Raw genomic sequence first — 121,896 nt, 5'->3', positions numbered from 1 at the left:
ATGTGGGCTCAAACCATAATTTATTAGATCAGAATGAGAAGGGATAAGCAGGTGGCTGCTTTTGATTATTGCAAACTCCTGTATAGTGGTTGTTCTGAAGGGTGTTTGGATCACCTTCACTTGCTGCAGAACACGGCAGCAAAATGTTTTGGAGGGACTAAGAGATGTGATAGGGTTACCCCTTTATCTGACTAAACTCCATTGGTATCAATTTGTGCTCGAGGTAAATTTAAGATGTGTACAACTGTTGAGTTCTGCATGGGATGGCACCATCCTATCTGCCTTCTTTAGAATGGTTAAGGAGTAATCTTCTTTCAAAAGATTTGCAACTTCTGTTTCCAACTCATCGCAAATTTTGCTTTTAAAGTGATATTTGGTGGCATCCTTTCCATATGAAGCTGTAAACTCTGGAACACTCTCCCATTGAACGGAGCCCTTATTTAAGGTTCCGTAAATTATTGAAAGCATACCTTTTAAGGTTTAATTTTATTTGCTGAGAATATATTAGTTATTATTTATGGGAATTATGCATGTTAATCATGGGAATTGTTTTCTTCTATTTTATTGTAATCTGCACTGTCTTTTGACAACGTAGCAGAATATAAGTTTTTATATTGTTCCTTCTGCTAGAAATCTGGTTTGCAGGACACCAAAGGATGTATAAGCAGGCACCCCACCCCACCCCACCCCTGCTATCTCTGAGGCCTTCTTTTCCTCCGGCAGAGTAATATAATAGAAAATACTTTAATGCCTAGATTGGAGTAAAACTAAATCGCTAGGTCATGGTCTTTGAAAGAAGATTCCTACTCTCCAATAAACAACTGTGCTTTTCTCAATAGGTTGCCTCGGAGAATGTGGTGAAATCAGTTAATTTAGTGGTGTTTAAAAAAGGTTTGGTTTCCTAAAGGCAAAGTCCATAGGCAATTATTGAGATGGCTTGGGGCAATCCACTGCTTATTCCTAGGATAAGTAGCATAAAATCTGTTTTACTACTTGGCCACTGTTGGAAACAGGATACTGGGCTTGATGGACCTTCGCTCTGTCTCAGTATGGCGATTCTTATGTGAACCAAGTAAAGGCTAAACCACTGTGACATTACTGATGAGTTTGGCTCTTAGGCAGTGGTGGAATGAGGCATTAAGACATCACAATTTCAGCTCTGGAATGTTGCTATTCTCTGGGTTTCTGCCAGGATACTGGGCTTGATGGACCTTCGGTCTGTCTCAGTATGGCAATTCTTATGTTCTGATCTGCCTTTGTCCACATGTATTCTGTATTGGTCCTTGTTTCTAGCCACGCCAATGCCATCTTTTAGTGTGGCTTGGTGCATAACACATCACTCAAATAAAAGAGTCAACAGTGGTATCCAGGAGCAATAGCACAAAGCGACTACAGTAGCACAGTCAAAAACACAGATCAGCTGGAACAGAGGAGCCCCATCACACCTCACACTAGCTGGGGACAACAAAGCAGCTAAAAGTAGAAGATAATGCAGACAACCTGCGCCTAAAGGGTTCTGTCATAAAAGAAAGAGGTTGGCTACAATTAGTATACCAGGAAATGAAGGCTGTGGATAAAGACATAGTGACTATGTGGACTGATCTCACAGTTCTTCAACCTTAGGCCCTCATCTCAAATGTCAGGCTGCAGCCATCCCAACTAAATCCAGCAAGGGAGGGATCTTACTAGCCTTGTATTTTTTCAATCATCTATTAACATCCTATCTTCTATCAATGTCTGTCATTTTTAAATGCCAAACACAAGTGGTGACCTTTCCTAATTTTGCAACCAGAAAGACCCGTGTTCTTGTCCGAGTCTTATGACTTATTGTTAATGAGTCACAAGTACATTGTAGGCTGTTTAAGAATGAATTAATAATGTTTTTGTCTTTTAATAAAAGATTATGGGCTCCTTTTATCAAGCAGCAGTAGAGCATTTTACCATAGGCTGGCAAGGTAAATGCTCCAACGCTCATTCAGTTCCTATGAGCGTCTAACCATAGGGCTCCTTTTACAAAGGTGCGCTAGCGTTTTTAGCGCCCGCTATAGCACACGCTACCCGAAAACTACCCAAAGGAGGCAGTAGCGGCTAGCGCACACTATTCCGCGTGTTAAGGCCCTAACGGGCACCTTTGTAAAAGGAGCCCATAGTCTTTTTGGTTGCAAAATTAGGACACAAGTTTTCAGAGATGATTGTGTTATTGCATGTGATCTAAATTTCAAATTTTTTTTTAAATACCCAGTTTACCTCAAGTTCCTTAAATCTTATCATCCTGCAATTCAGAAGTTTCCCGATAAAATTTTTTATTTGTACTAGGGGAAGAGAATGAACACCTAGCAAAAAGCACTTAAGGTTCTTTTTACAAAGCCATGGTAGGGATTCCCCTGTGGCAAATGCATCAAAGCCCATTTAATTCATTTGGGTTTTGGTGTATTTGCTGTGGCGGTCAGAAAAATGCAGAGTGCTGCCGGCTGAATATCGGGCCCTTAGATTTCTTATCACACACCTGAGGGACTGTTTGTATACTAGAGACTCATCTCACCACAGCTTTGTAAAAGAAGCCCATCAATTTAACCGTTTCCTATCGTAATAAATTTTACGTTACGTTGGTTCCAATCGTAATTATTTTAGCAAAGTTTTGTATTATTCACCATTATCATTTACGGCTATTGTAAACATAATGTAAATAAGTCATAAGTCTGTAAATTCAAATATTTTGTATTCCTGGCTCTTTATTAGTCCATACAGACTGTTTATCCACTGTCTATGTCATTTTTGGGACACACGATAGGAAAAGGTTAACTTACCATAAAGTGCTCTGGTTTACTATGCTCTAAAAGTGTTGAAGTAAAAGAAAAAATTAACAATTTCTTGCTCCAGATAAGCCCCACATTCTCCACAACCTGTAAAGAGAGTCTGCTGAAGCAACAACCAAGTTCCTATTTTCACTGTGAACAGTACATCCAGAATGGATCACACAGGACATGACTGCAAAATATGGTTAGCCATTGAGAAGTGAAATAAAGCTGGTGCCAAAAATCAAAGTACACTTGGACCACAAACACAATAGTTTTTCCATACAAAGAAGTAAAAGGCACATTTACATCAGTTTTTTTAAAGTAATTATTACATTTCTATTCCCTCGGCTTTTCCCCTTTATAAATCACAGTCCAGAATACTGTGTGTGACAAAGGCTGTATTTCATTTACACAGCAAAACTTGCTGATAAAGATCAGGTTGAATAAGGATGTTCTCTTATATTTTACCTATAAGAAATATGCTTCCACATATGGCAAAAAGGGTCTCAAGCAGGGGTCCTCAAATCCAGTCTTTGACATTCGCAACCCTAGTTTTTAGGATTTCCAAAATGAATATGCATGAGATCTATTTGCATTTAATGCTTACATTACATTATGAAAACCAAGCAGGGTTGTGAACCTCAAGGACTAGATTTAAGGATCTCTGGGTTCAAGGTATGGTAAACGCATTCTCATTCTCTTTACACATGTCAATGCCCCTCTACTTTCCAACATCTATACTCTTATTTGAAAATGACAAAGAGAAATCACTTAAAACGGAATGCTTTTAAAAGTACAACTTCAAATAATGAAGATATTTAATTATACGTTTCAGGCTGTTATTTTTAAGTTACAAATGAAATGATTGAGTCGACAGATAGCTGTAGTACAAAAATAAATCTAGAAAGTTAACAAAAAGATCTCCAATTTTGGACAAGGTGGTGAGGCAAACACTTTGGTCTCCGAGCGAGACAGAAGTTGAAATACTGTGAGTTTGTATTACAGTGTACCAGTGATCTTTGGGTATTTGTTAACACTTATGGGTCAATATTCAGAGCAATTTAACCAGCCAGAAATGGATCCTGGCCACTTAAGTCATTTGATCAAAACTAACTGCTACTGCCACTGAAGATATCCAGTTAATACCTAATGCAAAACCAGTTATTTTGGGGGCGTAGTCGGCACTCGGTCAGTTAAGAGGTGTTATTCAGCACTTAAAAGGGGTAAAAGAGGAGGGGATGGGGCTCGAAATACTGCTTTTTCTCTGTAGTTACAATCAAAGTGGTTTACATATTTTAGACAGATACTTTTTTTGTGTGTATTTGAGGCAATGAAGTGTTAAGTGACTTGCCCCCCAGTCATAAGGAGCTGCAGCGGGAATCGAACTCACAAAACTCAGGGTGTTGGAGGCAGCTGCTCTAACCACTAGGCCACTAAACAAATCAGTCCTATCGTTCTGTGGTATCCCAGAGCCAGTTTAACTGCTGAATTTTGCTAGCTCCACAAATCCAGAAATTCAATGCCAGTGCTCAGAAACAACCCAGCATTAGGATTTCCCAGATTAACACCAGCAGCGGTCAGAAAAATGCAGAGTGCTGCCAGCTCAGTAGCAGGCCCTTAGATTTCTTATCACACACCTGAGAGACTGTCTGGATACTAGGGACTCGTCCCACCTTTTCCTGAAACTTCTTCTCTCACATGCTCATTAACCTCCACAATTCTTATCATCTAAAAATCTGCCTTTTTTTGTCCTTGCAGAACACTTGGGATATTACTACTTTCTCCCTGTTGAATGTGCTGCATCAGCCAGTAAAGGCCTTGTGGCATTCTGCCTCCCTCATCCACAGGAATCTTTACATCTATTTTTGCATGTTTTTCTTCTTTGTTTATTCAACCATATACATCACACTTTCTACTGATTTGATTAATTTTATATACCACTTAATACAGCCAGGGTATTTATTGGTCCAATAAAAGTCTTAACCTCCAAAGCACCCAATTAAAATGATCATGCCTAATGTATATGAAAGGTGTTTTAACATCTCTTCTTACAGTTTTAATTTCAGAATAAGACACTACATCTGCCTAAAATTGCAATATTGTAATAGCAAAGAGGCAGACAAACTACTGTATATGCTTAAAGAGAAATTTCAGCTCAAATCTAGAACTAAAAGCTGTTACTTGTTTCACGCATCTACTTCTTTAATTCATAGCAATATCACTGAACATGTCTGTACTTTTAATCAAACTATTCGAAGGACGACATTTCACATTTTAATTTAAACAATTATAATTCATATTTAACTTATTACCATTTTTGATGGATGGAGAGAGAAGGGAAAACTGATCACGTTTCCTAAAAAAAAATACTGACAATGCTGCAAATAATTCAAACGAACTGTAGACCTTAGATGAGAAGTCAGACTTTAGGCATCAAGACTAGTTTTACAACCAATTCTAGGAAGGAGGGAAAATTCCCAAAGCTACCCTCTGTCTAGGTGTGCAAATCTGGAAGCTGAATCCTATCTCCTGTTCCTGTACTTTGTCCTTCTCTCATCCCTATCCCAAAAAATAAAACGGATCAATATTTAAACACACTGCAACGAGCATTTGTCGAGAAAGCTAGCTGCAACATTTAATAATCCGTGCAGTCTGTTTTAACTGCCATCACTACACAAATTTGCATTTATTCTCCATTCAGCCAAACTGTTGACATTACGATCCTATATATAAAATTAGATAAAATGCCCTTGCCCTACCCCGGCTCTATATAGATAGTGCTGAGGTGGTCAGGGAACTTTCAGAGGCACGCTTTGTATTGAGTGTCTGAAAGTTCATAGAAGGAGGACTTACCCATATGGCTGGAAGCCACTATATGCATAAGTCCTTTTGAATATCCAGCCCCGAATTTATAACAAACAAAATATAAGTACACAATGATTTTCTAAAAATACCAACACAGCAAGATCACTAGGTTGCAATTCCAAAAAATGCTGGCACATCCTTCACCTTTTTCCTCAGCAAAACTCCAGGAGCTTTGTGCAAAGAAATCACAAGGCTGATTATCCATTTATGAACATACATGAAATTTATTTCTTTTGGAGTATAGAGCCTGTCATTATGGATTCCTCCTAGAGGCACTATACAGCAGAATACCTTTGGTAGCTAGGGTCCAAGTCGTTTCCCACTGGCTGATCCATTCAGAAACTGTGCTCAAGACCCTCAGTCCAAATGAATACAAAGATACTGTGAAAAAGGCAAATTCTCATTTCTACAGGTCACAAAAAAATGTGTCCCATTAATTTGGCAGTACTTTATTTACAACGCTTGAAGGGTGGCAGTACTGATATAAAATGACAGGTAATTTCTGGTCTAAATAAGGAGGCCAGGTTTCTGAGGCAGAGAATAATTGAGGACTCATTTTCCATCACTCTGGGCCAAATAAGTATAATGTACAAGAGAGCCTCAATTGCGAGAGATTCAACCCAATGCCTAGGGAATAGGTGTGAGAAAGCAGCATCAATTTATATTGCCCTTCATCAAGGAAGAGCAATCTTTCCCTGTTACAGGATCATAAGGAAATAAACAAAAACACGTTTTACGGATGTAAATGTGCCTTACATAAGAACGGAAAACAAACAGCATATTAAAAAAAAAAAATCAAATATGACTAAATAGTTCATGGAACTATATGTAGAACAGAATTCATCAACTAGAGCAGCAAATCCAAACATCTGCTGAGGTTTTCTGATACGAACTGAGGGAAAAAAATTGTGTGTCCAGGTTCAATACCAAAACCTAACAGACAACAAAACTCAAAATAAGAAGCTGAAAAGTGCACAATGAAATCAATAGTCTTGACTCAAGTATGTATGGAAATATTTTGTTGTTGAGAAGATGAGAGAGGTATTAAAGTTTCTCCATTGCAGATTTGGCCTGGCGCTCCACATAGAAGAGAATATAGGCCTTTGCTTTTACCACCGTCTCCTCCTCTGTCAGAGTTACAGTACTGTCATTGAAATGGAACCAGCGACCTTCATGAGCTGCATAAGCTGTATAATGTCCAGAGCCCACACTGTTCATGAAATAAAAAGAGAGGAATTACATGGATCAAATTTTTACTATGTCGAAAATTACAAAGACTAGAGACACTCATTCAGGAAAATACTTTTAAAAGCAACAGGAGGAAATTTTTTTTCACTCCAAAAGTAGTTAAGCCCTGGAATGCGTTGCCAGAGGTTGTGGTAAGAGCAGATAGCGTAGCTGGTTTTAAGAAAGGTTTGGACAATTTCCTAGAGGAAAAGCCCATAGTCTGTTATTGGGACAGACATGAGGGAAGCCACTGCTTGCCCTGGATCAGTAGCATGGAATGTCGCTACTATTTGGGTTTTTGCCAGATATTAGGGACCTGGATTGGCCACTGTGAGGACAGGCTACTGGGCTAGATGGATCATTAGTCTGACCCAGTAAGGCTATTCTTAAGATTCCCCTATTTTCAGAACACACTTGTCAAAGCAAAATCCTTCTCTGAAGATAATGTGAATAACCAATTCAATCAAAAGGGGAAAGATGCTGATGTAATCACGTCAACAGGTGCTAAATATGTCTAGTGGGTTTGGGTTTCTTTGGCCGAACAGTTTCCCCTCTACTCCCCCTTAGGCTTTCAGATCCATTGGAGCCAAGTTAGGATCAAGCAACAGCAGCCTTCACTTGCAACTATGCAAGGATTTTTCCCCCCCCCAACATTTTGTAGTCCATCAATGCTCCTCACCCAAGGAACATGTACCAGTGTTCCCTTTGCAACCCTGTTACTATGGACTGATTCCAGCTATTTATTTGTTCACTTTTCTATACCGTTCTCCCAGCAGAGCTCAGAATGGTTTTACACCAGGGGTGTCCAACCTTTTGGCTTCCCTGGGCCACATTGGCCAAAAAAAATGTTTCTGGGGCTGCGCAAATGCTACAGCAAGACAGAGGAGGGAGCCGGCAAGACGGCAAACACCCAGGGGCAGCAGAGGAAAACACTGCATCGCCCTTGACCGGGGCCGCACAAAATACTTCACGGGCCGCAGGTTGGACACCCCTGGTTTACATGAATTTATTCAGGTACTGAAAGCTTTTTTTCCCTGTCTGTCACAATCTATCTAATGTACCTGGGCAAGTCTGACAAAGATGGCAAGTAGTCCTCAATGGCTATCAGCTTAAATTAAAAAAAAAAACCAAAAAACAAACAAACCATCATGCTACATTGTAACAGTTTTTATTTAAAAAAAAAAAAAAATCCTGATTTTTGATTATCCGGACTGCTTTCTGCTGAGGTTAGTCCAGATAATCAGCGTTCTAATGTACTCTACATGAGGTCTCACCAGAGGCCTATACAGAGGTATTTTCAACTCCATTTTCCTGCTGGCACAAGCATCCTTCTGTCAAAGTGCTGTTTTAATCACAAATTCTTTTTCTTCTATATACGGTATCTAATTCAAAAGCATAGAAAAGAGTGGCATCTGTTTTGCTAGTAGGCTTAATAGCTGCAGGTAAAGTAGGTTGGAAAACCAGGCTGGGCATCTTGGTCTTCCAAAGCTTTCATTATGGTCAAAGCGGTGAACACAGGGTATCTCAGGAGACAAATGGATGCTGTTAAGGGGTACCTACCCTGATCCGTGATGAACAACAACAGCTGCAAGATCATAGAGACAGCTTTCCGGGCCACTGTTTTCTGGCTGCAATCCAAAAGCAAGAGGAACAGTGAACAGAAAAGTAGAAATCCAGCAAAAGAGCACATTGGGGGAGTGTGTGGCGCAGTGGTTAAAGCTACAGCCTCAGCACCCTGGGGTTGTGGGTTCAAACCCACGCTGCTCCTTGTGACCCTGGGCAAATCACTTAATCCCCCCATTGCCCCAGGTACGTTAGATAGATTGTGAGCCCGTCGGGACAGACAGGGAAAAATGCTTGAGTACCTGAATAAATTCATGTAAACCGTTCTGAACTCCCCTGGGAGAACGGTATAGAAAAATTGAATAAATAAAAAAAAAATAAATAAAATTACAGTATTTTATACAAAGCACAGAATTTCTTCATGAAGGAGAAGCCACTCACTAATGTCTCATTTAAAGGGAAAGGGATTGGGACTTGTATACCGCCTTTTTGTAGCTATACAACCACACTCAAAGTGGTTACATATAGGTACTTCAAGCATTTTCCCTAACTGTCCTAGTGGGCTCACAATCAATAAATCTTATGTACCTGCTGAACAGTTTCCTGAACTCTTAGGCCTAGATTCTCAAAAATTTAACGCTGTTACTAAACTGTTTTCCGACAGTTTAGCCTGCACGCATTTTAGTGGTGGATTATCAAAACAGCTTATCTCTGTTTTTAGTGAGGTTTCTAGCAGTCTCCGACACTGACATGCAAATGGGCTCGTCAACATTAAAATGAGCACTCTGGTAGATTCTTTAAAATCACCGAGCCAGTCTCCAAGACTTTTGGTGACAAAAATCAGCGACTGGTCCAGGGGTGCTGGTACAGTGAGAACTCGGCATAGCAGTGTCAGAGACTGCTATAAAAGCTATTTTGAGAAGTGCTCCCCCCCCCCCAGCAGTGGGAGAGATGCCCACTCTCTCCCGCTGCCAAGCAAACCCACCCCCTACGAAGTGGGAGAGATGCCCATTCTCTCCCACTGCATCACAACACCCCCCTCTGCCTCTGACCCCTCTCCCCTGTACCTTAATTAGATGGCTGACCGGAGGGATGCACCGAGGGGCCTGTGACTCTGATTGGCCCATGTTATTTAAGGCCCCTCTCATAGGAGGGGCTTTATACAACCTGGACAAATCAGAGCCTCAGGCCTCTCCCCAGATGCACTGGGAAGGGGCCTAAGGCTCTGATTGGGGAGGGGCTTTAAACAACATGGGCCAATCAGAGCCCCAGGATGCACCAGGGAGGGAAAGACCCATTTTGGAAGAGATGTGCAAGCTGGCCGGAGGAAGTAGGCATCCCTCCGGTCCGCCATCTAATTAAAGGTACAGCGGAGAGGGATCGGAGGCGGGGAGGGGGTGTTGTGATGCAGTGGGAGAGAATGGGCATCTCTTCTCCTGCAGGGGGAGGGGTTTTCACTTGTCAGCGAGCGAGAGTGGGCATCTCTCCCGCTGCAAGGAGAGGGTGGTGTTGGTTGTCAGCGGGAGAGACTGAACATCTCTCCTGCTGTTCTTGTGTTTTTTTTCTGTTTATGTGCCCATTGCTATCACCAGTGATGGGCACATGCAAATTTAGTGAGTCTTCGTTACTCTCCGCCAACCTCATTTATATGAGCGTTTTTTGGAGAATGATTCGCTATTTTTAATTTGCTACCAGAATGGCTGCGTAGCAGCCCGTTGTTTTTAACGTGGTTTTTAAAGAATCTAGGCCTTAGTTTCAAGTCAAATGCACCAAGCCCATATCTGACCCAGAAATATTCCTGCCCAAGTGGAGGAGTAGCTCACGGGTTAATGCAGTGGAATGAAGACCTTAGGAACTGGGTTCAACTCCTAGTGTGGCTCCTTGTGATTCTAGGCAAATCACTTAACCCTACATCCCCCAGATATATAAACTTAGATTGTGAACCCACTAGGGACAGAGAAAGTACCTGCATATAATAATAAATGTAAAATACCATGATTGGACCACAGAAAGATGATATATCAAAGCTATGATCCTCCACCCTTTAACTCCTATGAAATTCTCTGTGACCCACTGAGCAAAAAGGTACCAAAAATTAGGTATGTATGTGACTTATTTATACCATAGGCCATGAAGCCATGGGTGGGGTGGGCCTGCACCCTCCAGGAGTTGGGCATACCATTGCTGTAACTGGCAGGGATCCGTAAGCCCTGCCAGCTGAGAAATTATGAAATGTGGCAGCAGAGTCAGCTATGCCACCAACACAAACAAATCTTCTTTTGCTTCACAAGGGGAACAGACATCTCCAAGGTTAAAAAAAAGTTAATCTAAAACTCATTTATATATATATATATATATATATATATATATATATATATATATGGGTTTTTTGTTTTTTTTTCTCATTCATTGGGATCTTGCCAGGTATTTGTGACCTGGGTTGGCCACTGTTCGAAACAGATACTGGACTCGATGGACTTTCGGTTTATCCATGGCAACTCTTATGTTCTTACATTATACACTTTGAAAGTGGTTTAAAAAATATAGGTTTTTAGTAGGAATATTTACTAATAGATGCTGTACCTCCAGCAAATAGCACTTCATATCCAAGTTCCGCAATGGAAAGTCTACGTAGGTATCAATCTTATTTCGCAGATATGCTGTCCAGTGAAATCGTTTCAAGTGTAAGCATAGCACCTGCATAAAGAAAATTACAGGAATCATGGTTATGCAGAATAAAATCATCATTATCAATCTCTAATCACAAAAAGGTTATTCAGCGAAGACAGAGTTTGTGCACACAGCAAGATATGAGAAACTGCTAAAATGTATATAAAAGTGGATACAACCTTAAAAACCTGACGAGCAGTTACAAGGCTGTCTCTGGTAAAATTAGACTAGATAGGATCAAAAGAGTTTATGTGTTTCCATTGAGTGAAAGGCACAGAGAACATCTTTGAAAGGCTATCCTATCGCACCCTGTGCCTTACCCTCCCTGCCCTCCATCCTATGTCCATCATTTCTCCATGAATGTCTCCCTCCCCTTCAATATATGCAGGATTTCTCCCTCTCACCTTTTTCTACCTCTTTGTTGCATCTCTCCAACCCCATGTCCAACAATTCTTCCTTTCTCCCCCCATGTGTGGCAGTTTTCCATCCCTCCTATCCCCCTATGCAGTAACTTTCCGTCCGTCCCTCCCATCCTCCTGTGCAGCAGCTTTCTGTCCCTCCCTCCCATCCCCTGTGCAGCAGCTTTCCATCCCTCCATCCCATCCTTATGAGCAGCATCCCTCCTATCCCCGTGCAGCACTTCCCGATCAACCCTTCACCGTGAGACCCAACATACTTTTGGACCTCCTAAAGCAGCAGCAGTGGTGGTGGAGGCCGGCTGGCAGAAACAGCGCTCTGAACAGGCTGCTCATGGCCTGCCCTACCAGAGCTTCCCTCTGCCGCATCATCAGGACTCAGTGAATCGGCAAGTCTTATTTTTTTTTAGAAAACGAATCGATTCACCGAAGTGAATTGATTCAAATCGGTGAATCGGCAGCCCTACCCCCAACCACTTTGTTTTTCACTCTATCCACAATGAATATACATGAGGTCGCCAGGCTGGCTGGGGTTTCCCCAGGGATTGGACTGAGGACTGCTTAGCTACACTAACTGCATTCATTGCTGTGGGAGCTATTGCTGTATTTTATTTTTTAGTCACTGAAGTGGATTGTACACTAGGCTCCGAGTTTATGTTGAACTGCATCTTTTGGATGCAGTATTTAAGAGTTAATCATATGTTCCTTGAAGGATTTTGCACTTCAGAATTGATCAAATTGTTCCTGTTGTCCCCAGCTCTCTGGATGTTTAACACTAACCTTTGGTAACTTCTGAATCCAAAATTTTTTGGTGGACTTTTGTTTCTTTTTACATCTGTGGCACATGTACAGTTCTGTCGCATCTAGCTCTTCCAGATCTGTGAAACTGCGAAGGCAATCTTAAAGAAAAACAATTAAAATAAAATTCAGTGGGTGAGAAATGCATGTTTAGAGCTCCTGGTTTTAGGTGTTTATTATTTTAAACTATTTTAGATTTTTATGTAGATGCAATACAACAAATTTGGTGTTCTTCATGGCTTTCATACTACCAACCGGATCTTTTTGCCCTCTACCCCCCAATAGCTGACCTCCACCGAAGCACGAACTGACACCAGCAAAAAGAGGCTGCAATGGTGGGAATAGAGCAGAGGAAGATAGGAAGCTTCTCAGCTAATAAACCATCAGAGTAGACAAAGGCATAAAAACACAGGTAGCAAGAGGGAGAGAGGACAGACAGTATTGGGGGGGGGGGGGGGGAAGAGTACTTATCCAAAGAACACAAAACTATATATTCTTTTACACCAGGGGCGTTTTACCAGAATTTCATTTTAAACTCAATGGAAGTCCTAATTATGCTCACAGCCCATATGGAGAAGAGTCTCAGTTACAAGTCAATCACACTGTCCAACAGTCAGGTTCAGGCTGCCCACAAATCAAGTTCCTGAAGAGCCACAGTCTTCTTTGGGACCAATACTTTAGTAAGTATAGAGAAGGTTAAATAAAATGAAGAAAACCCCAGCTGGCTGTGCATAAAGGGTCATAGCACTACAGCCTAGCAGAACACATTTTCAACTGAACTGGGAGCCCATAAGGAGGAAGAGGAAACAATTACAGTATTTTTTGCTCCATAAGATGCACTTTTCCCCCCCCAAAAAAAAAGTGGGTGGAAATGTCTGTGCGTCTTATGGAGCAACCCCCCCCCCCCCCCATACCTTTAAACGGTGTATCGGCAGGAGCGAGCTTTCTGCATTCCTGCCTCTCCCTCACTGTACAGCTGCCTCCTCATTATCTCAGTCAGCGGTGCACAAGGCAGGAGCGAGCTTTTCACGCTCCAGCCTGGCCCCGCGCGGCTTCCTGAATGGCTGCCATAGTTCTCACGAGTCCCACGAGAACTGATGGCAGCCGTTTAGGGAGCAGCGCGAGTCCAGGCTGGAGCGCGAAAAGCTTGCTCCTGCCTTATGCGTTGCTGGCCCCGAGATAATGAGGACTCAGGAGATAGCCGACCAGCAAGGAAGGGGCAGGAGTGTAGAGAGCTCGCTCCTTTGATACACTGCTGGACCACCAGAATTTAAAGGTGCCGGGGGAGCTGTGCCTGCCTAGTGGCTGGAACTGCCTACCACTCAAGACCTGCCCTGTCCTACCACTAGACCACCAGAGTGCAGGGCGGAGAGGAGGGGCGACGACAGGATGCAGAGCCTGGCAGAGAGAGGGATTGGCTACATAGCCTGGAAGGGCAGGGAGGGAAGAGGGCTGGGTACAGAGCCTGGTATAAATTAGTACACAATTTGTTTTTTTTACTTGTTTCCCTCCTCTAAATCTAGGGTGCGTCTTATGGAGCGAAAAATACAGGTACATTCATTTTAGGTAGTTAATTTCCAAAGACTATTCGCACGATATGGAAGAAATTACTTAATATACTTGCAGTCAGAGAACCTACAGGAGGGACAGGAGAAATATGATTCAGACGTTCAAATGCTTGAAAGGTATTAACAAAGAACAAAATCTTTTCCAGAGAAAGGAAAATGGCATAATTTGAGGTTGAGGGGTGACAGACTTAAGAGTAATGTTAGGAAATTTTTCTCTATGGAGAGGGTAGTTGATGCCTGGAATGGAGAGGAAAAGGGTGACAGAGTTCAAAAAGTGTGGAATGAACACAGAGGATCTCTAATAATCTAATATAATAAAATGGTAGGACGCGCATGCGCACTAAAAAAATCGTGTTCCCTGATCCCGTCGCGGAAACACGAGTGCGCATGCGCGCCTACTACGTCACCACAGCCTGCTATCCACCTCGCGCCGCTACAGGCCCCGCATTCGCAACTCACACATCCGCTGCAGCCTAGCAACTCCGACCACAACCTTCCCCCCTCAACCGCCTAGGAGCTGCGGCGGGGGCTTTCAGAACAGAATATGATTACCATGTTTCTTTAGGCAGCCCCGGTTGTTTACTTGGATTCAATGTCAGCATTAGGGTTCGTCGGCCGCCAGCCGTGAGAGCCGGGTGAGGAAGGCCGCCGTAGCCTCGCGGCTAGGTAGGGGGACAACAAAGGCGCTTATGCTCAAGTCGCCGCCACGACTCCTCTCTCGAACCGCACCAGGATCGAGAGAGGAGCTGCGGCGGGGGCTTGAGCATAAGCGACATTGTTGTCCCCCTACCTAGCCGCGAGGCTGCGGCGGCCTTCCTCACCCGGCTCACATTGAATCCAAGTAAACAACCGGGGCTGCCTAAAGAAACTGGTGCTTGGCCCGCCAAACAATTCCTGCCGTTGCCGAAATTTGCCCCACCTTTCCTTCCCTTCCTCCATCAGGTCAGTTCAGCTCCGTCTATGTTAAAAGCAGCTGCTTTGAAATTGGAGCCCTGCCGCCACCGTAACACGTTCCCTCTGCCGCGGTCCCATATGTCAGAGAAGGGGCGGGACCAAGGCAGAGGGGAACGTGCTACGGCAGTGGCAGGCCTCCGATTTCGACGCGGCTCCTTTTAACATTGGTGGATTCACTGCACCTGATGGAGGGAGGGAAGGAAAGGTGGTTGGGCTCTGTTGAGCCCCTCTTTGCCCTCAGACCCTCTCCTAACTGCTCCCTCCTGTCTCAGACCACTGGGGGGAGGTGCCTGTCTTCAGCTGCAGGGATGGAGGGAGGGAAGAAGAAAGAAGGGGCCCTGGCAAGCCAGTTATCAAAAGCCAACCATAGCCTGGGACCCCTACATGATATGAATAATGACCAGACAACAAAAGGTAAGAAAAATAATTTTATTTTCTGTTTTGTGATTACAATATGTCAGATTTGAAATGTGTTTTGAGGGAGGCTGCCGCGGCGGCTTTGGACAGAAGGGAACCATTTTCGTGGGAACCGGCCTTCGGAGAGGCTTGGGACGCTGGGACGGATGCGGGAGGGGCTGCCACTGCGAAGGGCTTTGGTGGGGGAGCCAGCCAGACCGTGAGTGTGGGAACGTTGTAAGCACGGACTGGTCAAGGAGCCGCCGTTTCCGAGGCTTTGAAATTGCTCTCCCACCGTCACTCCCTCCCGCCCCGGCTCTGCCTCTGCCCCTGCCCAGGTTCAAAAGCAGGAGAGGCGGTCATCTAGCACCTGTTAATCTAACGGGCTTAAACACTAGTATTAATAATAACAACAACAATCAATTTATATACCGCAAGGCCGTAAAGTTCTATGCGGTTTACAGTAGATAAAAAAAATAAAAGAAGTTGAATAGAACTAAAAAGAGTTAAAAGCCAATAATTAGAGACACTAAAATGATCAAAATAGTGCATAATAAAATTTTTATGATTTGGCTGCCTAAATACTTCAAAAACAGATATGTTTTATGTCTCCTAAATTCCCCATAAGTGTCAGTAAGTAAAAGCAATTGTTCTAAATCCTTACCCCATAATGCTGCTTGATACGAGAAAAAAGATTTTGATGATGTTTAAGTTTACATCCTCTAATAGGCGGAAAAACAAAATTCAGATGTGAATATCTCTTAAGACTGTTGGTTGCAAAAGAAAAAAGCTCAATTATATATTTGGGAGCTAAACCAAACAAAATGTAATTCTGAATGAGTGCAAGATGACACCAATCAGGATTTATGCATCAAATATGCAACAAGGCTCATTCTAGAAAATCTGGGGAGACTCTTAAGTTTACATGCCGAGGGCTTCCTTGGAATAGGTGGGGGCTTCGGTTTAGCAGCACTCAGCTGGATAATGCCAAAGGTGGGGAAATGGACTCAAAGAAGCACAGGGAAAAACTGAAGGGCTTCATGGTGACATTAAACTCACTGGATGTTCAAAAATGGAGGAAGGTGAGATTACAATACACACAAACAGGAGATTCTACCTCCTCAGGGTAGAACAAAGAGAAGCAAAAGAGGCGACCTTGGTGCTCAATCTTTTTTATTCATTCAAGACCCAAGACCTGACATGTATGTGTTTCGGCCATTTAGACTATTTCACTATAAGAGAAAACAAAGTGCTTCTTTCTCATTGAGGATAAGACCCCAGAGGCAGGCCGCATGGCCGAAACATGTACATCTTGGGTCTTGAATGAATAAAATGATTGCGTACTAAGGTCGCCTCTTTTGCTCCTCTTTGGAAAGTGAGATTACACCATTCATTTTTAGGTACATTGGAGTTGATGGGTTCCACTATAGGCCCCTTCTACTACTTAGACCACAAACTAATTTGGGTACAGATATCTGTGCAACAGGAGGTGCATAAACTGCAAATTTTGGAAGAGTACATGAATGCTTATTAGAAAGAGACAGGGTGTAAGAAAGTAGCCGAGTATTTTCAGCATAGTGAGGTGGCTGCAACAAAATTAGGGAAAAGTATGAACATGCATATAATGTATATGGGGGGACATTAATCTCACTGGCAGTCACATCAAAAAGGAGGCAGGAGGAGAAATTAAAGCACAGTATGAAATTGTTGGGAGAAAAAAAAAAACCATAAGATGACCCTATCTGGAAAGGAGAGAGCTTGATGTGTTAGAGGCTGCACAAGTAGCATATAGTCTGGGGATGGTTGATGACATTTTGAGAAAGGAAACCACGCTAGTATGATTCTGGAGAACAAATTGAAGTCGAAAAACATCATTCTTTAGTTCTGAGGGTGGCGGAGGACCTCTGTATCAACAAGATGAAGAAATTAGGCTGTGCTTTAGGAAATTCTATGAGATGACTACAGATGGGTTCCAAGGTGGAGAAAGTCACTTAGAAGAAAGTCTCAGCATCACATCAGATCCATCATCAGTTTTTAACAGTGCATTTGTGGATTTCTAAGCAACTTCTAATAGCAGCATTTACCAGAACTCTGCTTGCAGCCATTTGCTCTGTGTAGAATGACATGTTGATAAATTTGTCCCCGTTGGATCTATCTCCACCCCGTCCCGGCGAGTTCTATCCCTGTCACTGCACCATCTCTGCATGAGCACAGAACTTGTGGGGGATGGGGCAGGGATGGAGATAAATCCTGTGGACAAATTCTTTACTGTGTATTTCAGTGTTTCTCAGATGAGCGCTATTTTTGCAGCATCTTTAGAAGTGTCACAAACCAGCAAATTGAGTTAAGCAGAAGTGCATGTGAACATTTAGGTGAAAAAAAAAAACAACTTCTCAAATAATTTTCTTTAGTCTTAAATGGAAACACTGGCGTGTGTCTGATTTTATTTTTTTTCTACCTGTAAGGCTTTTAAAGAAAGGGACAATTAGTGTTTGGATAAGAAGAAGTAAACATTTAGATAATGACACATTAAGAATGATCAAAACAACACATATTACCAAGGAGAGTGAATATGATAAAAAAATAGTTTATTAAAATTCAAATCACATTTTCAAGTTTATTCATAATCTTGATAAACCACTTAAGGGAAAATACATTAAAGTGGTTTACAAAGCAAACAATTAATTTAAGCGGAAAAGGAACTACAATAAAGATAGAAGAGACAAAGGGCTAGATTCACTAAGGACACTGATTGTGTCCCAACCACTTTGCGACCTGACCTGACCTCATTAACCTTACTCCCGATCCGTGCATGCAAATGTAGGAAGGCAGTGATTGGGCTGGCCAATCAAAAAATAAGCGACTGCTGAGGATCAGTCGCTCAGGTCCTTTCTGACTGCCCTACTCTCTGCCCTGACTCTCCTCTTGCCGCCCTGCTCTCTGCCCCAACTCTACTGCTCTTCGCCGCAGTGCGAGGCAGTGGTTTTAACCCGCAGGTTTAAAGCGGGTTAAAACCATGGGCACACGAAGTAAAAAATGTTTCAAGCTCTGTATGCATGCACAGACCATTTACAGGCAAAGAAGATGGTCTTAACATGCGTCGGGATCGCTCTTCAGTGATCCCTGCCGTCGGTTGGGGGCGTGACTTCGATCATCCTCATTTGCATGAGGATGCTTCGTGAATCAGCCCCCCTGGACACGGATTGGACCTGTGGCCTTAGTGAATCTAGCCAAAAGAGAACAAAGGGATAGCTAAAGAGCAGAAGAGGAGAGCTTAAGCACAACAAACCCATACACAGACGGAAAAGTTGCTGTCATGTATGGTTACTTATACCTATACCAGCAGGAAGTAGAGGCTGGCCAGGACTAAAGGCAGAGTAAAAAGGTAAGCCTTAAGCTGAGCTTTAGAAGTTGGTAACAAAGTGGCCATGTTTTGTCCTCAGGCTGCGTCAGGGTGTTAGAGAATACCAATAACTGAAAAATAAGATGTTTTCTTACCCCTGACGCAGCCTAAGGGCAAAACATGGCTATGTTGTATTTGATTTTAATAAACTATTTTTATCATATTGACTCTTCTCCTTGGTAATACTTGTGTTTTGAACTTGGCTCTTTGCATTAACCATACCTGTCTGTCTTACTCAAAGTTAAAAAAAAAGGAGGGTGGACATAGACTAGTTTTGAAGTAGTCCTACAGTTGACACCTAGAAGCAGCTATTTCTGTTTTAAGTAGGGGATTTTTTTTTTTTTTTTTCGAAATAGGAGTAAGAAAAGTGGTGCATTCAACACAGCTCTATTACTTTTGAGACAATTATATATTGAAAGCAGGTTTTTCCATTAAACAAAAGCAAACAAGAACACCCCATTTCTGCTTTTGAACCATTCCAACACATCTTTTCAGCCACAGAGCTTTAATTTAATAGCAACTCAATAAAACCCAAACCCTTTGCCTATTTCTCAAATGCTGTTGATATAAAGGGATCTGTTAACCTCTTACCCCGGAGAGTGCACATTTGTCCATTCTCTTGGCCCTTAGTACGTTTATTTCTAAACTGACTTGGAATATCTAGTGACAGATCTGAAAAAGCACACAAAAAACTACAGTATTACATTATGTACAATGAATAAATAAAACAAATAGAAAGCCTATTAAAATCCTGAGACACTCATAGGAATGTAAGTTTTGGATCAGTGGTTACAAAACAGAACTGTATGACTGCCACTTATTCTCTGTTCAATCTTAACACACATTCACAATTTTAACTTGTTTTTTTTTTTTCTTTAGCTTTAACTTTTTTAAAAATCATATTAATTCCAAAGGCTTAGATTATAGTCTACTACATAAAATCAAACATTCTCTCTGTATGGCAAGAAATTATTTTTATTTTTACTTTATTGAGTTTCTAAAGCTAACAAAAATGCAATACAGTATCTATACAAATAATATTAATCATAAATGCATTTATAATCAATCAAAATCCATACAACATTAAAAAAAACCCACCCAACCAACATTTCATAAGGGAATAGAACCATACAAAAGAAATACCCCCCTCCCGCCCTCAGGGTTTTTGCATTATACCAAAAGAAATAAAGGAAAAGACAACTATAATGAATCCATAAAAGACGTCAAAGGGCCCCAAATTAACTTGAATCTCTTGGTATGCCCCAGCATATCCGCATTCATCTTTTCAAATCTATAACTTAAACATAAATTTGCCCACCAAAAAGTAAAGTTAAGGTGATCCCAGTTCTTCCAATTGCGAGTAACCATTTGTATGGCTACCCCGGTCATAATAAGGAGAAGCCGACCTTTATATCTGTCCAATGAGGGCTTCAGATGTAATATCATCCCACATACGACTACCTCATATGTCAATGGAATTGACCTCAAGCATAGAATTAATCTGTCCCCATATCGACTTCCAAAAATTGAGTATCAAAGGACAATAGAACAGCAGATGATCCAGTGTCCCTATATCAAGATGACAATGCCAGCATCTATTAGATTTAGAACTATCTAACTTTTGTAAATGAACAGGGGTCCAAAAAGTTCTAAGTAACAAGAAAAACCATAGATGTTGATGCTGTACATCTCATCCTCCAAGTCCAAATTCGTGGCCATCGAGATGCAGAAATATATTGCTTTATCTCGATGCTCCAAATGTCCCTAAGACTACTTTTTGGTTTCTTATTCAAAAATTCAGAAATTAATTTATACCAATTTATATTAATTTATAATTTTAATTTTCTGATTGCCTGGTCATAGGACAAATTAGAGACTTGACAACCATACCATGATTAGCAAAACCTTGCCATATTACAAAAAAAAGGACATGTACACAAACAAAAATAATAAGCTATACCACCTTACCCAGAAATGGATCAAACTTTTTAGACTCTGTTCCGCATATTAAGCAATTAACTTCGTTCTGAAGAATGCCTCCAAATATAGATGTGACAACAGTAGAGGCTCCATTTCTAAAGAAAACAGAAATATTCATTTTTAAACTGCACTTTGTTTTCAGAACATAAGAACAGTTTGCATCTTTTTTGCTCAGCTGATTTTCTTGCTATTCTGGGTTTCCAACTTAAATAAAAAATCCCTTTCTACTAGGCTCTATCATGAGTCTTCATAATATATATTCCTCTCTTAACTGAGGTTGGTCATTGTAGCAACAGTCTTCAACTAGGAGCCATAAACTGCAGCTCTCTCCGGAACCTGGCAAATGTGGAACTTAAGAACGGCCTCTAGATGTCGCTGTTGAGAATAGATAAAACTCACAGAGCTTGCGCCTCCACAGCATCCCCAATCCTGCAAATGGAAGATAGAGCCTGGGAATCAAACCCAGATCTTCTGCACATTAATGCACAGCACTGCTATTCAGTTTAACAGCAGCAAGGATTTAAAAAAAATTATATTTATATGTATGATTGAAATCAAGTTCACTAAGCAACTCACATGAATAAACAACATATTCTTATAACATAACACAAATAAAAGACATATCTTCATGAAGATAATGAAGCATATACAAAGTAAGCCTCCTAATTATATCCAAGCTGAAAAATAGTGCAAACCAAGCACAGCCACAAATTAAGTATACGACTTCATTCTGGAGCTCCTCTGTATCTAGGCTCCTCTCTTATCTCTCCCTATACTCCACCCTGAGAACTCCATTTATCAGGCAAGTCTCTTCTCCTTTATGCTCAACTCTGTCCCTTCTACCTTGCTGTGACGTATGCCTGGAGTAACCTGCCTGACTCATTACATCAGGCTTCATCTCTGGCGATATTCAAATCCAAGCTGAAAGCCCACTTTTTTGAAGCTGTGTATAGGTCCTAACCAATGTTCCCTCTAATTTTTCATAGGCTGTGTGCGCAAAAAATTTCATCTGTGCGCATTTTAAAGAAAAACTAAATTTGTGTGCGCTATAAAAATAATTGCCAGAGGGCCTAGAGTTCACTTATGGGCATTTATGAGTTTAGTCTGAATTAACGAAAACACAATGTAATTTTAGTTACACTTTATGTAATAAAGTCTCATTTCAATAAACATAAATTATGTTTCATTGAAATGTTTCATTGAGCGCTACCTATAAGGTATCATTGTACTTTATACTTAAAATTTAGAAAATAACAGCAATTTAGTTTTCAAAGTTTTTTCCCTGCAAACTTTCATATTTATCCAGTCCGAATAAATTGTCAAGATCTGTTGAGCCTCCATCTTGAAGATGACTCTTAACACGCATCAGCATTTCCAAATGCTCTAAATGTAAACGATTCCTTTGTTTAGTCTTCAAATTGTTCATTAGACTAAAACCACGCTCACAATCTGAACTAGATGCTAAGAATGTGGCACCAATGTCCATCAATTTAGCTAAATCTGCAAATTGATCATTCTGAAATGCAAATTTCATCATATCTGGAAAGCTGTTTATCAGATTGCTTTTGATTTTTTCTGCAACAAGGAATTTAAAGTCATTGTATTGCTGAATAATAACTTTCCTCCGGAAGAAATTGTTTATACTTTAAACAAAGAGATCTGATATGTCCATTTCCGAAGTCAAAGTCGCATTGTGATATTGCTGTACAGTCAAAAGCAGACCATTCCTCAACTTCATTTTCAGGAAATCTTTTACCCACATGCAAACATAGGATGTTGATGAAGCACAGTTACTTACCGTAACAGGTGTTATCCAGGGACAGCAGGCATATATTCTCACATGTGGGTGACGTCATCTACGGAGCCCCGGCGCGGACAGCTTTTCAAGCAAACTTGATAGAAGTTTCAAGTTTGCACACTGCACCACGCATGTGCGTGCCTTCTCGCCCACTAGAGGGCGCATCCAACCTCGTGGTCCTCAGTTCCATAACTAGCAAGGAAGCCATCCCCGGGGAGGTGGGCGGGTTGTGAGAATATATGCCTGCTGTCCCTGGATAACACCTGTTACGGTAAGTAACTGTGCTTTATCCCAGGACAAGCAGGCATGATATTCTCACATGTGGGTGACCTCCAAGCCAACCAAAAAAGGGTAGGTGGGAGGATGGCAATTTATGAAAACAGGTTACGTAATACCGACTGGCCAAACCGGCCATCGTTTCTGGACAAGGTGTCCAGACAGTAATGAGAGGTGAATGTATGAACCGAAGACCAAGTGGCAGCCTTGCATATGTCCTCCATCGGGGTGGATCGGAGGAAAGCTATTGAAGCTGCCATCGCTCGGACCTTGTGCCCCGTGACTCGACCCGGGGGAGGAAGGCCAGCCTGAGCGTAGCAAAAGGAAATGCAAGCGGCCAACCAGTTAGACAGAGTGCGCTTGGAAACTGGGTGCCCTAATCGATTGGGATCGAAGGACAGAAATAATTGAGGAACCTTTCGATGAGGCCTGGTGCGTTGAAGATAAAATGCCAACGCCCTCTTACAGTCAAGCGTGTGAAGCGCCGTCTCGCCTGGATGGGAGTGGGGCTTCGGGAAGAACACAGGAAGGACAATGGACTGATTGAGGTGGAAGTCAGAAACAACTTTAGGTAGAAACTTAGGATGGGTGCGGAGGACCACCTTGTCGTGATGAAAGACAGTGAAAGGAGGGTCCGCAACCAAGGCTTGCAACTCCCCAATCCGCCTGGCGGAGGTGAGGGCAATTAGAAACACCGCCTTCCAAGTCAGAAATTTCAAGAGGGACTTGTTGAGTGGCTCAAACGGGGGTTTCATCAGTTGAGCCAGAACCACATTCAAATTCCACACGACGGGCGGAGGCTTAAGAGGGGGGCAAACCCTGAGTAACCCTTTCATGAAGCGTGTCACCAAGGGGTGGAGTGACAGAGGGCGTCCCTCCAGAGGTTGGTGGAAAGCAGAAATCGCACTGAGATGAACTCGCACCGAAGTGGTTTTCAAGCCGGAGCGCGACAAATGAAACAAATATTCTAAAACCGAGGATACCGGAACTGATACCGGATCCAGGTGAAAAGACGAGCACCAGGTGGAAAACCTGGTCCATTTCTGTGCATAGCACAGCCTCGTCGAGATCTTGCGGGAGGCTTCCAACACCTCCTTCACCGATTGAGACAGGTCCGGAGGAGTCAGGGAACAAGAAACCAGGCTGTCAGGTGCAATGACTGCAGATTGGGATGTAACATGGATCCTTGACTCTGAGACAGCAGAGAAGGAGAGACAGGCAGGGGAAGAGGCTCCCTGGCACTGAGTTGGAGCAGCAGGGAGAACCAGTGCTGACGCGGCCACCGAGGTGCTATGAGAATCATCGTGGCCGTGGACGATTTTAGGTGTACCAACGTTCGCATGATCAGAGGGAACGGAGGGAATGCATACAGGAACCTCCCTTCCCAGTCGAGTAGGAAGGCATCCGCTTCCAGACGGTCCTGCGAGTACATCCGAGAACAATATAGTGGTAGTTTGTGTGTCTCCGGAGAGGCAAACAGATCCACCTGTGGCGTTCCCCAGCGAGCGAAAACCTCGCGTAGAACTGCTGAGTGTAGAGTCCACTCGTGCGGTTGCAGAAGTCGACTCAGTTTGTCCGCCAGGCAATTCCGTTCTCCTTGGATGTAGACCGCCCGGAGGAAGATGTTCCGGGAGGCCGCCCACTCCCAGAGGCGAAGAGCCTCGGAGCAGAGGGGCCATGACCCCGTTCCTCCCTGCTTGTTCACATAATACATTGCCACCTGATTGTCCGTGCGGACGAGGACCACCTGGTCCTGCAACATGTGAACGAAGGCTCGAAGTGCTAGGAAGATGGCCCGCAGCTCTAGCACGTTGATATGACACCGACGGTCTTCTGCCGACCACAGGCCCTGCGTGCGAAGACCGTCGAGATGGGCTCCCCACGCGTACTCCGAGGAGTCCGTGGTCAGGACCTTGTGAAAAGGCGGAGTGCGGAACAATAGCCCCCTGGACAGATTTGAAGAGTCTGTCCACCAGCGTAGCGATTTCCGCAAAAGCGGAGTCACCGAAATGAGGCGGGACACCGGGTCGCACTCCTGACGCCACTGGGATGCGAGGGTCCACTGGGGGATCCTCAGGTGTAGCCTCGCAAACGGCGTGACATGTACCGTCGAGGCCATATGGCCCAGCAGCATCATCATGTGCTTGGCCGACACCTTCGACAGTTGAGAGAACTGGCGACTCATCCGTACCAAGGCTTCCAACCGCTGGGTCGGCAGGTAGGAGCGTAGGCGCACCGTGTCCAGCACCGCACCTATGAATTGAAGAGACTGCGACGGCCTCAACTGAGACTTTGGGAAGTTTATCTCGAACCCGAGAGTTTGCAGGAAGGTAATAGACTGTCGGGTCGCTGAGATAACCCCCTCCCTGGTCGGGGCTTTGATGAGCCAATCGTCCAGGTAAGGGAACACGTGGAGTCCCCGTGACCTGAGGGCTGCTGCAACCACCACCATGCACTTCGTGAATACTCGTGGGGACGCGGCCAGGCCGAAGGGCAGTACCCTGTACTGGAGGTGGAGGTCCCCCACCTGGAATCGTAAGAATCTTCGACAGGCGGGGTGCACCGGAACATGGGTGTATGCTTCCTTCAGGTCGAGGGAGCACATCCAGTCCCCTTCCTCCAAGAGGGGATACAGAACCGGGAGAGATAGCATTCGAAACTTCTCCCGGGCCAGGAATTTGTTGAGCTTCCTGAGGTCCAATATGGGGCGCAGGTCCCCGGTCTTTTTTGGGACCAAAAAGTAGCGGGAGTAAAACCCCGTACCCCACTGGTCCTTGGGGACCGGCTCGACCGCCCGAAGCTTCAAGAGGGCTTTGGCTTCGGTTATAAGGGTCGGTAGCTGCGAACGGTTGCAGGGGACTAAACTCGGGGGACTGTCCGGCGGCGAGGACACAAAGTTGAGCGAGTAGCCCTCGGAGACGATCCGGAGCACCCAAGCGTCTGAGGTAATCCCGGTCCATGCCTCCCGGAAGGACCGGAGACGGCCCCCGATAGGAAGGGATTCCTGTGAAAGTGCGGAGGGGAACCCGCCCCGTCCGCTCAGCCCGTCAAAAGGAAGGCGCTGGCTTAGAAGGGCCCTGCGCCGGGGCTTGGGTTTGTCCCCCTCTGCCTCGCTGAGACGGACGTCTCGGAGGCGGTCTCGAGAAAGCCGGGGTCGACTTCTGAGGGTATCGGCGCGGCGGAGGCCGAAAGGGTTTCTGAGGCGGGGGCCTAGGTTTGGGGCGGACCAGGGATGCTAGAGAGCGCTCCTGTTCCGACAAGCGTTTGGTCGCCGCATCCAATGACTCGTCGAATAACTCGGACCCCACACAAGGCAAGTCTGCCAGGCGTTCCTGCAGGTTTGGGTCCATGTCGAGGGTGCGAAGCCAGGCCAAGCGGCGCATGGCCACCGCGAGGGCCGACACCCTCGAAACCAGCTCAAAGGCGTCGTACACTGCATGGAATAGGTACAATCGCAATTGAGACAGGTTGGACATAAACTTGTCGAATCCTGCTCTTTGGGAGTCCGGTAACGAGTTTCGATATTGAGGAAGATCCTTCACCATACCCCGCAAGTAGGAGGAAAAGGTGAAGGCGTAATTTAGAACCCTGGTGGCCATCAGGGAATTTGAATAGAGGCGACGGCCAAACTTGTCCAGGGTCCGCCCTTCCCTGCCTGGTGGAACCGTCGCAGAAACCCGTGAGGGCTGTGATTTTTTAAGGGCTGACTCCACCAGAAGGGACTGGTGTGAGAGCTGCGCCTTATCGAACCCTTTAGGGGGAATCGTTCTATACTTCGATTCCATTTTTGAAGGTACAGACGTGACTGTAAGAGGGTTTGACAAGTTCTTCAGCCAGGTCTGCAGAAGGACGCTGTTGAGAGGGAGTCTAGGGACCTCTCTAGGAGGAGTGGGGAGGTCCTGTTCCTCCAAAAATTCTTTGGAATACCGAGAACATACCATCTGGTCAATCCCCAGGGCTTGGGCCATGTCCTGAACGAAGGATGAAAATGAGGACGGCCTAGCCTGGGGAGACGGGGTTCTCGACCGCCCCACCGAGGAGAGGGGGGAGGCCTCATGGGAATAATGAGGATCCCTAACCGATCCCGAATCCCAGGATCCCCTCTCGAGGGCCCTCGAGGGGGAAGGGGAAGTTGTCCTCCTCGCAGAACCCTTGGGTGAGGACCCCGGGGTTCGTGGGACACTCTCCCGTTTCCTCGGCGAGGCGGCCCGGGAAAACTTCCCACGAGGTGAGCGGAGGAGCCTCGGATTGTCGAGGCGCAACTCCGACACCTGCAGCGCCTCGCCCCCGAACGACGAGGAACGGTCGCGCCGAGGCGAACCTCGAGGTCGCTTAGACTTCCTCGATCGACGCCCCGTCCGAGGTCGCGTCGAGGGCGAGGCGTGTCTGGAAGACCCGGAGGAAGAGGAGGAAAGACGGCGCACTCTGCGCAACTTTTCTTTGGGCCTTACACTCCGCTCAGGGGGTTCCCCCGAGGTCGAGGTCCGGGGTGGGGCCGAGACCGAGGTGAACGGGGTCACTGTACCCGAGACCGAGGTCGCCGAGGCCGGGGCTCCCGCGGTCGAGGGGGCCGAGGCCGGGGCCTCCGAGACCGAAGGCGCTCCGGCCGAGGTCGAGGCCGCCGGGACCGCAGCACGCTGTAACACTTCCAGGGCTCCCGATAGCTCCGATGAGATCAGAGCTCGGAGGAGATCCTGGAAGGCCGGAATCCCCACGAAGGTGGGGAGTTCCGAGTCCGGGGCACACTCCCTGGAGGGCGACCTCGGTCTCGAGTATTCCCTCGGGGTGTGCGGAGTCGAGGTCCGATGCGGGGCCGGGGTCGACCCACCCGCTTTGGCCTGACTCGAGGATGGCTTCTTTGCTGAAGGGGATGGAACAGAGGACTTACCCGAAGCTTGCTTCACTGACGACGCCTTCGAGGATGAGGGTCGGGGCGAGGCCGAGGCCCCTGAGGACGCCGAGGCCGAGGTCAAGGCCGGGGCTGAAGCCGGAGCCGACGTCGAGGCCTTAGGCGGCGTGTCGACGGCGAACAAATCCGCCATTCTGGCCTTGCGGCGACGTAGGGCCCTGTTTTGGAAGGTAGAGCAGCGATCACACGACTCTGTCGGATGTTCGGGCCCCAGACAGACAATGCACCACCGGTGAGGGTCAGTGATGGAAAGCAACCTCTCGCACCGGCTGCACTTTTTGAATCCCGTAACAGGACGGGACATCCACGAAGAAAAAGAAGAAGGCCGGGAACGTACCGACGTCCCCGGCCGCGGCTTCCGGGAGCCCCCGGAGCCAGACGAAAACGAAATACTTTTTTTTTTTTTTTTTTTGAAAAGAACCGAAAAGAAAAAAGGCAGCACCGCGAACTAATTCGATGGAAAAACAAACTAAACGCGGCAGCTAGAAGGCAAAAACACTGGAGCTCAGATCCACAGGGCTTTCTTGCTCCGCGGAAAAATTTGAACTGAGGACCACGAGGTTGGATGCGCCCTCTAGTGGGCGAGAAGGCACGCACATGCGTGGTGCAGTGTGCAAACTTGAAACTTCTATCAAGTTTGCTTGAAAAGCTGTCCGCGCCGGGGCTCCGTAGATGACGTCACCCACATGTGAGAATATCATGCCTGCTTGTCCTGGGATAAAGGTTAATATGGAATTAGTATCCACTGAAACTTTTTCTCCAGACCTCATCCTGTTGTCAAGAAGACTGTTGACTTTATCACTCCACTTAACCTTGTCGCCTAAGTATTGCATTCGAAGTTTGTTCAATTTACCCTGTGCAAGATGATAAGCTTCCAATGGTGTCAAACTGGCTTCCATGGTTAAGGAACTGGCTTCCATAGTTAAGGAAGCCAGTTCTGATAAGACATCATTCAAAACTACAAATGTAATATGAAATTGTTCACTGTTCAGCTTCTTATAGCAGTACTTTGCAATAGGATCATTATCTTTGTCTTCTTCAAAATATTTTAACAGGGGATTATAATTTTGAATAATTGCTTTAAGTGCAAAGTATCTAGATAACCAGCGCACTTCATTCAGAAAGCAATTGATTCACATTCAGATGCATTTGCTATTTCTTGAAATTTGCATCGTTTAGTAGAAGACCGACAGAACACCGTGTACACAGTTCTCATTAGTTTCTACTTCTTTCCATGAATCAGAAAGTACCAAATCTTCCCAATGTGCAACACAATGTTGCTGCACTAAATGTGGAATGTCTTTCCTCAGCTGTGCTGCAACACCATCTATTTTGCCCAACATAAGAGTCACCACCAGAGGTGAACATAACCATTTTATTCAGGTCAAGTTCATGTTTCCTATAGAATTCCCTAATTGCTGTTACTATTGATGTAGCATCACATGCTTCCAACTGTAGCATCCCACCAAATGATGTCCTATACTCATTTGAATTGACTGGCCGATACTTAAAGTAGAGTATTAAGTACTTGTTGACAGAAATGTCTGTGCTTTCATCAACAGTTAACGTATGATACGTTGCTAATTTAACATCTGCCATACGATCATCTTGCACGATGCCATTGATAATTCCAAGAAATTCAAACGCATAGTTTTTGCTTCTCCAGCTATCAGGTATACTAACATACTTCGCCATGTGCTCATTGATATCTTGAACAGAGAGCATTGAGATATTCATCTTAATGGTCAGCACAACACTGTCGACAAGAAACTTAATTTCATCAGGACTGGAACGCTTCCGTTCATTACTAATTTGCCTGTTTTCTTTTTTGGTTGGGCTTTCAAACATGTTAACCAGTCCCCCTCTTAAATTCGGATTTTTACTTCTGAGTTTCCTAATACTGTCGGTATGAGATTTACTTGATAGATGGCGTTTTCAGAAAGTTCAGTTTCCAAATATCATCCCATATTTTTCCAATAGAGAATTTTCCAGTTGCTTTGGCATCTTGACAATAACAACATACAACTCCATCGTCTTCGTCATAGGTAAATATTTCACACAGTCGAACACGCATTGTATTTCGAGATTCCGGTGTCTCCGTTTCAACAATTTCTTCAAGCCATTCAGACCTAAAAGCTGTTGCAGCTCTCTAGCATTTTACACTTTTCACCATTCGCGATTTAGACATTTTAAGAGTTATATCTGGTTGCAATTTAATAAACGAATAGTTATACAACCGCAGTACCACGCAGTACCACTATGATTCCACAAAATAAACAATATGGTGGAACTTCAGGAAGTCAACGAATCGGAAGTGTTTCATATCCTATGGGCCATAGGCTATGGCCCTATGGGGCACGTGACGTGTCAAGTTCAAGTGCCAAAAATAACGGAATCATGTGAATGACTTAAAATTTATATTATAGCGCTTCAATAAATGTGATAAATGGGAAATCGGAACAGCTGATCTTCTGCAACATTTTATTTTAGCAGTGAAAATCATTTTATGCAAAAATTAATTTTTTTGTGCGCAGGTTCGGCAAGTTGTGTGCGCGCGCACAAGTGCACAGCTTAGAGGGAACAGTGGTCCTAACCCAACCAACTTGTAAAGCACCCATTTCTTCTGGTCATTCCTTCCATAGTCCCCCACCCTATCCACCTCATCTTTCCCCTTCTAATTCCCTACCTGAGCATTGTATATTGATTCACCCTTTTGTCCTGTGTGCCTGTCATAATTAGATTGTAAGCTCTATTGGGCAGGGACTATCTCTTGTGTGTTTAATGTACACCGCTGCATGCATCTGATAGCGATAGAGAAATAATAAATTATTATTGTTGTTGAACTTAAGGACACTAAAATAGATTCTTACATGCAACATTTGTTGCTTGAAGATATGCCAGAGTTTTCTTGCAGAAGTACAGAGCGGTTCACACCATTGTAGCCACCTTGAAGCTCCAAATGTAAATGGTCCAAAAGATACCGCATAAATTCATGAGCATCCTGCTGTTGGTATCCCCTGAAAGGGAAAGCAGAATTAAACTGTACAAAAAAAAAAAAGGCCAAATACTGTAGGTTCCAAACTAAAAAAATAATTACAAGGACATTTTTTGCCATTTAACCTAAACTGGATATACCATCCTGCAACATCTCTAATTTAATGCTTTAAAGGAAAAAGAAACTACACTGGATTATGAACGGGTGGCATTGGCCTGGCGTACTGAACTGTTGATAAATCTACAAGGTCAACATGTGCAGAAATACTTGAAACTACTCCATGGTCTATTGCCAGTTGTTTCGTATTTTGAAATGGGTTATAAATTCATTTGCAGAATGTATATAGCGCCCTGGTGTGCCTATCGGGCGATGCTTGTCCCCACCGGTGCTTGCCCAAAGTGCACACATCCTAGGGCATCTTTGTCCCATATGTTTTGGGACTACCCTCTGGTTAGATAGTTCTGGTCTTCTGCTTTCTCACAAGTAGAATGATTGTGGCAGATCCGAGGGCATTGCAACTGCTATAGTTTGTTTTGGCTTTTTGATTTGCAACATCCTATACCTAGAGGGCTTAAAGGATTCCTTAGACGGGCCATACTGTCTGGCCTTAAAGTTATTCTTTCCAATTGGATTGGGTCTTTGGGCCCTACTTATTTCCATTGGCATTCTAGGATGTTGCATTTATTGATGATGGAGAGTATGGGTGTGTCCGACTGGGACTCTCGACGGGGACGAGTGTTGCTTACCATTTGGCAGAGAGAAAACAAGTGGGGAGGTGGGATAGAATATGTCAACCTTGGGACAAACTTTTATTTCCATAAATTCAAAATAAATACAAGAGCACCTGAATAAAAACACATGTATATAAAGTCCTATGAAAGTAACATCCTTATACTGAAAGGATTCAATCAATGACCCAACACAGTCTGTGTTTTGGCCCCCAGGTGGAGGCCTGCCTCAGGGGTGTGTGTTTGTAGGTCCACTAGGTGTTACTCCAGTGCTGGTAATATAAACAATGAAAATACTATAAGAATACTAAGAGCAACTAAAAGGCTCATAGAAAATCCGAAGGGCAAAATCAACAGTTACACAAAAATCTCCACCTAATGGACCTACAGACACACATCTGTGAGGCAGGCCTCCACCTGGGGACCAAAACACAGACACTGTCGGGTCATTGATTAAATCTTTTCAATATAAGGACATTACTTTCATAGGACTTGTGATTTTATTCATGTGCTCTTTGTATTTATTTTGAATTTATAGAAATAAAAAAGTTTGTTTGTTCCAAGGTTGATGTGTTCTATTCCACCCCGAGGACTACTTTGTTATATTCCACAAGTCTCTGGATTTATCTGCTGCTGATAAGGAAGGAAAAATTGTGTCTTACCTGATAATTTCTTTTTCCTTTAGTCATAGCAGATAAGAACGTAAGAATAACCTTACTGGGTCAGACCAATAGCTCAACCAGCCCAATAGCCTGTCTTCACGGTGGCCAATGCAGGTCACTAGTCCCTTTCAGGTGTTTGGCCTTCTGGCATCGAGTTCAGATTGTTGTCAGATTAATATTTAGTAGCTGTGAGAAAGGAGTTCTACTTATATCATTTTCACTAATTGTCCTTTTGCTTTGTTGTGAGAAATACTGGCTGACCAAGGAGCATGACATCCTGTGTGACATAACTCAGTTTAATACTCTCTATCTCCATCTGCTGGTAGATGATCATAACCCACAAGTCTCTGGATTCAACTGCTGTGACTAAAGGAGAGACAATTATCAGATTAAGAAATTTTTCCTTACATTTGTAACACTAAATCTTTAATTTGTTAATTTTATTAATTTATAGTCCACTTACAACATCACTAGTAGGATTCACACGTTTTTGTCAAAGCCAATCCACACACGTGGCCAAATCCACCTCTAAGTCACACCAGCCAATCAGAATTGAGGATCCGCCCAAGTCTTGCATGCTCTGTACCAAGCCAAATCCCTCCCACATCACCCATTTTTATGCTCTTACTGGATGTGATGTCATAGTCCTACCCTAATCCTTCCCCTTTAGTATAACCCAGTTTCTTTCTGGACAGCACCATTTCAATGGCCATTGCAAACTAGTTTTATCATATATATGCCAAGTTTAAATGCTGCATTCCAACTGCTGAGCTGCAGGGCTTTGCAAACCTACAATACTACACAACACAAGATAACACTATTTGCAAAGTAACCACAACATTCAAACTACTATTTCCCTTGCTAAGAATCAATTATGGGAAGATTAGGTTCTTACCTCAATAATCTTCTTTCTAATAGAAGGGTACAGTAGGCTTGGCAAGTGGGTTTCTTCCCTTCACCTTCAACTCACTTGCAAAAGTAAAAACTGAAGAACTGCCCAGTGATACAAGGAGGCGGAGTTGAAAAACATAGATGACAGGTGAAGGGAAGAAACCCACTTGTCAAGCCTTTTTGCACTAGAATTTTATTTTGAAAGAAAAATGTGTGTGAAAATAATTCAGCGGGTTCTCATGGAGGAGTAGCCTAGTGGTTAGTGCAGCAGTCAGAGCCTGGTGGACTGGGTTCAATTCTCACTATAGCTCATAGGCAGCAGAACACTTTTTTGTTTGGGGGGGCCCACAAGCTCCACCCCAGACCCCACCCCCATAATAGTACTAATTGTAATACCATTTTTCCCATTCATTTTTCATATATACACACAATATAATCTTATTAACAATACATAATGGTTAACCACAAAATTAAACTAAGCAAGGAATACATGTTTCTCAACATTCATTCCTACCAGAACACCTGGCCTTGGTCACAAATGCAGATAACCCTTATGAAAATACAGGACCACAAACTAAAAGTACTAATTAATATATAAAAACAAAACCCTAAGATGCAAGACTGCATGCAGTACAACCCCCAGAGAAATAGAAAAAATGCATTTCTTCCTGAACAGTACGAAATATAGACAGGTGATGTAGATTCGCAAAACTGACACAATTCAATCACTAAATTGAAAATAAAATCATTTCCCCTACCTTTGTTGCCTAGTGATTTTGGCTTTCAAACCATCTTTCCCATTCTCTGGCTGCACGTCCTTCTGTCTGTGATCTTAACTGTGTATCCAGGGCCACCTTATCCATTTGCTGTTTTTCTCTCCTTCACTTTCTGCCATATATTTGTCTTTAGCATTAATTTTTTACATTCAACTTTCTTCCATTTTTCTGCTTTCTTCTCAAAATCTACTTTTCCATGCCTTCCCATCTATCCATGTGTACCATCTCCTCCATCTTTCTTATCCCCTATTCCCATCTATCCATAAGGAGCATTTCTTCTTATCTCTTCCCTGTCATACCCATTGCTGTGCACCATCTCCTCCCCCTGTCTCCTCTTCCCTTCCATCCCTATGCACCATCTCCTCCCTCTCCCATGGTCAGACATCTGTCTTTCCATTCCCCCATCATATGGTCTGACATATTTCTCCTCTCCTCTCCTTCCCATAGCCTGGAATCTCTCTCCTCTCCCATGGTCTGGCATCTCCCTATCTTTCCCTCCCTTTTCCCAAGGTCTAACATCTCTCTCCTCTCCTTTCTGCAGTCTGGCATCTCTCTCTCCTCCTTCCCTTCCATTCTGTGGTCTGGCATCTCTCTCTCCTTCCCATTCCAGTGGTCTGACCTCTCTCCCTTCTTTGGGTCATCTCTCCTCCCTCCCAGTATAACATTTCTCCCTCCCTCCTCTCCACCACTATCATGTCCAACAATTCTCCCTCTTTCTTCCTTTCCCCATATACATCATCTCTCTTTCTCTCTCACACCACACACCTATGTCCAACAATTCTCCGTTCCTTTTCCCTCCCCCACGGCAGCATTTCTTTCTCTCCCTTCCCACTACTCCACCTATGCCGCAACTATCTTTTCCTTCTTTCCTAACCCCCTCCATACATTTGTCTTTCCCAACCCTCTCCCAGTACGTGCAGTATCTGTTTTTCCCAACCCCCTGAGCATCTGTCTCCCTGCCTTCCCAACTCCCTACCCCCTGCACCCAGCCTCTCCCTGCCAGGCTCTGCACCCAGCCCCCTTCCCTCCCTGCCAGACTCTGCACACTCTTTCCCTGTGCACCCTTCCCCATCCTCCTCTGGCCTGGTGAGGTTCAGAGGTGCAGCAGGCAAGAGTGAGCTTTCTTGCTCCTGTCCCACTGCTAACCGGCCAGTCGCAGCTGGTTTCTTCTGCCGCTGAGCAGCAATGAGCGGGAGCGTGCTTTGATGCTCTTGCTCAGCGGCTTCTTTGATTGGCTCCCGAGAATTCGTGGGAGCCAGTCAAAGAAGCTGCTGAACGCTGAGCAAGAGCATCAAAGCACACTCCTGCTCATTGCTGCTCAGCAGCAGAAAAAAACATCTACGACCAGCCAGTTAGCAGCGGGACAGGAGCAGGAAAGCTCGCTCCTGCCCACTGCATCTCTGGACCACTAGGGATAAAAGTGGCACATAAAACTGGCAATTTTGGGGGAGTCCATGGCCTCTGTGGCCTTCTCCGTTTCAACACTCAGGAGAAGTCACTTAACCCTTTCAATAAGATAACTGCAAGCCACACACAATTTCATGCCTTTCTAGAATGAAAAATAGGCCTAGCAATATAGGTAATCATGTCATGGTTTAGAACTCACCTGAAATTTGGCATGATTTTCCAAACAACATAAAATAATGACTCTGGACTAAACGCAGTCTGGCTTCCTTGCCATAAAGCACAAAGTGTCTTTCTAAACTCTTCCACCAAAGAACTAGAGGAGAGATACAGACAGACAGAGTTAGTAGGATTTAATGCTAATCTAGACCTGCTGTAGAGCTTTCGGGATTGTAGGTGGCATATAAATTATAACAGATACTAGTATTAGCAGCACTGACCCAGAATTTACTTCATTTGCCTTCTTAGGGTGGGAAGGGGGATTTTTTTTCCACTAGAAATAAATACTCAAGGATTAGGGCCCGAATATATCCCTTATTAACTCAAAACAAGCCCCACACGGGCAAACGATACACACACACATACACTACAAGGCCTTACTTACAACTAACAACATTCATACTCCCCAAAGAGAAAGGGAAAACGGAAAAAGAAAAGAAGTGGAGAAAAAGGCCTCAGTTCAGCTTCATCTGGCCAAAAAAACTCCACTCCTACAAAAGCTGTTTATGTGTAAATGCTGAAAAACAGTCCAAGAAAACAGGGCAACTAAAGTAGCCTGCCAGGTGGTATCAAACAGCACACCTAATACAGATGATTGGTGGCTGCATGTAGAGGGGCGGAGCTTTTGGGCCTTTTTAGAGCCAGGGTGAAGAGTCTCTCTGCGTCAGCTTTGATCGATGAAGTGGTGAGGATGTTTGAGGAGTATGGTGGGTCTGGAATATCTGGATGCGAAGCAATGATATGAACACCCCTGACGCAGCGATTTGATGCGAAACGGAGGGTTCCTCGTTGGGTGTAAGGACTGCCTGGCCTGGATTTGGAGACCATTACCAGCTAAGTTATTTTTCTTGCTTTTGCTGTGGATGTTATGAGCTGGACTATACTGCCTTTTGTTACATTCACCTTTCATCTGTATTAGGCGTGCTGTTTGATACCACCTGGCAGGCTACTTTAGTTGCCCTTTTTCCTGGACTGTTTTTCAGCATTTACACATAAACAGCTTTTGTAGGAGTATGAATGTTGTTAGTTGTAAGTAAGGCCTTGTGGTGTTGCTGGGTGTGTGTATCGTTTGTCCGTGTGGGGCTTGTTTTGAGTTAATAAGGGATTTTTTTTCCCCCATGGAAAAGAATTCGTTTTTCTTTAGATAACCGCAATCAAATAAATTGCCCTCTTGTCAAGTCTGAAGAAAACTGGGACTTGGTGGACTGATGCCTCTTTTCAACAAAAATATGCAGCTATGAGCCAGACTCTGAGCAGTATGGAACAAGCAAAATAATGAAATACTTCTCACACGTCTGGACACATTTTTAATCTGTGAGGAAAAGCAACACTTCTAGTTTGAATTGGAATGTTAGAAATAAAACGAGAAATTGGTTTTGATATGCATGTGAAACGAGTTTGAAAATGATATAAACATTAAAACTAGAATGGCGTGCTTGTTACCTCTAAATAAACCAGAGTTAAAGTGGAAGGATTTTCTCTCTCTAAAGACTGTGCACTTTAACCAGTGTTTCTTACAGCATTTTACATTACATTCTGCAAGTTAAAAATATGAATTGTCTTAAAAGACCATTACTAAATATTTCTGACTGTCCATTATCCAGGACTGAAATGTGCAGCAGCAGTTACAGATAGCCCTCTTGGAAATCCTTTGTTCTGAGACCTGAATATTCACTTAAGTTTTCTCATACACAGTAAATTCTCAGTTATCTGGCACTCATTGTGATTGGTGGATGCTGGATAACTGTAGTTTCTGGTTGCTTGAGAGTTTCTGTAAAAATACTTTTGTCTTCTTCTTACTAGAGAATGACACGGTGGTTGTTACCCCCGGCTAGCCGCGAGTAGCCACAGGTAACCCGCCGAAACGGGGAAGAAAAAATAGTAGCCTCTGCGGGGCGGGGACAAGACCATTCACCGCCCTGTGGAGCAGTGAATGGACTTGATTTCAGTGAGGCAATCAAGGATCACGCGGACCCCACCCGCCGGATCACAGCAAGGGACAGGCGCAAAAAAAAAAAAAAAAAAAGCCTCCCTCCTTTTCCCCTGCTCTTACTGCCATGCTGCAGTTGCTAAAGCCGACAGGAAGTCTTTCTGACGTCAATGCTGACGTCGGGGAGGACGTTCTGGGCCAGCCAATCGCTGCCTGGCTGGCCAGAATGTCCTCTCAGACTTCAGAATTGACGTCGGAAAGACTTTCTGTCGGCTTTAGCAACTGCAGCATGGCGGTAAGAGTAGGGGAAAAGGTGGAAGGCTTTTTTTTTTTTTTTTTAGCGGCAGGAAGACAGCAGGCTGGCTATGGCTAGGGAGGGAGGTAGACAGGCAGGCAGGCTTCAGGGGTTGGGGTGGGACAAAGTGTGGAAGGCAGTGAGAGGGACATAGGAAGGAGGCACTAGGGGCACTAAGGATATGGGAAGGAGGTACTGGGGGCACTAAAGACATGGGAAGGAGGCACTGGGGGCACTAAAGACAGGAAGGAACACTAAGGATATGGGAAGGAGGTACTTGCGGCACTAAAGACATGGGAAGGAGGCACTGGGGGCACTAAAGACATGGGAAGGTTGCACTGGGGGCACTAAAGACAGGAAGGGGCACTAAGGATATGTGAAGGAGGCACTGGGAGCACTAAAGACATGGGAAGGAGGCACCGGGGGCACTAAGGACATGGGAAGGAGGCACCGGGGGGCACTAAGGACATAGGAAGGAAAGAGGGAGGGAATAGAAAGGGACAATTCTTGGGCCTGAGTGCAGAAAGAAAGAAATGAATGAAAGGATACACAGACAGAAGGAAACGCAATCAGAGGCTCATGAAATCAATCACCAGACAGCAAAGGTAGGAAAAATGATTTTATTTTCAATTTAGTGATCAAAACGTGTCAGTTTTGAGAATTTATATCTGCTGTCTATATTTTGCACTATATTTGTCTATTTTTCTATAGTTACTGAGGTGACCGAGCTTGCGGAGATGGGGCGGAAACGGGGTTTTTAAATTTTAGTCCTAGTAGTTTGCCGGTCCACAAAATAATTCTTTTATTTCTCCCGGTCCATGGGTGTAAAAAGGTTGAAAAACACTGATGTAGAGTATGACGGCTTTCTTTTTCGCCCAGCCGCACGTGCGGCTGCTCGAGTTGATCAATCTTCTCCCCTCTCCTGCAACTTCCTGTTTCCGGTTGCGTCAGAGGAGAATATTGAACAAATGAGCAGCCGCACATGCGGCTGGGTGAAAAAGAAAGCCAGCATACTCTACATCTAAGGTGAGGTGGTGGGAGGGAGATGGCGCAACGCTGCAATCGGTCGGGTGTCTGCTGTTTTTGTATCACTGCCTGCGCTCACGTTCCAGATCCTCCTGTTGCTCATTGTACTGCAGCATCTGCATGATTATGTGCTCAGGTGGGCATTTTTAGTGTGCACAATTGACCTGATATCGAGCTATAGGTGAACATGGGGGACACGTCATTGCAAGGGAGGACAAGTCAATTGATTTATTTTATGTTCTGTTTATGTTCTGTTTTTACTACAGGGCAGAGGCACTGAAACAGATTCTCAGTGCAGTAGTAGTAGTGGCAGGACTCTCTTCTGTCTTCATGGTGTTTCGCAGTACTGAGGCTTATATGGATGCTGCGGGGACGGTGATGGGGCGGTGAATGGGATGGCAGTGACGGTGACGGGGCGGTGAATGGGATGGCAGTGACGGGGAGGTGAAGGGGACAGTGAGTCGGGGACGGGGCGGTGACAGATTTTTTCTCCATGTCATTCTCTACTTCTTACCTCCTTCTATCTCCCCATCCCCACTTGCAGGTCCAGCATCTGTTCTTCCCTTCTTTCTGGGTCACCTTCTCTCAGCACTTATGGGTCCAGCATCCATCCATCTCTCCTGCCTTTCCTCCTGCCCCCCAGGTCTGCCCTCCCTCCCCCCCTTACAGCCACAAATCTCCCTCTTTCCTGCCCTGAAGCAGCAGAGTCAATCCAGACAACCCCATCCCCCTTCCTCACTTACCCGAAGCAGTGGCAGCAGCCAGTAAGCAAAAGAAGCACTGTAAAACAGGCTGCTTCTGTCCAGCTCCAGCAGGGCCTTTCCTCTGCCAAGTCAGAAGTGATGTGGCAGAAGCAAGGCCCTGCCAGGGCTGGCTAAAAGCAGCCTGTTTACAACGCTTCCTCTGCTCGCTGGCTACTGCTACTGCTTCAGGTAAGGGAGGGAGGGATGGGGTAGAGTTATCAGGACCGGCTCCTGCTGCTTCAGGGACTGGAGGAAGGGAGAGGGGGGTGTTGTCAGGACTGGCAACTGCTGCTGCTTCAGGGGCTGGAGGGAGGGAGATTTATGGCTGCCGCTGCTGCTTCAGGGGTTGAAGGGAATGAGGGAGATTTGTGGCTGCCGCTGATACTTCAGGAGCTGAAGGGAGGGAGGGACATTTGTGGCTGCCACTGATGCTTCAGGGGCTGAAGGGAGGGAGAGACATTTGTGGCTGCCGCTGATGCTTCAGAGGCTGAAGGGAGATTTGTGGCTGCCGCTGATGCTTCGGGGGCGGGAGGAAGAGGGGTTGTTGGATCAGGAGCACGACTTTAGAGGTTGTCTGAGGAGCGCTGGAGTCTTTTTTTTTTTTTTTTGCCGGTTGGTTGAGAGTGCCGATTAGTTGAATACCAGTACTGTATTATCATTTAAAGAGAATCATATAAGCCATCTTCACAGAAAATACATACGAGTGCTTCCACCTACTGGCATCAAAACAATTTGTGAGGTGCTATTGTGCTCTACTGTAATTAAACCTGTTTTCAAATGCAAAATCCATGTAGCAGTCTGCTCACACAGTATGCTGGAAAAGCTTATGCAACCAGCCTCTGCTTGTGAATGGAGCTCTGGAGTTAAGATGTTGGAAGAACACCCCTGAACTCACATAGTACTGTCCCCTTGACTTCTGGTGTGATACATTCTTCTACCTGCCGTTTTTCCATTTCTGAGTTCCACAGCTGGCAATTCCTTGAAGTAACAGCAAAATTGCTGAATATTACTGTGACACAGAAGGAGAGAATATGATAAAAGGATATGACATGGTTTTCTATGAAGACAACATTGAAGTCAAATATGAGTACATAAAGTTCTATAAAGACAGGTTAATGTTAACAGTTTCTAATTGCTAAATGAGCACCAGAAAATTTGGCTAAAAGTAAAAACTCATAGGACAACATTCAAAGTGTAACCGCAAATTTTCAGCCGCAGTTAACCAGTTAGCACCAAACAGTAAACCATCTATTTTGGGGGTGTTCCGGGGGTGGAGTCAGCACTTGGCTTGTTAAGTGATAATATTCAGCACTTACCTGGCCAGGTTAGCCATATAAATAGGACTAACTTTTATGCGGTCCTTTCTTTATGCAGTAACCCATTGCCAGTTAAGTGCTGAATATTGTGTTATTGGGCCCTAGAAACTGTAAAATTCAATGCCCAAACCCGAATTTCTAGATTTAACGCCAGTAGCTGAATATCAAGATGAGAAATTATTTCACAGTGACATGTGAAAAGCTGCAATGGTTTTCTAATAGGAACTGTCTCACCTTAGGCATAGGCTCAACCTCCAAAGGACTGGATAACAAACTAACTTTAATCCCAAAATCTTTACCTGCCCTTTTTTCAAGAGCAGCCTGTACCTGACCAACAAGACTGCTAGCACCGACTCTTCCTTACATTCTGCACCTATCACAAGTGTCTCTGTCCTTTTTGCACAGTAAACAACATTAAACCTTGATTCTTAACTACTACTAAACTCAGCATTAGATATACATTTTTATAATAAGAATGTATCACCTGAGAGACTGAAGGATCGCATTCATAAAGCATGTGTTCCCCAGATTTCGAAGACCTGTAGCACAGAGAACATTGGTACTTCCCTATGAAATCAAGAACAAAAATCAAGAAATACAATTAAGTATCCCAAATGCATTGCTGATCATACTATGGCTACAGAAAATCAAAATCTACAAGAGATACTCACTTGCTACACTACAATGGGTTGCACTTAAACAGATTATATAGTATTGTTGTAAAGTTTAATCAGATAACACTTAGATCCAAACAAGTGAAGAGACCTGAAGCATTTCCCTTTTGTCTGGCCCAGGCACTTAAAAGTTAATGTGGAATGCATAAATTAGACTCTCGGCATGAAGGACTAGTCCTCTGGCTCAGTGACAAGTGCTATGTAATGTCACGGGAGAGTTATGGGCAGTTTTTTGCTCCCTGAACTAGTTAGGGCTGGGGACCAGAGAAGTAGCGGGGGGGGGGGGGGGGAGAAGATGCAAAAGAAATAGCTGTTCCCTCAAATGGATTTTAAATGAAACTGTGCCAATGTGGACTGGCCCTTCAGTCTTGCACCAGTGCCTATTTTGCAAAAGGTCTGTACCTCCGATGTCAAAATCACATGCTTCTGCTAGGGACATTGTGGAGACATCACTCACTGGCCCTGGGATACATGGAGTGGGAGAAAGAAGTCTTTACTGCAACACTTAATATTAGAGTTATTTTCATATCAGATGGATTTTCAGGGAGCCGTAGTTCTTGGCTACTTGTTTTGAATAGTCACCCTGATAGATCATTCTAGTGCAGGAATGGGTTATAAAGACCTGGGTAGCTGCAACTGAAGACTCTTGGTAGTGTAGTCCAATACAGAACTGTTCCAAATGCATTGGGAACCCAAAAGGAATAAGAGAAATTGCCAGGTACAAAACCAAAAATCCTCAGGATGACCACCAAAGCGTTTCATCTGAAACATGCACACTATATTTCACACTCACTATTAATCAACCTCTCAAAAGCTTAACTTACATTTACTTTCACTAACTTGGTAAGAGATGAGTCTTCCAATAATTTTCTTTTCCTTTGTCTCTCTGCTGTGAAAGCTGAGCTGAAGTGAAAAAAAACAAAACAACAAATATATTTACTTATCTGTAGAGATAACAGCTTAACAAAATCAAAGTCCAACTTAATTTATATGAATCCTAATATTAAGACAGCCATGTCTCCACTACCTCTACCAGGAGACTTTTCCACCCATCTACCACCCTTTCTGTAAAAAAAAAGAAAAGTATTTCCTTAGATTACTCCTGAGCCTATCACTTCTCAACTTCATCCCATACCTTCTCACTCTGGAGTTTCCTTCAACTGAAAGAAACTCATCTCATTCATCACTAATGTAATGTAATGTAATATAAAAGGGATGAGATGAGTTCCCTATAAGGAAAGGCTAAAGTGGCTAAGGCTTTTCAGCTTGGAGAAGAAATGGCTCGGGGGAGATATGATAGAGGTTTATAAAATACTAAGTTCAGGGGAAAGGGTAGATGTGATTCACTTATTTACTGTTTTCAAAAATACTAGGACTAGAGGGCGGGGGTGGCATTTGATGAAGCTATTAAGTACTAGATTTAAAACAAACTGGAGAAAATATTTCTTTACCTCAATTTGTAATTAAACTCAAATTCATTGCCATACAATGTGGTGAAATCAGTTAGCACTGCAGGGTTTAAAAAAGATTTGGATAATTTCTTAAAAGAGAAATCCATAGACTATTATTGAGATGGCTTGGGGAAATCCACTGTTTGTTATTGAGACAGACATGGGGGAAGCCACTGCTTTTCCTGGATCCGTAACATGAAATGTTGCTAAGGTTTTTGCCAGGTACTAGTGACCTAGATTGACCATCGTGAAGACAGGCTAATGGACTATTAGTCTGACCAAGTAGGGCTATTCTTATGTATTTATGCCACATAGGTATTTAAACATCTCTTTCTTATCTCCCCTCTCCTGACTTTCCTTCAAAGTATATATATATTGAGATCTATAAGTCTGTCTCCATACACCTTATGACGTAGACCACAAACCATTTTAGTAGCCTTCCTCTGGATCGACTCCATCCTGGTTTACATATTTTTGAAGGTGCGGTCTTCAGAATTGTAAACAGCATCCTAAATGAGATCTCACCAGATTCTTATACAGAGGCACCAGTACCTCCTTTTTCCTACTGGCCATGCCTCTCCCTAAGCACTCAAGCATCCTTCTAGCTTTCACTGTCGCTTATTCAATCTGGCCACCTTAAGATTATCACATAGTATCATATCCAAGTCCTGCTTCTCTTTCATGCACAAAAGTTCTTCACCCCCTATATTGTACCGTTCCCTCTGGTTGTTGCAGTCTAATTGCATAACATTGCATTTTTAGCATTAAATCTTAGCTGCCAAATTTCAGACCATTCCTCAAGCTTCATCATGTTATTCACACCATTAGATGTGTCTACTCTATTGCAGATTTTGGTATCAACTGCAAAGAGGCAAATCTTACTAGACAGCCCTTCATCAATATCACTTACAAAAATGTTAAAAAGAATAGGCCCAAAAACAGACCCTTGAGGCACACCACTGGTAATACCCCTTTCCTCAGAGCGATCTCCACTGACTACTACCCTCCGTCACCTTCCATTCAAGCAGTTCCTGACCCAGTCCATCACTCTGGGGCCTGTCCCAAGGGCACTCGGTTTATTTATTAGATGCCTGTGTGGAACACTGTCAAAGGCTTTGCTAAAATCTAAATAAAACACATCTAGCGTTCTCCCTCTATCCAATTCTCTGATCACCCAGTGAAAAAATTTATCAGATTTACCTAACAAGACCTGCCTATAGTGAATGAATGTTGTAAATTAACCTGTGCTTTGATTACAAACTATAATCATACCACACACATGAAAAAGGGAGATCTAGTGAAATACTGTACCATGAGCTGAAAAGAAAAAGCTTCAGTAGCAGAGCAGCTTCCAATCACTCATTTATATGAGTGCTAATGAAAACCATCAGATACTCATACAAATGTTGGCAGAAAACTGTCTTATTTTAAGGCAAGTTTGTTCCAATATACACATTTTTATCCCGAGATGTTGCACATCACAGTTCTCCTGCAAAGCTGAAACATGTTTACCAGAAAACAATTTCAGACTTCTTGAGTGTTCATTTTGGCCACTATAATAGTTCTATATTCAGTAGACCTGTTACCTGTGTTTCAACAGCAGCCTTGATTTTAAATGTACAGCTTTTGATCAATAAAGGTACCAAAATTAAACATTTGCTTTCAAAGGAGTGAAAGAAAGCCTTCCATACAATTCATAAATAAGTGAATCGAGTTAGTAGTCCCCTCCTTGAGGGCCGAATCCAGTCGGGTTTTCAGGATTTCCCCAATGAATATGCATTGAAAGCAGTGCATGCACATAGATCTCATGCATATTCATTGGGGAAATCCTGAAAAGCCGACTGGATTCAGCCCTCAAGGAGGGACTTTGGGGACCCCTGCTCTATACAGATAAACTGGCATAAGTTGGCAATGTATTGAACAAATAATGAGTAATTAAACACATTTGCATACTGCTGTAACAATTTAATGAGTACCTGTGACGTTATAAGGCATGTATTAAAATAGCCCAATGTTGTTTATGACATTGTCTATGTAATATACACCATCAATCCACAACGGCATATAATAATTTCTAAGTGATCTTTTTTTCAGATAATACCTTTCTAAGTACCTCTATGGTCTTCAGTTCCAGCCAACCACCAGCCAAATTATTTGAAGGCTTGGTTCTCTTTCTGGCTTTTATTCATCATCAGACCTTAGTTTTTTTTATAGTGCTTGTGCTCTATATTCTATAACATAACATAGAACACAAGCACTTTAAAAAAAACACTAAGGTCTGATGATGAATAAAAGCCAGAAAGAGAAACAAGCCTTCAAATAATTTGGCTGGTAGTTGGCTGGAACTGAAGACCATAGAGATACTTAGAAAGGTATTATCTGAAAAAAAGATCACTTAGAAATTAGGCACTTTATGGTGTTATAAGGCAGGTGACATAAGACAGGATTTTCTCATCCAGGTATTAAATAAGATTGAAGAGAAACACACACCTAGCTTTGTTGTGCTCCTCTAGGCAAGTACAGCAGAACACTTACTTCTCTAGATTTTGTAGATGTTCTCGGACTTTCTGTACCAGGCCCAGCTTGGTATCATTAACTACAAAATCATCACACTGGTAGCTGCAAGGAAAGGATTACAGATGAATAAGGGTAATTAATTCAAAGAAACTATTTATCACTGCTATTAAGCAGCAAGGTTTTCTTAAAAATACAGACTGAAGGCAATTTCAAGATCTTGGGGGGTGGGGGGCTGTTCACATATCTTCCATTTATAAATACCCCCTCATCAGTTTTTCTTTTTCCATACTGTAATTATCAGAAGACCTTTTTAACAGCAGTCATTGTAGAAACTGAATATTTTATTCATAAGGATCTTCTACTTAAAGATGATAACACGGAGACAGGAACTCAAAATCTTACACTAGAAATCAGTTATCCATTTTATCATTTTGATGACAATACAATGAAATATAGAAGGTGACCTAGGGTGCTCAATTTCTTTTCAGAACAAGTGCTCCCCACCTGAACAACTTTTCAGAACAACTGCTCTCCTCCTCAATCCGCCTCTGCAGCGTCTCTTAGTGGCATGGAGGCATTTGGGCATATCTTCATCTTAGCCTGCTGTGGCTTTTGCGCTACCTAATCCTGATCTGGGGGACCCGGATGTTTCTCTTACTGATCCATTGTTTGCAGGTACAGCGCTTCTCAGAGTGGGAGATCAGGGGCTGTGTGCTGGATCTGAGGATCCCTCTGCGGTCTTAGATCCTGTGGATGATTTGACCGTCTTGCGCTTGTTTAAGTTTGTGGCCCTGCCATACCTCATTTCTGAGTTGTTGCAGAAATTGAATTTAGTCTCTCAGCTGGCTCCATCTACTTCGTCCTCCTTGCTATATGGTATACGCTCGCAGTCAGCTACCTTCCCCTGGCATCCTGATATACCGTATTTTTCGCTCCATAAGACACACTTTTTTTCCACCCAAACATGGGTGCGAATATAACCCAAACATGGAGCGAATATAACAACACCCCTAACCCCTCTCCCCCATACCTTTAAATCAGACATGTCATGCCTGCAGGCCAAAAAAACCTGGCCCGCCAAACAATTCCTGCCATCGCCGAGACCCGGCGTTCCTTCCATCAGGTGCAGCGCAGCATGTGAAAAGGATCCCTCAAAATCGGAGCCCTGCCACCACAGCACGTTCCCTCAGCAGCGATCATTTATGTCAGTGGAGGGGCGAAACCGCAGCAGAGGGAACATGCTGTGGAGGCCGACTCTAGAGCCTTTGCTGGGCACTCTCTCCCCCAGCGCCGTGATCATTGCACGCTGGCCCAGCCTGAGCTTAAACACATGAGAGGAGGGGGAGGGGGTTCAAACGAGAGAAACTTACTGAACTGTCAGTCCAGGGGAGGGGGAGGGGCAGGTTTCAGCTCAGTGCTGAGGGTTTCATCTTGTCAGTTTCTTGAAGAAGGCTTGATCCCGAACCTTACGTTTTCCCCCCTGGCAAACCCCGACTAGTCGCATGGAGATTGCATTGGCAAGCTCCTGAAACATTTCTTTTCAGCATGGTCATGCCACATAGCTGACAAGAGGCTGGATCAGGGGAAATATCCAATGCAGAAAGAGAAAAGGGATCCCGAAGTATTTTCTTGAAAATCAGCAACACCCTTTAATTCTTCAGAATGTGCATCAAAGTTGCACTCATTCTTAAAATAAACGCCACACTCAACTTAAATCATAGAGACCCTCATGGTACAATCGGTAGGTCACTTGCCTACTGCACCTAGCATAGGTTAAATACCACACTGGGATTTCTGTCAGATAGCTGGTCTTTGGCCAACTCAGCCATCCCTCCATTTTCAGTTGGTAAATTATTGATTATGACCTTAGCTGGGGATAAAGATGGCCAAGAAAGATAATGGCAAACCACCCACTAACAGTCTGCTAAGAAACCAGTGGAACTGTGTTGAGGGGTCTGGGATGGAGGGAGGGAAGGAAGAGAGGGCCAAAACTCAGGCCAAAAGGAAAGATGCCAGACATCCGGGGGAGGAAGGGAAGAAGAAAGGAGACCCTGGCAAGCGACTTATCAGAAGACAACCAGAGCCTGGGATCACAATGATTTAAATAATGACCAGACAACAAAAAGTAGAAAAAATGATTTTATTTTCTGTTTTGTGATTATAATATGTCAGATTTGAAATGTGTATCCTGCCAGAGCTGGTGTTAAGACAGGGTGCAGAGCCTGGCAGGGAGGGGAGGGCTGGGTGCAGAGATTGGTATATATTAGTACACAAATTGGTTCAGAATGTTTTTTTTCTTGTTTTCCTCCTCTAACTATAGGGTGCGTCTTATGGAATGAAAAATACGGTAAGTGTTCTGGTCTTGGAGCAATTTAACTCTCCAGAGGGTTTTCTGAAGATTGCTAGCGCTATGTCTCACTTGTATCCTGTGGCACAGGAATGTAGCAGCTTTTGGGTCAGCCCAGGGTTGAATCTTTGGTAGCGTAGGTGACTAAGCGCACCTCTCTCCCCAGTAAGGGTGGTGGTGTGTTAAAGGACATGCAGGGGTGGATGTGGTCCTCAGGAAGCTTTATGATGCAGCTACTTTTGGTATCAAGGCTGCTTTGGTGACATTTGTGGCACGTGCCTATCTCTCGACAGCGCGCCCTGGAGATTGAGGCAGTGGACCTCCATCCTCCACTTCTGATGGCTGGGACAAATTATATGGCAGATACATTGTATGATCTCATAAGAGTTTTGGCAAAGGTGTCGGTGTACTCCATCTCTGCCCACCGAATGGATTCGGTGATGGACTGTTGCCCTAAGGCTCTACCTGATAGTAGACCCAGATCCTCCAGGGGTTCTGGATACTCTAATTTTTGTGGACCACGGTGTTTCAGACCGTATGCGAATGCCACATCACAGAGATGTTCCCCAGAGCTCCCGATGCTGCTACACTAGCTACAGACATTCCCAGCCTTCCACCTCCCGTTCTGCACCCTCTACCAGAAAGGCTTAATGACACCAGGCCGACGGATGCTCCTCTGCAGATTGGGGGATCGGCTTGCAGTGTATCTTCTGGCCTGGATGTGCATTACATCCAACCAGTGGGTCTTGGACATTATTCAGTCAGGTTACAAGCTTGAATTTGCTAGACCTCTGACAGATTGGTTTGTGGACTTTTCTTCATGTTGTCCAGACAAAGCGCTCAGGGTTCAAGCCACTGTTCAGCTTGCTGGATATTCAAGCTATAGAGCCAGTACCATCCGACTTCTCGGGCTCAGGCAGATACTCCATTTACTTTATCATACCAAAGAAAGGCTCAAAAGATTGGAGGCCTATTCTGAATCTTCAGCACATGAATGTGGCTTTCAAGATTCCTCGATTCTGAATGCAGACTGTGCGTTCGGTTGTTGCAGCAGTGACCCCAGGAGAGTTTCTTGCGCCTCTGGATCTCACAGAGGCGTAACTTCCACATTCCTATTTTTCCAGCCCAACGCAAGTTCTTGTGGTTTCATGTTCTGGAACAGCATTTCCAGTTTTCAGCACTGCCCTTTGGGCTAGCGATAGCATCCCAGACCTTCACCAAGATGTTGGTGGTGGTGGCTTACCTGAGTAAGATAGGTCTCCAGGTGTACCCTTACTTGGATGACTGGCTGACAAGAGCTCCCTCATTGGCCGAAGGACGCCACACAGTGGAGCGGGTTCTACAAGTGCTAGAAAATCTGGGCTGGATTGTCAACTTCAGGAAAAACCATCTTGATGCCCACACAATCACTGGAATACCTGGGAGTCTTTTTCGACACGGCAGTTGACAGCGTTTATCTACTAGAAGCCCGCAGGCAGAAGCTCTGTGCACAGATTTCTTCCCTTCTGGAGCGGCTGGTTCTTTCGGCATGGGATTATCTACAGGTTCTGGTATCCAAGGCAGCCACACTGGATGTGGTACCTTGGGTGAGGGCGTACATGCGTCCTTTTCAGCATGCTTTGCTCTTTTTCTGGGCTCCACACACGGATGCCTTGCAGACCTGTCTACCTCGGACTCTGAAAACCCGAGCAAGCATTGGCACTTGGATATCTCACCGCCATCTCAAGCTGAATATGGCTAAAACTGAATTCCTTATCTTTCCCCCTAAACCCACCTCCCCCCCTCTTGCCGTTCTCTATCTCTGTGGATAACACTACCCCCTCCCTGTCTCATTGGCTCGCAACCTTGGGGTGATCTTTGACTCCTCTCTCTCCTTCTCTGCTAAGATCCAACAGACCGCCAAATCCTGTCATTTAGAATATAATGGGCACCTTAGCATTTAGCGCACGCTATATCAGTTAGTGTGCCTTAGTAAAAGGACCCCTAAGTTTTACCCCCTCTTCTACGAAATCGCACTAGCAGTTTTTAGCACAGGGAGCCGCGCTGAATGGCCTGTGCTGCTTCCGACGCTCATAGGAACTCAATGAGCGTCGGGAGCAGCGTGAGCCATTGTGCGGCTCTTTGTGCTAAAAAACGCTAGCGCGGTTTCTTAAGAGGGGGTTAGTTTTTTTATTTGATCATGTGTCATATCATTTTATTATGCTTACAAAGCAAGGTTGGTTGAAGTTGCAACACAACTTGAAATTGAGGCTGAAGATAGTGAGTGGGGTTTTTTGTTTTACTCTTTTACATTTTATTTTTAAATGTGTATAATAATCTTTCTAATAACCTTTTATTTTGAATTATGTAACTAACACAAATCTAATAAGTTACTTTACACCTTTTGGGTGTACAATGAAACTTATGTGATTATTATTTATATACAATACCCATATCTGAGAATTTTGTTATTAGATATAGATATGTGTGTGTGAGACTTTATAATTTATATTTGATCTTACGTTGACTAATGTGTTTCTGAGGTTGTTTAGATAGCAAAATAATAACAGTTTTAATAAACTAATATTGAATCTGTATGTATAATATTATTTGCCCCTGAGGCAGCCCTGGGTAAAGCAAAACTTGGTCAAGTTGGGCACTGTTTTTACCGCTCACATGTTTTTGCTACAATAAAAATGTCCTTCAGACAAAATTTCTCCTTGGACCATTATTTCGCCCTGGTTTGTTCCCTTTCTGCTGAATTCACATTTGTGAACCAGTTGCCTTCTTGCTTTCTGGTACCTTCAATATACAAGGCCAGGCTGCTAGAAATACAACTTTCACAGCAGTTATGCTGTAATTAGATCCCAATGACCAGTCTGAGTGATTTGTTAGCAGCATACATGGATTTTAACAAGTCTCATATACATTGCTCACAAAGGGGTAGGGTCGGCTGCATCTGTGCCTGCTCTAACAATGATTTCACAATATGCTGGAATGCAGTTCTGTTGTGGTGTGCGCCATCTCACATATCTTGCATCCAACAGAGAAGCGACTATTGCCTTTATCAGTGTAAGATGGGGGTTTTCTCTAAATATCACACACTGGTGAGATGGAGAAAGGCTGAGACATCGTAGTATGCTATCCAACTTCAACAATAACAAACAGGAAGGTCTTACTGGTCTCCTTCACAGATTAAGAGTGAGGAATAAAGGACAGTCCCTGATATTAAGTAGGGTCATTGCCAATTTATTCCTCATTTTTTTATAGTCTTCAGTCCAATAAACTTTAACAGAGAGCAAATACTGGATTACGGGCAAGTTCAGGATTGATTTTTTTTTTTTAATGTCTGCACAGGAGAAGCATTAGCATCTGAGTAGGGAGACAATAGGTCATTAGGACTGGGGTTAGAAATCACATGTGCATCCCAGGAAGAAAAGAGTAGGGAAGCCAATTTTTGATAGACATGACACTTGCTGAGTCCTGCACATTGAACACATTGTAGTACATGTGCGTGTATTTATTTCCAACCTCCGAATCACAAATCCAGTATAACCTGGAGGAGCACACAATTTCAATTAGATGAAGTTCTTCTGCAGTGGAGTGACAATGCTAGCATCACTTGGAACAGGAAATACACTATATAAATCAACTAGAGGGCATTCCGAAAAATTAAAAGGGGACAGATTCAGAACCAATGCTAGGAAGTTCTTCTTCACCCAATGGGTGGTGGACACCTGGAACGCGCTTCCAGAGGGAGTGATAGGACAGGGTACGGTATTGGAGTTCAAGAAGGGATTGGACATTTTTCTGAAGGAAAAGGGGATAGAAGGGTATAGATAGAGGGCTAGTATACAGGTCCTGGACCTGATGGGCCGCCGCGTGAGCGGACTGCTGGGCCTGATGGACCTCGAGTCTTACCCAGCAGAGGCATGGCTTATATTCTTATGTATTAATCCCATTTTAAAACATTCAGCTCAAATACTCCTAGGAAAATAGCAAAATTGAGCTAGTTGTCCTATTTCAGTGTCTCTCAAATTGTGTATCATGGCACAGTGGTGTGCCCTGAAGAGATTCCATGTGTGCCACGAGAGATTCCAGAATTTTACTTCATTTTTAAAATTTCCCTTCATCAGTATACACTAGAATAGATGACATGTACGTCGCGTATGCAAGAGTTTATCAATGTTATGCTATGTGCGTAAGGATACAACCGCCAAGTCAAGCATCACTATTGCCTGCTAGCGTGCCTTTGTAAAAGGAGCCCTTTGAGTTACTTTGCACACAAAAACAAAAACATCCATTGCATTGATGAGCAATTCTAGTCTATCTACTTGAGTTTCACCATTGTTACAACAACCCATACATAGCTTAAGGATCTTTAAATAGATAACTCTCAAATTTAATTTTTTGTTGATTTTGCAATTTTATAATTTCAATTATAATGTGCCTTGTAAAACATTTGCTCCATTTAATGTGCCACGATAAACATTTGTTCTGTTATGTATGCCAGAGCTAAAAAAGTTTGAGAGCTCAATAATCTAGATTTTAGATGTACTTCAAAAAAAAGATAATCTTCTTTCTGGAATAAGGACATACGAGTCCTGACTATAGGCGATTTCCCCATACTTGCAAGTTGTATTGCAGAAGGATGGAAGGAAAAATTATGTTCTTACCTGTTAATTTTCTTTCCTTTAGATGCAGCAGATGAATCCAGAGACCAATGGGTGGGAAGCAAACGCCGCCTCCGCAACAACTGAAGCACTAAACGCATCCACCTCCACATTCAACCGGTAATGCTGAGATAAAGCACTCTCGGAAGACCAAGTAGCCGCGAGACAAAACTCCTCCAAGGGAAAAAACCTCTGGACCAAGTCCAAGAAGTAGCCATCGCTCTGGTGGAATGGTCATGAAGTTCTTTTGCCAACCGCTTCCCTGCCATCAAGCAAGCGTAAAGAATGTCCTCCTGGACCCATCGAGCGATGGAGGCTTTGGACGCCGCCATATGTTTGAGGCGTCCCTTGAAGAATACAAAAAGGTGATCTAAACAACTAAAAGTCGTTAGAAACCTAGCTCGCGGAGAACGCTACGCACTTTCAAAAAAAATGCAGTGAATAAAAGCACGTCTCCCCATTTCTCCTCCCAGGAAGAAGGAAGGAAAAGTGAACATGTCATAAAAGAAAGGATGACACCTCCTTAGAAAGAAATTGTGGTACCGTCCGAACTGATACCCCAGATTTTGTATATCAGAAATAGGAATCCCTGCCGAACAAGGCCTGCAACTCAGAAAACTGCCGAGCTGAAGCCATGGCCACAAGAAACCCCGTGTTCAATGGCACAGCCCTTTAGAGTCTCAAAAGACAAGGATGAAATGAAGCCTTCGGTAAACTGCGAAGAAGTACCTTAAGACTGCACTCTGACAGGGCTTTCTAAGAGGTGTACGAATATACCGTACTCAGTTTAGGAACTGAACTACATGAAACTGAGAAGTAAGCGAAGAGCAATATACCTAGCCCTTGTAACAAGATAAGAATGGCACTTGAAGCTGAAGGGAATTGAACGCTAAGCCCTTGGCAATACACTTGTGCCAAAAAAGAACTCTGGAAGGGTGCAAATGTTGAGAAGTACCCAAGAAAGGAAAAACCTACAAAAGGAAGCAGAAGTCACAGGTGAAGACGTCTGTATTGCCTGGATAAGAGAAGAAACAACCTGCTTCGCATAACCCTTACACGTCAGCCATGCTAGATAGTAACACCAAAGTATACAAATATCCATGTTGATCGGACCATAGGTGAGCAAATCCAGAGATACCAGGAAACTCAACAGTCTGGCTGTCGAAAGACTCATCAGATCCGCATAGCAAGGATGGCGCAGCCAATCCAGAGATTCTACAAATACTGTACCCAGAAAGCGAGCTTGAGATGGCAAATCCAAGCCATCATCAGCCAGAGGAAAACACTGAAAAAAGAGAAACCAGAGGCGAGAAAGAAGCCATGCTGCTATCCCCTCTGACTCCCACTCTCTGTGCCCGCCGAAGAAGCTAGGAAGCTTAGAATTTCGAGACGAGGCCATGAGGTCTAGTTCCAGGAGATCTCACTTCCATAAAAAGAGCTGGAACGCCTGAGCCAAAATTCTCAATATCCAGGATGTAGAAGATTTCACTATTACTAACATTTACACTTTCTAGAGCGTACACAGCGCTGTACACTGTAACATACAATAAATGGGCCATGCTCAGATTTTGCGGAGAGAAAGTCTATCCAAACTCTTTTCCTGATCCATAAAATGATCTGCCAACAGAAGAGGAAGATGAGGGTCCACTCATTGATGTAGAACCACAACTTTACCCGCCAACTGAGTACATCACCTACTGCCCAGGCTGTAGAGAAATACCCCCATCATAATACTGACTGAAAAGACTAAACTAAACTAAACCTTGGGTTTGTATATCGCACCATCTCCATAGTTGTGGAGCTCGGCACGGTTTACAGGAATTGTAATGAGAAAGGAACTCCATGGAAGGGCTAGATGAAGATCAGAGGGGAGAAGAATGTTAGAGGGCTAGGATGTCAGAGGAGGGGGGAGTGTTAGGTTTTGGAGAAGAGCCAGGTTTTCAGATGTTTACGGAAGGGTTGAAGAGCACTCAGGTTTAGAAGAGGGGAGGTAAGGTTGTTCCAGAGCTCGATGAATCTGAAGGAGAGGGAAGTCCCCAGTTTTCCTGGGTGGGAAATGCCTTTTAATGAGGGGAAGGATAATTTCGATTTTTGGGTAGGTCTGGTGGTGTTAAGATTTGAGGAATTCCAAGAAAGTGGAATTAAAGGAGGAAGGATGCCGTGGAGGATCTTGAAAGTTAGGCAGATGCATTTGAAGTGAACTCTGGAAATTATCGGGAGCCAATGTAGCTTGGAAAGGAGCGGTGAGACGTGATCGAATTTACTTTTTGCAAAGATAGTTTCAAGTTCAAGTTTCAAGTTTATTAAACATTTGATGGATCGCCTATTAAAATTGCTAGGCGATGTACATAATCCAGGTAAAGAAACAAAAGAAACTAACATATTAACCAAAAATTACATAAAGTACATACTTGAGATGGGAGGAAAGGAATTAAAAAGTTACAATCTTGGGTTTGGTAAAAACAAAAGGTAAGGGGCATTTTGGATCCGTTGGAGTCTGTGAAGGTTTTTCTTTGTTAGGCTTATGAAGATAGAATTGCAGTAGTCCAGTCTAGAGAGGATGATGGATTGGACGAGAACAGCAAAATGTTTTTGGTGGAAGCAGGATCTTACTTTCCTCAGCATGTGTAGGCTGAAGTAGCATTTTTTTACCAGGGAGTTGAGGTGGTCATTGAAGGACAATGTAGAGTCAATGATGACGCCCAGGACCTTGCTGGAGAATTCGAGCTGCAGAGTGGAGCCAGAGGGCAGTGGGATTGAGGTGGGTAGCTGAGTTAAATTTGGGCCAAGCCAGAGTAGTTTTGTCTTGGATTCATTCAATTTCATTTGGACGGTGTGGGCCCAGGATTGGAGGTTCGAGATACAAGAGGATATGTTCTCTAAGAGATTAGTGAGGTTCGAGTCGGTCTCGAGAAGGACGAGGATGTCATCAGCATAGGTGTATATTGTTTCAAGGGGGGATAGATGGAGGAGTTTTAGAGAGGTCATATAAATGTTGAATAAGATAGGAGATAAAGGTGAGCCTTGCGGGACTCCACAGATTGGTATCCAGGGGGAGGATGAGGTGCCATTCCTATTGACAATGTAGGATCGGGAGCGGAGGAATTTTGAGAACCATTCAAGGACTGTAGAGGTGATGCCGATCTCGGAGAATTGGTAGATTAGAATATCGTGGTGAACAACATCGAAAGCGGCAGAAAGATCGAATTGTAGGAGGACGGTGAACTTGTTGCGGGAGTGAAGTTGTTGAACCTTGGAGATTAGGGAGATCAGTAGGGATTCGGTGCTGAAATTGGGGCGATATGATGGTCTCGAGCAACTTGGTTAGGAGAGGGATATTTGCTATTGGGCGATAGCTGGATGGTGTGGAAGGGTCGAGGTCGGGTTTTTTCACTAGAGGGGTTAAGGCGATATGGCCCATTTCTGGGGAGAAGAGGCCCGAATGTAGGGCGGAGTTTAGGAGTTTGGTAATGGAAGAGATAGCCTGAGTGGGTATTTCCTCGTAGAGGTAGGAGGGGAAAGGGTCCAAAGAACAATTGCAAGATTTCAGTTTGAGACAGAGTTTAAGGATGTGGGATTCGGATACGTGCTCAAAGGCAGCCCAGAATCTGTCGGCTGGGATAGTGCTAGGGGCCATTAGAGAAGGGTTGGGGTCAGTGAGCACCAGGGAGTTGTAGGAGATTGCAGGTGGGAAGGAACAACGTAGGGTAATGACCTTTTCATTGAAGAATTTTGCTAGAACTTCGGCTGAGGGAGAGGAGGGGAGAGAGATGGAGTCTTTTTTGGAGGTTAGAGAGCGCCAGATTTTGAAAAGTGTACTGCTCTGGAGATATTCTCACCGCGTCATTCCGGAAGAATGGTCTGAAGCTCCAGAAAGGTAGCTTGACCATGTTCCAGAGTAGAAGAATGAACAAGTACTGAGTCGCCTCTTAAGACCAGACCCCTGGAACTGAGAATGGAAGGCACCGATCCCCCCAACCCGACAGTCCGGGATGTTTGGTGACCATGAGCCAGTCCAGCAATGAGCGAGGTATGCCTTTGAAAAGAGAAATCTCACTGAACCACCAAATCATACAGAGCGATGCTTGAGGAGCCTACCAAATAATTGGAGCCCTGAGATACCGGGAACCACCGGAACAAAAGCGACTGCTGTAGCGTTATAATGGGAAAGCAAGCCGAAGTTCCCAGTGGAGTCAGCAACATGGATCCTAAAACCTGTACAGAATCCCATACTCTTGGTCATGGTGACCGAGGAAGAATGCAAACCTGAGACTATGACCCATCACCCTAATCTCTGGGAGGAAACACATTTCTCTCCTATATGAATAAAAACATCTCCCCGATATACTTATAAATAGTACAGGAGAAAAGAGCGCTGTGTAAATTCGAAGATTCACGTCCAAAGAACTGAGGAAAAGAAACCACCCTTTATGTGCCAGTCAAATGGCCCGACTGGAAGACATCCGAATTAAGTAGTCGGTCAAGAAGAAAGTAGGTGAATCGCCTGGTAGTGCCAAAATGGTAACACTGCCCACATTTTCTAAAATGTTTGTGAAGCCTTGGGTAGGCAAAATGGCATTTGCCAAAAATGAAAGCACTGCTCCAAGAGAGGGAAGCAAACCTAGTGCCGATTCGGAGTCCATAGTGAAAATGTAAATATTCTCCCAGTTTTTCTGCAGAAATGTGGAACCCTGAGAAACTAATTCAGCAGAATGGGATCCAGCCTGCCCAATGCCCCTGTCTTGGGCACCATGCAGTAAGTGGAACAACGTCCCTTAGTTCAATTCCTGAAGAACTACAAGAACTGCCCTGAGGACCAGTAACACTTAAAAGGGAAACATAAAACATAGAGTCTCCAAGAACGAACCGGAAACCTGAGGAAGATGCAAAGTTGCAAGCATCCTGAAAAATGTTCACAGCCCCCTGACCTGACATTATAGCGTCTTCCCCCTCATGAGAAAGCCTGAAGAGTCATTGGAAGAAGTCAAGATCCCCTCAGAATGAAGTGCAGAAGGTCAGGGAACGACAAGATGAGAACTGTAGGATCTGTAAGAAGAAAGAAATTCTCCTAGGAAAAATCAAGTTTCGCAATGTAAAGAGTATACTGGAACCATGAAAACAGTACTAACTCCAAGCAACGTGAGCGAAATACGTATGTTCTTTAAAGTGAATACGTACTAGAAGCAATTAAGATGCTGCATCTACCGTCCCGTGGAAAACAACAGCATCCTAACAGGTATCAGACAAAGCTCACATCGTTAATGAGAGCTTCAGGGATGAGGCTAACAGCCACATAGCGCGTGCTCCTCTGCGGGTTTGATAGAATAGGTAACTGGCTCCTGGTTAGAAGGAGCTGTACAGCCCTTCCCTGTCTGGTCGGGGGGTCCTTCTAGCATGTGCCATGAGAAAATGGCGACAGAAGAAACCAGCGTGATAAGCATGGAAATCTGAAGTCCAGGCCCCCTCAAAAATAGAGAGAGTCCTGGCCGCAGGAAGATGCGAAATGTCATTATGCCCATAGAGACAGCCCGAACTTGGAAACTGTTTGTACTACCTTTAGGCATATATATCCTATGCCACTACTAGACACATGCAACACAGCACAGAGGCCCAAATAAGAAGGACAGTTACCAACAGACAAATCTGCAGGGACTCCAAGAGAGACAATGAGATACCCGTGTGAAATACAGGGCACTATCCTACTGCTGATCTCACTGTGCCGTGATTTGCCGTATGTCAACCCAGTCCGGAGACAAACCAAGACTGGGTGAACTAGCACATGTCAGAGTCTCTCTGGTAATCCCCTTGAGTGCTAACCCCAGAGTCCAATTAAACTAGCAGCTTCCTTCAAGTGAATACAGCAGGAACACAGACATAGACATATAAATCTGCCCAAGCTTGTCCCAAAGCTGGTGAAACACGTACAACTTGTCTGAACCAGAAAGGAGAGAAGCCGTAGCATATCCTGACCAAAGTCAGCTGGAAATAAACTACCGGAATGCTGCAGCTCTCCCACCATCGCCGGAGACCCAAGCATGCGCCTGATTCTCACAGACACATGGCCGCTGCATCAACGCTCCTAGAAACATAGTCGGATTCAAGCCCCGCAAAATTTACCCTGCCAAGACCTGCATAGAAAGAAAATCAGACTCGGGGAATAACTAGAATGGTGCGATGCTTCCCACAGCGCAGGAAAAAACATGTCCCATCTCATGCGCACTGCTATAAACCGGCACCTGCACAATCGGCAGCACATGGCCGCGACAAACACCGATGAAAGAGAGCCTCAAAATAAACAGGACTACTACTGCTACACTGAAACCCAACAAGGAGAACAAGTGTGAGCATGAAATCACACCGCTACTGCCGCGCTGTAACAAAAAAGGAAACCAAGCACGTGCATGCAAAGGGCGGGAAAGTCCCGGCTCCCTCAATGGATTTCTAGTCATAAAACTTAGCCTCAATAAAATATCCATTCCTTAAACGTACATTGACCCAACCCACAGTACTAAGACTCCCAAACAGAACCTGAAGTTCAAACAACAGTAAAAAACACATACATACTCACAAGCTTGTTGTTAGGGCCGGTTGAAGCCAGTAAGAGATGGTTGTGCAGCGCTAACAGGGCAGAATGTAGCAACTGTGGTCTCCTTTATTTTTTTTTTTTTTTAAACAGAGAAGGGAAAGAAGAAAAAAATTGAGACCCAGTCAGACCCTCTAGCAATGGAGGGAAGGTGAGGCAGGGACCTGGGGGGGCCCAGGTGTAACCCCTAAAGCCGGCACCGTTCAGCTGGACACCCCTGTCTCACTGAAGAGAAACCTCAACAGGAGAAAATAATTTTCAGTCAAAGCCAGAATTCAGGAGCTAGTTGAATAGCGACCATTTCCTGCTGGGAGATAGAGAATACTGAAGATACAGGAGGAGTGCCAGCCAATGGGACCACCTGTTAATCAATTTCCCTATCTCCGCCTGCTGGTAGATGTGTGCTATCCCGTTGGTCTCTGGATTCATCTGCTGCTGTTGCTAAGGAATTTACATTCTTCAGCTTGGCCTCCTTCTCCAGTGGCTATAGAGCCCCCCTCAGTTTCTACCAAAACAATCTAATATCACTAAAACAAAGATAAAAGAAGGAAGGGTTATGGGAACCTCCCCAACAACAAACATTTCTGTTCTGCTCTGTAAGAAACAGCAAACAATGTTAAGAACATAAGAACAGCCCTCACCGGATCAGACCGAGGTCCATCCAGTCCGGTGATCCGCACACGCGGCGGCCCTTTTAGGTACTCCTGATTGGAGACCCAGATACCATAGCCCTCAATACGATTTGCAAGAAGGTGTGCACCTCAAGGAACTGGGTGGAACTAACAAAAATCACCATGAAAATGCTACTAGCATTCAGGTTATGGAGCTCTTAAGAGTCTCATTTACTGCTTTTTTCTTTTTATCATCTGAATGACAGAAAATCTCCAGCTCAGGATAAGAGTGGCTGTCCAAAACAGTAGGCAGGAGAACAGAGTTACATGGGAGGGGGGCACGGAGAGGAGGCGCTGGTGCCCCCCCAAAGATGGTGCCCACAGTGGTCATGGTATGCAATGGGGCTGATTTATTAACAAGCGTTTACATGCTAACATGGTAGTACATAGTAACACAGTAAATGATGGCAAATAAAGACCAAAATATAAACTAAGGAAGGACATACATACAACTGTAAGACACAATAAACCACACTCCAGTAAACTGGTATATATGTACTAATAATCACAGAGAAAACCTAGGTGAAGGGAAAAAACCTCAGAAGGCAGACAGAACCATTTCTAACGTGCCTAATGAAGTGAGACGAGATCTTCTAGCTCAGCTTCATACCATCTATCAAAGGCAAAATACTCTTCACCATACATTATTCAAACCAGCACACAAAAAAATGGCAATCACAAACAGTGCTTTAAGGCAAATAAAAACCTGCAGTGTCCATCCAGTCTGCCCAACAAGGTGGCCAGGATGGACCAGGTGGGTCTTTATCTGCCATCATTTACTATATGAACACCAGCATATAACCTAGTATTTAAGCAACATGCACCTTATATGTTATTTCAGGATAACAAGCAGTGAGGTTTTAAGAGCATGCCACTGTAAATAGTTTCTCAACCTATCAAATACTAACTAGTACATAGCTTGCTGTTATTACTGACTAGCATTTTTAACATTTACATTGTAGGCTTAATTATATGCCTTTCCAAATCTGAGCTCAAGGCAAGATACCTACTGTCCCTGAATGTATTTTCCTACCCTAGAGGGCTTACAATTATATTCACTAAAAAGCTCTTATCATACTATAATGTACATTATTTATCACAGATCCCATGGTAAAAAATGGTAAAAAATGGAACTGATTTACTAATAATAAGCATTTACACGCTAACATGGTAGCATACCTTAGTAAACCTAAACCTAAGTTTGTACATGAAAAACTGGGACTACTTTGTTCTAGGCAACATGCTAGTCTGCTTAATATGCAGGAATGAGGATCAAGCAAGCTGCTAGTGATACCTTTTTACTAGATTAACTCACTTTTGAGAGCTATGTTGCTTTCATCAGGAAAATCATGCACTAACATTAGGTTTAAGCACTACAGAATCAGCTAAATACAAGGCTCCCTTCAAGTTAGGAAGTTATAGGTTATGTTAAAAATTATAACTCAGTAAGAAGGTAAGACAGAGACTAACAATAGCACTTTATAGTTTCAGGAGGCCTATATCTGATGATAATAATAATAATAATAATTTATTTTTGTATACCGCCATACCCAAGGAGTTCTAGGCGGTTCACAACAGTCAGATGAAAAATACATTCAGTGCGGTTGGAATTGGGGAACATAGCAACGTTATCAAAGAGGTAAATTAGTCTTACGTTTACAATTTAGGTGAGGGAAGGGTGTATACAGTGTATGTAGTGAGAGAATACATTGAATAGGAGAAGGGGATAGATGCATAAAGAGTTAAATGGGGGGGCCAAAGGAACTATTGATCATTTCAGTTTTAGATGTTTTGCATTCTTGTATAGTTCTGAAATTTCCTTTCAGTGCCCCAATTGTGGTGGTGTTTAAAGGTGTGGCCTTCCTTTGAGAAATATTTGCATTCTGATGTATCAAGCTCTTCTCGATTTGATACTTGCAAAAGTTTAATGATCTTAAAATTTTTTAAGTCAATGTATTTTTATTGAAAAATTTTTCAAATATAACAAATATACAAACATAGGAACTAGAAATCGAAAGGTATATTCATACAGTATAAGGTATATAATCAATACATATATGTCAACATGAGAGATAGCATAGGATCAATTAAGGATAAGACAAGAAGAGTATAACTCATGAAAAGTGTGCCAAGTTGGCTAGATATAAAACAGGTGGAAGGGATAACATATATCCAAATATAACATAATAGAAATATTATAGAGATCAGTATAATACAGTAGAAATAGAGTTGGCCAGAAAGGAGAAAAATAAATAAATAAAAGAAAACAAAAATTAAGATGTGGAGCTTCGTAGGTATGTCTTAAGAGAGTTCCAAGTATTTTGGAATTGGAGAGAATGGTTGCAAGATTTGGCTAAGTATGCTTCAAATCTATAAGTCATACACACTAGTTGCCACCACTGAGAGTGTGAGGCTTTAGTTAAATTTTTCCAAGAGCCAAGAAGAGTCTTCAGAGCTAAAGTTAACAAACGTTAACAAAAATTTTCATTGCTCCAGTGTAGCACCCCACCATACTTTTGTAACAGATTATTCTGTATATACTGCATTTATGGAGGAGACAAAAGGGCATGTGTTTTCTTACCATTATCAGATATAGGTCCCCTAAAAGTGAAATGTGCTATAGTCTGTCTCAACCCTTTATTGAACTAATGCAAGCTATAAAATTAACACCTGCAAGGAACCACAACCCTAGCTAATTCTGTACTAAAACAGCTCACTTTAAAACCTGATCGGCCAAAATTAAATTGGTTTATCTGTGACCTATCTAGTCCACTTAACCCTCAATGAGTTCAGGACTGGCTACAACAGATTAGTACAGTGGTCACAAACTCGCGGCCTGGGGGGGTCACATGTGGCCCGCTAGGTACTATTTTGAGGCCCTCGGTATGTTTATCATAATCACAAAAGTAAAATAAAAGAGTTTCTTGATCATATGTCTCTTTAGCTAAAAATTACAATATTGTTATTATGACTTAGCCAAAAGGAAAGCTTTATAAACTATAAAGTGTTTTACCTCATGCAAAATTGTCATTTCTGTAATAAGACATTAACTATTTTTTCTGAGGCCCTCCAAGTACCTACAAATCCAAAATGTGGCCCTGCAAAGGGTTTGAGTTGGAGACCACTGGATTAGTATATGAGGAGCAAAGTGAAACACCACAACTTGCATAAGTATAATCAGTACAAACGCAACAATGAAAATAAAAATTAAGTAAGGACATAGTGAAAGGGGAAAAAAAAAAAAAAGCATGAGCTGCTCAGTTGGAGATTCCATGATAGCAAAGGGGTAATGCTAGACACGAGGAGAGAAGCTGAACAAGGGGGGAGGACAGGGAAACAGAGGAGAGAAATTTCACATGGTAAGGTAAAGGCAATATCAAAGCCCATTCTGCTTCAGAGCAATTTTGCATGGCTGGCTTACCAATAGGTACTGTAGCTGCTGCAGTCCATACAGACTGTATGCTGTACTCTTTCCCGCTCAGATTTTTCTGTCTTTTTATGGTTGGTTAAAGGAATCTGTGCATCTTCATAATGCTTCTTTGCATGCCCATTCACATACCTAGAAAAAAAGGGAACCGCCACCACAGAATTAAAAAAGATTACTGATACTCAATAAGACTGTATTTTAAGTCTAAAAAAGACAAAATGGCAATAAAGAGAGAATGAAAAACAAACAAACCCCCAAACCAAGAGTTAGGGTTGCTATTCTTGAGAAGGTGCACATGTTTGAATATTTAGGTGAGATAAACTCAAGATGTGCTATGACTAACATGAACATAGAAGAATGATTATCTACAAACCAGAGTTTTCAACCCAGCCAGGTTTTCAGAATATGCACTGCAAATTTTTCATACATAATGACTGGGGATGTCCTAGAAACCCTACTGGTTGAATGCGCCCCAATGACTATGTAGAAAACCTCGGAGAAGGGTGCCAAAGCATTTTTGTGCAATAAAAATCCAATCTATTGGAAGACTAAGGTTTCCCTAAAAGCGTCTGGCCATTTACAGCTGTGCTATACTTTTCCTTCCTCTTATTGTCCCCCTATTCCTCCAAAAGATATTCAGAGTATCCCCACTACTCTTTTGACAGAACCAAAAAAAACAAAAACAAAACCCTACTTCCTAGCTACCATTATTTATCTTATCTTATCTATTGCTATGAAAGAATGAGCATCTAGTCATATTATACCATACTGTCAAGTGCAAGAACTGGTGGCATCTGACTAGGGAGAGTAGACATACTTTCTTAAATATAATAGAGACATCTGCACCGTCACCTCTATACTCACCTTCCACAGTGGACACTTGAACATGTCAGACAGACCCAGGGACTTTTGTTTGACCGACACACTGGAAATAAAAAGAAAAGGTAAACCATTAAATCTGATGAGCTGGTTGAATTGCAAAAGATTTAACCTATGAAAGACCATGAATTATTAAATGCAGTACGCTCAATGGCTGACATTTGTTTACAATTCTGATATATTATAGCAAAGATCTAAAACTTGTAGAAACAAGCATGACCCCCCTCCTCCTTTAGTTTGTATTACAGCCATTTTGCCAGAATTGGAAAGAAAACGTCGACCATTTTCAAGTTCCCTTTCCACCAGTGTTTTAATTTATACAATGTGACCTAGGCAAGAGTGTATATTTGTGTTCTGATTGCCCTTCCAAAGATACCGGAGCAAGAGAGGTTTTAGGAGCACACTATTTCTTTCTTCTCAATGGGCATGAGGTCCTCTCACACATCCTATTTAATCAGATTCAAGTTATTTAATGGGGGGGGAAAAAAACCCAAAAACCAGTTTAAGTCTATAACAACTTGAAAGGCTCTTTAAAAGACAGCTAGGTGGTCTTGCATATCAACATTCCCAAGATATCCACAAATGTTTAGGCAGCACAATGACCAGAATAAATTCAACATGAGCAACAGCATTTAAGCAATCCATATATTCAATTACCACTAGTGCTGTACAGGCAGCAACAGTGAATATACAAATAATCACCATGAACATATAAGAAAGCACAGTTACTTACCGTAACAGGTGTTATCCAGGGACAGCAGGCATATATTCTCACATGTGGGTGACGTCATCTACGGAGCCCCGATGCGGAAGCATTTTCAAGCAAACTTGATTGAAGATTTAAGTTTGCTCTGCTGCTACACGCATGCGTGCCTTCCTGCTCCACTAGGGGGTGCATCCCCTCGTGGTCTCCAGTTCATTTAACTAGCAAAGAAGCCAACCTCGGGGAGGTGGGCGGGTTGTGAGAATATATGCCTGCTGTCCCTGGAAAACACCTGTTACGGTAAGTAACTGTGCTTTATCCCAGGACAAGCAGGCATGATATTCTCACATGTGGGTGACCTCCAAGCTATCTGAAAAGGGATGGAGGGAAGTTGGCAATTTAAGCAAATAGATTTCGTAAAACCGATTGGCCGAACCGGCCATCGCTCCTGGACAGTGAGTCCAGACAGTAGTGGGAGGTGAAGGTATGAACCGAAGACCACGTGGCAGCCTTGCAGATTTCCTCAATAGGTGTGGACCTGAGGAATGCTACGGAGGCTGCCATCGCTCGGACCTTGTGTCCCGTTACTCGACCATGCAGCGTGAGACCAGCCTGAGCGTAGCAAAAGGAGATGCAATTGGCCAACCAGTTGGACAAGGTGCGTTTGGAAACTGGGTGACCTAACCGGTTTGGGTCGAAGGACAAAAACAGTTGTGGGACCTTCCGGTGTGACTGAGTGCGTTGGAGGTAAAAGGCCAACGCTCTCTTGCAGTCAAGAGTGTGGAGCGCCACTTCTCCGGGGTGACAATGGACAGGTAAGACAATGGACTGATTGAGATGAAAATCAGACACTACTTTAGGCAAGAACTTTGGATGGGTGCGGAGTACCACCTTGTCGTGATGGAATACCGTGAAGGGTGGGTCCGCTACCAGAGCTTGTAACTCACTAACCCGTCGGGCGGAAGTGAGCGCAAGAAGGAAAATCACCTTCCAAGTGAGGAATTTTGGATGGCATTTGTCTAGGGGCTCAAATGGAGGTTTCATTAGTTGAGCCAGAACCACGTTAAGGTCCCAAACCACCGGGGGAGGTTTGAGAGGAGGGTGGACGTTCAGAAGACCCTTCATGAAGCGAGAGACTAAGGGATGGAGCGAGAGGGCTTTCCCTTCCAGGGGCTGATGAAAGGCCGCGATCGCACTGAGGTGTACTCGAATGGAGTTGGTCTTTAGGCCGGAATGAGATAATTGAAGTAAATAGTCAAGGACCAGAGGGACGGGGACCGACACCGGGTCCTGGCTGTGGGAGGAGCACCAGGTTGAGAATCTGGTCCACTTTTGGGAGTAGCAGGTTCTCGTCGAGGTTTTTCTAGAGGCCTCCAATATCTCCTTGACTGATTGAGACACGGGGAGAGCAGTCAGGGGGAGAGAAACCAAGCATTCAGATGAAGAGATTGAAGATTGGGATGTAACAGCGAACCCTGGCCCTGTGATAGTAGAGAGGGAAACAGAGGCAGAGGATCTCTGACACTGAGTTGAAGTAGAAGGGAAAACCACGGCTGGCGTGGCCAGCGCGGGGCAATCAGGATCAGGGTGTCTTGTACTGTTTTCAGGTGGACCAGCGTCCGTAGTATCAGAGGAAACGGCGGGAACGCGTACAGGAACCTTCCCTCCCAGTCGAGGAGGAAGGCGTCGGCCTCAAGCCGGTCCGGGGAGTACATCCGGGAGCAGAAGAGAGGCAGCTTGTGGTTGTGGGGGATGCGAATAGATCTATTTGAGGCGTCCCCCACTTTTCGAACACCTGTCGTAGGATCTGAGAGTGCAGTGACCACTCGTGTGGCTGGAGGAGGCGGCTGAGTCTGTCCGCCAGACAGTTTTGTTCTCCTTGTATGTACACCGCTCGAAGGAAGGTGTTGTTGGAGATTGCCCATTTCCAGAGGCGTAGGGCTTCCCGGCAAAGGGACCAAGACCCTGTTCCCCCTTGTTTGTTTACGTAGTACATTGCTACCTGGTTGTCGGTTCGGATGAGAACCACTCGGTCGTGGAGCAGATGTTGAAAAGCTACAGCTGCGAGGTAGATGGCCCGAAGCTCTAGCACGTTGATGTGGCAGTGACGGTCTTCTGCTGACCACATCCCTTGAGTGCATAGGCCGTCCAGATGGGCTCCCCAAGCGTACTCCGACGAGTCCGTGGTGAGTATATTGCTGTGGGGTGGGGTGAGGAAGAGCAAACCTTTGGAAAGATTTGAAGAGTCGGCCCACCAGCGGAGCGATCGTTGCAAAGAAGGCGTCACTGTCACGGGGCGGTCGATCGGGTCCCTCTCTTGACGCCATTGAGAGGCCCTGCAGGGTCCATTGAGGAATTCTCAGATGTAGGCGGGCGAAGGGTGTGACGTGGACTGTGGAGGCCATGTGGCCCAGAAGAGTCATCATTTGCCGAGCTGATACCGAGGTCAGCAGGGAAAACCTTAGACTCAGACTTACTAACGCCTCTAGACGCGGAGGGGGGAGGAAGGAACGGAGGCGAACCGTGTCCATCGTGGCCCCGATGAACTGTAGGGACTGGGAGGGGCGTAGTTGGGATTTTGGGAAGTTTATTTCGAACCCTAGACTTTGTAGGTAGGTAATAGTCTGTTGAGATAACCACTTCCCTGGACGGGGCTTTGATCAGCCAGTCGTCCAGGTAGGGGAATACCTGGAGGCCCTGGGAGTGTAAGGTTGCTGTGACCACCACGAGGCACTTGGTGAAGACCCGAGGTGACGATGCTAGGCCGAAGGGGAGGACACGGTATTGTAGGTGCCAGTCCCCTACCTGAAAACGCAAGAACTTGCGGTGAGCGGGGTGCACTGGGACATGTGTGTACGCCTCCTTCAGATCGAGGGAGCAGAGCCAGTCGCCCTCGTCGATCAGGGGGTAGAGGGTCGGTAGGGAAAGCATCCGAAATTTTTCCCGTATCAGAAATTTGTTGAGGTGTCTCAAGTCTAGTATTGGGCGTAAGTCTCCCGTTTTTTTCGGTACCAGGAAGTAACGGGAGTAGAAGCCCTTCCCCTGTTGGTCGGGGGGAACCTCCTCCACCGCTCGCAGGCGAAGCAGATCTCGAGCTTCTGAGAGGAGTAGTGGTAGCAGCGTTAGGTTGGGAGGGCAATTCCTTGGGGGCTTGTCCGGAGGAATGGTCCAAAAGTTGAGAGAGTATCCTGATGAGATCACGCCAAGGACCCATGCGTCCGACGTGACTTGTTCCCAGCGAGGGTAAAAGGCTTTGAGGCGACCCCCGATGGGAAGGAGGCCTGGGACTATGGCGGAGGGGGCCCGCCCCCTTCCGCGTATCCCGTCAAAAGGACGGGGAAGGTTTGGTAGTCGCAGGCGGTTGGGACTTGGGCATGGCCTGGTGGTGGGCTTGCGGACGCCTGGGTGGAGGCCGCGGGAAGGCAGGAGTGGATTTTTCTGGGTAGCGGCGCGGAGGGGCCCTATACGGCCTGGACGCGGGCGGTTTGGGCTTTTGTCGGACGAGGGAGGCAAACGAGCGTTCGTGTTCGGAGAGGCGTTTTGTAGCCGCCTCGATAGTGTCATCGAACAGTTCTTTTCCCACGCAGGGGAGGTTAGCCAACCGGTCCTGTAAGTTGGGGTCCATGTCGACCAGGCGTAGCCAAGCTAGTCGGCGCATGGCGATAGCAAAGACTGCCTCTCTGGAGGAGAGTTCGAAGCCATCGTAGGCTGCGTGGAATAGATGGAGGCGTAGGTTGGAGAGGGATTCCAAAAGCAGGCTAAAGGCTCCTTGGCGGGAGGCCGGTAGGTCAGTCTCAAAGGTTCTCAGTAGTCCAATGAGGTGTTTGAGGTAGGATGTGAAGGTGAAAGTGTAGCTTTGCACCCTAGAGGCCATCATCGCATTTTGATATAGTCTCCTGCCGAACTTGTCTAGGGTTCGGCCTTCTCGGCCTGGGGGGACCGCCGCTGAGACCCGGGAGGGGTGAGCCTTTTTTAAGGAGGATTCTACTAACAGCGACTGGTGGGAGAGCTGTGGTTGTTCAAATCCCGGAAAGGGTACTGTACGGTACTTGGCCTCCATATAGGGGGTCTCCAGGTTCCTGAAGAGAGCCTGTTGGAGTATCGGATTAGGCGGTAAGCGAAGGGACTCTTTGGGCAGTGATGGCATATCCAGTTCCGCTAGGTACTCTTTAGAGTATCTGGAGTCGGATTGGAGGTCTAAATTCAAAGCGTGGCCCATGTCCTGGACAAAGCATGAGAAGGATGGTTGGGATGTTCCCGAGGCCCCGTGCGGGGTCGGTGAACGAGACCTCCGTCGGGTGGAGAAGGAAGGGGAGGCTTCCCTCGAGTAGCGAGGTTCCTGCTCCGATCCAAGCTCCGAAACCGGGGAAGCACTGTGAAGGTGTTCCGGGGTCGTGGATCTCCGACGTCTCGAGGAGCCCCTCGGAGACGATGCCGGGGTTTGGGGTATCGATCGATGTCAAATTGGTGACCTCGACCCGGATCCCCTTGGTGAAAGCCCGAAACCTCGGATCGGAGCCCCGGTCCGAGGGGGAGTTCGGAGGATGCGTGGGTTGGAGAGTGATAACTCTGTGACCCTCAGTGGTCCCGTACGAGGTGTAGGTGAACGGCCTCGTAGAGTGGGGAACCCCGGGCCTTCTTAGAGGTACGGTGGTTCGAGGTTTCTGTTAGTTTAGCCCGACGTTTTGCCCTGTGGCGGTCGGCGGAGGGAGAGCGCCTCGGGTGCCTCGGCGAGGAGTCCGAGGAGGATGAGATGCGGCGAAGTTTGCGCACTTTTCCCCGAGGTGGCTCGACGCGAGGCTCAGGCTGGTCTGGCACATGCGGGGTCGAGGTCAAGGCAGAGGCCGGTTGTAGATGGGCCATTGCAGCGGACAGCTCCGACGAGATCATTGCTCGGAGTAAGTCCTGGAAGACGGGCACGGACAGCATCGAAGGCATGTCCCCTGCCTCGGTGCACTCCACCGGGGGCGACCTCGTATCAGAGTATTCCCGTGTGGTGGAGGCACGGCCCGAAGGCTTGGAGGGCTTCGTCGGGGCTGTAAGCATGGGACTTCCGCCATGCGTCGCCGGTGTCCCCGAGGTTGGTTTCTTCGCTGGTACAGAACCTGAAGAGGGAAGAGGGGACTTACCCGGAGCCGAGGCTTTCTGTTGTCCCGAGGACTTCGGAGTCGAGTCTCGAGGCGATGCCGAGGTATTTGGGGCCGAGGACGAGGCCGACCTCGAGGCCGAGGTAGAGGGTTGGTCTGGGGCGAAAAGATCCGCCATGCGGGCTTTCCTTCGACGGAGTGCCCGGTTCTGGAAAGTAGCGCACTGGGGACAGGAGTCGGTTGGATGAGCGGCCCCCAGGCAGAGGATGCACCGGCGATGCGGGTCTGTGATGGAAAGAAGCCGCTCGCACCGGGTGCACTTTTTAAAGCCGGTCAAAGGCCGGGACATAGAATCGAAAGTGGCCACGGCTCGAGTAGCCACGCAGCCACGGGGACCTGGAAGCCTCCGGGTCGGTCAAACGAAGCAGGGAATCAAGTTGAAGAAGAAAAAATTCGCGCACAGCACTTAAACAATGAAAAACAAGAAAAATCGCGGTGCTAGAAGGCAGAGCCTGAAAAAACACGACTTCTAGGCTCAGCGGAATATTTTGAACTGGAGACCACGAGGGGATGCACCCCCTAGTGGAGCAGGAAGGCACGCATGCGTGGAGCAGCAGAGCAAACTTAAATCTTCAATCAAGTTTGCTTGAAAATGCTTCCGCATCGGGGCTCCGTAGATGACGTCACCCACATGTGAGAATATCATGCCTGCTTGTCCTGGGATAATTAACATTAGGTTCAGATCAAGGGTCCATCCAGCCCAGTATCCTATTTTCAACAGCAGCTTTCCCCCGTTTGGTTTATGGACTTTTCTTCCAGGAATTTCACAAAACCTTTTTTAAAAAAACAGCTACATTAACTACCGTAATGGATTCCAGAGCTTAACTATGGGGTCCTTTTATTAAGGCGCACTAGCCATTTTACCGCAAGCTAAATGCTAATGTGTCCATAGACTATAATGGCCGCGTTAGCATTTAGCATGCGCTAAAACAGCTAGCGTGCCTTAGGGGTCCTTTTATCAAGGCGCAGTAGGGGGGTTTAACGCGCGTTAAACCGCCTGCCGCGCTAGTTGCTAACGCCTCCATTGACGAGGCGTTAGTATTTTGGGTTGCCGCGGGGGTTAGCGCGTGATTAAATGTCCAACGCGCTAACCCCTGTAGCGCACCTTGATAAAAGGAGTCCTTAGTAAAAGGACCCCTTTATGTTGCATGAAAAAAAAATTTCTTCTGTTTTAAATGTGCCACCACTATGCGGTATTGCGGTATATAAACTGTTATTATTATTATTAACTTCATGCAGCGTCATGTGTCTTTGTACTTTTTGTTTTTTATTGAATTTTTTTCAAATTGTAACATATAATCATTTCAATTATACAAAGGAAAAGAAAAATCAAAGAAATACCAAACAGCTCCCATAAATGGAGAAGTTGCTTCCATTAACTTAAAAGAAATTTACATAAGGAAAAAGATGTTAGGATATACCTTCCCCAATATTATTATTTATCAGCATTGCATTTTCTTATTCATTTGTCAAGATATTTTATTCTAAGAGTCTTTAAAGAACTGTTCTAATTGAAATGGATTCCAAAAAATATAGTCATTATTCTGGAAATTAATTAAACATTTACAGGAAAATTTCAGAAAAAAAGTAGAGCAACCACTCTAGGCTTCAAAGCCATAAAGACCTTCTGCCTTAACTGAGTTGCTCCGACTACATCCGGAAATATCATTACCTTAGGACAGTACCCTCTAAGCCTAACAAATTCCAACCGAGTACCCCCGCCCAACCCAACCAAACTCTGTCCCACAATAATATTATTAATTGTAATGCAATTTCTTCCATCTATTTTTCATATACACACAATATAATCTTATTAATACATAATGGTAACTACAAAATTTAAAAAAAAAAAAAAAAGCACTAGCTATTCAATTATCTGGGGATAGACTGGAACCTAGGAACCTCCGGCTATAGTAGGGAGACCAAGTTCCTGGATGCTGTAGACAAGTGGTCCCCAACCCTGTCCTGGAAGACCACCAGGCCAGTTGGGTTTTGGGGATAGCCCTAATGAATATATATGAGAGAGATCTGCATATAATGGAGGTGACAGGTATGCAAATCTGCCCCATGCATATTCATTAGGGTTATCCCATAAACCCGACTGGCCTGGTGGTCCTCCAGGACAGGGTTGGGAACACTGCTGTAGACAATTGCTTCCTGGAACAACTTGTCATGGAAAATACGAGAGGAAATGCAATTCTGGACTTAATTCTAAATGGACTACGAGGACCGACGCAAGGTGTAGAAGTAGAAGGGATGCTGTGAAGCAGGGATCACAATATGATCCTTTTCAACCTGGACACAGGGGCAAAATATCGATCCAGAACAACGGCCACGGCACTGAACTTCCAAAAAGGGAATTACGAAGGGATGAGACTCATGGTGGGGAAGAAGACCAACATCTCTCCAACATCATAATTGACATCGGGGGGGCGGGGGCAGGTTTATGGCCCGGCGACATGCAATCGTTGCACGCGCCTGGCCCTTCCCTTCTCGGAGTTGCTGAGTGGGATAATTAAATGCGGGGGGTGGACTGGGGGGGAGGAGGAATCGGATCAGCCCACAAACCCCCAAAAGGCGATCTACGTACCCCCTAGGGTTCGTGTACCACAGGTTGAGAAACCCTGCCTTAGGAGATCAGTACCTCAGGAAGCTGACAAAATCAGATTTAAAGTCTTCTGACTTCCTCACCTGCCCAGTCACCCATGTCAGTGACTACCAGGACCTCCAGATCAATCAGGGAAGGTATGCAGTCCGGTCCCGATCACACCTACACAGAACCGCGCAACTTGCAATCTACCCCTTAGCAGACGAACCTGGGGAGAGTCAGCTCCCAATCCAGAGCCCCGATCTGACATGCAGGCTGTCCGGAGGGCTTACTGCAGTGGCAGGGAACCCTCAAGATGCAGACTATCATAAAATCTGCAATCTCCCGCCGAAAGGATATTCCCATAGGGTGAATCTGCAGCACCAGGGCAAGACCCATGTCAAACATTAAAATAATACACAAGCAGGAGATGAACTCAAGAGTTTGATTTGAGAATTCTATAGAATTTGGCTGCTTAAGATACATAACACCCAGTAGTTCAGACTATAGAGGGATTGTACAAGAACTTTTCTATATCTTATCTTGAGAATCCTCTAAAAAAAGCAGCGAGATCTAATTCTGAAGATACTAGATGATCAATTCCTTGATCATCTGGGAAATTTATCTTATCAGGAATGTATAACAAGTCATAGTAACAGCATTTTCCATACCTAGAATCTCTTTGAGGTATTTCCTCAATAGGATCTCAGATGAAAGTAAATATATAATAGGAAAATTGATAAAGCTCAGGTTCCAGCTCTATCTGCATTCTCAAGCATTTCCATTTCAAAATGTGTATTACAAGAGTCTTTTACTGCAGAAGCTGAAACAGCCTGTAGAGCTGAGACCTGGGATTCAACCATGCTGCAACGTTTATCCAATATAACATTTGGATCCACATTAACACATTTTACGACCACTTCTTATGAAAAAATTTTGTTCTGAGAAATAACTGATCTTAATATCCCTTCCATCCTTTGATTAGCCTTTGCACTTTTTGATAAACAATAGATTTGTTTTTACCCATTCCATTCTACTCAGGATTTTATAGGCTCTTTCATATCTCTCCTCAACCGTCCCTTTTCCAATCTGAGGAGCTCTAATCGCTTCATTTTCACATATATGAGGCTACAGTAATTAAAAGTAGCTGAGTTGCCAGGATGCATGGAACCGCTTAAGCTAACCTACTGGTAGAACTACTGTTATGCAAGCTCTGAAAGAAAATAACAGATGACGCACAGTGGTTTCCAAAGCATGGCATCAGGAACTCCTACAGATTTTTGGAGAGTTCATTCCTTGAGATAGTGCCAGACTCGCCCTAGAAGCAAATAGAGTTGCTAAGGATAGACCATCCTAAAGAGGAACATTTTTAAAACTTTTTTTTTCCAGAGTGTATCTGCAATATAAATCTAGAACAAGGCTTTGCAAATGAAGCAAAAAGCATAAAATATTTGCTTGTCTCTGATGCCTTAAAAAAGAAAAGGAAAGTGGAAGGGGATGGGATTTAAAATACTACCTTTCAGTGGTTAAATCAAAACAGTTTACATATTATATCAGGTACTTATTTTGTACCTGGGGCAATGGAGGGTTAAGTGATTTGCTGAATCACAAGGAGTTGTAGTGGGAATCAAACCCAGCTCCTCCGGTTCTTGGGTATCTGCACTAATCAGCAGGCTGGCAACAGAAAGAATGCAGAAAATATATGAGGACCTACCCTGGGCAATAGCATGAATAGAGAGGTTAGGCTAGGCCAAGCCAGGCCCAGAGAAGGATCAAACAAGGCAAAATCAAATTAGGAACAGGAATCACAGGTAGAGCAGGAATGCAGTATGGAACAAGCAGAAAAGAGGCTGTGCAAGGAGCTGGGATGGAAATAGATGCAAGACAAGCCCACTTAAAACTGCTGAACCAGCAAGGGTGTGTCTAGCTGGGCTTCTTATATACTGTCAGTGATAAGACAAACATCTTGCTTGTCCAATAGACTCTCTGGAGGGGAAGAGGACAAGCTTCTCCTTCTGCCATTCGTGGACATGTTTCCTCAGGCTCACGTTGCAGCTAAGCAACCTTTGTGGCTCAGCCACAAGTCTCTACTCACTTGCCTGTAAGGCCACAAGTTTAATTTACAGCATCTCCTTCAAATGAGACAATTGAATGTTCCCAAATAATCTGGAAATTCTGCAGGCTTTCATTCAGTGGCTAAATGTATGCATATGGGTTTCACAGCACAGAGAAAAGGAGTGAGGTGGGGGAGACAAAGTGGACAGAAGGTGTGTTAGATTTCTTCCTACTGGTGGGACTACCTGGCTTTTCTCCTTAGACCTGTTTCTCATGAAAAGAGTGATTAGGGTCAACGTGCTGGCAATTAGGGGCTCAAAGAGTGTATGATTGCCTTCAAATGAGGGACACACACCCCTAATGAGTAGCTTCTCTGAAGCAAGAGAAGGAAATGAGGAAACAGTAGAGTGAAGAGGCTGTAACTCCATGTTCTACTATGTATGGCAGTGCCAGACACACAATGCAATCAGCTATGCTCCACTTCTGCAGGAAGGTGTCTGCAAGGATTGTGAGCACCCTTATCTTGTAGATGTCATATTACCTGCAGGTAAGGAACACAAATACCTTATACTATGTGTACTAGAATATGCTAAGTGAAGTTCTATATCCCTCCATACTCTGTTAATATGCTGAGCAAAGCTCCCAGATTTGTGAATGGGGTCAAAGAAGATAAATTAGGTCTTACCTGATAATTTTCTTTCCATTAGTCCATCACACTATTCCAGACCAGTGGGACAGTTAATATTCATCAACCAGCAGGTAGAGACAGAATACAGGTGAAGAGATGTGAGATATAGGTCCTAACCCCCCTTCCTCCCATTTCTTCAGTATTAATGTAGACAAGCAGAGGGAAGAAAAAACACAAGAGTCTAGCAACCCCTTCAACTATCTCCCAAGCTTCTCGCACTCTTTGACACAAATCATCCCTCGCAGCTATCATTATAGCTTGCTTGGCTGCAAAGGCAGACAGGGCCATACTCCAAGAGAGGAAGGAATCACAGCAAAGCTGAACCACAGAGTAAACCATAGAGGGAGGGCCTCTGGAATAGTGTGAAGGATTAATGGAAAGAAAATTATTAGGTAATAGCATCCTTACCACTATTCCAGATCAATGGGATGTTCAAAAGCAGACTTCATTAAGGGAGGGAAACAGGAGCTGCAGCCTACAACACTGATGCACCAAACCTGGCATCCGAGTTTGCCGCCACATCTACTTGGTAATGCTTGACAAAGGAATGCAGAGCGCCAAGAGGATCGCCTCCACCCAAGATGCCGAAAAATGTCTGGCTGAATGAGCTCACAAGAGACTCAGTGGCTGCCTCCCCAATAGCAAATAGGCTGAGGTCACTGCCTTCTTCAACCACCTCGTTAGCGAGGGCTTAAAACGCCTTCAGCCCTTGCTGATGACTGCTCCATAGGACAAACAACCAATCAGACCTACAAAACTCATTGGAAAGCTCCAAGTATCTGAGAAGCACTCGACGTACATCCAGCAGCCACAAGCTCTCAAACTGATCAGACATCTCCTCTCACTGAAAAGAGGTTAGCTCCATTGTCTGATTAAGGTGGAACGCCAAAATCACCTTAGGAAAGAAGGAGGAAACCACCCTCAGGAGGCACTCCTGCCTCCGTAAACTGTAGAAATGGGTCTCAGCAAGACAAGGCTTGGAACTCCAAAATCTTGAGCAGATGAAATTGACAATAGGAAGACAGAGTTAGGTCCTTGACTATAACTTTCCACAAAGGCTTGAAGGGAGCCTTCTGCAACACACAAAGCATCAAATTGAGATTCTAATCCAGACAAACAGGCCTCTTGAGAGGGGGCTGAAAGCGACTCACCCCCTTCAAGAACTGGACAATGTCTGGATGAGTCGCCAAGGACATCCATTGCACTTAACCCCTGAAGCAGGCCAAAGCTGCCACCTTAATCTTTCGTGAACCCAGTGCCAAGCCTTATTCAGACCCATCTGGAGAAACAACAGAATTTGAGCAACAGAGGCCGAAAGGGAAGACACAGCTACCTCTGCACACCAAACTTTAAACATCCTCCATACCGATGTGGAGCACTTCCTGGCCTGCAGCAATGTAGCAATGATTGACTGAGTAGCCCTTGCACCTCAACTTGACCTCTCAAGGGCCAAGCCGTAAGACCAAAGTGGAAGAGATCCTCCATCAGCCCTGGCCCTTAGCAAAGCAACCCCTGCCGGGTGGCAGGGGTAATAGTTCATTGTCCAGAAGTCGAATCAAGTCTGCATACCACGGCTTTCAGAGCCAATCCAGAGCTACCAAAATGACTGGAACTGGATGAAACACAATCCTCCTGATGATCCAACCGAATATTGGCCACGGAGGGAACACATACCACAAGGAATCCAACAGACAGGGCAGAAGAATTGCATCCAGGCCCATACATACTCCTTCCAGCAGCTGAAGAAGGTATAAACCTTGGCATTGTGCCCGGTAGCCATCAGGTCGTACCCTGGATGACCCCAATGATGATCAGCCAGATAGAACACATTCTCCTACAGCTTCTAGTCTCCCGGATCCAGAACACTGTGACTACGAAAATCCACTTGCACATTCAAGAAATCTGCAATGTGGGCTGCCAACAAGCACAGGAGATGCTTCTTCGCCCAGGCCATTAGGAGAGTCTCCTTGGTCGGCAGCTGCTGGCTACAAGTCCTGCCCAGCTTGTTGACATATGCCACTGCCATGGCACTGTCCGAAAATACCCTGACCAGAAAATAATTGAGGAACGGAGCAAACTCCTGCAGAGCCAACCGTATTGCTCCAAGTTCCAAGAGGTTGATGGGTGAGATGAGAAAGGTAATGAGCCCTCAACTCAAAAAAATGCAACCACCAAAGCAAAAATGTTAGAATCACCAAAAACAAACAATTTTGCCATTTTGTCTCGAAGTATGGAAGAAATGCACAAGTGAATACTATCTAGAATAAAACCAATGCTGTCAATGCTGGATTTTCAGATAGTAATCCAAAGTCTTGTAATTACAAAATTAGATTTTTGTAATGTCTTGTTTTCGGGTATTACAAAATCAAGGATACAAGCCTTACAGAATGGTTCATAGACAACGGCGCGAAAGACAAAAGCGCGCGCCAACAATTGAGCGCAGCGCGCACCGCCGCGCTGCTCTATGCTGCAAGAATGATTACAGGGGTGTCCTATTTTTCTGTTTCTCACACATTCTTAAAGGCAATAAACCTTTTTTCGGTTCATAGACAACGGCGCGAAAGACAAAAGCGTGCGCCAACAATTGAGCATTTTTCTTCAGGAGAAAACACCTCAGAGACCTTCCAGGAAGAATCTAATTCTCAAAAACTTCTTCCAACAATGTGGATCAGAGCTCTATCATTGGCCCAAAACTCCCAACAATTTTAATCAAAACTCTTATTATGCAGTCATATTAATAATACAAATAACGTTATTCAAAGCAAAAAACAGCACTTAACTCATGCCCGATTGAGGGCCACCATTTCACTACCATGTTTGAGCTTCATTAGGGGTATTTATTTAAAAAATTTCTATTCCACCTATCAACTAAGCGGATTACAAGTTGAACATACACAAATGAGACAACAAAAAATACATATTCAAATAAAAACAATACTAAAATACAAACCCAATAACAGTCAATAAAAAGTCCTAGGAGATGAATACATCAAAGCAGTGGTTCTTATCAATAGATGGCTTTAACGAATAGTATTTTTTTTATTGATCCAAAATTGAAACATATCTTAATGGTCCATTCAGTGCATTCCACAATTTTGGGCCAGCCAAAGAGATAGTCAACATCCAAGTTTTTGGTTTGGTTTTTTTTTTATAGTGCACATCTTGGACACACTTAAGTGGCAATTTCATTGTAGACTGTCAACGCAGATTACGAGTTGGAACATATTTTTTCAAGGCCTGGATCAAATACTGTGGTGCTTCCCCATAAAGTGCACAATGTATAATTGTCAAGATTTTAAATTCAATGCGATATTCAATAGGCAGCCAAAAAGAGAGGAGTGACCATGCAGGAGAGCTCTAGCTGGTAGCTATTCCTAAGAATGTCTAAGACCCATTGGTCTGATGTGATGATGGTCCACTCCTCCAAAAAAATGATGAAGCTCACCTTCCACCAGAAGAGGAGAGGAGTAGACCAGCATCATGTCATTGAGTGCTACAGGAAAGAGTGGGTGGAGAGCTTACCCATCTTTGCCCCGAACATTCTGTTGAACATTCTGTTGTTAGGCAAGCAGCTCCTCTGACCGAACTGTTGACAGCCAGACCTGTAACACCTACTGTCCTGAGAATGAGACCAGGTAGTGCTAGAGCCCAGGCAAATTGCTCCCCTGGGCCTGTCCTCTGCAGTTCGTTCTCCCAAGCTCTTAGACCAAATTGGTCAGGTCCTCACAAAAAAAGAGCAGCACCTAAAGGGAAGCCTCATGAGCTTAGCTTTGGAGGCATCTGTCACCCAGTTGCACAACCAGAGCTGTTTTCGAGCCACCATCAGGGAAATCCCATTTTAAAAGGCGCTAAGCATGTCAGACTCCATCTGCCAGGTAGGACAGACTGGCCTCCATCTGCATAGCAGCTCCAATGACTGCTGATGCCACTATAAACAAGCTTGAGCCACATAGTAAGCAGACAGAAGCCAAGGCCCTGAACTCGTTCACCAACCTGACACCATACATAAAGATTTTAAATTTACCTTGTGAGAAGGCTAGAGAAGAAATGATTTTTAATAAGGATTTGAATTTGTCATAAGCAGGTTCAGTTCAATGAAAAAAATGAAGGTAGCTCTAAAGGGAGGGTGCTATGACAGACAAAACAGAATGTCTATTATTGACAAAACAGACCTGCCCAAGAGAGGGTATAAACAAGAGATTCTGTTGCAATGAACTAAGTATTCTCTGATGAGACTATCTAGAGAGGATAGGGAGCCAGAAGATAATACCTGGTGGATGGTGATCAGTATCTTAAAAGGAATCCTGTATGCAATCGGAAGCCAATGTTCTGTAAGGTAGAAAGAGGAGACACGGTCAAACTTCCTAAGGCCAAATAGTAACCTAAGGGTAGTATTCTATATTAGTTGTAACCTTCACTAGTATAATGAATTCCTGTAGTTATAAGAACCAGGATAAGTATATGCAGGGAGGAATGGTCAAGCATGGACCAAGTGAACATATTTGCTTAAATTAGAACCTACATGGGAAATTTGAGTGTGAAAAGTGATCAAGTCCTTCAGAGGGGAGCAAAGTGTCTTTTATACAAAGGTTGGGTAGGGAGACTGCACAACATGAGAAAGAAAAATTCTCTGAAAGCCAGCTTGCTACTAGATCAAATTTAGTAATGGCCCCTATTTCTATTGAAAGGGAGTAAGAACTAAAGAGGAGAAGAATCTGGATGTCAGCATATACTGTATATAAAATATAAAGTCCAAGAACTGAATAAGGAGGGCAAGAGGGGCAAGGAAAATGTTAAACAGAATTGGTCCCAGGACAGAGCCCTGAGGAATGCCAGTTAGTAAGTTAAGACAAACCAGAAGAGGGCAGCATCTGAAATATGAAGGTCCAAAAGCAGTTGTACAAGTCTAGATTGATTAAATTAAAAGGCAGTGGGGAGGTCTAAAGAAAGCAAGTATACCGTCTCTCCCACCATCAGTAATTCATCTCATGTAGTTGGTAAGGCAAAGAAGTGTTCGTTTAGTGCAATAGTAAGAACAGAAGCCAGCTTGTCACAGATAAGACATTTGCAATTTCAAAGAATCTGTTAGTTAGGCTGCGACTATGTCTTACCTTGGAGACATCAAAATTACCTGCAAAGTACATAGTGAGAGCTCTTGCCAGGGTGTGTGTCACTGCTGATATGTTAACAGTGGGACTAATACATTAGCGTTAAATGTCATAAAGCACCAGATTTAATGCCTGTTAGTATAGCAGGCATTAAACAAGCTGATCTACAACAAAATGCCCGTGTTAAAATCCATCATTAATACACAGTCACGGACAATTGTCATGCAGCATACCACATTAGCTCCTCACCCAGATATCAAAAAAACAGATCTAGGAACTACTGAGTTAAGGGACACATTAAATTTAAGCTTTGCTCCAGGGCTGAATTTATCTAATGTTGCCCTCTCTTTCTGCTGAAAACAGAGGGATATTTGCATTTATAAGCGCCGATATGCCTGCCTCCAAATAATCTCTTCCACATCTTAATGGACTTTTGCTATATCAGTTCAAACTAGGGATACCATATGGCTCTAGAAAAAGGAGGACAGATCGAGACATCCGGATTGTACTGCCACTAAAAGCAATGGAAGTAAGGAGGACAGACTGAGACATCTTTTTACTTCCATTGAAAGCAATGTATTAACATGTCAACAACTGGATAAACTACAAACTAGTAGCTCTCAAAGAAATTCACAAACGGTCTGATTCTATAAATGGTGCCTAAATAGGCCGGCGCCTAGAAAAATGGCACTGGCCACGTGTCAATTACACTTAGGCGCCATTTACAGAATCACAGCTGACGCCTATGTAAAAATTTAGGTGCCTAAAATGTAGGCCAGGGTTTTAAAGGCCTATATTTCAGGTGCCTGAATTTTTGGAGAATCACACTTAGAAATGCCAAAGTCATGCTCTGCCCATAAAAACGTCTACTTAGGCGTTAGGTGCTACTAAGTGCCATGTGATAGACGCCTACTTTTATAGAATCGGATAAATGTCTATCACCCAATTGAATTTTTTCCCCCTCCCAATTACCGAGACTATTAAAGATATTTTGCCAATTAAGGCCCCCTTTTATCAAACTGCGTTAAGGGTTTTTTATTGCGAATCGCTGCGGTAAAAGCTCTGACGCTCATAGGAAGTCTATGAGCGTCGGAGCTTTTACTGCAGCAGCCGGTGATAAAAAAAAAACAAAACCCTAACGTGGCTTGATAAAAGGGGGCCTAAGTTAGGAGCGTTCCCTTTCCTGAATCCATGTTGACTGGGTTTCATCAAGTCATGTGTGTCCAAGTGCTGAACTATGCTATCCTTGATCAGTGATTCAATCATCTTGCCGGGGACAGATGTAAGACTCACAGGTCTATAGTTGCCCGGTTCTCCTCTCGATCCTTTTTTGAAAATTGGCGTGACGTTCGCTTTCCTCCAGTCGTCTGGTATCTGACCAGTTCTGATTGACAGGTTTGCAAGTTTTTGCAGTAACTCTCCGATTTCGACCTTCAATTCCTTCAAGACTCTCGGGTGAATTTCATCCGGTCCAGGGGATTTGTCACTTTTAAGTTTGTCGATCTGGTAGTATATCTGATCTAAGTTCACTTCAACTGTGGTGAGGCTGTCCTTTATTTCTCCTGTAAACAGTTTCTCCACTTAAGATTGCCATCACTCCCCTAATGCTGAACATATGGTGTGGAGTGAGTGCAAAGCCAAAAAGGCCCACTGTGATCTTCATGGACCTGCTTTATACCTTTTGAAAATGGGTATACCAGATGCAGAATAAGTATTAAGAAATTATAATAACACTTGTGTAATATGTGGATTAAAAAAATGAAGCCTGGTGTGGGTAACTACAAAAGCTAAAAAGGTATTTTAATCTTAAGTTAATTATGCTGAATTATTGCTTTAAGTATTTAAGGCTTGATTAATGGGTGTGAAATAACCTAATTACATCTCCAGAGATTCTAAAATGTCTCCAAGACTTACTGAGAGACAAAAAATTCACTCCTTATAATATGTATTGGGGAATTGTACATCAGCAAGAGGACATGGTGCTAAGTTCTTCCCCTGTGGGTACACCCTTCACATTTTCCTCTTTACTTTCCTCCTCCAATATCTCCTGCAGTCCCCTTCCCTATCTTTCTTTGCTCCTCCTTTCTCCCTTCCCCCATTCCTCAGCTATCTCACTTTCTTCTCATGCCTGAATATAGGCTGAAGATACCTCCTGTCCCCCAAGCCAGGTATAGTGCTCTCTTACCCTCACCTTTCTCAAGTGGACTCAAAATGCTCCTCCCAAGCCATCAAAGTCAAGGTAATGGATGATGCCAACTTGCTCTTCCCTGCCTGTCAGACAATAAAATACACTTGCAGTAGGCAAGAAAAACTGTGTAAAGGTCTCTTCCTACACCCTTATCAGATGTGTTTAAGTAATATCTGGAGGAGAGAGATGTGAACAGTGTAAACAGTGGGACCTTCCACCCAATCAGGACTGTGTTTCCTATGACAGATGACAAAGTACAAAACCCAAACTAGAAAAGACTGGCACACTAACAAAAAAGTAAAATCTAAGGGGGAAATTCTGCATATGGCATCTAAAACGAAAGGCATCTCTCTTGTCAATCACACTTAGGCGCCTATTACAGAATTGTGCCTAACTTAAAACTTACACCATCAATCCACAACGGCATTTAGTAAACTTCAAAGTACCTAATTTTTTAGGCAATCTTTTTTTTTTTTTATAAATTACTAACTACCTCTATGGTCTTCAGTTCCAGCCAACCACCAGCCAAATTATTTGAAGGCTTGTTTTTCTTCAAATAATTTGGCTGGTGGTTGGCTGGAACTGAAGACCATAGAGGTACACTTCTCCCTCCATATTCGCGGTTTCGACACTCGCGGTTTCACATATTTGCGATTTTTCATCGGGTGACTCCGCCCCCCCCAAAATTACATCATGATTAAAGTTCCTTTACTTTTGCTGTACTGTAAAAAAAAGTTTACCTTTTACCAATATTCATTCTGCTTCCATGTTTTCTCCTACAAAATCGAAGTTTCAAAACTTTCACCCTGAAAATCGCTGGTTCATATCGTGCACAGTGAAAAACGCTGCTTCCCAGCATCCATAGAGTGAAATGCTCTTTCCCAGCATGCATGGAGAAAATCACTTGCCTGCTTAAAGCTTTCTGAATCGCCGCTTGGATACTTAAAGCTCTAAAAGCTCTTCAATCGCTGCTTGCCTGCCAAAAAGCACAGTTACTTACCGTAACAGGTGTTATCCAGGGACAGCAGGCATATATTCTCACATGTGGGTGACGTCATCTATGGAGCCCCGATGCGGAAGCATTTTCAAGCAAACTTGATTGAAGATTTAAGTTTGCTCTGCTGCTCCACGCATGCGTGCCTTCCTGCTCCACTAGGGGGCGCATCCCCTCGTGGTCTCCAGTTCACTTAACTAGCAAAGAAGCCAACCTCGGGGAGGTGGGCGGGTTGTGAGAATATATGCCTGCTGTCCCTGGATAACACCTGTTATGGTAAGTAACTGTGCTTTATCCCAGGACAAGCAGGCATGATATTCTCACATGTGGGTGACCTCCAAGCTAACTGAAAAGGGATGGAGGGAAGTTGGCAATTTAAGCAAACAGATTTCGCAAAACCGATTGGCCGAACCAGCCATCGCTCCTGGACAGTGAGTCCAGACAGTAGTGGGAGGTGAAAGTATGAACCGAAGACCACGTGGCAGCTTTGCAGATTTCCTCGATAGGTGTGGACCTGAGGAACGCTATGGAGGCTGCCATTGCTCGGACCTTGTGTCCCGTTACTCGACCATGCAGCGCGAGACCAGCCTGAGCGTAGCAGAAGGAGATGCAATCGGCCAACCAGTTGGACAAGGTGTGCTTGGAAACTGGGTGACCTAACCGGTTTGGGTCGAAGGACAAAAACAATTGTGGGACTTTCCGGTGTGACTGAGTGCGTTGGAGGTAGAAGGCCTACGCTCTCTTACAGTCAAGAGTGTGGAGCGCCACCTCTCTGGGATGAGAGTGGGGCTTGGGAAAAAGCACAGGCAAGACAATGGACTGATTGAGGTGAAAATCAGACACTACTTTAGGCAAGAACTTTGGATGAGTGCGGAGTACCACCTTGTCGTGATAGAATACCGTGAAGGGTGGGTCCGCTACCAGAACCTGTAACTCACTAACCCGCCGAGCGGAAGAGAGCGCAAGCAGGAAAATTACCTTCCAAGTGAGGAATTTTGGATGGCATTTGTCTAGGGGCTCAAATGGAGGTTTCATTAGTTGAGCCAGAACCACGTTGAGGTCCCAAACCACCGGAGGAGGTTTGAGAGGAGGGTGGACATTCAGGAGACCCTTCATGAAGCGAGAGACTAAGGGATGGAGCGAGAGGGCTTTCCCTTCCAGGGGCTGGTGAAAGGCCGCAATCGCACTGAGGTGTACTCGAATTGAGTTGGTCTTTAGGCCGGAGTGAGATAATTGAAGTAAATAGTCAAGGACCAGAGGGACGGGGACCGACACCGGGTCCTGGCTGTGGGAGGAGCACCAGGTTGAGAATCTGGTCCACTTTTGGGAGTAGCAGGTTCTCGTCGAGGTTTTTCTAGAGGCTTCCAGTATCTCCTTGACTGATTGAGACACGGGGAGAGAAGTCAGGGGGAAAGAAACCAAGCATTCAGATGAAGAGATTGAAGACTGGGATGTAACAGCGAACCCTGACCCTGTGATAGTAGAGAGGGAAACCGAGGCAGAGGCAGTGGATCTCTGACACTGAGTTGAAGTAGGAGGGAAAACCTAGGCTGGCGTGGCCAGCGAGGAGAAATCAGGATCAGGGTGGCTTGTACTGTTTTCAGGTGGACAAGTGTCCGCAGGATCAGAGGAAACGGTGGAAACGTGTACAGGAACCTTCCCTCCCAGTCGAGGAGGAAGGCGTCGGCCTCGAGCCGGTCCGGGGAGTACATCCGGGAGCAGAAGAGAGGCAGTTTGTGATTGTGGGGGGATGCGAACAGATCTATTTGAGGTGTCCCCCACTGTTCGAACACCTGTCGTAAGGTCTGAGAGTGCAGTGACCACTCGTGTGGTTGGAGGATGCGGCTGAGTCTGTCCGCCAGACAGTTTTGTTCTCCTTGTATGTACACCACTCGAAGGAAGGTGTTGTTGGAGATTGCCCATTTCCAGAGGCGCAGAGCTTCCCGGCAGAGGGGCCAAGACCCTGATCCCCCTTGTTTGTTTACGAAGTACATTGCTACCTGGTTGTCGGTTCAGATGAGAACCACCCGGTCGTGGAGCAGATGTTGAAAAGCTACAGCTGCGAGACAGATGGCCCGAAGCTCTAGCATGTTGATGTGGCAGCGACGGTCCTCTGCTGACCACATCCCTTGAGTGCGTAGGCCATCCAGATGGGCTCCCCAAGCGTACTCCGATGAGTCCGTGGTGAGGACCTTGTTGTGTGTGGGGGGGGGGGGGGGAGGAAGAGCAAACCTTTGGAAAGATTTGAAGAGTCGACCCACCAGCGGAGCGATCGTTGCAAGGAAGGAGTCACTGTCACGGGGCGATCGATCGAGTCCCGATCTTGATGCCATTGAGAGGCTAGGTTCCATTGAGGGATTCTCAGGTGGAGACGGGCGAATGGTGTGACGTGGACGGTGGAGGCCATGTGGCCTAGTAGAGTCATCATCTGTTGAGCTGATACCCGAGGGTAGCAGTGAGATCTTTCGACTCAGATTTACTAACGCCTCTAGACGTGGAGGGGGGAGGAAGTAACGGAGGCGAACCATGTCCAGCGTGGCCCCGATGAACTGCAGGGACTACGAGGGGCTCAGTTGGGATTTTGGGAAGTTTACCTCGAACCCCAGACTCTGTAGATAGATAATAGTCTGTTGGGTCGCTGAGATAACCCCTTCCCTGGACGGGGCTTTGATCAGCCAGTCGTCCAGGTAGGGGAATACCTGAAGGCCCTGTGAGTGTAAGGCAGCTGCGACCACCACGAGGCACTTGGTGAAGACCCGGGGTGACGATGCTAGGCCGAAGGGGAGGACTCGGTATTGTAGGTGCAGGTCCCCTACTTGGAAACGCAAGAACTTGCGGTGAGCGGGGTGCACTGGAACATGTGTACGCCTCCTTCAGATCGAGGGAGCAGAGCCAATCGCCTTTTTCGATCAGGGGGTAGAGGGTCGGTAGGGAAAGCATCCGAAATTTTTCCCGTACCAGAAATTTGTTGAGTCGTCTCAAGTCTAGTATTGGGCGTAGGTCTCCCGTTTTCTTCGGTACCAGGAAGTAACGGGAGTAGAAGCCCTTCCCCTGTTGGTCGGGGGGAACCTCCTCCACCGCTCGCAGGCGAAGCAGATCTCGAGCTTCTGAGAGGAGTAGTGGTAGCAGCGTTAGGTTGGGAGGGAACTTCCCTGGGGGGCTGTCTGGGGGAATGGCTCGAAAGTTGAGAGAGTATCCTGATGAGACCACGCCAAGGACCCATGCGTCCGACGGGAGTTGTTCCCAGTGAGGGTAAAAAGCTCTGAGGCGGCCCCCGATAGGTAGGGAGCCTGGAACTCTGGCGGAGGGGGTCAGTCCCCTTCCGCATATCCTGTCAAAAAGACGGGGATGGTTTGGTAGTTGCAGACGGTTGGGATTTGGGTGGGGCCCGGTGGTGGGTTTGCGGACCCTGGGCGGAGGCCGGGAGAAGGCAGGAGTGGATTTTTGCGAGTAGCGGCGCGGAGGGGCCCTGAATGGCCTGGACGCGGGCGGTTTTGGCTTTTGCCGGACAAGGGAGGCAAATGAGCGTTCGTGTTCAGAGAGGCGTTTTGTAGCCGCCTCGATAGTGTCGTCAAACAGCTCTTTTCCCACGCAGGGGAGGTTAGCCAACCGGTCCTGTAAGTTGGGGTCCATGTCGACCAGGCGCAGCCAAGCTAGTCGGCGCATGGCGATAGCAAAGGCTGCCTCTCTGGAGGAGAGTTCGAAGCCATCGTAGGCCGCGTGGAATAGATGGAGGCGTAGGTTGGAGAGGGACTCTACAAGCAGGCTAAACGCTCCTTGGCGGGAGGCTGGTAAGTCAGTCTCAAAGGCTCTCAGTAGTCCGATGAGGTGTTTGAGGTAGGATGTGAAGGTGAAAGTGTAGCTTTGCACCCTAGAGGCCATCATCGCATTTTGATATAGTCTCCTGCCGAACTTGTCCAGGGTTCGGCCTTCCCGACCTGGGGGGACCGTGGCTGAGACCCGGGAGGGGTGAGCCTTTTTCAGGGACGATTCTACCAACAGTGACTGGTGAGAGAGCTGTGGTTGTTCAAACCCCGGGTAGGGTACCGTACGGTACTTGGCTTCCATTTTGGAGGGGACCATATAGGGGGTCTCCAGGTTCCTGAAGAAAGCCTGTTGGAGTACCGGATTAGGCGGTAAGCGAAGGGACTCTCTGGGCAGTGATGGCATGTCCAGCTCTGCTAGGTACTCCTTTGAGTATCTGGAGTCGGACTGGAGGTCTAAGTCCAAAGCGTGGCCCATGTCCTGGACAAAGCGAGTGAAGGATGGGCGGGATGTTCCCGAGGCCCCGTGTGGGGTCGGTGAACGAGACATCCGTCGGGTGGAGAAGGACGGGGAGGCTTCCCTCGAGTATCGAGGTTCCTGCTCTGATCCACGTTCCGAGACCGGGGAAGCACTGTGAAAGTGTTCCGGGGTCGGGGATCTCCGACGTCTCGAGGAGCCCCTTGGAGACGATGCCGGGGTTCAGGGTACCGATCAATGTCGAATCGGTGACCTCGACCCGGACTCCCTCGATGAAAGCCTGACACCTCGGACCTGACAGCCCCGGTCCGAGGGGGAGTTCGGAGGATGCGCGGGTTGGAGAGTGATAACTCCGCCACCCTGAGCGGTCCCGTACGAGGTGTAGGGGAACGGCATCGTAGAGTGGGGGAACTCCGGGCCTTCTTGGAGGTACGGCGGTTCGATGTTTCTGTCAGTTTAGCACAACGTTTTGCCCTGTGGCGGTCTGTGGAGGGAGAGCGCCTCGGGTGCCTCGGCGAGGAGTCAGAGGAGGATGAGATGCGGCGGAGCTTGCGCACTTTTCCCCGAGGTGGCTCGACGCGAGGCTCAGGCTGGTCTGGCACATGCGGGGTCGAGGTCGAGGCCGGTTGTAGATGGGCCATTGCAGCGGACAGCTCCGACAATATCATTGCTCGGAGTAGGTCCTGGAAGACAGGCACGGACAGCATCGAAGGCATGTCCATTGCCTCGGTGCACTCCACCGGGGGCGACCTCGTATCAGAGTATTCCCGTGTGGTGGAGGCACGGCCCGAAGGCTTGGAGGGCTTTGCCGGGGCTGTAAGCATGGGGCTTCCGCCATGCGTCGCCGGTGTCCCCGAGGTTGGTTTCTTTGCTGGTAAGGAACCTGAAGAGGGAAGAGGGGACTTACCTGGAGCCGAGGTTTTCTGTTGTCCCGAGGACTTCGGGGTCGAGTCTCGAGGCGATGCCGAGGTATTTGGGGCCGAGGTCAAGGCCGGGGCCGACCTCGAGGCTGAGGTAGAGGGTTGGTCTGGGGCGAAAAGATCCGCCAGCGGGCTTTCCTTCGACGGAGGGCCCGGTTCTGGAAAGTAGCCCACTGGGGCAGGAGTCGGTTGGATGAGCGGCCCCCAGGCAAAGGATGCACCGGCGATGCGGGTCTGTGATGGAAAGAAGCCGCTCGCACCTAGTGCACTTTTTAAAGCCGGTCAAAGGCCGGGACATAGAATCGAAAGTGGCCGCGGCTCGAGTAGCCACGCGGCCACGGGGACCCGGAAGCCTCCGGGTCGGTGAAAAACGAAGCAGGAATCAAGTTAAAAAAGAAAAATTCGCGCACAGTGACTTAATCGAGAAAAAATCGCGGTGCTAGAAGGCAGTTGGGGCAGAGCCTGAAAAAACACGACTTCTAGGCTCAGCGGAAAATTTTGAACTGGAGACCACGAGGGGATGCGCCCCCTAGTGGAGCAGGAAGGCACGCATGCGTGGAGCAGCAGAGCAAACTTAAATCTTCAATCAAGTTTGCTTGAAAATGCTTCCGCATCGGGGCTCCGTAGATGACATCACCCACATGTGAGAATATCATGCCTGCTTGTCCTGGGATAATCACGAATAACTATTGTATATGTTATTCGCAGTTTTTTGTAAAAGATAGCGATTTTGTTATTAAAACTGCAAATAACATATACAATAGTTATTCGCGGCTATAGCTGGAACGTATCCACCGCGAATACGGAGGGAGAAGTGTTAGTTAGTAATTTATCAAAAAAAAGATTGCTTAAAAAATTAGGTACTTTGAAGTTTACTAAATGCCATTGTGGATTGATGGTGTATATTATATGGACAGCGTCATAAACAGCATTGGGCTATTCTAATACATAACTTAAAATCAGGCATCTGTAATGTAGGTCAGGGTTTTAAAGGCCTACATTATAAGCACCTAAATCATTTAGAGAATTGTGCCTAGCGGCATCTTAAGTCCTTCTCCATCCCTAAACATGCCTACTTTGGAGTTAGGCGCTTAACTTTTGTAGAATCGCCTAATCAATTTTAATTTTTTTTTCCAATTATGAGTTTGTTAAAAGCACCTATTTATTTCAGTGCCTCTTATAGAATGTGTACTTGTAAATGTGCATGTATACACCACACAATCACTAGCACATTAAAAGTGTTCTGTGTTCCCTTCAGCAAATGTAGGACAATCTAAGACAGTGTTTTTCAACCTTTTTACACCTATGGACCGGCAGAAATAAAATAATTATTCTGTGGACCGGCATTGGTCCGTGGACCAGCGGTTGAAGAACACGGGGCTAAGTCATGAGCCAGACCCCACCCATCTCTACCCAATCTCCACCCCAGACCCCGCCCCCAGAATAGTATTAATTGCACCTTGCACGTCCCGTGCCTCATCTGGAAGCCTTCCCTCTGACGTTGCAACGTCAGAGAGAAGGCTTCCGGTTCAGGCACAGGATGCCCATAGGAGCCACTGCCCGTGGCTTTGTGCACTGAATCAGTGAGGAAGAGGGAGCTGGCTCGAAGATAACGCCGCATCGATCGCACCGTGGACCGGCGGTTGAAGAATACTGTTTTGGGCCTGAGGCCCTGCAGGAAATTTCTGTGGACCGGCACTGGGCCATGGACCGGTGGTTGAAGAACACTGATCTAAGAGCTTCTTAAACATCCATTGTGAGTATAAAAAAAATCATGGATGTGTTTCATTTGGAGACTATAATCAAACAGTAACTGAATCAAAGAACACAATTTGAAATGATATGCCATAAAATCACTTTAGTTCTAAGGATAATTCTCCACTTCTGTAGATTTCATCTACAAAAGGTGTAACCTAACAGGAGTTCACATCAAAGGGGACACATCAAAATCAACATAACCACAATGTACAGTACGTACAGATGCAAAGTCACTCGGAATAAAGCAGAAGAACTCCCCAGATCTAAACCAGTAGCACTAATTAAAGCTCTAGAGCAACCATTATCACAGAACAATAGTTGTCTCCATCCTCAAATAGAAAGCACTTCCTGAGCTCAGCTGCTATGCTGGCTTACATCCTAGATATTCCTTGCCTAAGCAATCAGCTCCATACCAAAAAAGTAGGAAAGTGTTCAGTGTTTACTCCTAAATCAGGTATTAGTAACAAGATGACTTTTTTTTTTTGCCTTTCTATGCAAAGCATTCACTTCCTGGGGAAGCAGTGAAAAGTAAATATTGCTCATGCAGATAACCCTAACAGCTGAACAGTCCTATCTAGGGAAAAAACACTTAAAACTTATGAGCCTTACAGCTAAGTCTTCACTTTCTTTCTGTGCACATGAAAAAACATCCAAAACGGTTTATGTCAGCCTTTATATTGGTTGTCCTAAAACCTTTCCACCCTTTAAAATCAATTTCAATATAATCCGTATGTGAAAACCCAAACTGACCATTTCAATCACTCTACACATAATGGAACAGAATCTCTATTGTCAACATACAGTAGTAAACTCCTTTTAAGAGAAATAACCTGTGGTCATTTTGTGAGTGGCAAGTCCATAAATAGTGAGCTCACTAGAAGACTCAAATTGAATCTCCTTTAAATCTTATTACACTCTGTTGCATTAACAACCAGCTTTGAGAAAATCCTGGAGAAGGACCACGATTGGCTGGCAAAGTCACACATGAAAATAGAGTGGAAACTGCGCCATTCACAGAAGAAAATGTTTATGAACAACTTGAAAAACTGAAGGTGGACAAAGCCATGGAATCTATCCCAGGATAAGGGAACTCAGAGAGGTTCTGGTGGGTCCACTTAAAGATTTGTTCAATAAATTCCTGGAGATGGGAAGTTCCGTGGGATTGGAGAAGAGCGAATGCGATTCCTCACAAAAGTGGTCGCAGATATGAAATGGGAAACAGGCCAGTAAGCCTCACTTTGGTTATTGTAAAGATAATGGAAGGGTTGCTGAAGAAAAGGATAGTGAAATTCCTAGAATCTAATAGATTACAAGATCCGAGACAACATGGCTTTACTAAAGGTAAATTGTGTCAAACAAATCTGATTGAATTCTTTTGACTGGGTGAATTAGATTGAGGAAGTGCGTTAGATATAATTTACAGTACTTAGATTTCAGCAAAGCCTTTGACAGAGTTCCTCAAAGGAGACTCTCAAATAAACTTGACCAGCTGAAGTTAGGACCCGAAGTGGTGAACTGGATTAGAAACTGGTTGACGGACAGATGTCAGAGGTTAGTGGATAATGGAATTTGCTCAGAGGAAGAAAAGGTAGTGGAGTACTTCAAGATCAGGATATTTACGACAGCAATCTAGTTTTTGAAGTTTTAAGAAACATCTCTTCTGCAAGATGAAATACTGTATGGGACTTGATTTATAGTTTTTTTATGTGAGGCGCTGGTAGCCTCTTTGTAATTTTAAGAGCTTTACATTATTATTAATATTATTATGTTATACTGATGTTTGATTTCTTGTAATTATATGTGATTCTGTTTGTGTATGTACTTTACTGTGACCCGCCTTGGGAAAGCCAGGGTATAAATAAAGAAATACAATACAATCAGTGCTGGGGCCAATTCTGTTCAAAATGTTTTTGAGTGATATTGCCGAAGGGTTAGAAGAAAAGGTTTACTCTTTTGCGGAAGATACCAAGATTTGTAACAGAGTGGACACCCCAGAGGGAGTGAAAAACATGAAAAAGGATCTGCAAATGGTAGAAGAATGGTCTAATGTCTGGCAACTAAAATTCAATGCCGAGTGATGCATTTGGGGAGTAGAGATTTGAAGAAGTATGTCCTGGGAGGCGAGAGGCTGATATGCACTGACGGGGTGATATAATACAGACACATTTAAAGGTACAGATATTTGAAAGGTATTAATATAGAACCAAATCCTTTCCAGAGAAGGTTAAATTGGTAAAACTAGAGGACATAAATTGAGGTTGAGGGGTTGTAGACTTAAGAGTAATGTTTGGAAATTCTTTTTCATGGAGAGGGCGGTGGATGCCTGGAATGCTCTCTCAAGGGAGGTGGTGAAGAGAAAAACAGTGACGGAATTGGAATATGAATGGGCAGATTTTCACAGTCTGAATCCCGCAAATGAGATAGTTTGGATAAGCTGGAGTGAGCTTCGATGACAACTCCAATAGTTGGAACCTAAGGACAGTGCCAGGTGGACTTCTAAGGTCTATGGCCCAAAAATAAAGAAAAAAGATATTTTAATTTAACCATGAAATTGTAAAGCAAGGAATTATAGGGCAGACTGGATGGGCCATTCAGGTCTGCTTTCATTCACTATGTTACTATGAGAATCTCAGAAAGAAATTTAAATAGCCTTAGTTTTTCCAAATAAATATGACTCGGTACTTTGTGCTCATGAATCAATATGCAGTCAATGTTTCTACCAAGAATGTTATGCGTATTTGAAGTGATTTCAAACAGACTTTGACGAAATTCTCTAAAATCAGTATCCCCAATACTTGTTGCAAAATGAGCATAAACTACAGCAGTGAGTGTCACTAATTTTCCAGTGGAGGCTATTTTAGCAAAAAAACAAACAAACCAAAAACCCCAAAAACACAGTGCAAGTCAAGATCATCACTAGACAAGGTGAGCAGTACATTGGGCATGGACAGGTAGAGGTTCACTTCTCTGATGATATGGTCAGCCTGCCTGCTTATACACATTGAGAGCAACTTATGCTAAAACAAAGTCTACTCCCCCACACTCTTTTTTTCCCAGCACATTGCCCTATCCCCATGTTCCCTCTACCTCCTCTCTCTTTTCCCATCTGAACCCATTCCCACCAGACAGCCTTAGTTAGCTATCCTGTTTCTAACCTCCAAGGTGGCCTTCACTCTAGCCCCCCCCCCCCCAACTCTATTTCCTTCCAGCACAGGTCAACTGTTATAGATATAGTCAGTCAGGACGCCATCCCAGGGCCTTGCAATGAACACTGTCCTACCATTAGGCCAAGCCTCAATAATGCAAAGCAGCACCATCTCTAGGATATATTTCCTAACACTGTCCCATTAGTTTGGATGAATGGAGAAAATAGTCTGCAGCACCCCTTCTTTTTCCCTCCAACCTGGTCACAAACTCAACCATTAAGCAGGTTCTTGTTTTGCCAGCTCTGTTGCAGATCTTAATCTCATCTACAGTAATTCCTGCAAAACTTAACAGAACCAACTTCATGGTACAATTCAATATATTTGATGAGGTGATTTTCAATTAGAGAATTGGGAGCATTCTCTATGAGTACACTACTATATTTCAGAGCTGACAAATTATCCAATTCCAGGAGGGAACTGGATCTCTGAGGACTTTCTTAGAGATCACAGGTGACCCTTGTGGGGAGGAATGCTGGCTTAGTGCCTAACCCTCAGTAAGACTGATTCTAAGAGAGAGGTTGTAGAGGCTCAGCATTAAAGATAGTTTTCACAGCAACCTGTGAACTGCATATATTTGCTTAAGGAAAGAACTGATAACTAAAAGGCTTCTTTGGACCTTTTTGAGACTTTGGGGAATAGTAAGTGGGAGAGAGGCCTGGAAAACTGTTAAGTCAGGCCAAGCATGCTAAACTTCATGGGGGTGTGAATCCTCTCACCCTAACTGAAAAGCGCTCCTTGAGGAGAGACCTCTGGCTGGTTTCAGCCTCTTAGTTTGAGACTGAACTCTTAGGACTTTCTTAGAGATCAGACTCCACAGGTAACCCTTGAGGTTAATTCCCTCCCGCCTATCCCAAAGTGGAGCTTTTTAGGCTCTTCAGCCAACCAGGAACAGGGCATTGCTCTGGTAGTATTTTTCTGCTCTTTCTTTTTTACTTCTGCAAACATAGTATGGCTGGGAAACATTGTGTCACCAAAGCTGCTGCTCAGGTTACAGCTTCTGTCTCTGTGCAGACAGAAAATGTTACCCAGGCAGAGGGAGTGGTTACATGTGCAAGCTGTATTCAGTTTGAATCTTTCATGAAGGAAGTACAGGAACTGAGAGAGGAGGTGGCAAGATTGAGAAGCATCCATGAGAATGAGAGGTATATCGATGAAATGTTTCATAAGACATCAAAGTTTTCCAGCCGTGGAGAAGAGGCTGTACTCAGGGAAGACAGTTGGACTCAGATTACAGAACCCTGAAAGACTGGTACTGCGACTCCACCCTCCCTGAACTGAAGAACCGATATGCTGCCCTGGAAGTGGAGGAGATGAGAGCATCTCAGGGAGAGGAACAGCCAAAGCCTGAAATCCCAAAAATTGCTGGATCCATAACCACTAGGAGGCATAAGGTAGTGGTGGTTGGCGATTCCCTTATGAAGGGAAAAGAAGCGTCCATCTGCAGACCAGACATGATGTCCCAGTAAGTATGCTGTCTGCATGGTGCCAAAATCCAAATTGTTATGGAGAGATTGCCAAGACTCATCAAGCCTTATGACTATTATCCGATTCTGCTTATCCATGTTGGGACTTATGATACTGCCAGGTACCCCTGTGAACGTATCAAAAGTGACTTCTTGGCTCTGGGAGAGAAGGTGAAGAAGTCAGGTGCACAGATGGCATTCTCATCCATCCTCCCTGTCGAGAGTAAGGACCTAGTCAGAGAAGCACGCATCCTGGAGATGAATGTGTGGCTAGGTGGATGGTGTCATTGAAAGCTTTTTGGCTTCCTGGACCAGGGGATGATTTTCCAAGGGCTGCTGAGCAGGGATGGTATCTATCTATCAAAGAAGTGTCTTCGGTGGCAGGCTGGCTAATCTACTTTAAAGGGCTTTAAACTAGTAGTAATGGGGCAAGGTGATCAAAGCCCCCGGGTGAGTATAAGCCCTCAGGTAAGTAAATCACTGAATACCTTTACATGAATGGAAAAAGGGGAAAATGTCTGGAAAGCAGTATATACTAATGCTCGAAATATGGGACTGCATATATCTAGAAGCTGTGATGGAAAAAAATGAGTTGGATATAGTGGCAATCATGGACACATGGTTCACGGAGAACCATGACTAGGATGTAGTTATACTGGGCTATAATCTGTTCAGGAAAGACAGGGTAGAAAGAAAAGGAGGGGGGGGAGTAGCATTATATGTTAAACATCATATTAAAGCCACACAATTGCAGGATCTGCAGGGCAAGGAACAGGAAGAGGCACTGTGGATCAATTTGGAAAGAAGGAATGGTAAATATATTTACATTGGTGCAATATACAGGCCTCCTTCACAGACGGATTAAGTGGACATAGATTTAATAGTAGATATTCAGAATATATCTAAAAAGGGGAAGTTTTATTAATAGGTGATCTTAGCATGCCGAATGTTTATTGGGGTATCCCTATTACAGGGTCTTCTAGAAATAGGGAGATCCTTGATTCCTTGTTCCAGCAGTTGGTAATGGAAGCCACGTGGGTTGGGGGTCATACTAGACTTAGTGCTTACAAACGGGGAAAGTGTTTCTTATGTTACAGTGGGTGGGATCACCTGGCATCCAGTGTCACTGCACGGTACCATTTAACAATGAGATGGAAAAACAAACTTAGTTTGGATGGGGGATTACATCCAGGAATTGTTGTCAGGAAGGGAACATCTGGAAGGAGTAGAAATGCAGTGGGCAACTCTGAAATGAGTTATTGTAAGGGCGACAGACCTTTTTGTGAGGCAAGTAAGTAAAAGTAAGAAGAAAAGAAGGCTGCTTTGGTTCTCAAAAGTTGTAGCTGAGAAGGTAAAGAATAAGAAGTTAGCTTTTATAAACTACAAAAGATCGCAGAAAGAGGAAGACAGTCAAAAATATCTGGAAAAGTTAAAAGGCTTGTTTAGTAGTCAGGAAAGCAAAGATACAAATGGAAGAAAAAAATAGCTGATACGGTAAAATGGGGAGACAAGACATTTTTTTTAGATATATCAGTGATAGGAATAAGTGCAAAAGTGCCATTGTGAGACTCAAAAGTGAAAGGGAGAAATATGTAGAAGCTGATAAAGAAAAGGCCAAATTGCTTAACAAATATTTCTGTGTTCACAGCTGAAGCACCAGGAGTGGGATCGCAGAAGTCAAACATGAATAGGGATGGAGTAGTGGTAGACCCTGATTGATTTTCAGAGGATTGTGTTTGTGAGGAGCTAGCTAAATTAAAGGTAGACAAAGAAATAGGGCCGGATGGTGTATATCTAAGGGTGCTGAAGGAACTTAGGGAAGTTCTGGTGGCTCTAGAATTGGGAGTGGTACTGGAGAAGGGTTGATGTGGTCCCTCTACACAAAAATGGAAGTAAGAAAAAGAAGGGAATTTACAGGCCAATAAGTCTGACTTCTGTAGTAAGCAAATTAATGGAAATGCTTTTAAAACAGAGAATGATCAAGTTTCAGGAATCCAGTGGATTACAGGACCGAAGGCAGCATGGATTCAGAGATAGGTCTTCTCAGACAAATTCAATCAATTTCTTTGACTGGGTGACCAGAGAATTTGATAGAGGAAGTGCGATAGATGTGGTGTATTTAGATTTTAGCAAAGCCTATGACAGAGTTCCACACAGATGTCTAATAAATACACTGAGTGCCCTTAGGATGGGCTCCAAAGTGACGGGCTGGGTCAGAAACTGATTGAGTGGAAGTCAACAGAGGGTAGTAGTCAATAGAGATCGCTCTGAGGAACGGGATGTTACCAGTAGTGTGCCTCAAGGTTCTGTTCTTGGGCCTGTTCTTTTTTAACATTTTTATAAGTGACTAGTCTTTAAGCCTGTTACATTAACGGGTGCTGGAGCAGATGTCTGTCTGTCTGGGTTTTTTTCTTTGTCTCTCTTTCCTTGGACGCTGTCTGGCTGTCATTCATTCTGTCTGTGTCTCTCTCTGGTCCCCTGCCTACCTGTATTTCTCTGTTGCGCCATGCCTGCCTGTCTCCAGCTTGAGCTAGTCGGTTGCATAGTATAGGTACTGATAAGGGTACCTGGTTGGGTCTAATAGTTAATTGTCTTTAGAGTATATGGAGTCGAAGAGGTAGGTCTTTAGCTTCCTTCAAAAGGATGGGTAAGTATCAAAACCACCCCACAGAAACCTAAACCTATGAAATTTCAGCAAACATATACAGTCTTAAAACTAGGCAATGGGAAATGTCATTCTTGTGTTGCACTTGTTTATGAATTGAAGAACTGCACTATAGATTTATAGTGTAAACTTTTGTGCGAGCAAGGTTATACATATGTAAATAGGAAAAGGATATATCTCTACATCCCTTTCTATAGATTCACACTTGTCAACGAGTCTCAATATTAACCGACCCTCAGAGGTACCACCGTGATACTGAAAATGTTTCACTGTAACCGGCTTCACGCACAATACTATATAAATATTTTTCTTTTTTCAAACGTTTTGGCAACCAAGAATCCGAGAATCTCGGAGAGAATGGGAACCCGAAGGCTTTGAGCATGCACAGATGCTCAAGGCCCAACCCAAAGAAGAAGGCAGATCTTCGGGCACTGGCATGTCCTATGCGCTGGTGCCAGTGCCAAATGGGGGTAAGGAATGTGACTGGGTGGATGTCGGATCGCAGTGGGGGGGGGGGTGCCGGATCACGGAGGGCACTCATAAATCGAGGCATGCTCGGTTTCCAAGGCGCCGATTTTGCGAATGTTTTACTCGTCTTGCAAAACACTCGCAAACCGGTGCACTCGTAAACCGAGGTACCACTGTATATGTATATAAAAAAAGTGGTTGCCAAAACATTTAAAAAAAGAAAAATATTTATATAGTATGATGCGTGAAGCCGGATACAGTAAAACATTTTCAGTATCATGGTGGTACCTCTGAGGGTCGGTTAATACTGAGACTCGTTGACAAGTGTGAGTCTATAGAAAAGGATTGCACTTGTTTATGAGACACATTTGCTGAAGGCTCCAATGTTATATAGCACATGTAGCTAGCTTAAAAAAAAAAAAAAAAAAATTTAACAACATTTCTATTCATTAATTTGAAAAAGGGAACATCTCGCTAGGATAACAGCAACCTATTAGTATCCTGTGATTCGAAGCAGAAAATAGATCAGCTAACAAGTAAAAACAGTATTTGTCATCTGAGTTCATAGCTTTTGCACACAAAGGAAATACAGTATATTCCACCTTGCCTTTTGTGGTTGTCCGACTGAAAGGAAGTCTTAGATGAGGAAAAGCTTTCAAACCTAAATTTTATTTATATTTTGTATTTTTAAGTTAACAATATTTTTAAGCACCTAGAAAAAGAACTGTAAAATTTTCATACTCCACTGAAAGATGAAAGCTTTTTGCCGCAAGTGGACTTACAATAGGGCCATAAGTACCAGTATCTTTGGGTGGAAAGTTTAGGGTAAGACTTTTCAAATTTGTACAGGTGACTACATAGCAAGCAAGGTTTCACCATTAAGACCCAACATATTCAAGAATGCCCACGTTTAGTTGTGGTAGGAATACATTGGATGAAGGGTTACTAGGGCAAGCTTGAAAAGCCCTGCTTAAGTATACCCAGTACATTTGAACAAAAGAAAGAAAACAAAGAAATAAGAATAGTGTTGATAAACATATCTGAAAGACATGCCTTGTGTAAATATAGGGGAAAAGCCAAAACTAGCACAACATGAATCTATTATTGCATTATAAAGGTCATTTTTTTAACACGTTTCCTTGAAACCTAGTTCTAAAGACACCATGTGCCACACAGCAATGGCTGACATTTGTTTACAATTCTGGGGTAGCTGCAAAGATCCGCAAACTGCAGAAACAAGTCTGGCCCCTCCTGCTTCGAAAACCATTTGTGGTCCTAGTTTATTCCAAAAGCGTCCTTTTCCCCCCAAAGATCCCGGTGCAACAGAGCTTTCACGAGCGCACGGCTCCTTTCTTCTCGAAGGGACGGACATGTGGGGTCCGGAAACCTCGCACGACAAAGTTCTCGTCTAAACGGGCACATGCACATCACAAGCACAGCCCCGTCGAGACGAGGCGACACCGCGGGCTGCATTTGTGATGCTAACAAAGGAAAACGGGCTCCCTGGCTACAGAACCGCATCTCAGCCCCAGGGCTGCAAAGAAAAGCGCCGGCACGAGCAAAGTTCTGGCGAGAGGCAGGAACAAAGGGAGAGGAGACCGCGAGGCCGGGGCGCACTCACCACTGCAGCACCACGAGGACGGCGAGCCGCCGGGGAACGCGGCGGAGTCGGGCGCGATGGAGACGCTGGAGCCGAGGTGCGGGCACTCCATGGCGCTGGAACACGGCACGCGCACGGGCTCAGCCGCCGCAGCGGCGCCCCGCCACGGCCATTTTTTTCCCCCACTTTCTTTAACAAGGCAGCCGAGGGGGGGGGGGGGACGGGACGGCCGGGCTCCGGGCTTTAGCGGCCGCCGAGGTCTCTCCTTTCCATTCCAGTCCCGGTTAGCTGGAGGCTCCGCAAGCCGGTTTTTTCCGCGAGCCCAGAGCGCGGCCCACCAGCTCCGGCGACGGGAGCGCGTACGTGGGCCTACGTGGAAGAACAATCTCCGCGAGACCGAGCGCGCGTGCGCGTACACGTGCGCTCCTCCTAACCGAAGCCGAGGTGGAGGTGCGTCGTCCTCGGAACTCAAGCAAAACAAAGCTTAAAGGCGGCTGCTTTTCATGGCTTTTTACTCATTGCCTGCTAAATTTATCGCATAGTCCCCAAGTATTAAGGAAAAAGTTTACACTCTGCACACCCAAATCCACACAAAGAAAGAGAGGGAGGGGGCTCTGGGAGCAGTATATTCAGCCAATCACTAGAGGCCCAAGGGGAAATGGGGAATCCTCTAGAAAACGTGCGAGGCAGGCTAAAAAGAGCATGAGAGAATACAGGTAGAAAAGGGGTGGTAGTTTTGGTTTAGTGATTTTTATATTCCTGCTATGGGAATGTGCAGCACGTCTGACGCATTTTGTGCAGAAAGGGAGTAAATACATTATCACAGGACAAGCAGGCAGCATATTCTTGACTGATGGGTGACGGCACCAACGGAGCCCCGGTACGGACAATTTTAGAGTGATTCATCTAAGGGTTCACGTTTAATTTTTTGCACATTTCAGTTTCTAGAATGTGGTCATTTATTTTGGATCTCATACGGTTCTAAACTTGACCTGTTTAGCCCTAAAACGGTGGAATTATATTCCCCTTGACTTCTGAGCTATAGTCCAGTGCTCTTCAATGCAAGGCTAATGGGATATTCTGTTACATCCCTTTCGGATTCCATACACTAGGGCCCTGATTCAGCAAAGTGCACCTACAGTGAGGCGCAGTTTGGGCGTCCTTTGTAGAATCGTGCTAAGCGACACTCAGCACTAGTGCTGCCCGATTCAGGAAAAAAAATTTCAATTCGATTCAATTCAGCCTATTGAATTGATTTTCCTGCCCAATTGGGTGCTTTGTTTTTTTCAAACATCATGTGAGTTTATTTTATAGCCTCCATCCCCTTTGCCTTCTCCTAACCACACTGGCACTGTGGTATAAACAAACAAAAAAGACTTTTCCTCTCTCTGTTAAACCCTAGCTCACATTTGCGGTCTAACACCAGCGCTGGCAGGATACACGTTTCAAATCTGACATATTGTATTCACAAAACAGAAAATAAAATTAGTTTTTCTACCATTTGTTGTCTGGTCATTATTCAAATCTTGTTGGTCCCTTGCTCTGGTTGTCTTCTGGTAACTTGCCTGCCAGGTTCTCCTTTCTGCTTGCTAACCATCCATCTGCCATCTCTGTCCTCCCCTTCCATTTCCCTCCCCTCCCCAAGAGGTCTGGCATCTTTCCTTTTTTTGTCTCCCTCCACAGATCCACCTTTTCTTAACTACCCTTTCATCCAGCATCTCTCCCTCCTTCCCCACCACCCCAGGGTCCACCATCTCTCCCTTTCTTTTCCCAACTACCCTCCTATCCAGTATCTGTATCCCTCCCCCTCCCTCACACCATTTCTTGTGTCCAACTTCTTTCCCTTTCTGTTCCTTCCTTCCCTAAATCCCATTGTCCATCATCTCTCTCCCTCTCCTCTATTTTCAACATAAGAAGTGCCATCCCCGGAACAGACCCTAGGTCCATCAAGCCCGGCGATTCGCACACGCGGAGGCCCCGTCAGGTGTACCCTGGCATAGTTTTAGTCCCCATATCACTCTGAGCTTCTCATAAGGAGAAGTGCATCTAGATTCCCTTACCCATGTCACTTTATGCCTCATAAGGAGATGTACATCTAACTTATCTTAGAACGGTGGATTCCGCAATTATGTAGGGCAGAGGCAGCAAATTACCGACCAGTGAGTCTCACATCGATCGTATGTAAACTCATGGAAACACTGATTAAACGTAAGTTGGACACTATCTTGGATGAGGGGAATCTTAGGGATCCTAGTCAACATGGATTCACTAAGGGTAGGTCGTGTCAATCCAACCTCATCAGCTTCTTTGATTGGGTAACAGGAAAGTTGGACTCAGGAGAGTCTCTGGACATAGTATATTTGGATTTCAGCAAAGCTTTTGACAGTGTCCCACACCGCAGGTTACTAAACAAGATGAAATCAATGGGGTTGGGTGAGACGATAACTGCATGGGTCAATGATTGGCTAAGTGGTAGACTTCAGAGGGTGATGGTCAACGGTACCCTCTCTGAAACATCAGAGGTGACCAGCGGAGTGCCACAGGGCTCGGTCCTGGGTCCTCTCCTTTTTAATATATTCATAAGGGACTTGACACGAGGGCTACAGGGTAAAGTGACATTATTCGCCGACGACGCAAAACTGTGCAACATAGTAAGTGATAGCGTTTTACATGATAGTATGACACAGGACCTTCGTACGTTGGAAAACTGGTCCTCGACATGGCAGCTAGGCTTCAATGCTACGAAGTGTAAGGTCATGCACCTCGGTAGCAGAAATCCGTGCAGAACTTACACCTTAAATGGAGTAACATTAGCTAGAACCTCAGTAGAAAGAGATTTGGGAGTAGTCATCAGTGCAGACATGAAGGCTGCCAAGCAGGTAGAGAAGGCCACATCCAAGGCAAGGCAAATGATGGGATGTATCAATAGAAGTTTCGTCAGTCGGAAACCAGGAGTCATAATGCCGCTGTACAAGACCATGGTGAGACCTCATCTGGAATACTGTGTGCAATTCTGGAGGCCACATTACCGTAAGGACGTGCTTAGAGTCGAGTCGGTTCAGCGGATGGCCACTAGGACGATCTTGGGATTCAAGGGTCTCTCTTACGAAGAGAGACTGAGCAGACTGCGGCTCTACACTCTTGAGGAGCGCAGGGAGAGGGGGGACATGATTGAGACATTTAAATACATCACAGGACGTGTCGAGGTGGAAGATGACATCCTCTTCCCCAGGGGACCCTCGACCACAAGAGGGCATCCGCTTAAACTCAAAGGGGGGAAATTTAGGAGTGACACCAGGAAGTATTTTTTCACGGAAAGGGTGGTAGATCACTGGAATAAGCTTCCGGTGCAGGTAGTCAAGGCCACAGGCGTACTTGACTTTAAGAGCAAATGGGACATGTACGTGGGATCCCTACGTAAGACGATTCACTAGCATCTAGACTTATTGGGGTGGGTCAGTAGTGTGGGCAGACTTGATGGGCTATGGCCCTTTTCTGCCGTCAACTTTCTATGTTTCTATGTTTCTACCTCTTCAGGGAGAGCATTCCAGGTGTCCACCACTCGTTGCGTAAAGCAGAACTTCCTAATATTTGTTCTGAACTTGCATATGCATGTCACTTTGAACCCCCTCCCTTCCCTCCCTCCGTGTTAATTCTACACCAGGGCCCCCCCCCACCCCTGAAGGCCTGCACCCCACCCCTGAAGGCCTGCCTGTCCCCCCTGAAGGCCCCATCCCTGAAGTCCTGTTTCCCCCTTGAAGGCTTGTCCCCCCCCCCCTTTAAAGGTCTGCACCTCACACCTGAAGGCCTGTCCCCTCCTGAATGCCTGTCCCCCCTTGTAGGCCTGTCCCCACCTTGAAGGCCTGTCTCCCCCCTTGAAGGCTTGTCCCCCCCATTGAAGGCCTGTCTCCCCCCTTGAAGGCTTGTGTCCCCCCTTGAAGGCTTGTGTCCCCCCTTAAAGGCCTGCATTCCACCCCTGAAGGCCTGCCTGCCTGCCTGTCCCCCCTGAAGGCCTGTACCAGCCCCCACCCTGAAGGACTGCTCACACCCCTCCCCCCGGAAGGCCTGCGTGTTCCCCTTGGCCTCCCCGCACCGTTTACCTTTGAGGAACAGCCTGCAGATAAGATCCCGATGCTAGCAATCTATGCACTGCTTCTGAGCTGTTTCCTTTGCCGCGGTCTCGCCCCTCCTCTGACATCAGAGGCAGGATCGCAGCGGAGGAAACTGCTCAGAAGCAGTGCAAAGATCGCTAGTATCGCAATCTTATCTGCAGGCTGTTCCTCAAAGGTAAACGTGCGGAGAGGCTGGGGGGTAAGCCAAACGCCAGGGGGGTAAGCCGGACAGCAGCACTTCCCAACTGACCTTCCCCCCTCGCCCTCTAAAGCAGGTACAGCAGCGGCCGGCCAGCAAGAACAGTGCTGCCACTCCTGCTTTAGAGGGCGAGGGGGGAAGGTCAGCCAAATCGGGAACTGATTTCTTTTTTGTTTTGAATCGATTCACCCAAAGTGAATCGATGAACCAATTCAAATCGTGAATCGGGCAGCACTACTCAGCACTGTTTAGATGTTCAAATTTTGAGACGTCCTTTAGAAAATCGGGTTATAGACGAGAGTTAGAAGTCCAAACAATGTCCTTAATGTTATAATATTTTATTGTGATGATGCTATTAGAATGGTGTTTTTCATTATAATTGCAATACTGGGAGTTGGATCTGTTTAAAGCTTTTATTTATTTCTCTTCCATCAGAGAGAGTGACTGGGATTTGAACCAGAAACATTAGGGTAGAAGGCTGTAGGTTTAACCGTGTGCTACACAATGAGCTAGCAAGTTGCATAGCAATTGTAAAACTAGATCCTATAGGCATTGTAAAGGAGGTCTACTTTTCAGCATAGTTTGGGCTTCAACTTTTCAGCATAGTTCTATGGACTTTAACCGTCCTGTTAAGGACGCAATCTTTTGAATCTGATTTATTTACATGCTGCCAGTTCCCCTTCCTAATGTTCGTTCCACTTGTACTTTCTTTAAAAACAATGTAGTTTTACAGCTTCCCTCTTGTACCAGTTTGTACATTTGTCCTGTCAAATCCTCATATGACAAACCTCCACTGTACCTTGTACTTTTAAATATGTGTACTTTTAATATTGGATGCCTAAGTTCTGTCCATAGAACTCAGGTCTATCTGAAGCCCAAACTATGCTCAAAAGTACACCTGGTTTTCATTCGCCTACAATGTAGGCATAAGATAAATGCTCTGAGTCGCTCAACGTTATGTAAATGAATTGAAAGATGTCCATATTATGTCATTGACAAAACCACGTCCACACCTATTCTGTTAGGCATGAGTTTTCCCAATGGACGACCATGAAATTGTGGAGGCGCCTACAAAGTGACATCCACATCCTTTGGATGTCCATGTTCCAGTTATCACTCGGGGTTTTACTAATTTGCATGGGACGATCGGGATCGGATCGCTACAGGCGTTAGTGAATAGTGCAGGAGGGAAATCTGGTCATAAGGGGCTCGCAAACCGATCAGTACACGATCGGTTTGCTTAGTGAATCTAGTCCTTTAATAGGAATCAGTGCAGTTTCAAGTGAACAAAAAGAAATTCAGTGACAAGGGATCATTACAAGATCAAAGGAGTGAGTCTCAGCAAATAGTAGAAACAAAAATTGACAAATCTTAAGCATGCATTGGACACCTGTAGCAGACTATGGTAATAGGCATGAGAGGCTAAGATTTATTTATTGCATGGACTTGTTTTTATTGTTTATAAGTTTTGTTACGATTTGCCATTTTGCCATCATACAGCCTTCATTTTGTTGTGAACCAGTCCGGGCACCCTTCCTTTTGATAATACAGTCTATAAAACTAAAAGTGATGATCCATATTGTAACTAGATTTATCCTCCCACCCACCCTCAACAGCATTTGACTCTTGGAGTGGTTGTGCAAAAATGCTACTTTAATGTAATTGTATGGTAGACTTGGTGAATCACTTATTTCTGTTGTATTTTGCAAGTCATCCTGACTCTAAAAGGCAGAGGTGGGGCTGACAAATGAATCGGAACATATGTGCAATTGGATACTGAAATTTTGCCAAGACAAGAAAACAACAGTTGATTTTGCAGCTAAATATTGGTTGAATCGATTATTTTTATTGAATTAAAACAAATAAACTCAGAACTTGGTAGTGCGTAAAGCACATATTATCAATGAGAATATAGAAAAAATATATATATATGTGGATGGGCATAATCAAAACTTAAGCCTAAGTCCGATTTGGATGCAGGGCTTTAGTCGCCCAAAGTCGGCAGTGGGAAAATGTCCATTCTCGAAAAGTATGTCTAAAATATTTTTTTCTGAAAATTGTCTATCTGTACATCCAGGCGGTTGATCATCCAGACCGCCAGTATGTCTATCTTTATACCACATTCTCAACCAAAAATTTGTCTAAGTCTGAAACGTCCTATGTGGGGGCAGGAAACTGTAGCAGAGAAAAAGCTTCCAGGTGGCAGAAGGCAGCATGTTTACATCACATACACTGCTGTTGGCCTGAAGACTTACAGCAGTGCTGCTGGGAAGAATGGTGAGCAAGCACCAGATCCTGTGTGTGTGGGGAGGTGAATAGCATGGGAAGGGTAAGAGAGGTGCTGGACCGCTGGGATGGGGAGGAAAGGGAAGATCCCAGACCTCCAGGGAAAGAAAGGGAAGGGGCAGATAGAGATGCCAGACCATGGGAAGGAAGGAAAGAGATGTCAGACCACAGGATGGGGTGGGGTGGGAAGAAGAGAGAGATGCCAGTCTAGGCAAAGGAAGGAAGAGGGAGAGATTCCAGACTGGGGCAGGGAAAGACGGAGATGTCAGGCCACAAAGTGAGGAGGAGGGAAAGGAAGGAGGGGAGAGAGATGCCAGACTGTGGGAAAGAGGGTAAAGATCCCAGACCACAAGAGGGGGAAGACAGATGTCAGACCATAGAGGGAAGAAATAGTACGCAGAGATCTAGGAAAAGGGGAGAGAGGGAGGACATGGTGCACAGGGATGGGAGAGGTGGGGAAGGAAAGACAGATGGAAGAAATGCTGTTTATGGACAGATGGGGAGAAGAAAGAGGGAGGAGATGGCACACGTGGATGGTGGGGAAGGGACGAGAGTGCGCATGGATTGATGGGAAAGGAAGACCTGGAAAAGTATTTGAGGAGAAAGCAGAAAAATGGAAGAAAGTTGAATGTTAAAAGTTAATGCCATAAATGGATGTAGTGATTTGATAGTAAGAAATAGGACTAGATAGCAAATCCTCTCAAAAAGTAGTAGTTGGATGAATACAAAAGCCTCAGTCCCACCACTCCACCACTGTTATAATTTAAAACCGCGGGAAGAAATTACGTGGTGACTTTCATCATTGGCTCATGTGCATTAACCAGTGCTCTACTATTATCTCCTTTAAAAGCTTACATTTGGAGTCGGATGACAGCAGCCACCTCGGGAGACCCTTGATAAAGTGCAACAGCGCGAAACATGTTGGGTCAGGCTCCCAGATGTTGGCCGATGCAGAGATAAGTGCATAGTATATATAACAAGATAATTGAAGTAAAATAGAAAACGCTAATTTAAATGTATAAAATCTAGTCACTAATAGTGGAGCACTGGTTAATGCACATGAGCCAATGATGAAAGTCACCACGTAGTTTCTTCCTGCGGTTTTAAATTATAACAGCGGTGGAGTGGTGGGACTGAGGCTTTTGTATTCAACCAACTACTATTTTTTGAGAGGATTTGTTATCTAGTCCTATTTCTTACTATCAAATCACTGTACAATATGGACAGATACTGAAGCTGAAAAAATATACTACTATAGCCATAAATGGATGTAGGGCAGAAAGTGAAGGAGAGAAAAACAGCAAATGGATAAGAAGGTCCTGGAAACAGAGTTAAGAGCACAGACAGAAGGAAGTGCAACCAGAGATTGAGAAAAGATGAGTAGAAAAATAAAATCACCAGACAACAAAGGTAGAAAAAGTGATTTTGTTTTCGATTTAGTGATTGAAATGTGTCAGTTTTCAGAATTAACATCTACTTCTGTATTTTGCATTTCTCAGGGGAGAGTGTGGCGCAGTGGTTAAAGCTACAGCCTTAGCATCCTGAGGTTGTGGGTTCAAACCCACACTACTGCTTGTGACCCTGGGCAAGTCACTTAATCTCCCCATTGCCCCAGGTATACTAGATAAGAGTGTGAGCCCACCAGGACAGACAGGGAAATGTGCTTGAGTAGTTGAATAAATTCATGTAAATCATTCTGAGCTCCCCTGGGAGAATGGTATAGAAAAATAAATAAATGCATTTATTTTTATTTCTCTGATGTTGTATTGTATTGCATGTAGAGTATGGCATCTTAGTGTTTTGTTTGTATATATTAAGAATTTTAGTTTGTGGTCCTGTATTTGCGTAGGGTTTATCTGTGCTCTGCACATATGACCAAAGCCAGGTGTTCTGGTGGAATGAATGTCGTGAAGCGTTATTGGTGTCATGGCCCCAAGTAGGAAGATATTTGTCAGCGGTATATCTGGGTTTTGGAAGGCCCTGAGATTGTGGCCGCATCTGGAGGGCCTCTGTGCATGTGTGGATGTGATGGCATCACACGCATGTGCACATGAACGTGATGTCATCACATCCATGTATGCACAGAGGTCCTCTAGATGTGGCCCGGAGCTTGGGGAAGGAGACATGAAGCTCGTGTGGGGGCGGGGCTGGGGATGGAACAGAGCAGGACCACGTGTCCTCTTTTTTTTAAAAGAGGAAATCTGGTAACCCTATTTGTGGATATTCTGAAAACCTGACTGGCTGTGGGTTCCCCCAAGAAAGATTTGGGAGCCACTAACATATCTAAAGTCTACATTAACATGCATTAACATGGATTCTACAATAACAATTTTTGCATAAGTTAATACCTGGGCTGAAACCAACATTGCTTAGCTAATAAAACCCGCAGTAAAACTGGGTTAAATCTGCGGTAATGCTTTGTGCATCGGATCCTTTGAATGGCTATTGATGCACACAAAGATGTGAAGAGAAAGTGATTGAAATTCGGGGTGATGGCTCTTTTAATGTTTCGCTGGGCCTGCTGTTGTTCTCCTTCCTTCTCCCACCAGAAGCTTGCTCCCTTCCGCCCCTGCCCTCCTGACAATCTAGTTTCTCTAATGATTAAACCAGCCCTGGTGTTCAGCTTCAGCAAAATAGTCAATCTGTGTCTGACTGAAATGAAATGGGAGTGATTAATAGCCAAGAGCAGTGACTCACAATGCTATCGGTTGCTACTGCAGTCTTTGCTGTCCGACATGCTAAAGACAAGTGCATGGACTGATAATAACTCTGACTCTGTAGACAGACTGGGAAGGGACCTTTTTGTGCAAGTAGAGCAAAGACAGTTCAGAGTTTACAAAAATGCTTTCTTGGGGTCTTATTTCTATTAGGCTGAATAGCTGTTACTTTTTGTGCTTGAGGAAGATGATCAGAGTCGCCACCAAAACCACTATTGTTACACATCCTATGGTGATGCCTAGCACAAGGCCTGCAAGAAGAAAATAGATCTTGATTCGTTGAATAGTGCGGTAGTCTAAAACAAGTCATGGTTTTGTGTCATGGATGACTGCAGACAAACATTTTAAGGTTATTCACTGTGTGTGTTCCTATAATCTTATAATATTCAGTTCACAAGAATGTTTTTGTAGTGTTCATTTAGTTAATATAACATTAACTCAGCTGGGTGTAGACTGTCATCATACTGAGCAATATATGCACTTAATTATACAATAAAGGAAGTTTTTTTGATGGCAACAGCTGGGATACATATGGTAACCCTAACCGTACAGGTGTACCCAAATACCTAGCTGACCACCAATTCCTGTCATCTCCCATGTCTGTTTCACTCTGAGCAAAACTGCTTGTTCGTGGTTCTACCACTCTATAATTCACTTGGAAAGTACCAAACTTCCTCCAGCTTGAACTGAAACCTAAGACATCTTTGTTGAAGTTCAGATCTGGTTGAAAAATGCTCCTCTTCATCTTGGTGATTAGCATAGGCAGTCATGGACCTCAAACGGATAGTACCAGGTCCAGTGATAAGGGCTTTTACATCTTACCCCTTTTTTCTCCCCTTCCCTCTCCCTTGTCTGCCTGCTTTTATTGTTTTAAAATATTGTGCATGTACCTGTTTGGTAAACTGCTATCGATGAAAACAAAAACTGTGGATACAGATGTTCTGGAGATAATTTATTAAACACTGACATATAAAACCACGAAAATTAAATAAAAAAAAGTACAATGATAAAAAATACTGTGATAAAAATCCAACCGGACCCTACACGGTCCGTGTTTTGGCGAACACGCTTTCCTCAGGGGTCCAGTGGTTTGCAAACTCACATATAAAGAATTGGACTGAAAACAGTCTATTGTCTTTAAACATATGAGAAAAGAACACCGCAGACAAGCTGAAGTAGCAAAAAAAATGCTTCCTTAGCAGAAGGAGCAAAACAATGCATATACTTGTGGAATTGCCATGTACTAAACTGTTCTACACCCTGTCCTAAATAGTCTCAGAAATGCTTCTTTTTGTGTACACACTACAGAAGCCCATTCTGATCTCCGATCAGCAGATTTTGCTCCCTGTCAGCAAGGGCCACTAGCCGGAACTTTCTACTAGTTATGGTCTACACTTCCTACTGGTGCCCATCATTTTCCTGTTTATATTTTTCACCTGTTCTGGGGAGGGTGTGACGCAGTGGTTAAAGCTACAGCCTCAGCACCCTGACGTTTTGGATTCAAACCCACACTGTTCCCTGTGACACTGAGCAAGTCACTTAATTCCCCCCACCCCCATTGCTCCATTAGATAAATTGTGAGCCAACCAGGACAGATAGGGAAAAATGCTTGAGTACCTGAATAAATTCATGTAAACCATTCTGAGCTCCCCTGGGAGAATGGTATAGAAAATTAAAGAAGAAGAATAATAGTAGATACTGTGAGCCGATAACCTCATCTTCCTGGAAGGAAAGGGCTGAGAAAGTATTCCCTAGCCAGGAGAGAGGGGAGGGAGTATGGGATTATCCCTCTTTCAAGAAAAAATCTTTTTCAGAATCAAAGAAGGATATCAGACGGTATTGCTGCCCAAAGCCAGGAAAGTGTATAAGGATAGGGCAGTTTTAACCAAGAAGACTCTAGGATCCTGGAGGAACCAAGAAAAGGGCAGACATAGGCCTAGTAGTACAAGAGATGAGAAAAATCCCTTGCCATGGAATCCAGACCAATCCCTGAGAGTCAAGCTCAGCCATTCTCCTGCAGGGAACAAAATAAAGGGCAGCAAAACCCACCTAAGAATGAGGAGCCCATGGAAGTGGGAGGGGAATTGGCTGAAAAGAAGAAGAAAAAAAAAAGGGTCAGGAAAAGAAAGCAGCTTGGATGTGTGGTTTTACTAGGAGGGATTGCTCAAATAGTAATCATCCTGGCAACCAGATCCCTAAATTTAGGACTATAAAATACCCTAAGGAACCAGCTACCAGGGAGAACATGGGGAGGGCCTGATTAATGCAGGAATTGGGTGGAGGTCTCCCTTTCCCCCATTTTTCAGTTTATATCTTGCTGGAAGGGTGGGGGCGAAGTTTCATAGTTTATTAAAATTTGGTTAAACGCAAATCATAAAATTCAAAGTTAAAGGTAGCTGAGACATTTGGGTTTGTTGTTTTTTTTTAAACTGAACTATCCCTAGGGTAGGAAGAAAAACTTAAAGCACCATGTTGAGAGTCTGGCCCTAAGCGCAATCTATAAAGGGTGTGGAGCACTCTTTATAGAACATGTGTTTCATGTGGATTTTTCTGGCACCTAAATTTCAGCATCCCCAAAAATAATTGTTTGGGATAAATAAATTATAGCTCCATGGGTAAAATGTGGTATAAATAATAATTTTTAAAAAACACCTAACGCCCAACAATTATTAATACGCTATGGGGCTCATAATCGAAACGGAAATACATCTAAACTCCTGTCTAAATTGGCACATGGACGATTAATAAGACAAGTTGTCCAAGTGCCGATAACCGAAACGGGTTTTAGGCGTATTTAAAAACAGCTTAGGACTCTTCAGTGCTGCTGTACGCCCAGAGCTGACGGGCATTTTAGGAGGAGTGGTCAGGGCAGAATCTGGGCGGGACGTACTGCAAGTATAACCGAAAGTGTAACGAGTCTGCCTGGATGGAACTTGTACGTTGTGACTTAAGCAATGTAAAAGCAGGTCTAAATGCCCAGAAGGTATTCAAAGTGACCAGATAACCACTGCAGACACAAAGTACAGACCCATACACACTCCCCCAGTGATCACTGACCCCCCCCCAACACCATAAAAATCAGAATAAAAACGTATATACCTGCTTCCAGAACATCAGCACCTGGCATAGGAAAGTCTAGTAGAGCAGCACAGAGGTAGCTTAAGTAGTCTGGGGCTAGTAGGTTTTGGGGGGCTCACTATGGCCTATAAGGGAGTTCTGGTGAGATGTTTATATGACACCCTTTTTGTGAAGTTTGAAGCAGTGCCCTGTAAGGTGCCCCACTACTGTTTTGCCATATCTGGGTGTCCAGTCCATCACTTTGCTGTTCCCTCTCACATTCAAAAGTCTTGTTCTAGGCGTTTTTGACTTGGACAAATGTTTGGACGAGAATGGGATATAAAGATAGATGACTTAGCGGTCTGGCCGATCAAACGGTTGGACGTATAAGGAGTCGTAGTTGTATCGTGAACGGATTGCAATTGTATTCTGCTCCACCTGTCTGACCTGGGATTCCTTTTTGTTGGGGTAGGGGGGAGGGTGGTTTGGGGGGGAGGGGGCAACTGTTCTGTTGGGGGGGTATTTGGGTCTCTTTGTTCCCTGAGAGGGCATCAGAGTCCAGCCCTCTTGGGGGGGGGGGGGAGTTCTCCCTCTTTTGTCTGTTATTGGACTAGTTACAATCCTTATCTGTATTCCGTGGTTGTGCATTGTTATTCTCTTTGCCAATAAAAAAGATTTCGTAATAATAATAATTAGACAATTTTCAGAAAAAAAATATTTTGGATGTATTTTTCAGGAATGGACTTTAGACACTACCGACTTTGGGCGACTACCGATTTAGGCCCAAAACGGACTTAGACATATCTTTTGATTATGCCCCTCCACGACTTCACCAAAAGTGTAATCAAGTGCTCAGGACCTTCTTGGTAAAGAGACCACATGCGGGGTCAAGCCCCAAAAGCTGTGCCTCTTGTATTCGGTATTTGACCTAAATTTCGGCACCAATTACTGAATCCAGTTTTATACGCTAAATCTTAGCTGACAAATTCTGGACTATTCTGTAAGTTTTTCTAGGTATTTCCTCATGTTATCCACACCATCAGAGTGCTCCAGCCTAAAAGCCCACATTTGGGAGGGTGCTTTTAAATCATTCCCTGGTTCTCTTGATTACAGCCTTGTTGTTTTCAGCCATTTTCAGTAAAATTCCCAAAGTCTCTTATTTGTCCTTGACTAGACTGTAAGCTCTACGGAGTAAGAACCGTCTCTTTTGTGTATGTATGAACATGTCTGGTAGTGTTAAAGAACTGATAAGAAGTAAATCAGGAGTAGTCAGTGTTTAAATCCCATGTGCTCTTGGGTAAGTCACTTAAATCTCAGGTGCAAACTTATACTGTGCAATAAATCCAAATAAATAAAATAAAACATTACATATGTGTTATGCTGGTTTATAAATATCTTTCCTTGTCATGTAACGTACCACACTGTTTTATTTGATGTGATAAGTGTGCGTGTGAATTCCAGCACATGATAAAACTAGCAAGCTATAAATACTACCGAGCCCCATACTCTTCTCTGGAGCACATCGTTTGTATCACAACTTGTTGGTGAAGAGCCTGTTTCTGTTTCCTCCACAGTCTCCACAGAAAAAGGTCTTACATAGCTTCAGGCCCATAATAAGTAGTGACCTTTGCACTCGCCAACATCTTTCTCCAGTTGGCAGATATGACCTCTGCAAAAGCAAGGCAGTAACGGGAAGTCTGAACTAGTCTGTACCTTACATACCCTTGATACGCAGAAGGTACTTTTCCAAAACATTTCTGCAGGCAAACTAGATTTACTGTGCTCATGATTACAATAATATACCCATTGCCCAAATCCTGTTAGCCTTGCTGGCAGACGAACCCCCCCCCCCCCCAGTTTTACCTCCTGTCCTGCCAGGCTTCTGCTAGAAGATGCTTCTGTGCCCCTATTACAGAGAACATCTTCAACACAGAATAGACTGTGTTAATAACAATGTCACTCACTTCTATCTGGCCTCTGGCATTTAATTTAATACAGTCTTACAGCACTTTACTTTGGACACAAGACTGTACAGCGCAGAAGAGTACAATAAAAGCAGCATCAACATAAAGCAAACAATCACGCCACATTTCCCGTTCACCCGTGTTTATAAAAAGTTTAAATTGCCATTCATTAATATGGAAATATCAAAATTATCAAACATAGTTTTCTCATAACTCATATTCTAATTAATGATAGAATTTGTCTGTTCTGTTGTGGGTGGAACACCTTAACCTGGCAAAATAAATGCTCTTCTTTGAATCTCTTAATTTGAAGTTAATCCTGAGAGGTATTAACTTGGGTTGCTCCATAAATATACAATACTCTTCTTTACAAAGCCGCGCTAGCGTTTTTAGCACAGGCTGCCACAGTAACAGCTCCGACGCTCATAGAATTTACATGGCTTTGTAAAGGAGGGGGAGAATTCCTATGAGTGTCGGAGCTGTTACTGCCGCTGCTGTCGCTAAAAACACCAAGGGGCTCATAATAAAAATAAAAAACGTTCAAAAAGTGGCCTAAATCGGTACTTGGATGATCAAAAAGCCAGATCGTCCAAGTACCGATGATCAAAGCTGGTTTTAGATGTATCTAAAACCAGCTTAGGCCTTTCCCCTGCCTCTAAACGCCTAGAGCGAAAAGAGGCATTTTTAGAGGAGGGGAAAGGGCGGGAGGTTGGCCAACCTAGACTTAGTCGTACAGCAAGTATAATCAAAACCTTTAACAGGTTGCCCAGTCAGAACTTACACGTTTTGACTTAGACCAAGTCAAAACAGGTTTAAGTTCCAAATAGGGGCCACTGAGCTGATCGCGGCTGCCACGATCAGCTCAGCAGTCCCAGAAACCTGCCTACCCCCCCCCACTGCAACGATCGCGGCAGGAGAGATGGCTCATCTCCCCTGTCATGATCCCCCCCGAATTGCCGCAAACTGAGGCAGGAGAGATGCCCAATCTCTCCTGCCGTGGTTTGCGGCAGTTCGGCGGGGGATTGTGATCGCGGCAGGGGAGATGAGGTATCTCTCCTACTGTGATCGTTGCGGGGGGGGGGGGGGGAGGGGGAATTCTGTAACCGGTGTTGTTTTTGACGCTGGTTACAGAATCCAGCTTTTAGGTGAAGGACTGGCCCCTCTTTTGCCTAAAAGGTCTTGTTTTGGGCATTTGGGACTTGGGCAATTTTTTGGTTGATAATGTGTTCTAAGTTTAGATGTAGTGGTGGTCTGGGCAATTAAACTGCTGAATGTAGAGGTAGGCCATTCTCAAAATAAACCTCATTTTGGATGTTTTTTTGAGAATGGACATTTTCCCTGCTGTTACTTTCAGCGTTTAGGGCCTTAGGCCAAAAGGGGATTTAGACGTTGTTGGGTTTTTTTTTATTATTATTTTGCCCCTGTAGGGGTTTATTTACTAAATCTGTGTTGCATGTAATGTGCCATCCCCAGCCCTATCCTGAAGTACATTGTTTGGGTTTTTTTTCCCAAAACATATTATTGAACAACCAAGTAGAAACCAAGACAGCAGCAGATATAACATTTTCAAAATACAACAAAATACAGTGCACAAAACACCAAACAGGCAAAGACAATCCGAGCCCGGGTTGGGTTCTTATATCAGGACTCAGCAAAACCCCACCCCACAGAATGCCCCATCCACCCACCTACCCCCCCCCACCCCCCGACGTATTGGGTGCCAAAGAATATTGAGGAATACTTGTGTGTCAAATATATGCTTTTATGTTTTTGCCTCTAGGGGGCACTTTAACACAGGATATATCCTTTTGATATAACTCAGATTATTAATTAAATTATTTATTGATGTAGTATGTTAACCACTTTTCACCCAAGGTGGTACATAACAGATGTAACTTAATATCGCCTACACTATAGCAACAGTATGTTAAAGTGACCAAATACCAGTGTAAAATGAAATTAGTGTAATTAAATAAATTTGGATATAGTCAAATTATAGTGAAAGCAATAAAGTGATCACACACATTAAAATGGCACAATAATCAGTCAATAAAAATTGTTTACCATCTAAAATGGCACAATAAAATATTCTTATCAAAAAAATATGTTACAAGATCAGTACAATGCAATGAACAACAGCAAAGCGGCTTGTACTGCTGGGACATATCAAGTTGCATTTTACATGGAATATTGAGATGTTCAGGTTGGAAGATGCACATTTTGCAAGAGACTGTGCCAAATGCTGTCTTTATCTAGAAGGATGTCAGCAAATGCAAGGGGATTTGCCAGTGTGGTCAATGACTAGCAATTTTATAAAGCTATAAAAAGAGCGTATCGCTCTCCCCCAAATATTCACACCTACCACCTTTTAAAATAGGTGCTACTGACGGCCGAGAGCCCCACTCATGTCCACCAAGCAAGCCCCCCTCCCAAATCTCCCCTCCATGAAGCAAGACCCCCTACCTTGAACCTTCCCTATGAGAAAAGACCCCCTTTCTGAACCTCCTTCCCATAATCTGTCTCCCCTTCCCTCAATCCCCCCAGAACTTAACAGGGGTTTTCTTGATGGTCAGTGGTGGTCAGAGATGGTCAATGGTGGGGGTACAGCAATCTCTGGACACTTGTGACTCATCGGCAATGTGGCTCATTACCAGACGACCCCTAATTATTCTGGTGGTATAACTGCTGGAGCTTAAGCTGACAAACTAGGACTTTTAAACAAACATTTGTTGAGATGTTTAAATACTGACCCAACAAATTTTATCTTCTGTATGTAAAGGGAATAATCATTTCTACATTTTAACCTAAGTGGGATTTATTTTAGAGTGATGGGCTCCCTAATACAGGGTTGCATTCACTAAGAACATAAGAAGTTGCCTCCACTGGGTCAGACCAGAGGTCCATCGCGCCCAGCGGTCCGCTTCCGCCGCGGCCCATCAGGTCTATAACCTGTGAAGTGGTTCCTGACCATTTCTATAACCTACCTCTACTTCTATCTATACCCCTCAATCCCCTTATCCTTTAGGAACCTATCCAAACCTTCCTTGAACCCCTGTAATGTGCTCTGGCCTATCACAACCTCTGGAAGCTCGTTCCATGTGTCCACCACCCTCTGGGTAAAAAAGAACTTCCTGGCATTTCTACTAACTTTCGTCCTCACATGTACATGGTCAAAGATTGGTTATTTTCACATGTACTGTATATGGTCAAAACAATCAGTAATAGCCTTTGGTACTGCTTTCTTCTTTTCCAGTGTGTTTATATAAAAGCTGTAACTGCATAGAAAAATAATTCTTGGTTTTATTCTTTTTTTATATATAAATTCTGATTTCAGTGTGTAGGTGTACAGACAAGTTGCTCTCCTTAACAATCTCTTGCTTGCAAACTTTGCAATAAAAGTCACACAGGCTTGTACCTATGATAGATTCACTGGGGTTCTCTCATAAAGATCAGGCCAACTGTCGCAGATTACAATAGGAATATTTGTAACCCACAGCAACTGCAGTGTTGATACTGCCATAGGAAGTCAATCGCCCTCTTGGCCACATCCTTCACATCCACAGACTTCCATTCTGATGTGCTGAGTAGTGCTGCCTGATTCAGGAAAAAAAATTTTGATTCAGCCGATTGACTTGATTTTTTGATTCGATTTTCCTGCCCAACTGGGTGATTTGTTTTTGTTTTTTTTTCCAAACATCCTGGTGGGTTTGTTTTATAGCCTCTTCACCCACCCCACCCCCTTTGCCCTCTCCTACCCACACTGGCATTGTGGTGTAAAAAAAAATAAACAAAAAAGACTTTTCCTCTCTCTAAGTCCTAGCTCACGTTCGCGGTCTAACACCAGCTGTGGCAGGATACACATTTCAAATCTGACATATTGTGATTACAAAGCAGGAGGAGCAGTGGCAGTGGACAGCCAGCAAGAGGTAGTGCTTAGGACAGGCTGTTCGCTGCCAGAGCGCTGCTGCTCCTACTTTAGGAGGCCTGAAAGTATGGGGAGGAGGGCTGGTCACTGAATAGGCGAGCCCAATTTTTTAAAGAAAACAAATCGATTTGAATCGATTCACCAAAGTAAATCAGTGAATTGATTCAAATTGGTGAATTGGGCAACATTAGTGCCGAGGAAGCCTAGAAATTAGTATGGCGGACTGTGTGAACCAGGGAAGTCCCAGTTCACATCTTGTTTCTCCCAAAGCTGCTTGTGACACTGAGCAAATAGTAACCCTTCTTTCTCTTAAGTACAAACCTAGAGCTAGATTTATTGAAGCAATTTAACCTATGCCCATTATTCTCAATGGGGCTTATTTACTATCAGATATTAATTGCATTAATGCATATTAATACATGTTGATGCACATTAGTAATTCTCTTGAATTGTAAGCCCACTCGTAACATACTCTGCGCTTGGTTTTCAAAAAGTGAGTAATTAATGCTAGCCATGGGGTTGGGGTAGGCAATTTTATAATTGAGCGTATTGGCTTATAAAGATTTTTTCAGTATAAATTAGGGGTGTCCAATCTTTTGGCTTCCCTGGGCTGCATTGGCTAAAAAAATTTTTTCTGGGGCCGCGCAAATGCTGCAGCAAGACAGAGGAGGGAGCCGGCAAGACAGTAAACACCCGGGGGCAACAGAAGAAACTCCGCATCGCCCTCGACTGGGGCAGCAGGTTGGACACCCCTGGTACTATAAACTATTTTAAAAAGGCAACACACACACACACGTACACTTATGTGCCTTAAAAATACAATCTGTAGTCATGCCTAGATTTTCATGCTTGAAGTTATACTTGCTCCAAGGCAGGTGTGTAAGGATGTGTCCCCTACAATTGGCTAGTCTATTGAGGGTGTGTGAGAGGTGCTGGGTACAATGCCCTTAGAGGATCTGTGGGAAGTGAATCAATGACAATGATAGCCAACAGTGGTTGCATAAAGAATATATTGTGCAGAAATAAGCCGAATATTACAGAAATTCAATACTTAAAAGAAAGATATACCAAACATATGCTTGTTACTAATGTTCAGAAAGATATTCTGTTATGGAATTGCTTCTGCACTTTTGTGAATGAGAGAGAAAAGACAGGTTTTCCTTTGTGTCTCTGAATAGGTGAGGCGCTGTGTGGGGAAGAGAAGGGAATAGAGAGAGAAATAAGCCAGAGTCCAGAGAGAAAAAGAGAGGGAAGATTTGTGTGTAGGAGTTGAAGATAGAAAGAAGAGGTTGGAAAAAAGCAAGTTAAAGGTTTTACCTGAGTGATGTTTGTATGCCTGCATGGGTAGAGGTGTATGAGGTGTGAAAAGGCTGGAGGAGAAAAGAAAGCGAGAGAAAACAGGAGCGAGGCTTGTCCCTCATAGATTTGAGTTTCTGGTAGTTTCCAGTATCTTTTTGTGACAATGGCTCTTGATTGACAATAACTACCTGTCAGCTTGAGCCATTCTTTGCCTTAAGCATTGGACCTTAGCTTCTCTATTGAATATCTGGATCCCCCCTGCCTTCTACCACAGTTTTTTGTTAATCTTAAGTACTAGTCATTTAGAAGTCATTCTAATCTGTCTTTTCTGAGACTGAATGGTCAGGAGCCCTTAGGTTTATTTGCACTGACATTCCAGGGACAGATCTGTTTAGTACAGGGGTGTCCAATGTCGGTCCTCGAGGGCCGCAGTCCAGTCGGATTTTCAGGATTTCCCCAATGGATATACATGAGGTCTATTTGCATGCACTGCTTTCATTGTATGCTAATAGATCTCATGCATATTCATTGGGGAAATCCTGAAAACCCGACTGGATTGCGGCCCTCGAGGACCGACATTGGACACCCCTGGTTTAGTATAATCTCCTATAGGCTTTTGCTGATATTGGTTTAGGCCAGGGGTAGGCAATTCCGGTCCTGGAGAGCCGGAGCCAGGTCAGGTTTTCAGGATATCCACAATGAATATGTATGAGATGGATTTGCATGCACTGTCTTCTTGAGATGCAAATCTATCTCATGCATATTTATTGTAGATATCCTGAAAACCTGACCTAGCTCTGGCTCTCCAGGACCGGAATTTCCTACCCCTGGTTTAGGCCAACAGAAAATGATGCAGACAACCAGCACTCAACAATGCAAGGCTGACAAGATGTACCTAGTATACATAAATACATGTGGGTTTTTAAGTATTTTATAAAGTGTGAAACCAGTCAAGATTAGTCTTAATGAACATAAATCCAAAAAAAAAAATCAATATGTGTCTGCTCCTTTGGTCTCTCACTGGTTTAGAAAAGAATCATTCAATATCTGAATTGAGAGGGAGAGTTATTGATGCTATCTCATTCGGGTGGGAGGGTGGTAATTATGAGAGACTACTAAATTATAGGGAATAGAATTGGATATATGAAATGGATACTATAACCCCGACAAGGCTGAATGAGGACCTAGATTGGTCATCCTTGCTTTAAACTGATTGGCTTTTCTTGACTATGTGTCAGTTTATTATGATGTCAGATGCTGTGCCCATTTTGAATGGAGGTTAATAAAGAAACCTGAGCTATATAAACGGACATATGTAGATGGAAAAACAGAGTAGATTTAAATGGTCAATATTCTCAATGGAGAAGGACAAATAGTGGGATTCCCCAGGGGTCTGTGCTGGGACCACTGTTTGTTTGTTTTTTTAAACATATTTATTAATGAGATTTAGAGATGGGAATAACTAGTGAGATAATTAATTTTGTCGAGGACCTTGGGAGACTGGAAGACTGGGCATCAAAATGGCAGATAACATTTAATGTGAGCAAGTGCAAATGATACATGTGGGAAAGAGGAACCTGAACTATAGCTATGTGATGCTGGGTTCTATGTTAGGAGTCACTGCCCAGGAAAAGGATACCTGTACATTGACACTCTCAGCTCAATGTGCGGTGGTGGCTAAGAAAGCAAATAGAATATTAGGAATTATCAGGAAAGGAATGGAAAACAAAGATGAAAATGTTATAATGCCCTTGTATTGCTCCATGGTATGGCTGCATCTTAAATACTGTGTGCAATTCTGGTTGCCGTGTCTCAAAAAAGATATAGATCATTTATTATTTCATGGCCCATATATTATGAATTTTTGGAAATCAATTTGGGACCAAATTAATAATTTATTAGATAATCCAGTGGCATTATCCTATGATACTGTGATATTTGGTATGGAAATGAGAGCAAAAAGTCAGATTTCTGCGAATAACAATAAATTATTACTAATAATGACTGGTGTTGCCATTCAGCAAATCACATATAATTGGAAGGACTGGAGGAGATTAAATTATGACTTTTGGTGGAATTCTTTATGCCATATCTATAAAATGGAAAGATTTATTGCTTTACAAAGGGGATATTTTAAGAAATTTCAGGATGTGTTGAAACCATTAACAAAATATTGTCAGGATTAAGTAAAATTATTTCCCTTATTTTTATCTGTTTATGAGGTAGGGAGGGGGGTATTTTATTATTACATATATCATACAATAATGGAGTATATGGTTGGGAGGGATGGGAGAGGGGTAGGGATAAGAATTTATGTAATGTACCAATGATTGTTTATAAGTGATGTATTTATTGTTACTGTGAATGAAAATATTTAACACTTAATGTAATTTTTGAAAATGAATAAAGAATTAAAAAAAAAAAAAAAGATATAGCAGAATTAGAAAAGGTAAAAAGAAGGGTGATGAAAATGATAAAGGGGATGGAACTCCTTTCATGGGGATATGATTGAAGTCTACAAAATCCTGAGTGGTGTAGAATAGGTAAAAGTGAACCAATGTTTTACTCTTTCAAAAAGGATAAAGACTAGGGGATACTCAGTGAAGTTACATGGAAATATTTTTACAACAAATAGGAGGAAATTTTTTTTTTTCACTCAACAGGAGCTCATTGCCAGAGGATATAGTAACGGTGGTTAGCATATCTGGGTTTCAAAAAGGTTTGGAGGAATAGTCTGC

The 121,896-nt window shown here is 44.4% G+C and overlaps 1 protein-coding gene across 5 annotated transcripts; it reads right to left on the bottom strand.

Annotated features, from left to right (window-relative positions):
• Positions 1-3,081: 3,081 nt before the first annotated feature.
• USP3 (ubiquitin specific peptidase 3) lies at positions 3,082-100,135 on the bottom strand. 5 transcript variants are annotated; one of them, XM_033920003.1, is made up of 16 exons: positions 99,621-100,071; positions 79,258-79,316; positions 63,793-63,853; positions 62,923-63,060; positions 45,267-45,350; positions 42,105-42,183; positions 41,091-41,173; positions 40,186-40,299; positions 35,280-35,393; positions 30,492-30,638; positions 20,627-20,733; positions 19,250-19,330; positions 12,320-12,438; positions 11,037-11,150; positions 8,451-8,518; positions 3,082-6,873 (listed from the first exon to the last, which is right to left on the bottom strand). In XM_033920003.1, exons 4-16 carry the CDS (start codon positions 62,949-62,951, stop codon positions 6,708-6,710), a joined length of 1,305 nt encoding a protein of 434 aa, XP_033775894.1. In that variant the 5' UTR covers positions 62,952-63,060; positions 63,793-63,853; positions 79,258-79,316; positions 99,621-100,071; the 3' UTR covers positions 3,082-6,707. The 5 variants fall into 5 exon arrangements, with proteins under 5 accessions (XP_033775894.1, XP_033775892.1, XP_033775890.1 ...); XM_033920001.1 differs by lacking the exons at positions 79,258-79,316; positions 99,621-100,071 and adding an exon at positions 100,115-100,135; XM_033919999.1 differs by lacking the exon at positions 79,258-79,316 and having other exon boundaries at positions 99,621-100,072.
• Positions 100,136-121,896: the final 21,761 nt, after the last annotated feature.

Source organism: Geotrypetes seraphini, chromosome 14 (genome assembly GCF_902459505.1).
Source record: "Geotrypetes seraphini chromosome 14, aGeoSer1.1, whole genome shotgun sequence".
In the NCBI taxonomy this organism is placed as follows: domain Eukaryota; kingdom Metazoa; phylum Chordata; class Amphibia; order Gymnophiona; family Dermophiidae; genus Geotrypetes; species Geotrypetes seraphini.
This window is presented reverse-complemented; position numbering and strand designations above follow the sequence as displayed.

What these genes read in the sequence shown, in the direction of transcription:
- USP3 (XM_033919999.1), bottom strand. Translation starts at nt 99,711, where the DNA reads ATGGAGTGCCCGCACCTCGGCTCCAGCGTCTCCATCGCGCCCGACTCC. An exon ending in GTCCTCGTGGTGCTGCAGTG is followed by an intron (nt 63,854 to 99,620) that starts GTGAGTGCGCCC and finishes TTTTATTTCCAG; the next exon opens with TGTGTCGGTCAAACAAAAGT. An exon ending in TCAAGTGTCCACTGTGGAAG is followed by an intron (nt 63,061 to 63,792) that starts GTGAGTATAGAG and finishes CTTTTTTTCTAG; the next exon opens with GTATGTGAATGGGCATGCAA.